This window comes from Nuphar pumila, chromosome 6 (assembly GCF_984573655.1).
Source record: "Nuphar pumila chromosome 6, dmNupPumi1.hap1.1, whole genome shotgun sequence".
In the NCBI taxonomy this organism is placed as follows: Eukaryota; Viridiplantae; Streptophyta; class Magnoliopsida; order Nymphaeales; family Nymphaeaceae; genus Nuphar; species Nuphar pumila.
Window position 1 is genome coordinate 16,227,472 of NC_143254.1, and position 119,317 is coordinate 16,346,788.

The following is a 119,317-nucleotide window of genomic DNA, read 5'->3' on the forward strand; positions in this document are numbered from 1 at the left end:
ATGGAATTTGAAAAGAATGTTTGAAAAACATGATATAGTTTTAAGATTAACATTCTAAGCTTATGAAAGGATCTTACAAAGTAAGATGAACAAACATCACTCACCAATCCCAACCATGGAGTCAGCCTCTATAAGCAATGAAAACTCATTGATTAAGAATGCTCAAATATTAAAGATTCCAAAATATATGGAATCCTAATCAGATGTATTACATAGGAATAGTTGACTATGAGTCTGGCATGACTATTAAAATCTTGGAGCAAACGATTCAGTTGTCTGAATCCTCTCATACTCTTAGACTTTTAAGTTTAGGAAATCTACAACACTGTCTTAAAATATGTTAGTGATGGAAGGTGTATGGATTTCAACCTTCCTTAGCAGCCATTATAGAAACTAGTTTGTGTCACGGACCAATTTACCTCAATGTCTCCTCTAACTTGAACTTATCACTTACTGATACAAATCTCTTAAATGCAGTTCAGTGCATACAAATGGGTATCTTTTACCCAGGAACTGAACCTCTAACTATCTGCTATAGAATCCATTATAAAGTTATAAAAACTTTAACCCCAAATGTGAAACACAACATTTTCAGGGAAGACTACGTTGGTAGAAACCAACCTATTGACATCCAATGTTGCCACAAATAGGATGATCAAATGGGAAGAAATCAACTTTCCAAAATCACAGGAACTACAAGTTGTAGCACCTCAACCTGTAGTCCGTTAAGATATTTGACCAAACAGTTCAGACTACAGAAGGAAATGTAGAAATCAGGTTTGATTCTATTAAAAGTATTAAAATGCCTATCATAACTAGGTCCAACTCTTCGAAAACGATTCAGTCTTTTAAGACTGCATTCCAGTCTATTCCTCCTAGAGCTTCCACATCTCAAATAGAGAAGGAAGAAATAGGAATAAGCAAAAACCAAGTTTCTTATGGAATCTACCATAAAGAACCAAAAAAGGAAAGTAGGAATTCCCCTACAACTTCAAAATTGAGTTTTCACGTATGAATCTCAAAGAACGTAGTGAAATCAGGAAAATTCTAAATCAAGAATTTTTCCTGGAAAAATATAAAAAATTTAGAGTGGTACTTTCAAAATTTTTCTGAAAGTAAACCTAAGTATTTCAAAGATCAATTTTATAAAGCTCTAAATGAAACACAAAGAATAAAATATTTTGTTCCTTGGTTTATGAGATTTTATCTAAACCAAAAAGAAAATGAAATTCTAGTTATTCAAAGGAATTGGATAACTATAAAAGATGATAAAATATTATCACCTTTTCCGTCACAACAGTCAATAAAATTATATTGAACTGAGGCATGTGCTTATTCAAATCTACATAAATTAGAAAAAGCACAAATATCTATCAAACAAATAAATTCTTTGATTAAAAAACAAAATTATGCTAATGCATTTCTAGTATGCATAGGAGATCAAGTGATATAACTTGAGAAAACATAACTCAAGTACACGAGTCAATTAAGAAAGAAATTCAACAATTAGTTGAATTGAAAAACAAAAGGGTCGTAGAAGAAGTAGAACCTGTAATGATTCAACCACCTATAGATCTTCAAGGATTTAAGTTAAAAACTACAAATCAACTTGCAGAAATATGCCCTGATCCGTTCTGCCAGATGATGAGCTAAATGAACTTGAAACGATGACTAACAAGTAAAATCATAATGCTTACAGATCTGGCATGCTTGAAGGACAAGCTCTGGTCACCTGGCCATACGGATGGTGTAAAAGCCGCACCATGAAAAAGGAGACGAGGGGCACTTCATGTCAGACGGCACGGATGGTTCCCTGCCATTAGATCAACGGTCAGCACTAGCTTGAGAGAGCTGCTCCATCATCATCGTCATCATCATATCACATCTCCAACATCCCTTCACTCTCTTGAAGCATGCACCCAATCACCAACACCACTACAACATGTTCTCAAGTATTGATCAGAAAGCACTCCCAAACTACCACCGCGGGTCGCCCAAGTGGTTTAGCGGGGTGGTTGTGAGGGTGCTGAGATGACGGCATAGGATCAAGCCCCACCGGCCCACAAGTGTGTCCAAAGCGTTCAGAGGTGGGCCACCTAAGGCAGGGTGGTCGTGGGTCTCCACCCGGAGTTTTCCTCGTTTCTGTGAGGGTTCTCATCATAAAATAAAATAAAAAGCACTCCCTAACTTTGTCTCTGTTAGCTTATAGGTTTCCTGACAGTAACAGGGATACTACTTGCAGGTACTCGCATGTGTTTTCAAGAGGAAAAACACCAATGCACACCAGTTACACTCGTTAGTTATAAGTGTTTTGTATCTTTTTGTTTTGGATGAAGAAGGAAAACCCTCACAAGAACCAGGTCACTTAATGAGCCCACCTCCCTGCAAGGTAAAAATCCGGGTTGAAGATAAAGGGATAATGTGGTGTATAATTAAGCATGCTTCTAGAAGATGAAGCGATAACAGTGGTCGTTATGAAGATGATGGAGCAACCCCACTCACACTAATATCGCCCACCGAACAACCTGATCGCGAACCATCAACGTGATGCCTGGCGAGAGAATGAGAAAGTAATGAAGAAAAATAAAGAGAAAGTGATAGTAGACACCTCTTCATCTCTTTGGCTCATGTTGCAGCTTTTACATGATCTTTCATGGCCCTCTCCCTTCTTCAACAACCTTTTCCTCTTTGTGTAGTCTTGCTGAAACTCTTGTATATAACGGTGCTGCCTGCTTTTATAAATCTAAAACTGATTGTATTGTACTAAAAAAATGACACTTTTCTTGAAATGCCTTATAATTATTCAAAATCCCTTCATGTTTAAATTTGTAAATATTCAACTTCTTTAAAACCATTTACATTTTGCATGAGTGAACTACTTGAAGTTCGCGCGATATATCCTTACGCTCATTGAGTATTACAAATTTTCACTAAAAGTAGATTCATATGCTTTTTTTTTTACCTCACAAAATCTGCATAACCAAATCGATGAACTTCTTGTAACTGAAACTTGTCAAAACTTTACAAATATTTCACTAAATTTGCATATATAGTACAAAGTTCGCATAATCAAATTTGTGAAATTTCTATAACTGAAACTGTTGAAACTTCACAAATATTTTATTAAATTCATATGTCGCATAACCAAATTTGTGAACTTCTTGTATCTCAAACCTGTTAAAACTTTGCAAATATTCTACTAATTTTATATATATAGTATGAAGTTCGCATAACCAAATCTGTAAACTTTTTATAATTGAAACATGTCGAAGCTTCACAAATATTCTACTAAATTTATATATATATATAGTACAAAGTTCACATATAATAGTGCAGAGCTCCTTTAAGCAACTGATCCCCAATGAGATCTGCAAATATGTGGCGATCTCCGTATATAACACATTGTAAAGTTTCATGAAGTTCATACTTTGAAAAGACTATCGTAAATAATATAGTAACTTCACAAATAAGGTAATTGCAAATATTCTCTTTTACATGCATATTTTCTGACATAATTGCGGATTTTCAAAAATATCACAAATATTAGATATGAATAAAATATGAATTTTCTTCTTTTTTGCAGAGTTTTGTACGATCATTAAATGCAACCCTTCAATTATTCAAAAAACGATTATATGCAACCCAAGGCTATTTTTGCAAAACTAGGGTTTTTTTTTCTCCAACTAGTGGTCACTAACATGCTTCCCCTCAACAATAATTTCTATCTACTATTACCTGTGACTAATTTTGACAACATTTTTTAGCGGGTCATCGATGGTAAGTTTTTTCGGTAATCACATGTTTAATGGTTGAAGCATTTTTTTTTTGAAACAATATTTTTTTGAAACATTGCATGGTTTTTAAGTTTTTCCATGTTTAGTAGCCTATTATGTAATGTATGTTTGTCTAACTAGTTTCTTAACGATTTGTATGCCTCTATTCTCCAGTTTAGTTGTTTATATATTGTGATATTGTATTATAAACATGATTATAGAGCACTATTTTTTTTTAACGATTTGAGTTTCTACATTGTCAATAGGCTATTATATTTGTTTCTTACAATGCTTTTTCAATAGCCTATGTCGTGTCTCTATTGCCCGCTTATTTACCTATATTTTTCTTTTTATTATTATAGAAAATTCTGAATTTGTTTGTTACAATATGACGAATGATAAGAGTGTCTTAGAGGGGTCCACACCTACATTATCGATTAGTGTTGAAAAACAATAGAAAATGCCAAAGAAGAAAAATTATGACATGAGTAATACATCCAACTATGAAGTATAGAGTAAGGTTGACACTTGGGTAGAGAAGGAGCCTGCATCGTGGCCAAAAGCCTAAGTGATCAATATTTTTCATAAAAAAATATAGTGTCACTAATAAAAAAACCCATAAATTTATCCTTAAACATGCAACAACTAACACATGCACAAAAGGTGAGAGTGTTTGTGGAAAGCATTTAAGGAGGGGGAGGGAGACTCAGTGGTAAAGAAGTTTGACCAATTGGCTCACTATGAAGTTGTTGTTAACCTAAATGCCTGGATAAAAGAAGTTGAAGACATGGCCACCTGCAGTGGCAGTGGCAAGATGACGATAGAGAGTATGGAGAATAGAGGTGAAGGATCTTGTACAAGGTTAGAGGAAGTGTGAACCCTAAGATTGAGGTTAATCTGAAGGGTCCTAAGGAAGTGAAGTTGAATCAAGGTCCTTTGGCTAGATCAGATGCTCAGCCAAAGGATGAGGCTTCGGTGGAGAGTGCATAAGAGAATGCTCAGGAGAATATGGAGGGATCAGAGCAGCATTCTCAAGAATCCAAAGTTGATATCTAGGTAGATGCGCCTTTGTACATGAGGAGTTCGAGGAAGAGGTTGAAGCAGGGAGCAATGTCAAGTGCTTATGAACAAGTACTTTACACACAAGTGTTGTTTTGTATATACATATTCGTAAGATGTTTGCAATAATTATCAATTTTGGCATTCAATCTTTGATTAAATTGTTATATATATATATATATGTGTGTGTGTGTGTGTGTGTGTGTGAAGCATGTTTTTAGGATAACTAGTTTGATTCATGCAGTTCAGTGTGTAAAATGTTATATGTGTGTGTAAAACATGTTTGTAAGATAACTATGTTATAATTCATTGATTAATTTGAGGTATGTGTTTGAAACATGTTTATAAGATAACTAGTTTGAATATATACATTCATTAATTTATCATATATATGTATGTAAAGCATGTTTATAATATATTTGCAGTATTACAATTCATTGATTAATTTGAAGTATATATTTGCAGTATATTTATAGGATAACTAGTTTGAATATATGCAGTTATTAATTTATCATATGTATGTGTGAAGCATATTTTTAAGATAACTAGTTTGAATATATACATTTGTTAATTTATTATATATATGTGTGTGTGTGAAACATATTTTTAAGATAACTTATTTGAATATATACATTCATTAATTTGTCATATGTATGTGTGTATAAAGCATGTTTTTAGGATAACTAGTTTGAATCGTTGTAATTAAGTAATTATATTTGTATGTGTGTAATTCAATGATTAATTTAATTGATTTTAGCAAAATGAATTATGATTGTAAAATCTACAACAAGAAGATTTAGAGGATCCAACAAGCTGCATGCACCAGTTCTATTGGTATGAAGCACATGAGTGATTCCTACAACAAATGAAAGAAGTAAAGGACATGCGGGATCAGTTGCAATTTTAAAATTTCTTGGAGATCACACTACGAAACATCAATCACAGTCCCTTAGAGGCCATTGTGCATTTTTTAAATCCAATAACTAACACATTTCAGTTTGAAGATATTAAGATAACCATCATGTTGGAGGACATGACATGAGCCACTGAATTTAAGTGTCATAAGGAGCTAGTGAGTTCACATTGATGAAGAGTTTTTAAACACATTTTAGGTGTTTATCTACAACCAAATGATGATTCATTTTAAAGAGAAAGACACAAGTTACCATGGTTGAGGATGCACTATGATCTCAACAGAGGAAGAATAATGAAGGGGGAAGCTATCATGTATTGGAGGGAAGGGCATTCCTAGGGTGGACAAAGAGGTAACAACATTATTATTGTACTTCTCTCGCACATGTTTATTCATCAACATTAATGAAAATTTAATCTATGAAACACACATTAAATTGTAGTAAGACCTTTATCGCGTCGATGAATATGCATGGAGATCAACCTCACTTGCATACCTATATGCAAGTTTGAGTGCGATGATGCGTGAAAAAAACATCTTCAGCTTATTAATTATGTTGGAGGTATTTATTCCTTCATTATGTCTAAACTTTTGAGTTTTTAACATTATTGATGTACTATATTGTGTATTAATCTGTATTAATCCTTATATTTATCTTTGCATGATTGGATTATGAGAGTATATATTTATTGCAAGGCCCCTAATACGTAATTGTCTTCTTGAATTTTCATGTGTTACAATATGGAGTTGGTTACGCAACAAAGAGGAGGGAAATAATTGAAGCGTGTTATGTTCTCACATGGGAAGGACCCATTGTGTTGCATCATTGCACGGACTGACCAAAGCACATGTAAGTATTCTTTAAACAATTTCCTATAATTTTATAAATAATGTGATTTTTAGGACTATCCATAAATAAAATTTCATTCTATAGGTGAAGTGGTGCCTTTACAAAGACACGAAGGATGAGGAGAATCAAGATGTGGTTGTGCAAGCAAAGGACATCACGAGAAAGAACATTTAGTTGCATAATATGAGTGAAGTTGAGCATCAAATGGTCAATCGAGTGATTTGACAGTTTGGGTTTCTTCAACAACCACCTTGTCGCCCTCGTGCAGTTAGTAGAACAGTTTCGATGACAATAAAGGATTATGTCATGATGTTCCTCTTTGAACTTGAACACTGGCACGACAACGACGAAGAAATTGGCTTGTCATCTATGGTACGTGCTTACAATGACAATGATATCGCTACAGACAACTTGTAGTTTTCAATCAGTCTCTTTGCAAAGAGGGGCATTGAGGAGGAGCATGAACTTGGGATGAGGAGTTCGAAGCACATGACTCTTAGTGAAGTATAAAGTGAATTGACTTTTGCACTGGTTGAAATCTATGTGTTGAAAGAGTTGCTTGAAGCAAATGAGTTCATTATACGAACTAAAGTTGACTTTATTGCTAACAATAATACGGTCATCGAGGAGCCCACCTTAGTGACTTTTGTTTTTTATTATTTTGTAAATTATTGTAATTAATCAAATAATATTTTATAAATATAGTTATAATTGAATTCCTATTTAACAATTTAACTAGTTTGAATATATACAAAGTTTAACAGTTTAACTAGTTTGAATTATGTATACCTAGTTTGAATATGACATATTAACTTTGAATCGTGAATGAATATATACAAATTTATGATTTGTATTACAAGTTTAAAATGTATATACCTATAAATTTGGTTGTTACTCGATATAAATTTAAATATTACATATTAATTTGAATGTCACAAGTGAATCACATATCTACAGAAAATTTAAAAATGCTAGGTGAACTTGAATGTTGCAGGTAAATTATATATTTGTGATAAATTTGAATATTAAATGTGAATTGTGTACCTGCTGTAAATTTTTAGTTATTACATATGAATTTGAATATTAGAGGTGAATTGTGTATCTATGAACTTCTTGTAATTAAAACCTGTTGAAACTTCACAAATAGTCTATCAAATTCGCATATATAATACAAAGTTCACATAATCAAATCTATGAACTTTATGTAAATGAAACATGTCAAAACTTCACAAATAATCCACTAAACTCACATATATAGTATGAAGTTCGCATAGCAAAATCTGTGAACTTTTTATAAGTAAAACCTATCGAAACTTACCACATATTTTACAAAATTTACATATATAGCATGTAGTTTGCATAACCAAATATGCAAACTTTCTGTAACTGAAACCTATCAAAACTTCATAAATATTCTCTTAAATTCGCATATATAGTACGAAGTTTGCGTAAAACCGTGTAGATTGCATTTAAATAATTGATCCTCAAAAAGATCCACAAATATGTGACGATCTGCACATATAACACATTGTAAAGTTCTGTGAAGCTCACACTATAAAACAACTAAAACATGATGTTGAGGGTTAAATGATAATTTCACATCACATTTAACAACAATCTTGATAGTTGTGAACTCTTGGGCCTTTTTAATTAACCACAATATTTTTAGGCATGTTTTTAAATTTTTCTAAAACTTAGGTGTCTTTCTAATTAATGCCCAAACTTTAGGTGCCTTTTTGAATTGTTTTCTAAAAAGAAAAAGGAAAAAAGAAAAAAGGAAAAAATAGAGAATTTATTGGTTTTCATGAAGTTGGAAATCACACTCAATTTTTCTTGGCAAGATAAACCTACTAGTTTTTCAAATGATTTTTTTTAGAATAGGGAGGAAATCTTGTTGTGCATAAATTGTGAGAATAATAAATGAAAAACATAGCAAATATTGAAAATCATGGAATCTTAAAATTGGAATAATATGAATTTTGAAAATAAAAATAAAATACTAAAAATCAATGAAAATTTCATGAAAAGGCTAAAACACATAAAATATTAAGAATGCAAAATAGTATTTAGTTGAGAAATTCTTGAAAAAATATTTTTACAAATATAAAAAATAAGAAGAACAATAAGAACTTTGCAAAAGTGGTTTTATCTCATTTATCTTCAAAACAGGCAATATTTAAAAAATATCACATTTTTTCTAGTATAATATCGACCTTCAAAATTTCCATGCAATAAACCATAATAATTTCAAAACATCAGTGGTATTTATAACTATGGGCAGGGGTGTAGCTATGATTCATGTGAGGGGGGGGGGGCAAACAAGGGTGTAGCAAAAAAAAAGTTGGTGTGATAGTCGGGGGTTCGGGTGCAGCGCCCCCAAATTTTTTTTTTGAGATAAAATAAAAAATGGCTACAATTATTAATAAAAATCTATTTCATATGGACAAATCAAACTATCTGGTGCAGTCTTTCTCAACCTCAACGGAAAGTTCTTAAACATTATCTAATGGCAATATATAACACTGGTGCGATAATTTGAAGTTCATAACAATGCATAAATTTTATTTATGACAAAATAAAACAAAATACAAAAGTGCCGCACCCATGTGACATAGATGAGGAGAGAAAACTCTTGGTTATTGATTTATGTTTCATAGTTGATGAATTTTATTTGTTATTAATGTTTCATAGTTGCTGGGAATTCTTGCTTTTCTCATTTCCTTTTTCTTTCCTCAGTTTTTCTATAGAGGATCATTTCTGTTTAATTAAACTTTTTTCAACCTAAGGACCATCTTGCAGAAGAATAAAAGCTGAAAAGATTGCCAGAGATTTCTGCAACATGATGGCTTCTGCAAAATTGTAAACTATTCTAGCATGATTGCAAAGCATAAAGAGATAAACCCTTACAAGATCATTGCACACACATACGCACACAAAAAATGTACTCTAAAATACACAAGCATAGTGGGTATTGTATCTAGATTTGCAGCAAACTATCTAGATTTCATAGGAAATACTTAATTAACATCTGAGAAATCACAACCATTGACACCTCATATGATTGTGCCATCACAAGTGTAGATCCGTTTGTAGTCAGAATTATCGTTGCTTGATTGTACCAAATTCTTATAATAGTTCAAAATTGTTGTTGTTTGATTGAAACAAATTCTGCACAGAATGATTATTAAACAAGTCTGACTTGCATCTCCAGTTTGATAATTTGTTTTTTCTTTGTAGATAATTTATGTTTCTATTAGCTTCAACATTTAACACAACTTGGTCCTTAAGATCTCTTTCATACTCGATCTCCTTGTTCTTCTCATCAATGTCTTTCTGCATTGACAGAACAACTGAATAACTAGGTATTTCTGCAACTGCAATGCCACCACAAGGGTATTTTTTTTTGTGATTCTAAGAGTTCCTGCAACTGGATAACTAGGTCATCCTCTGAATATATATGTCTATTTGTGGACAGTTTTGTTATAGATTTTATTGTTATTCATGTTTATATTCTTAATGTGTATATTCTTTAATGTTTTCACTATAAATTTTTATTATTTTCACTTTTCTTATTTTGCATAAGTCATAGCCCCAGTAATGTTGCTTTTACCGGTGACATTTTTTCTCTCCTCATCAGGGTTGGGCTAGGACTGGTTTTTTAAATTTTATTTTATTTTTAACTGGGCCGGGAGGCAGGACCGGGCTAAAGCCCAGCCCCAGCCCCCGCCCCCACCCTCCCTCGGCCTATGACTATGGGCCGTGGCAAGAAACAAAAAGGATTGGAGCTAGACCAGGATCTAAATTTATCACACTAAACAATCAAATCCTACACGAGGTAGAAACAAGAGTTATCATAATCAATGTAGCAAATATCCATACTATTTTGTAAATATCACAAAGAATCTGCTATTTTAGGCCATTATTTTAAACTCCAAAATATTGTGATATTTTCATTAAAACATAAATATCACACTATTACATTTCATCAGCTATTTTGCACTAAACAGGTGAAATTATGTTTTAAATAAATTTATCTATATATCTTCATAAAAAATGTTTTTTATTTTCAATTACATTCTTCTTGTGGGGGCATGTTGAAAAAAAAATCGAGAAATATGAAAATTTTTAGTTGCTTGTGAAATTTAGCTGCCATTATTTTGCCGTTTTAAACGGTTGTCACTCTGAATTCACAATGCCCTGTTTGGAATCGAGGTGATCCAACGCGTATGAGTTTAAAGATCCGACCCGTAAAGATAATGTGGAAAGCTGTGTCGTGTCTCCATGACAGGAGAGGGCACGATAAGACACGTGCATACAGACACTGTCTTTGTAATATTTGAATAAAAAACGTATTTGTAACATTAAAATTAAGGTTGTCAACGGGTTGGGTTTGGTTCGTACCGAGGTAGAATCAAACTTGGACCAGATTTTTGGGTATGGTATCGGGTCTGTACCCTGGTTTAATTGAGTCCACCATAAGAAAAAACATACCCTAAGTTCCTAACTTGATAAAAACTACATGAACCAAACCCGAACCATACCCGTTTAAACCATATTTTTTATCATTTTTACATTTAAAAAATGCGGGTCTTAATGGAAACTCAGGTCGGGTCCGGGTCTGATATAAAATTTCACAAACTATACACGAGTCCATGTACTAATCAGACATTCGGTTCTGAACCAGGGTCTTCTTATTTATCACCATACCCGGACCCTATAGGGTGTATTGAAGTCGGGTAAACCAGACCCGTTGATACCCTTAATTAAAATATCAAGAAATAGTTTTTTATTGATTAAAACACTTCGAGTCCTTGTGTCTATTTTCCAAAAAAAATCGAAAGTTGCGAGTCGAACCCGAGTCACGCGTCTTTGTGACATTGTGGAAGAGAGGGAAGAGCGAGAGGGAGAAACGACTCTCCTCCACCCGATCGACCACGACTCTCTCTCTCTCTCTCTCTCTCTCTCTCTCTCTCTCTCTCTCTCTCTCTCTCCAGACCACAGATCCACCACTCTTCGTGCTACCCTTCCCCCTCATTCAGGTATCCTCTTCCTCTTCCATTTCCTTTTCGCAATTCTTCGTTTGGAACTACCGTTTCTTCACCAACGGGGGCTCCGCTTGTCTGCCAGGAGCAGTTAGTGCACGTCAACTGGTGTTGGGACGTTGCAAGTTGGAACCCCAAATGGTATGGTTGTATAACTGGTAGGGGTCTGCCTAACCCCAGCTTTCTCCGTCGAAAAAAAAAAACTACCGTTTCTTCATGTATATTTTCCCCCATGCTTCAGAATGAGGGTTAGGGTTTCTCTGTTTTCATCCTCCGGTGTTCTTCTTTGTTAGGGTCTTGTAGAACCAGAAGGATCGGAGGATTGAGAGTGCTCGTTCTTCGCCGAAAAGTTGCTACGAGGTAAGAAAATTACATGGAATTTTCCCAATCGCTTGCCTCTACGCCTGTTTTCTACTGCATTGATTCAAATTACGGCGGCAATTTTTTTGTCTCAATTTAATATTCGAGTGATTTTGGATCTCGAATTGTCGTGCCCGATGTATGTGGTGAGATATTTGAAGTTATTACCCTAATAATCTCGGGGATACTTGATTCAGTTGATACATTACATGTATGTGTTCCTGGTCTCTCGGCCGGCTCGCATCGGCATACAATGGGATAGTTCGCGAAGAGGATATCAGGTTGCGGCGTTTGCGGAGTGGTGATCTAGATGTTTTGTAGAATTTTTACTTACTCTGAAGATTGAAATGAGGGAATCTGATTTTGGGAATAGATTCGAGTTTGGTAGGTAATGATGAGTATTCAACTCGGAGTAGTGCTGATCTTGAATGAATGCACATGGTGGGTAATCTCTTGTACCGGGGTTTTTTGGATCTGTGCAAGCCCTGTGAGCAGAAGATAATTGGCAGTCTTTCAGATTTCGAAGTATCATTTGTAGCATGAAACCATCCACTCTGTTTTAGGGTGATGCTCTATAGGAACCGGCACTGTGTGTGTGTGTTTAACAATAGCACGTTATTGGAGAAATGCTTCAATTGTGGTTATTATCCGCACCAACTTCATTAATAATGGGCCCACCATTAAAAATACACTAAGCAGTAATTTCTCGAGATAGATTGGACACTATGAATACATTGGACTGATATTTTGAGATGTTGCATTGCTTACCTGTTACGAATGTGTTCACGGTGCGTTCATCTTCATTTACATGGGTTTTTATGTAAAAAATATCTCACAAATTCCCTATTTTATATATGTACATTTTTATAATAAACTTGCTGCTTCTGCGCTTTTGCTGCATTATTGTGATGCCATTAGAAGCTAAGCAAAATGTCTGTCCTTATTGCTTACTTAGATGGCAGATTAATGTTTTTGTAACTTCAAGCAGCTAATACATGACTTATGAACACCTAGCTTCCTGCAGTACCCTGTTCCATGACTGAGTGCTGATATCATTCATTAGGTACTATGAACTCACTGTTTACCTTTTATTGACTCCTAGAAAGTGTTAAAGACTTCAACTGGGTGTATACAGTTGTTATTTTACCAGATAAGATGATTTATTTCAGTAGAAAACATAATTGAAAGCCTGTTGCAGCTAAACTAGGAGAAACCAACAGAAATTTATTTGGCAACTATGTCACATAGGTGCGGGTGTGGATATGGGTGCAGATGCGGCGATGCGGCACTTTAAAAAAACTTGGGTGCGGGGAGGGTATATATATATATATATAATTTTTAACAGTTTTAAGTTAACACTATGTGTATGTGTGCATTTATGTATTTATATTATATAATATAGATAAAAATGGACTTCATTAGGGTTAACTTAATCTACTTTTAGATAAAAATGGGCCTAAGCATGGTGAACTTCACCTAATACAAAGGAAGCTGTGTCCAAGTGTCGCACCCGCCTGGGTGCGACGCGGGTGCGGTGCCCTGTTAGAAGAGTCCGTGTGACATAGTTTGGCAAGGTTAACCCGTATGGGGCTTAAGTGTTCTTGGGAAAATCATTTCCTCAGAAAATTTTGTTCCAATTTCAGATATGAATTTGGCTTTCTACGTGTTACTTGAATGACTGGCCTGCGCTTTCTAAGAATGTAAACAAAGAAAGTGGTAAAGTTTTAGTTCCTTTCCCATGAAATAGTAACCGATAATTAATGCTTTTTAAAATGCTGTTCTCAACACTTCAACAGCTTATCAGAAGGATGATTAATAGAATGTTATATGTGCATACAAATATAAGCATAATGTTAATGTGTTAAAAGTGAAATATTTATCTGGCAATCTGAAAATGGAGAATATGTCCTGAAAGTCTTTTAGGTATAATATAACATGTGGTATATAATGTTTTCATGAAATTTTTTATTACCGGTGGTCAAAATGCTCCTCGTGGTGCAAATCAATGGATGCCAATTAGTTTGATTAAGGTTTAGAGAAAAAACAAAGTTTTACGATTTTTTTTCTCTAAATGTGTATCTAGGCAAGTAAACGTAATATACTTTCTTAGCTTTCCTTTAGAAAGGGTCTCATTTGTATAGCAAAGAAATGAAAAAAAAACAAGGAAAAGGATCCAATCCTTTCTTATTTCTCCCTTACAATGAAACTCTTTCTTTCCCTCTCTCTAGGTTATGTGTATTTTTTAGTTTTATATAAATCAAACAGGACTTACCCCTATGTACCCATGCATCAATTTCAATAAGTGTAATCTAACCTTCTTCTTTTTTTGGATAATCACGATTAAGATACCATAACAATAATAAATTGTGATAATTGTTCTATCCTGTGTGGTCATCATCACTGTCATCATCGAGGACATGCTACCTTTGCTTAGAGTTAGCTTCAATCCTGTTTCTGCATTCATCTGAAGAATTCTTAATCCACATTTCGTGTCACTAAGTTTCACCACCAACTTATCAGTCTTCCTCTCTTTCTATTCCCTTCGACCTGTGAGGAAATTCTTGTGTTTGAAAACAACAAAATTATAAAGTGCCTTGTTAACATGGGTGAAGTTCATGACTTTGTATTCGCTATCATTGCTTTGAAGTTTGTTGACCATGGATTGGATTCTTTCGTATATATATTCTTTTGATTTTTTCCCCTTTCTAGAGAGGTATAGCATCATCATTTCCTACTTGTAACTGAGATATAATGATTGTTTGTGACCGAAGAAAAAAGAGAAGTGATTAACTTATGGTCATCCATGTAGAAACCTCAAAAACTAATGTTTGTTTGAAATCCCTGAGTTCAAGTTGTCGCCATCAGCGTTGCCGATTCACCTACTGTAGTCATTTTTTTAGTCAGGCTACCTTTGTACTTATGGACTACTGTTGGACTTTTTTTTAAATTATTTTTACAAATCACTGAAATATTTTAATTCATTTTCCTTAAACAATCTGGTTCAGGATCATAGAAGGATAGTTGTAGGGAGAGTTAATGGCAAGAATCAAGCCTCAAGCACTTCTACTACAGAGTAAGAAAAAGAAGGCACCTGCTCGTGTGAGCATGGCCACAATTATTACATGCAACCTAATTATCATCCTGGTCTTGTTTTCTCTGGTGGCTACTTACAAGCATTGGTTTCACTGGTAAGATTCTGTTTATTCTGCTTTCAACTGTAGAATTGGTTAGGTATAAACGCCAATCCATGAAATTGAAACTTGCAAAAAAAATTTATTGTTCCTCTTTGCTGTTAATAATAGATGTACTTTGTTTAAGCTCTTACAATGATGTTTGTTAGGTCACGGTCCCGATCTCTGAATGACTCACAGAACTTTGAGGTAAATCTTGGTTTTCTTTGACTTCTCCCAAGTTTTTTTTCTCAATTTCTTGTTTGTAAATGCTTTTGAGCTGTTTCCGAGATGGTAGAAGTTGCATCTTTTTCTTTCTTTGTTTTTGTTATATTGCTGCATCCCTCTTATTGTATCTCTATATGTGCATTTTTGAGGAAAATTTCCTTTCCTTTCAAAAGTTTATAAATAAGATCATGTGTTCATTTGAAAAACCAGATCTTCCTACAAGTCTGCAATATTTTCCCTTGGTTCTCTTTATGTGTGCATTTTTTGAGCGAAATTTCCTTTCCCTTCAAAAGTTAAATAGGATGACGTGCATTAGGAAAAACAGATCTTCCTACAAGTCTGCAATATTTTCCTTTGGTTCAGGTAGTAAAAGTTACCTTGAAGGGAACTTAGATTTCCTGTTTTTTCTCTCTTTAGCTTTTGGAAGAAGCGTGTACATGGTGTTGGATGCTTTAGTGGAAGCATTTGTTCCTATAATTTGGTAAAACCATTCATTTAACCTATGTTGCATGGACATATGGGCAGACACAAATCATGGATGTGTGAAAATCATGAAAAGCAAGACACAGGGGCACAACATTTTTAAATATTAAATTTTTAATATGATTCATATAAAAATATATTTGTATTGTGTAAAATGTACAAGCTAAGGTAAACTCATATTCCGTAGTTCATACCCAATGCAAGGGTTGACAACCTCTTTTACAAACGCATGGCTACCGAAATAAGGCTAGGGATCGATATGGATGCACGACCTCCAAAGTCCATTATCCATTCCAAAGATGCAGAGATGGACCTGTTAAGATATATATATATATATATATATATATATATATATATATATATATACATAATGAAGGTACTGAACTATTGATCCGGGAATCATAGGTTCAAGCTGTATCAACTCAATCTGACCTAAGGATGTCAATGGGTTGGATTCAGAAAGATAAAACCGAATCCGAATCTGACTAGTCTAAAACCTGATATTTACACTTAATCAGGTTCGGATTTCAATGCAAAAATTAATACTGAATCTGAATCCGATTTCCAATCAGTTCCGGATTTGGCTACTGAATCCAGCTAATCGGATTCGGATTCGGGTTACATCCGACCCGTTGACATCCCTAATCTGACCACGTAGTAGTGTTTAGCATGTTATGTTTGGTAAAGAACAAACTTTGGATCTTGTTTTCTGGTGTAAGAATATGATCCTTTGAGTCGGTAAAATTTTGGTATATTGTGGGCCATTGATTTTTGCAGCGCTTAAAAAAACTGCTTACATGTCACAATCACATGATTCAAACTCATTTTTCTACTTAACAAACCTTGTAAATCACATCCCTAGGGTTCAATGTACCAAAAAAATCTCAAAAATATGGAAACAAGGTGATTTCAACGCAATGGTTTCATACTTCCATTAGCACCAAATCAACTGCATACTTATGTTGAGTCAACAAAGCACCCTGCATACACTTCTTGTCTGCCCGAAACATGGCTCACAAATCACCCTTCAGAAGCCCTATAGGCTGGCAGTAGTCACAGATCGGAGTAGGCAACACCATGTACACACTTGTCTGCCCAAAACACGGCTCACAAAAGTGAACGAGTGCTGTAATAAAAGTATGAAACTCAAGGAAGACAAGCATGTCCCTAGCTTTTTAACACCTTGGAAATTCTTTCTGCTACCTGTTGCAATCTTCATATAGGTTAGCATGCTGTCAACGTCCAGAAGGAAAGAAATCTGAAAAAGGATACCTTTCTAAGTGAAAAAAGAAAACAGCTCTACTAGAAAAACTCATCTTCAACTAATCTCATGTTGGAGAAGGTTGTCATTGGGCAGCATTTTTGAACAAAATATATTGTTTTGAAATTAACAGCATTTGGCAAATGCCATATGATTATAAGATTTAGCACGAAACATAATGAAATCTACAAAGGGTGAGTTGGTTTTTTGGTTTTAGGTGATGGTTTTCTGTACATATGTAAAATGCCTGGGTGAAAACAGACTATAACTATTAGTTCAATGTATATGTATGTTTTGTGGGTGCACTTGTCAACCCTTCCCATCATAACTGCATTTGGACCAATATGCCCTTTTGAACAATAATTCGTCTCTCCTCAGAAATGAAAAGCTACAAAGAGTAAGTGTGAATGAGTTTAATGTTTGTCAGTGTGGAAGCATGTATATGCCTTTGTAGACAGTGTGGTGGTGTTTTGGATAGCTTGCAACTTATTTTGGCTGGTCAGCAATTATATACACCCACTTGCATAATGTGTCACTTATCTGCTGAGTTACATATCAACCAAGTGGGTGGTGGCCTAAGGGTCCTTTTAAATTCTTCTATATATATTGACATTGTAAGTAATGGTCCAGGTAGCGGTTTTTGGAGAGAATTAATCTTTTGCCTTTTATCAGTTACAAATGCTACTATTATCTGTTACTCTATTACATGAAGTGTTTTTGACATTTTGGTCGATTTTCCATATGGGCTTGACTTTCCTTAAATTCTCTATTATTTTGTAATAGGAAACTGGAGCATTTGGGGAAATGAAGAGATTTGATCTTCCCAGTTATGCTGTAAGTAAAATTCTGTATGTTATTTCAATGTATGTTTTCTATCTGCAGGAGTCTCTCTCTCTCTCTCTCTCTCTCTCTCTCTCTCTCTCTCTCTCTCTCTCTCCTTCTCTCTCTCTCTCTCTCACACACACACACACACACTCTTACGTTTATATGCTGCCTAATTTAGATTTTTTTTCTTAACCACATTGCTTCTAGATTGGTAATATAGATGATCTCTTAGATAATGTTGGTCTAAATTTTCTATACCTTTAATCCTGTATATAATCAAAGAACCTTCAATCCTTCAAATATAGTGGATTTCTGTCTCCTTAAAATGATCTAATAATAAGGTCCTTGCATTATCCTATTGACTAAATTGTACTGTCTACAAGGGTTTCATTGTAGCCTGAATATAACTTTCAATATAAATCTGGTTGAAAGTTTAATTACTTAGCTATTGAAGGTTCATGGGTGAATATAACTTTCAATATAAAGCTGGTTGAAAGATTTAGATCAACATTATTGGAGTGGCGTGAACCTACTATTGGGGAGGGTCAGAGGGTCAACAGATATTGGAGTGGCATGGACCTATTATCATAGTTGGTCTTTTTTTTTCCTTTTTCTTTTTTAATGTTAACCCAAGCATGCTTTGGATAGAATTGATTTGACAAAAAAGCTTGAATATTTTATCATCAAGCTTTAGGGCCATTTGCGTTGGAGCTCTCTTCTGCAGGAAGCAAAAAGAGGAACAAGTGGGCTGCTTTCCGGAAAGAAAGTGGTGCCCCCATGTTTGTATTTCATGGTAGGGCCCATGGAAATGGCATGGGTTCCTATGAAATCGGTAGAAAGTTGCCAAACTCTGTCCGACAATATACACCCTTAGTGCAATATGAGCCTTTGATTTTTCACCTCTCTAAAAAACACATCTGAGCATGGAAAATACGTAATCAAATGCATGTTTTCTACTAAGTAAACTATGATAAACACATCTATAGGTTCAGATTAAGCAAAAAGCACACACAACTATGAATTGTACAGGGTCCTAATGAAAATGGGTCCTGATGAACACATTTCTCTCTCTCCACATACATATGCACACATATTGATGGGTGTTTGGTTTCTTGCATGTGGATATTCTGGTTAGATGATTCTTTTAGCTCATCCTACTTTTGGAATGCACATGAAAATGTCAAAAAGTCACAAACCTTTGGTAAAAGTGGAAGTATGAATATGACTAATAGCTTTGAAAACTTTACTAGTGTTCTTTTGTAATATGAAGATTCCCGTGACAGGTTGTCTGTTGTCTAATTAATAAAAGTTTACTTAGACTTTGAGATTCATTGAGAAAATTTAAAGACTGATGGACTATGCTTTTTAGGTGTAAATTTGGTTTTCCATACTGATGTTTTTACTTTTTAGTAGTATATCATCTATGACAAATGTATTTTGGCTTGGTTTCTTAAAAAGGCAAGGTATTGGGACTATATACAAAACAGTACACACGTATATGCGTGAAAGGTATTTCTCTAGGGCATGCGGAGAGATGGAAACCTTCGATCTAATTTTGAACTCATTTTCGTCATCAATTCCAGCATAAACTGCATGTTGGATAATTAGGGTTTGAAAAGACACCTGATGTGATCCACCATTCAACCATTTTAGGAGCCTTAAGTGACTTGCGTTGTAGTGAGAATTAATTTTTGTGTGTTCTCATCATTTTCTTAATTTTCTTGTTATCACAAAATAAACCACAAAGTTTGTGGTCTATGTTGAAATTTGATTCGAAGACATTTTCTCCAAATTAATGTGTTGAGTTTTACTTATTTACCTTTCGTTTGTAATCTTTAATTCTTTATATTGTTTTAAAATTTCTCCATATCTTATTTCATTACATCATTTCTCTCTAAATCATTGATTTTAACCTAAATTGACATTGTGTACTGTGTTTTAACTTGCCTTCTGAAATTTGGCTATCATAAGTTCTTTAATAAATGGCTTTGGACTTTGGTCTCTCCAACTAAATGTTAATAAATTTGGATATTCTTAGCATAGAAGTTGATTCTTGGATATGGACATGGAACAATGTTAATGAAATAAACTGGTGATTAATTGGCATGTCACAAATTCAGTAGACCTAGCTGTTATCTTTTAATATATGCTATTTAAACGATATTTATCTTTTGATTGGAACAGTTTACCTGATTCACATACTAAGGCCTGTAATGGTGGTGCGTGCACACACACACACACACACACACACACACACACACTTGATTTACATAGATCTAAGCTCCAAACAAAATCTACCCATTGGATCTTGTCTAGCATGTTCTATTTATTATGTTCATGTGTTAAAGTTGACTCAAATATGATGTTTCATACTATTTTTAAACCACCCTTATATATGGTGGCACGCACTTGATTTACATAGATCTAAGCTCCAAACGAAATCTACCCATTGGATCTTGTCTAGCATGTTCTATTTATTATGTTCATGTGTTAAAGTTGACTCAAATATGATGTTTCATACTATTTTTAAACCACCCTTATTTTCATTAACTATGAGCCATTGATTTTCACTGTTACAAAAATAGAATCCTATGGTGTATTAGACATGATAAAACATTCTAATATAGTGAATAAATCATGATAAAATAAATCCTATGGTTAAATTTACCCTTTGGAGGCTAGATCTATACAAACAAGAGTGTGTTGTAATGAAATGAGCGGAAGCACCAATAATGCACAAATGATGAGAATCAAGGAACCAACAATACACGCACACAATGTGCAAGAGAGAATACAAGCACAAGAAAAGCACAAGCACCCAATATGGGGTAAAAAGCCTATAAAAAGGCAAAAACACTTTATTGAAAGAGAGCAAGAGAGTGACTAAAAAGCCTTACAAGGATGAGGGAGGAGCCCTCAATTTGTAGAGGAGGGAGGACCCAAGGGACCACACAGTGGGGCTCCCTTCTAGCCGTTTGGGAGCCCCAAACGGTCATATTATGACCGTTTGGGGCCCCAACGACTAGAAGGTGGGGCCCCCTATGTGGTCCAAATACATTAAATGAAAAAATAAGAATAAAAAAGAAAAAGTAAAAATAAAGAAAAAGAAAATATATAGTAAAATTACCAAAATACCCCTATCGGGTATTTTGGTTATACAACATAAATATATTTGTATATATTTAAGTATATAATTTAACACCCCCCTCAAACTTTACGGGGAGAAGACGGAAAGTTTGTCAAGAATGAACATAAATCTTGGAGCTGATAGAGCTTTGGTGAAGAAGTCTGCTAATTGAAACTCTGAAGTAACATACGACAATGAAATTGTCCCTTTGAGGTATTCGTCTCGAACATAGTGACAGTCCATCTCAATATGCTTTGTACGCTCGTGAAAAGTGTGGTTGCTAGCAATATAGATGGCACTCTTGTTGTCGCAACACATCTTGGTAGGAGTAGAAATGAAGATGCCCATGTCATTGAGGAGACTTCTAATCCATACTATTTTCATAGTTGTCATTGTCATTGCCCGATATTCTGCTTCAGTGGAAGAGAGAAAAACTTTTTGTTGCTTCTTACATCGCCGAGAGATAAGCGATTCCCCTAAAAAAACACAAAAACCAGTGACTGAGATTCGATCATTGGGATTCCCTCCCCAATCAGCATCAGTATAAGCATTTAATTCAAGAGATGGTGTTCTTGATGTAGCGCACAATCCTCATCACGGCCGCCATATGTACAGAAGTAGGAGCATGCTGAAATTGTCTTGCAGCATGAACCTCATGAGCTATATCCGGACGAGTGATGGATAGGTAGGTGAGAGAGCCAATCAGTTGACGCTAAGGCGTAGGATCTTCAAGGAGAACACCATCTTCAAGTCTGAGTTTTGCATTTATAACTTCCGGGGTCTCGACTGTTTTTGCATCCGAAATTCTTGATTTCGTACAAATATCAACTGCCAATTTCATTTGAGACAAGATATATCCACGAGGAGAATACGCCACTTCAATACCTAAAAAATATCTCAAATAATCTAAGTCAGACATATCAAAAGTTTTCTTTAGAATAAATTTAACATCATCTACTCCCTTTTTATCATTTCCTGTGATGATCATGTCATCAATATACAGAAGAAGAATGATTATAATATCACCTGTTTTCTTAACAAAAAGAGCAGTGTCAGTATAACAAGATATAAAACCCAAATTAATCAAGACATTGTTAAATTTGTCATACCAAGCTTTAGGAGCTTGTTTAAGACCATATAATGCCTTTTTTAATTTTAAGACTTTTCCATTTAGATTCATACCAGGGGGAGGTTCCATATAAACCTCTTCGTTAAGGTCACCATTTAAGAATGCATTTTTCACATTAAGTTGAAAAATGTTCCATTTCTTAATAGAAGCAACTGCAATAAGAGCTCGAACACTAGTCATTCGAGCAACAGGGGCAAATGTTTCATCGTAATTTACCCCGTACTCTTGAGCAAATCCTTTTGCTACCAATCGGGCCTTATATCTTTCCAAAGACCCATCACTTTTGATTTTAACTTTAAAACCCCATCTATACCCGATGGGTTTCTTTCCTTTTTGGAAATCAACAACTTTCCATGTTTGCGCCCTTTTTAAGAGCATCTAGTTCAAGTTCCATAGCCTTAACCCAATGATTATATTGTTTAGCTTCATGGTAATGAATCGGTTCATGAAAGAAATGCAAAGCTACCAGACATGCCCTAAAATTTGGTGAAAAAGATTCATAGGATACAAATCTATTTGGTGCTCTAATTACACGACTTGACCTTCTTTGAGATGATTCTTCCATTGTGTTATTTTGAGAATATCTCTCAAGAGCACAAGGAGGATTTGCCTCTTCTCTTCTGGAATAAACTTAAATTTGCCTAGATACAGGTTCCTTTATATTTTATTGTCGTTCATTATCCAAATCATCTATATGTATTTCCTATTGTTCATTAATAGTTTCTTCAAAGCTATTATCACGAGGTAATAAATCAAACAAGAAAGAGTGATCTACCTTTTCATTTGATTTGTGTGAAAATCCATTTTCATCTTCCAAGAAAGTAACATCCTTTGAGATATACAATTTGTTATTTGTTATATCAAAGCACCTATAACCCTTTTGTTTTTCACCATACCCCAAAAATATACATTCAATCGCCCTTGGAGAAAGTTTATCATTTTTACGAGTTAAGACAAAACATTTACACCCAAAAATCCTTAGCCTTTGGTAATCAGGAGTCATGTTGTAAAGCTTTTCAAATGGAGAAAGATTCTTTAAAGAAGATGAGGGAGTTTGATTAATTAAATATACGGAAGTTAGAACCGCCTCAACCCAAAAAGATTTTGTGATGTTTTTCGAAATCAACAAGGTTCTAGTCGTTTCTATTATGTGCCTATGTTTTTTTCCGCAAGACCATTTTGTTGTGGGGTGTTTGGACAAGAACGTTGATGACAAATTTCATTTTCTTTTAAGTAATTTGAAATTCATTTGACGTAAATTTGCCTCCTGAGTCAGATCTAAGGATGGACAAGTTACTTAAGAATTGATTTTTTATCATTGCATGAAACTCTCTAAAAAATGAGAATACTTCTTATTTCTTACTTAGAAAATAGATCCATGTGAATCTAGTAAAATCATCAATAAATATAACATAATATAAAAAACCTCCTTTGGATACAACAATAGAAGGACCCCATACATCAGAATGTATTAATTCAAATGCCCTAGTGGAGACAAAATTTCTTTGAGGAAAAGGAATAGCTTTAGATTTTCCAAAGATACAATCTTTACAAGACATGTGACTGTTTTTACAAGAATTGCTCAAAAAAGGAAAGAGCGATATCTTTAGAAAATTAGGGTGACCAAGTCTCTTATGCCAAATATTAACACTTTTGGCATTTACAAAATGACTCGGTTGGGAGAGACAAAAAATCCATGTAGTAAAGATCACCCCTTATATGGCCGCGCCCAATCAACTTCTCTGACTGGAGATCCTGCACGGTGCAACCTTTGGGTGAGAAAGAGACTTGGCAACCGTGATCGGTAATTTGAGAAGCTGAAAGAAGATTTAAATTGATTTTTGGAACTCTTACTTTTGGTATAAAAAAACTTTGATTTAAATCAAATGTCCCAATACAATCAATTTTTAAAAATGTCCCATCAGCCGTTGATACATATGAAGGTATGGGGTCGGTAAACACATTTGATAAGATATTTTTATGAGATGTCATATGAAAGGATGCGCCAGAGTCAAGAATCCACATACCTGGGGGTGATGAAGAGCAGGCACCCGAGGTAGAGGTTGACAAATTTTTGAGAATGTGTTGGAGAACTTCTGAGATTTGATTGAGAGTTACTTTAATATCGCCTCCATCTTCTTTCCTTTTTGAAGCATTTTCTTCAACGGCGGTTCAACGGTGGCAACCTTAGCTTTAAGCTTGGGGCAAACAGGCTTAATGTGCCTCGGTTCATTGCAAAAATGTCATATGATCCCTCTTCGATTGTTTTTACCAAAATGAGGAGGTCTATATGGTTTAACATTATTTCCGGGCCTAGAAACAACCAACACATCATCATTCTTTATAGAAATGCCAAGATGAGTTTCGGCAAGAGCATCCTCAATAGGTAGAGCTTTGCTACGATGAAGAAGGGATGCCCGAACTTGTTCAAACTCCGGTCTAAGACCATGAAGAAATTGGAAAAAAATGCTCTTTTTCAATCTGTTATCTTCTTAGTTCAATATCTTCCGGAGCCACCCATTTTGGCTCAAGAAGAGTAAGCTCATCCCAAAGGGGAGTGAGAGCACTAAAGTAATCCCGGACACTCATGTCTCCTTGTTTGGTATATCTAATTTTTTCTTGGCAAAAAAATTGCCTAGCATGATCTTTTTGGGTATACATACCCTTAAGGAAGAACCATGCCTCATTGGCTCTTCTAAATTTCGCAATATTGACACAATTTTTAAGATCTACATTGTTCATGAACCATGCCAAAATTTTGGCATGGTTACTTTTCCAATCCTCTAATTTGGATTGGTGGTCTTTGATTGCCTTGATGCGTTCATCGCCATCTAAGGCTTTTTCAACTTCCCCTTCTATTTTAGTGAGTTTAAGAGAAGGTTCGGGAGTGGTCCCCATAACAAAACCCTAAAGCTTCTTACCTCTTAAGTGATTCTCCATAGCGGAATCCCACATAAGATAGTTGGATCCATTGAGCTTGAAGGAGAGCTCTACCTTTGATTCGGGCTCCATAGATGACAAGACAAGGTTCTTTCTTCAAATAAATTGAGAGGCACGCTTCCCAAATCTTTAATAAGAATGCAAGATCATCAACCTTGCTCTGATACCATGTAATGAAATGAGCGGAAGCACCAATAATGCGCAAATGATGAGAATCAAGGAACCAACAATACACGCACACAATGTGCAAGAGAGAATACAGGACAAGAAAAGCACAAGCACCCAATATGGGGTAAAAAGCTTATAAAAAGGCAAAAATACTTTATTGAAAGAGAGCAAGAGAGTGGCTAAAAAGCCTTACAAGGATGAGGGAGGAGCCCTCAATTTATAGAGGAGGGAGGACCCAAGGGACCACATAGAGGGGCTCCCTTCTAGCCATTGGGAGCCCCAAAGGGTCATATTTATGACCGTTTGGGGCCCCAACGACTAGAAGGTGGGACCCCCTATGTGGTCCAAATACATTAAATGAAAAAAAATAAGAATAAAAAAGAAAAAGTAAAAATAAAGAAAAAGAAAAAATATCTAAAAAGAAAATATACAGTGAAATTACCAAAATACCCCTTTCGGGTATTTTGGTTATACAGCATAAATATATACTTAAATATATACATTCGTATATATTTAAGTATATAATTTAACATGTGTACCACCATATGATATCATGGTTAAGAACCACCATATATTTTCCCATATATATATATATATATATATATATATATATATATATATATATATATATATATATATATATATATATATATAAAATAAGGAGTAGCTTTCTACCACAAATAATATATATAGTAGGGAGTATTTGCCTACCACAAAACAGCCTACCTGAAATGGACCACGCCCGACCATCGGATATTGCGCTGAAAGAGTCGTGAAAAGACTCTCGAGTGGCGGTTACTGACCACCACTATAACCTTCAGCAGAAAAAACAACGAGTGGGATGTGGGTCACATGGGCACGTGTCCACTCGTTCTCTCAAATGGGGGTAGGCAGCTACCCCTATATATATATATATATATATATATATATATATATATAGAGAGAGAGAGAGAGAGAGAGAGAGAGATAGTCACAAATATTGGTCTTGGCTATATATCGGCAACACAATTTCTCGTGATAATATAGGTTTAGTTGACAAATATCGGGAAAAACTTGGTGCTTAAAAAATTTAAAAATATAAAAATAGTAGAAATAAGTAAGAAAAATTACATGTTTAGATAATAAAATACACATATAATGAAAGAAATAAGTAAAAAAAATTAAAATCAAGAAGAAAAAGGTAACTCATAATATCGTGACATATATAAATTTCTGACATTTTCAAAATATCGTGATATTTTGCCTTTAATATCATTTTATGAATTTACAACTATATTATCGCTATATATAATTGAACCTTGCAATACAAGAAATTTTACTGCTACTTAATGATGCGTACATTGTATAAATGTGCTTTCCAGTAGAACTGTGCATAATGCAAAATATTTGTCTAACCATGTGAAGAATATTCTCTGTAGGTGATAACCATATGAGATAATTAAGTAAATGTCAGTGATGCCAAAGCTCATTTTGATTTTGACCAGCATGTTGACTTGTTTATGCATTGCTGCCCTTCGTGGATGTCCATTACATTTTTACAGACTTGCAGAAACATGATTTATCTTATGAGCATCATGTCAGCCTCAAGTGTCCTAGAAAAAACTTCTTAATAAATTTTTTATTTCCAATATTAATTTCCTTTTAGCTCCTTGCCTGGGGGTATGTTCAGTATATATGATTATTGATTGGAGGACTCCCTTAATAATATGTTAGTTCAGACATTTGTTACTTTTCCTGGTCAATCATGTATTCTTATTTCAGTGTGGATTCTCGTTAGTGTTGAAGGTTTAACTGTTTAGAGCTACAAAGCTGTTAGCTATTTCATCCGTATTTGTGTGGAGAAAAGATGTGTTATTCTGCTGCAGTTATGTGGAAAATTAGATAAAGTTTGATTTTTATTGTTGTGAAGGAGTACACTAATTGTTATATGCAGCATCTAGATTTGGTTGAATTTGTAAGAGTAAGATCTGTAACAAATGAATTGCTTCTGAGAGTATGTCCATTTCATGAGATCCATATTCTGCTTGTTTGAACCATATGGAGCTTTTACCTTTCACTCTTGGCTATATATCTTTTTCCCTTTTGATAGTCGAGCTGGGTTCTACCCTGAACGGAATTTGAAACCTAGACTCCTCAGTTAGGCTAGTGTAATTCTAACCAGTCTAGCTATCTTGTTGGACCCCTTCTCTTAAATAAGACCATATCCATAAGTTACAAATTGTGAACAATGGAGCCTTTGGTTTCTTACCAAAGTCATATTGTGATTTATGAGCAGATATCTTCTCATCTTGTGTATATGCTCTGAGGGCTGAGCTGTTCAAGGTTCTATAAGCAAGTTAAGAAATTTAGTAAGTCATGGTTATATTCTGTTTTCAGAAGCCAAAAAAATCTTGTTTACTATTATAAGTATAACAAGGCATGAGCTTAGAGAAAGTGTTTGAAATTTTTGTTCTTGCAAAATGATCAAAGGAATAACATGTGGTTATGTGATTCCATGAGTGCCAAGCACTTGATTTGCATCTATTGCATTAGGATATTTTTGAAATTCATTTGCATAGTTATTTAGTACTCGATCAATGTTTGAAAATGCATCTTCCATGAGGCCTTCTTTGTAATGAGATATGCAGAAACACAATACAAGGGCCTTAGGGGCTTCCAAGATCATAAACACAAAGTGCACATGCACAAGTCCACTATGGGATAATACAAAAGCCAACAATGGCTATAACAAGAGAACAAAATATAAAAAATAAAGGGCTTTATTGATGAAATGCTTAAACAAAAGCATTAAGAACAAAAGGGGGCAAACACTCCTATATATACACTTGAAGAGGCCATTGGGGAGCTCCCAATAGAGGCGTTGGGGGCCCCCAACGACTCTATGGTCTAGAGACCATGGAGCCCATGCTCTAATTCTAAAGTGTAAAAAATGTTCCTAATGAACAGTACCTATTACAAATGGGAAAATGACCAAAATGCCCCTGACTATAATAACAATTTACAGACATGTATATGTAGTACATATATATGTATGTATGCAACCTATTCTAACATTCTTGTATTACATATATATGTATGTATCTATGTCACAGGGACTCGGCAAACTGGGTGCCGCACCCGCATCGACGCGATGCGGGTGCGGCACCCGGTGCGGTCAACCTGACCCTGGGTGCATTGACCGCACCCAGGGTCATTTATGTCTAACTTTTGGACTATATATATATTATTTTTGCCGCACCCCTGCACCCAAGTTTTTTGAAAGTGCTGCACCCCCGCACCCGCACCCATGTGACATAGGTATGTATGTAACCTATTTTAACATTCTTGTTATGCCAGTTACTGTTTCTAAATTGGATCACTTTTGGTGGTTGTATTTTATCATGCTTAGAGTTTATTTTCTCTTTTGTTTCTTCTAATTAACTTGAAAATATTTGGAAGTAATTTATATTTGATGCACATGCTGCTGACCATGTAGCTCATACATCTTCATCTTCTGTTATGTTTTTATTCTAGGTTCTAAACACTTCCAAGGGTTTGGTAACTGTGGAGCTCTACAAGGAAGCATCTCCAGAAACTGTTGATAAATTCCTTGACTTGTGGTATATTTGATGAAGATAATTTGTCTTTTTAATTTCATATCAATTACTTTCTTATTTTTATGAATGTTGTGTCTTCTGAAGACATCTTCTTGTCCATTATATAATATATTCCATCCTCATACACTTGTACTGTGGAGAAACATTTTTACTTTAGAGTATCTTGCTAACATATATCAGCTGAAATATACAATGTTCTTCTCATTAGAACACATTGTGAAATCTCATCTGTTGTGCAATCTTATCTAATAGGAGTAAGGCAAACCTGTGACTTAGTTATTAGTCATGATACATCATTACATGTTTGTGCCTGCAAGGCTTCTCTGTCCTACTTGTGTTCTACCATCATGCCCTTGCTTCTTTTTCATCTCTGATGTGTACTGATCTGATCGTGTCAGATAATTTTAGAAAAGGTTCCTGTTCTCTGATTTGTCTTTTCAGATCCTGCTTCCTATTCTTTGATTGTGCTATTCACACGAATGGTGATTTATGCATAGCTATCCACAAGTTCACTGTAACCCATAGTAAACGATATTGGTCTTAGCAATAACTTGATGAGGGTTTTTTCTTGAGAGAATTGAAAAAGTGGTGTAACCTCGGGAATGTCCACGGGATATATTATTAGAAATTTAAACAATTAAAAACTGAATTTCTTCAAAAATATTATGATATTGTTAACTTATCCTTTTTAGTCTTATTATGACATTCTCCTTTTCTATGTTTGTCCAAAAACTTTTACTATGAGATTTTTTTACTAGGCTTTGATCTTGTTAATCAAGTTTTTTCTATTCTCTCTTTCTATAGTAGAAAGAAATGGATTTTCTTCACCAGTTATCAATATAATGAAGAGAGCGATCTGTGTTACATGGATACTTCATTTTCTCTGGGATCCATGTCACCCTGTTTTCCAGGTCTGGACTGCAAAACTTACCCTACAATATCCCACATCTTTACCCCTGTGGGATATTGTAGGGTAATTTTTCTTTAATCCATGTCAGGTTTTGAAGTTTTTTTTTCTTAGTGTCTTATCTAACAAATATTTTTTTTATTACACTTTTCTTCTGTTTGTGTAACCTGTTTCTCTTTTCTTTAATCCATTGATGTCTATGAAAATGTATTTCTTGGTGACAGACATGGCATATCCAATCCTGTTCTATGAAAGAGACAAATCACTCTGCTTATCAATAGTTAGGACATTGTGTCACAAGGACACTATTTTCAATACAGTATCCCATATCACCCCTTTTTGAGTATACCAACAAAAAGTGGCCTTAAATATCCTATGCCTCTATATTAGTGACATACAAAATATTTGGGTCAATTCAACCTGACTTTTACATTTTCTTTTCTTTTCTTAGAACTTTATCTAATAAAGAATCTCTTTGTTATTCCTTTCCAAAATCGTAACCTGTTTTCACTTTTTCTTTTCATTGATGTCTGTTACATATTGAACATGAAAACTTCAGTCTTATTCTATGGAGAGACAAAAATGACTGTGATTATCGGTCTCATGTACATGAGACGGTTGAAGATTAACCCCATGTACATGAGACAAGGGAAGCCACAACATAAAAGGAAAAGGACATTTATTTTTCTATTTTTAGGAAAGTGAACATGACAGTTTTCATCAGGTGGAGGGTGAAGGCAAGGAAGATCTTTGCTAGCCAGCTGGATGCATTCTTCTGCTAACATGTTTTACTTTTAACCTCGTAGGCTTCCTAGTCTTCTTGTCCATTATTACCAATCAATCAAGACTGTTCTTTTCCTTGGAGCACTTTTGGAAATGTATTGTTTCAGGCACAATGCAAAACACAGATGATCATTTCCTGGTTTTCCTCATTACTTCCACCCAGATTACAAAATCGCTAATTACATGGATATAGGTATAGGCACTGGTACAGATGGCAACATTTTTGAAGAAATAAATCCATGGCTCAAAAGGAGATATGCACAAATGAAAACTTGTGCATGTAAAGAAGCGTATAGCTAACTTAATCCAAGGGCAGCCTTTTTTGTTTGGTTGGTTGTCAAAAGTGAAATTTTAATAAGGCTATCATTTGGTAGGCTTATCCAGATGACTTGGCCAACATTGTTGGTTGCAGGTTTAGGTGTTGGTGTTAAGATTGTGTATTTGCAAGGTTTCATCGCTTAGACAACACCATCAAGATCTGGATCTCGACAGGGGATCCAATTGAGGCCCAAAATGGGTCTCACATAAGATAACTAGGGGTTTGGGTCCATTCAGACCCGACCCAACCAAAAACTCAACCTTATTGCATTAAGACTTGATGTGGATCCAAATTTGGGTCCAATCCAATCCTTATCCCTTGCAATTCACCTTAAAATAAGTTTTTTTGTGAGAATTTAGACCTCTAAGATCCAAATCCAAACCCGCACTCATATACTATATATATATATATATATATATATATATATATAAAGGATGATACATATACATATATGGTATATATGTATATGTATCTTCCTAATTATATATATAAAATATATATTTCTCTATTCTTAGTCGTAGGGGTAGTTTAGTCATTTCACTTATTTTTATGCATATTTCATTTGGAATATGATTGTAATTTTCCTTTTTTTATTTTTTGTGGTTTGCGCCACCTAGGGAAGCTCCCCAAAAGAGTCGTTGGGGAGCCCCCAACGGTCACAAATGTGACTGTTGGGGGATCCCAACGACTCCTTTGGGAGCCCCCTATGTGGCTCCTCTAAGGTGTTATAAATAGGGGTCTCCCCCTTGTATTTTGATCATTCTTGAGGGAGTTTTAGCTCCATTGTAAAAGGGTTTATATCCTATTATTCATAATAAAGAGATATTCTTTTAGCCTTTTGGCTTAACCCCTTTGTGGGTTTAGCACTTTATGTGTTTTTGGTTGCCCCTTAATGGGTTTGTGTATTTGCACCTTAAGTGTGCATTTATGAGTTCATTATCGAACCCTTTGTTTTCTAACAATATATATATATAGAGAGAGAGAGAGAGATAATAAGGTAGATTGAGTTGGGTTCAAATTAACCCAACCCAATCCACACCCCTCCCCCCTTTAGCCAAATGAAATGGGTCGGATCCAACCAAATTCATTCCAGATCCAAATAGGTCGACATCTCCTCTCTCCCCCTGTGGGGGAGTTCATCTTAAAAAGAATGCATCCTCCCGTCTCTTTGTCTCCCTCTCTCTACTAAACCCCCGCCCCGTCTCTCTGTCTCTCTCTCTTGGCTTACCCTATCTCCTTCTGCGTACTCTTCCCTCGTCGGGATCCTTCTCTCACCAGAAGCCGATTAGCGCAGGTAATCTCTTTGATCTCTCTCCTCTCCCTACAACTCTTCCCCCCCGCCACACACACCCTCTTTTCCTTTGCATCTGATCTCCCTCAAATCCTCTAGTCTCCCTTACAATTTAGTAGAGGGGTGGAGCATCGAGCTCCACCACCCTCCTCCCTGTTTCTCAATGGACCCAACCACTGGCCTAGTGCCACCGTGCCACCACTCCCTCTCCCTCCTTTCTTGTTCCTCATAGGAACCACTGAGCAGATCTCGGGTTGCTCTGCTCACGCCGGCCAGCTGTCGCCGACCCTGTTCACCACCATCGCAAGGTGGCCAGATGTCTGCCGACGCCACTGTCATTTTCCCCTTCAGTGTCGCCCTTGTCGTGCACTAGCGTCCTGCTCGACGTTGCTGCTATCAGACGACCCACCTTACTGTAGCACCGCCACCTTTGCTCCCTATTCCCTTGGCGGTTCCCTACAGACCGAGCCACCTGCACTTGGTCCCTCTTCTGTCAGGAAAATAGGGGTGTTGCCTGCGCCCCTTTCTCCTCTGTTGGCCGGAAGGCAGGCGCCTGCCACTTCCAGGCCGCACCTCCCTTGGTGCTCTTGGTTCCTCTGCATGCAAAGACCACCTCACCTACAACAACTCTCTATTGTCGCTTGCGGTTCTAGCTGGTAGGTGGGAGGACCACTGTGTGGGGTCGACCCCCCCCCCCCCAAGATCGGGCGGCTCGCGAACAAACGCTGCGAGGTGGACCCCATGGTTATTGCCATTAGTGCTATGTCACATAGGTGCGGGTACGGGTGCAGATGCAGCACTTTAAAAAACTTGGGTGCAGGGGTGTGTGGAGGATTATATATATATATATATATATATAAATTTTTTGTCAGTTTTAAGTTAACACTATGTGTATTTGTGTGCATTTATGTATTTATATATATAATATAGATAAAAATGAACTTGATTAGGGTGAAATGAATCTACTTTTGGATAAAAATGGACCTCAATGTGGTTGACTTCACCTAACACAAAGGAAGAGTTCGTGTGACATAGCATTAGCGTAGCGGAAGTGTGGTGGCTCTTGCTGCCATTGTCGCAATCGCCTTGTGGTTTGTGTACCACCTCAGGTGCGCCGAGTCCGACTCAGTTTCACCGAGCCAGCACGGCGGAATCTTGCTAGCCCTCCCTCGACCTGCCTTGACAGGCGCAGTCAGGCTGAGCTCGGCTAGCATCGAGCCCAACTCGGTCCGGTCAACTTGTTATAGGTTCGGGTTTGACCCCTGCGACACAATCATCGCTTATTCAGCTAATATAAGATTTTTTTACGCAGCATGATAAAATCCTTTTAGCGCACCACATTGGTACAACAGATGAGACACGCTTATCAAGGCATGAGCTTTTAAAAACCTATACTTGGAATCGTTAGCGATTTAGACCATATCCGAGGTAGGGAAAAATTGCACTTGATGTTGATAAAGAAACATTTCTAATATATATATATATATATATGCTTTTAACTCAAAGACACTATTTTGCGTATTCTTGTCCCATTTTAAATTATGTCATTTACTTTGTCGTTGCACTGTATTGTGAACAAGCTTCAACTTTATATAGTTTACTTAGTTCGATGTATAGTTTTATACACCGGGCCCTGCTTTACGCTATTTACTTTGTTGTCATGTTATAACGTTTACAGGCTCCTGTTTTATGCAATTTACTTAGCCCAATATATGGTTTTGTACACCGGGCCTCTCTTACTTTATTTACTTAGCCCGATGTATGGTTTCGTACATCGGGCCTTGCTTATACAATTTATTTAGCCCGATGTGTGGTTTCACACACTGGGCCTTGCTTTACGCTATTTACTTTGTCTTTGCTCTGTAATGTGAACATGCTTCTGCTTTAATATATATATATATATATATCCTATATACATATATAATTATATAAGGTACGCAGTTTTGTGTACTCCTGCTTACTTTAAATTATGTTAGTATGTATTTAAAGGCATAAATTTGTGCATGCTTGCTGTAACTCAATTTCAAAAAAATCTACATGTGAGGTTTGAAGCTCGCATGCCCCGATGTCTTAAAAAGCAAAACAAGTGTTTTGCGTTCGCATATTCGTAATGTCCAGCAATTTCATACATGGCTTATCCTAAGTATAAAGCATGGCTCTCATGCACACTTGTATCAATGTTGTCGCGTCCGTGCTTATCGGACAAATTCCCTTACGTTGAAGGGTTCTTCTAAACACCTTTCCAACCTGGTTCAAACTTTAAAATAAGTTGAGATTGACAGGACTCAAGAATTTGCAACTGAGTTTTACTCTTCGAACCAACATAACGAAAAGGCTTCGACTACGTAGCCTTTGGCGGTATGTACGTCAGGTCCTTCTTTTATGCATCCGGAATGACACTGATATTTCCTGGCCTATGGCGCAGGATATCGTGATTTTCAATGTTGCTTAAGTTCTTTCTGAGAAACCAATATCTCTCTCATCGTAGTAATACTATCAAACATGCACGACATGCTAGTACAATGATAAATAGACTGAAGGTTTATGATAACTTCATAGTGCGACAATGCACCATGTTAAAGGAAATCACATAAATGGAGATGAACACCTTAACAGGCAAGATGCTCGATTTGGTTTAATGCGTTATCAAATAAAATAAGACCTGACGTATACATTCATCCTTTGGTTCTATCAAGAGAAAGGATAAGAGGTACAAACTCTGATGGACAAGTTGTTAACAACTATGCTGCTCGAGTGGCAATGGCTCAGCGTCCTCAGTCATCATAGTTAGGAGACTCTTATACCAAATATTATCCTAGGTGGTAGATCTCATTGACTTCTGCAAACGTTCGGATGTATCCTTCGATTACAAGTGGCCTCCAGGGAATTATCTCTCGGTCATTAGACCGTCCTCTTTAGTGCAGATTTACCTAGTCGTTCAAGGTATCAAAATACATGAAATAATAAACCCTTGAACGATCTTAATTGTTTTTACGTATTGTTCTGTGAGTACCCGTAGGTCGAAACAAGATTATCATGTTGATTTTACTTCTGAAACTGCATGTAAAATGTATTAATGCATATGTTAGTCTGATATTGATGCACCTAGCAGGCTTTCATGAGTTTGACCCGTTTTATCGGATACAGGTGACAATTAGGATGATGTTGCAGGTGATGGCGCGATGACGCGATGATATCAAGAATCTACTCTCTTTGTTGTTTGGCTCCTGAGCACATTTTGTAATTTTGTATAAAAGTTCCTTTGTAATAACTCTTTCTATATAAAATCTTGTTGTTTTGATTTTACATGGTTTCGAACGAATGTATGGAGATACGAACCTAAAGTATTAAAAAGGAAGTTTGCCTGTAAGCCGCCTAAGGTCCGTCGACTTGTTCCTTTCAAATATTATTTTCCCCTGAACTATCATTTTTAACTTTGAAAAATGATTGATTGGAAGGTTTCAAAATTTTCTTAAAATTTTATAAGTTCAGGATTTTGGAGCGTTCAATTATGTCATAATTGGACTTAGGCAATAAGTCAAACAAAAAGGCATACTCAAATTCTTTCTTAGGTTTTTCAAGATCAAATCCCTTTTTTTGTCAAGAAATGTAATATTTCTAGATACATAAAGCTTATCATTTTTTGAATCATAACATGGATAGCTTTTTTTTATTATCGGTATATCCAATAAACATGCATTCAATAGTTTTAGGGGAGAGTTTGTTGTATTTTTCAAGAAGCACAAAACATTTACATCAAAAAATTCTTAATCTTTTCAAATCGGGAGTTGTCTTAATAAAGTATTTTAATTGGAGATTTGTTTTCTAAAATTTGAGAAAGCATTCTATTTATTAAATAGACCGCGTTGAGAGTGGCTTTGGCCCAAAACCTTATTAGAACTTCCTTTGAAATAAGTAAAGTCCTAGCAGTTTTAATAATGTGGTGATGTTTTCTTTCCGGCAATTTTCTTTTTTTGAGGAGTCATAGGACATGATTTTTTATGCAAAATACTATGGGTTTTTAGTTAAGATTGACATTCATTTGAAAGAAACTCTCCCCCAGAGTCAGAGCGGAAGATTTTAATATTTGTTTTAAATTAATTTTTAACAAAATTGTGAATCTTTAAAACATAAAAAAACTTCGGATTTGTGTCTAAGGAAGTAAATCCAAGTATGTCTACTAAAATCATCTATGAATGTTGCATAATATGAATAAACCACCTTTTGACATAACGAGAGCGGGACTCCATATATCCAAATGCACCAATTCAAAATTTTCATTAGTCAAAGAAGTTCTAGATCCAAAAGGTACCATTTTTATTTTTCCAAGTATACAATCTTTACACACATATTCTTTTTCATTATAAAATTTTTCCAAAAATGGAAAGAGAGAGTTTGGATATACTTGGATGTCCTAATCAATTTCATGTAAATAACTAAAAAGACTATAGGCATTATGTTTTTAAAAAATGGAAAATTGTATGCTTTCAGAAATGTGTCTTTTTTGGAAAATAAAAGATTTTTTTACTTTAAAAATCCTAAGGAAATAACTGAGTATTCCTTCTTGCTAAATCTAATTCCAAATTTTGATGATGATTGTGAGTATGATCTTAGTAAAGATCATGAGCCTAGAAATGTTTGGTAAATGAAGACTAATCTCATAATAATGAAAATAGAGAAGAGCAATCCCATAAGGATGAAGATTGTTTACAATACTCTAGGCGTAGGGACCTTAAACAACCATGTGCATTGGAAAAATATTCCAACATTGAAAGTCAGTCCAAAATATCAACAAGGAGGTCATCTAGAATCTCAAAATCACCTAGAAAATTTGTGTCCTATGACTCCTCGTCAAAGTATAAAGCATACATTGTTTTAATTCATTCATACGTAGAATCTTCTACCTATGCTCAAGCCAGAGAACATCCTCAATGGGTAGAAGTCATGATAGGAGAACTAGAAGCCTTAGAAGGAGCCAAGACTTAGACTATTCAAGACATCCTACGTGGAAAGAAGCCCATAGGTTATAGATGGATATTTAAGGTAAAGACCCAGAGTGGTGAAACTCTTGAACAATACAAAGCCAGATTAGTTTTAGATGCAACTTTTCTTGAAGGTATTTTTAAAAGAGATTTTTCGATAAAAACTATCAGTGCAAACCGTGCATCAAATCTTAAATTAACCGGTTCACACTAGTGGTAAAGTCTAAGTCGAACTCAGAAAACTTGTTTAGAACTTTGTACTCCACACAGAACAATTTTTATTGCCTTGAATAAAATGTAAAGAAAATTGATAACCCTATTACAGATGTAATAACCGCAATGTTTACATTTAAAGTTTTTAGTATTTTAGGCATAAAATGGGCGAATCTGGGCACAGATCCAAGTTTAAGATCCAGAACCCATATTATACGAGATAAACCTATTTAAATATTAAAATATGTAAATACGAAAATAAATAAAATAAATATATAGGAGGGGTTTCGAATCCAATTATGAACCCATATTTTTTCTTTAAATAAGACCCGGATCCAACATGTGGTTGGACCCCGAGTGCGGGTCGTGGGTCGGACTCGGACCCGGCCCACACACTGTAAAGAAGAAAAAAAAAATACAAAGGGGGGGGGGGGGGGTGCCCGATAAGAGGACCGCCCGATAAAAATGAAGAGGGAGGAAACCCTCTTCCCCGATAAGCCGCAGGTTAGGGTTCTTTTGAACCCTAACATTTTTGAAAATGGGGAAGGGGGAAGCCGCAGCCGCCGGGAGGCTATGCTTCCCTTCCTTTTCGGGGGGCCATCCACCTACAAAGGGAGGACCTCGAACCCTTCCTTCTCTCTCTCGCTGTCCCATTCTCTCTCTCACTCTCTTCTACCTCTCTAAACCTCGAATCACCCTCCGATCTCGGGCTGCAGCTCGAGGCCTTGCAGTGAAGAGCCGACCTCGCCGGTGGTGGTGCTGTCCAGGCCGACCGACCCCACTCGTGGATGCCGCAACACCCTCGCCGGATAATGGTAGGTTTTCTGTGATTATTTTCTTTTCAGGTTAATCATGGGTTGGTGGAGTGTGGGTTGTCTACAACCCAAATCGATAGGGTTTGTTTAGGATTGTTATCGTAAAGGGGGTTATTGGTTTCACATTTCTGTAAAAAGGGAATTTCAATTTCGGCTACGGTGAAAATCCAAATAAGTGATGGGGTATTCGTGTAATAAAACGAGGGGCTTTGAATGTTGATGGAATTTTGCTGAGTTCGGTTATGGGCTTCTCGAATCCCTAATAACCTATGAATTTTCTGGGTTGTTCAAAGGACAACCTTCGATTCCTGCCGACTGGGGCATTGTTGGGTACACTGTTGGTACCAGAACAATATGACAACCTGAGTGTGTGTCGGATATATGAAATTCTATTAATTAGTGGGTGTGATTCCATATTAAATTGATAGTGTTGAATCGTCGTTTTTGTTTTGTTTGTTGGTTTTGTTTAGTTGACTGTTACCCTATCTGGATATGGACGATTGGTATGCCTGTTAACAGTTTAGGATTTGATAGGTTGATACGGTTTGCCTATGTGACTAAAAGTATCATAGGTAGCCTGTTGCCAACGCTGCTTTCATATCACTTGACAATTACTAAAAAATCGGATTACCTGTGATTTCACTGTCTGTGAGCAAATCTGGTTATCTGTTGATGACTGTTATCAGACCTGGATACATGTTAATCTCATATATCAGACTCTGCTTATCTTTTAAGATAATTCTGGTTCTGCTTACACCTTATGCTAACATACTCTATCTTCCAATCCATAAAGATTAAGGTAGGGTTTCACAGGTTACTATTAAGGATTGTTTAACACCACCATTAAGGTTTCTAATTTGTGAATAACTTGTGGTATAAATACAATTATTATAACTGAATATAGTATACAGATTCTCACACACATAGATCCGTATTTAACTAGGTCACACACAACTTACACAATTAAATACGGGACTAACTCTAGTATGGGGATTAGGTGCTGCTTGGTTCTTCGTGCACTCTGTTATCAACTGAAGGGTTGTAGTTTCGACTTCATAAGGATCTGATATTTGAATGCAAAATACTTGAAATCTCACGAATCAGTTCTGTGCATATTTTTGAAGATCTCATGAATTGTTTTTTTTCTTTATTATATGAAATGTTGAGGTGAGGCATGCCTAGGACCTGTGCACATTAATTTGGTTAACTTATGTTAGGTGGATATTGCAATATGTTGTTGTTCAATAGGCTGTAGCATATGAAGAGTAGCCTTAACTGAGCAGCTTATTATTTTGAAGAAAACTACTTGTAATGGATACCTATACATTGTTTGCTTTACCCCAATTTTATGCTCATGGCAAATTTGGAAGCTGAATTGTGATAACCAACAGGCCCAATTACTGTAGCTGGACTGTTACCTAATCAATCCAAAACCCCTTGTACCTGTTGGAGGAAAATGTTAAGACTTAATTCTTGCACATGTTTGATTCAAAATTGATAGGCCTAGATAGGCTGGGTGAGTTGTTTCAGCAGTACTCCATTAGTTGTTGTGTATATGTACCATGCTCAATCATCTAAAAGGGACTATACTCATTATATTGGAACATAACACAAAATGGATTGGATGAACTATAACTAGTGTCATTCGGGAAACCCAGTCTAATGGGCAATATGGGTTGAATACCCGGTACGGGTACTAGACTATTAGCTTGTATGCTATGGCAATAAAACTGATGAAAAACTTAATATTAAAGGTTATGCGCCCGACTGGTTTAAAGGTACCGGGGCCTTGTTGCTTGACGGTTTAAGGTACCGAAACATTATGAATAATGATCAAAACACTGGTAAGAAACTTAAATCTAATTTCTGTGCTTGACTGGTTTAAAGGCACCGGAGCACTTTGAGTGGGCTTAAGCAATCAATATGGAAAAAGGGTTTGGATGGTTTATTCACCTTGGTAAATAAACTAAGGATGGGAATTCTACTGCCGTGGTAGTAGAAGGAAGTTGGGGAAATGCCCTGTACTTCGGGAAATAAATTTAAATAAAAAGAGTAACCCACTCAGTTTCAGGCTTACCTTGGAGAGGGTAGGTGGTACAAAACTCTGGGGACATGTGTTTAGTTTCGAGCGTAAAGCAACTCGTTGGTCCCAGTCCTAAGAGTCGGGGGACCCGGACTACCAAATGTGTCCTAGGTGGTAGTTCTATGTTCTTCTGCAGAAGTTAGGGATGCATCCTGTTTTGGTTTTGGCCTTTGGGAGTTTCTCTCGGTCACTGGCCGCTCCCTTGGGATTTCAGTCACAGTTAGAATGTTCGGGTTAATAAAACAACTTTGAATAATATACCCCGAACGTTCTCTTCTGTGATGGTTGCCTTGGCCCGTGTGTACCCGCGGGATAAGAAAAGATAAACATTAACTAGAATAGTTAGGTATCACTGTGTTGGAGTCATTAAAGAGACAACTGTTTACTTTTTCATCATGCTTTATATTCGGTGCTTATGATAAAACCACATCCTAAACTGTGCGTATATTAGTTAATTGATTTCATATTATGGACGTTATATAGATGTTATTCATGTTAGTGTAAGTTCTGCTTTAATTGCTTAATACCTTGTTTAATTGTTGTAGTTGAGTAAAATGCTTTTTGTGCTTAAGTATAAACTGTTACATAATCTACCTTTCTCTTCAGATATATGTCTATTATTGCTATTGCATTAAATTCCTTATGTGTTTATGTTTAGACTGTAATTCAAACACGACACCCACATCACACTTGACACATGATCTACTTGCAAGAATAATTACAGTTTTCCTACTTAGACGTGGTAGTCTAATTCCTATAATTTCTATTATTTTCAGAAGAAGAGTAGTTTTATGAGCGATGCGGGATGAGGCGCTGACCGAGACTTGATCTATTTGTTCCCTTGCAGTTCTGCTTTCTTTCAGATTGAGATTTTTGTTTTGAGACTCACAATGTGAAAACTCTGATGTTGGATTTTATTATTATTGAAGTGGAAATAAATGGTGTGGTTTGCTTTTACCTTCCTGTATCGTTCTGAAATGCTTAACCCGAGAATTATTAGTTGTTTCCGCTTTTAAAAAAAAAAAAAATTGGGTTAAATTTCGGGGCGTTACAACACTAGTGGTAAAGTCTAAGTCGAACTCAGAAAACTTGTTTAGAACTTTGTACTCCACACAGAACAATTTTTATTGCCTTGAATAAAATGTAAAGAAAATTGATAACCCTATTACAGAGGTTTGAATAAAAATAAAATTATTACAACCCAATAAATTAAATGGCCGGAGGCCCTAAAAAAATAAAATAACGAAAAGTAAAAATTTGCAGCGCTCTTTCCCTCGCAATCTAGCTTCTTTTGTCCGCACGTGCACGGCCCTCGTTATCGCGTTCTAGTCAACAAACTTGTACCCACATGCAAACCACAAAACAAACGACACAACTAGACTACCTACTCTAGTCAATGTTAGTTACCCGAAGTAACACTTAAATAAAAAATCTAGATATATCTAATTCTAAAGAAAAGGAAAATCTAGACTAACAAAAGAATTAAATTTAACTAGCTTATATCTATAACTAGATTGCTGAAAAGGAATCCTAACCAACTAGATTGCCGTGCCCCTTTAAAGACTAATACGCAATTCAATGATCATATTGGCACGGCAAGTCTGTTGACCAAACTGGTCTGGCAATTAAGCTGGTATGGTAGCATGCTAGAACAGGGCTGCTCCAACACGAGTTTGATCCCAGATTGGAACTGCAGACGCTGGCAAAAAAATTAGCAAATTTGCTAACAGATCTGATTAGATCGGACTGGCAGACCGAAAATGTATATAAAAGAAGATGCAGATTCAGCATTCTGTTCAAGTTAACTCGGCTGGCGGCGAGCTGGTTTTAAAAAAATATTTTGCAAACCAAATTTGCACTACTGCTGCTGGCCGAATAGGTCAGCACAAGAATATCACGCTGGTCTGGCCCAAAAATCAGCATATTGAATCTGCTGCGCTACTGTAGCTCAGCTACTAGATCCAGCCTAGTTTTTAAAAAGAGCGCAAACTTGATCTGCGTGATCGCTGGCCGAATAGGCTGATCTGCGCTGGGCTAACCAGATCGCAGATCAGCTTATTGTCTAATAGCCGGATCTGACCAGATTCGATCTGGTCAGATCAGGTGGGCCGAATAGGCAGTTCGGATGGCTCGGTAAATCAAATGATCTGCACTTCAGCGTTGGTTGGGCTGGGCCTGGTCTGGGCTGATCAAGGACTGATTAGGCCAGATCAGGATTTGATCAACACTGTCCGTTCAGACCTAACAGATGTGCTGCGTCAGATCTGTCGCAGATCTGATCAGCAAATCTGATTTGATCTGTGTATTCCTTTTCAACAATAATAATACTAAAAAAAACTAATTATGATGCTGAAAATAATAAAATCAAAAGGAACGAATCTATGCCACGAACTATGCTAAATAAAAAGTTAAAGAGAAGGGGGAGAAGAAGCGCACCTGGGATTCGCCTCCGATGGATTAGGGAGAACAGAGCGGCCTTTCCTCCGCTAGCACACGTCACACAACACCTCCAATGGAAAAAAAGAAAGCTCCCAGCCGGCGAGGAAAAGGAAGAGCAAGGAAGAACAAAAGGAGAGGAGAAAGAAGAAAAGGAGGAGAGAGAGAGAGGGGCGTGAACTCCATTGAGGGAAAGACAACCCTCTCCTTTCTAAACATGATATTTATAATGTTAAGTCAGGGTTAGAGGGTGTTTTACCAATTTTTCTAAAAAAGTTTCTTGATTTTCAATAATTTTACAAAACCTATTCTTCAAAAATTATTTTCTAAAAGCTTGTTAATGAAAACTAAACTTTTCTAAAAAACTCAAGTGGGTCCAAACTTGTTTATTATTTTTTTCTGTAATTTTGAACAAAAGCTACCTTGCAGGACAATGCACAAATATTAGTTAAACATGGGTTTTTAATGCTAATTTTGCATAAAATCATGCATACAAAATGTATAAAATTATGCATGATAAGTTGTCATGGGCTATTCTCAAGAATATGACATAGATTATGAAGAAACCTTTGCTCAAATTGCTTGGATGACCATTCTTAGGACTTTAGTAGCCTTAGCCTCTGTTAAAAAATGGCCTATATAACAGATGGATATCAAAAATATATTTTTTAATGAAAACCTAGTTAAAGAAGTGTATATGGAAGCTCCACCTGGTGTAACTATTCCTAAGAGAAAAGTTTTTCGTTTGGACAAAGCTCTCTATGGTCTTAAACAAGCACCGAAAGCCTGGTATGATAGGTTTAGTCGGGTCATGCTTGATATTGGATTTTGATCTTGTTTGTTTGACACTACATTATTGTTAAGTTGTCTGATGCATGTATTATCATTCTTCTTCTCTATGTGGATGGCATGATCATCACTGAAGAAGATAAATAGGGATTTGAAAATATTAAAAAGTTTCTCAAAAATTATTTTGAAATGACTGATTTAGGATTTTTAAAATACTTTCTAGGGATTGAAGTTGTTTATTCTCTTAAAGGTTATCTATTGTCTCGGTCTAAGTTTGCCTTTGATGTTGTTTAGAGGTTTGGTATCACATATGACAAGAAAGTTTATACTCTAGAGACTGTCAATGCAAAAATGAGAATTGAAGATGGGGATCTACTTGCAGATCCTACGCCCTACGGACAACTAATCGAAGCTCTTTCTTATTTCTCAATCACTAAACTTAATATAACACATGTTGTACACACAGTTAGTCAATTTCAACACGCTCCAACTTTTGTTCATATGGGAGTTGTTTCACATATTATTAGATATATTAAGTATTTTATTCATCAAGGTCTTGTCTTATCTGCTTTATCTATCTTGGATTTAACTGTCTATATTGATGCTAACTGGGGAGGTGATCTTAATAACAAATACTCAACCACAGGTTTTTGTGTTTTTTTACGTAAATCTCTAATTTTATGGCAATGCAAGAAGCAACACAAGATTTTTTTCCTCGACTGAAATTGAATACCAGGCCATGCTACAACAACGATGGAGGTAGTGTGACTTGAAGATTTTTGGTCAACATAGGAGTTCAAATATAAGGAGTTTTACGATTGTGCTTTGACAACAAAAAATTCATCTACATTGCCTGCAACTGGACCTTTCACGAGCGCACCAAACACATCAAGATGGATTGTCTCTATGTTCGAGAGGAGAATCTGAATGACATTATTGATCTACCATATGTTACATCTGAACACTAGTTGACAAACTTCTTCACCAAACCTCTCGCATCTCTTCGTTTTCACTTTCTCTTAGGCAAACTTTCAATTATCGTACCATAAGTTTGAGAGAAAGTGTTGAAATGTATATATATATATATATAACATATGTATATATCATATATATGTATACATATATATTATGTATATATGTTTATTTATTATAAATAATCCTTTTTTTATTTTTCTTCTTTTTGGTCTAGTGAACTCAAGTTGACTAGAGGGCTTAGAGTCGTTGGAGCTAGTCTAACGACTATAAGTATAGTTGTTGGACTAGCTCCAACGGCTCTATGAGCCTCCCATGATGTATATAAAAGGGGATGACTCCCCTATTTGTCTTCTATGCATTCTTGCATTCCCTTATCAATAAATTATTAATATTTTATCTCTTGTGTAACCCTTGTGTGGGTTTTGTGAGAATACCCCTTTGCGGGTTTTATCTGTGGACTCCTTTGTGAGTTTTCCTTTGTTGATTATCCACTTGTGTATTCATGTGGTGGACTTTGGTGGTGATGTTTGAATATCACCATTTCATTACAGATATGACCCATGGGCACATTTAATACCAGATGTGCTTATGAAAATGCCAAATGCCTTGTGCATAAATTATGAAGTGTTTAGGATGCATGAGGAAGCAAGTAGGAAGTAACAATTAAAAAAAAGGGTGTAGATAAGACGTATTCTTTATTTAAATGCATCACTAAGAGAACGTTTGTGTTGTGGCCTTCCCTAGGAAAGAGCGCCTCTTTCGTAAGAGGAGTGAAGCAAACATATGTTTGGGGAAGATGTGGTGAGGCTCGCATAATAAATGTGAAAAAACCATCTTGCCTGTTGAAATGGGTTCACACTTTCCCCCATGGGGAAGCACTTTCCCTCTTGGGCATCCCTTTCAAGGGAAAGTAGCTTGCCTTGAGTGGGAGTGTGACAATGGTCCTTAGGCCTTTTTCCAAAAAAAACATACATATGCAGGTTTGACAAAAACCAAATAATTTTTAGAAAGGAAAACAGTTTTTTTTACATGAAAAGCGCATTTCAACATTGACAAGTTCAATTTCGTCTTGGGGGAAGCCAGCTTTCTGAAAAGTTTCAGAAGTGTGAAAGAAGCATGTGGTTTCATGCATTCAAAGTGAGCTTTCAAGGTTTTTTTCAAAGCTTGTAGTCAACTATAGTCACTTATCATTATGCATAGCAGCATAGGAGCAAATCCTTCCAAGTCTAACGATGGATGGAAAGGACTCTGTTACTTTTGTCGCCACAAATTCTGTAGTGCATTCTGGTTTTTGTCTCCAACTTTGTCAGTGGTGCAAGTCTGCACTTTTCATTTCACCTCACTTTGGCGATTTATCATGATTCAGATATTATGTCCCTTATTGGTGGTAAACAGTTCATCATGTTGATTGCTACCGCACATCGATTTATTATATAACTGTTTTTACACAACAACTACGCCTTCATCCCAAAACAATTGGGATCGGCGATATGAACCAAAAAAGAAAATCATTCTGGGTCTTCCACATGAATCCTTCTCCTCCAATCATTTCTATCCAATGCCATGTCCTCGGTGAGGTTCAAAGCATTCATATCCTTTCCTATCATCTCCATCCAAGTCTTCTTAGGCCTACCCCGACCTCTTTTAACTAATATATTTTTTCATTTCTCCATCCTTCTAATTGGAGCATCATTAGGCCTTCGCCGAATATGTCCAAACCACCGTAAACGATTCTCTCTCATCTTATTTTCAATGGATGCAACGCTTACCTTCTTACGTATCTCCTCGTTTCGAATCTTATCTTTTATCGTATTTTCACACATCCATCTAAGCATAGGCATCTCAGCTACACTCATTTTTTGAATATGATGTCTCTTGGCAGCCCAACATTCCGTACCATATAGTAAAGCGGGCCTAATTGTCGTTCTATAAAACTTTCCCTTCAACCGCAATGGCATTCTACGATCGCACAACACTCCAGTTGCACTTTTTCATTTCATCCACCCAACCTTTATCCTATGATTTACATCTCCATCAATTTCTCCATACTTTTGAATGATAGATCCCAAATATTTGAAACAGTCATCCACCGGTATTTCTTGCTCACCAAGCTTCACTACTCCTATCACTACTTCGTTGCTTACTAAACCGACATTCCATATATTCTGTCTTATTCTTACTCAACTTAAAACCTCTTGCTTCCAATGTATGTCTCCATAATTCTAACTTAGCATTAACCCCAACTCTAGACTCATCAATCAAAATAATATGATCAGCAAACAACATACACCACGGCACATTTTCTTGAATTGTTTTTGTTATTATAATATTACAATTTGAATTGTTTTTACTATTTAAATAAACATATAGTTTGTTGCTTAGAAATGGTACTTTTTAATAAACTATGTGAGACTTTTTTCTCTTTTCTTTTCAATGTCAGTCAACATGTTTTGAAACATTTGGAATCACAAAGTGTTTCCTATACCATAACTGCTAAAATAAATACAAAAGTGATACTTTGTAATGTGCAACGCATTCGGTCTTGAGCAATACTCAATGTCGTGTTATTGATGATAAAGAAGCAGCAAGAAAGTGCATATTGCTGAGATGTATATTTTTCATTGACAATCTTGAGTATCAAAAGGTGGCATTCACATGAGGTCTTATATGATTCTGAAACTCACATAAATGAGAAGACAACTTGTTAAAATGTAATACATATAATATATATATTAATAAAATAATAATATAATATATATTTATATTTTTTATTTCTTTTATTTTATTTTCTAGTTCATTTTGAACTAGTTAGTCAAGATCTAGTTAGATCCTGACCAACATTATAGTTGTTGGACCTAGTCCAACGACTCTACGACTCTTAGGAAGAGTTCTTCCCACTTCACTCTTCTCTTGTATATATATGGGTGACCCCCTCCTTTGTATTTCAATGCTTCTTGAGCATTTCTTGTGAGAAATAAAATATTATTATCTTTAGTGTGTGCTTTCATTTATACCCTTTTATGGGTTATGCTTGTAGTGTCTCCAATAGACACCCTTTGTGAGTTTTTGTGCTTTTGTGGAAGACCATCATTTCATTACATGGTATCAAAACCTTGAAGACTTTTAGATCTTGAAGAATTTTCACCTTGTTTTCCATGCCTCCTTTGCAAAGGGTGATTCATCCTCTTGTTCGTGACTCAAGTGACTTTTTTTTAAGAAAGAAAGCATTTGGTGGAAGCTTGGCTACCGAAATTTGTAATTGTGCTCATTTTTCTCCTCTCTTATCTTTCTTTTTCTCTCTTTTTTCTTCTCTCATCTATTCTTTCTTTTTGTCACCCTTGTTAAAAATGGATGACAATGATAAGATCACCATCATACCCATGAAATTAAATGACACCAACTATGTTATGTGGGCTTCAATCATGAAGCACCATATTTGGGGAAAAGGGTTGTGGGGTATAGTGGATGGTTCCGATTCGGAACCGAAATTAATTCTCACAAAAGTTGAAAATGACAAAAAAGTACCTGTCACAGAAGGAGAGAAAAATAAGGCCTTGGCGACCTATGAGAAAAAATAGAAAGAGTGGAAGTTAGGGCATGCCAAAATTATGTCATGGCTAATTAATAGTGTTGACATTAAGAAATGTTCTAGTCTTGCCAAATTTGAGCATGTCAATAAAGCTTGGGAATACCTTAGAAATATGTATTCCCTTAAAAATATTACACATGTGTGCAATTTGCAAGGCAAAGTTCAGACGATGACTAAAAACGACAACTATTAGAGAATACTATAATGAGTTATCTGAACTTTGGGAAGAATTGACTCTTCTTGAGCCAAAATGACATTGCTCTGAAGATATCGAGATTCGCCAAAAGCAACTCGATATGAAACATTTTTATCAGTTTATAAATGATTTAAGGCCAAAATTTGAGTCAACCAAATCGGCTCTTTTACATCGTGGAAAGGTTCCTTCTATCATTGATACTATAGAGGAACCGACTATGGAGGAAAATAGACTTAGAAAAAATACTCCAAAATTTGAAGATGATTCCGTTCTAACTGTATCTAGACTGAGAAATTATATGCATACTTATAGGCTGCCCCATTTTGGTAGACAAAATGGTGAATTTGACAAAAGAAAAGTCATTTGCCACCATTGTTATGAGCTGGGACACTATAGGCGTCAATGTTCAAAGTTAAAAAGAAGAAAAGAAAAGAAAGTTGCATCTGTTGGATCAGAATCAAAAGATCAAAATGCACCTGTATCTATGGCTTAATTAATGGAGATTCTTCAACCTCTTCTCAAAAGAGTATGCTCCTCGACTGGAGCAGTTGTTGCATCCCTTTCCAATCCAGGTAACTTTTCTTGGCTCCTCGACTCTGGTGCTTCCTTTCATATGACTTCAAATATCAATAGCTTATCCAAATGTCTTAAAAATAACTCAAGTGTGTCAAAAGTTTTCACAGCTGATAGTACATCTTTTGAAATAAAAGGAGTAGAAAATTTTGGAAAACTTCATAAGTCCAAAAAATTCTTTATTCCAAAAGTTAGATATATTCCTAAACTAAATCTAAATATTTTATCTATTTCTCAAAAATCTGATTATGGGTGTAATATCTCCTTCTCTTCTCATAGTTGTTGGGTACATGATCACCGGTCAGGAAAGCTAATTGAGGAAGGCCATAGAGAAAGAGGACTCTATTATATGGATTTTTTGGAATTGACCAAGAATGTTTTTTGTTATATTGTTTAGAAAATATAATTAAATTTATGATACAAAAGACTTGGTTATCCTCATATGTCTAAAATCCAACATTTTTCAAGTTTAGGAAAATTTTGTAATTCTGAAAGTTTTATTTGTAAAGACTGTATCATTGGAAAAATGAAAAGATTATCATTTCATGATAGAACTTTTGTTTCTTCTAGACCACTTGAGTTAATACATTCGGATGTTTGGGGTCCTGCACCAGTCATTTCAAAATGTGGATATGCATATTATGTAATTTTTGTTGATGACTTTTCTAAGCATACTTGGATTTACTTTTTTAATAATAAATATGAGTTTTTTCACACTTTCAAACATTTCATAAAATGGTTAAAAATAAATTTCAAAATGATATTTTCATTTTTTGCATTGATTCAGGGGAATAATTTATGTCCAAAGAATTCAAAGACTATCTCAATTTACATGGCATCACTCATCAAAGATCGTGTCCACACACACCAGAACAAAATGGCCTGGCCGAACGTAAACATCGACACATTATGAAAATCACTAGGACTTTATAATAGGAAATCAAGTTCTAAAAGGTTTTGGGTAGAAGGTGCCCTAACTGCTACCTATCTCATTAATCGAATATCATCTTCCTCTTTGAAAAATATAATTCCAATTGAAAAACTTGTTAACTCATCTCTAGATTAAGGGTGTTTGGATGCAAATGTTTTGTTTTCACCAACAAGAATGATAAACTCTCTCCTTTTGTGATTCCTTGTGTCTTCTTAGGTTATGTAGATAATAAAAAAGGCTATAGGTGTTTTGATTTTCAAAATAAAAAATTATATGTATCAAGAAATGTATCCTTCTTATAAAAAGAAAGTTTTTTTGAATTTGAAAAGCCCAAGGAAGTCATTGAATATTCCTTTTTAATAGATTTGACTTCAAAATCTAATGAATGTGATCATGAATATGATTTAGACAATGATTAAAGTACTATGATTTTGAACATAATGTTGATAATGAAGAGCAAACTCATAGGGATGTTAGTCTACAATATTCAAGATGTAGAGAATCGAATCTTTCATGTGCATTAGAAAAATATTCTAGGTACAAACCAGAAGGTCATCCAGAATATCTAGACCTGAAAATTTTTTGTCATACAAATCTTTTTTCACCCACATACAAGGCAGTTATTACATTAATACAATCATATGTATAACCGCCATGCTATTCTCAAGCCAAAAACCATAAAGAGTGGGTAGAAGCCATAAAGGCAAAATTGAAAGCATTAGAAAAGGCTAACACTTAGACTATTCAAGATATTCCTCTAGGCAAGAAACCTATAGGTTGTCGATGGGTTTACAAAGTTAAAACCAAGAGTGATGGAACTGTTGAAAGGTATAAAGCAAGATTGGTGGCTAAGGGGTAAGCCAAAGAGTATAGCATCGATTATAAAGGGACTTTTGCTCAAGTTGCCCGAATGACCACTGTTAGGACATTAATAGCTTTAGCATCTATTATAAAATGGCTCATATTTCAAATAGATGTCAAAAATATTTTTCTCAATAGAAATCTAGTTGAAGAAGTCTATATAGAAGCCCCACCCGGTATTAGTATTCCTAAGGGTAAAGCTCTTCGTTTAGAAAATTTTTTAAGGTCTTAAACAGGCACCAAAAGCTTGGTATGACAGGTTTAGTCATGTTATGATTGATATTGGTTTTCGATCTTGTTTGACTAACATTTTTTGTTTATTAAAAATTCTGATGCAGGGATTATTGTTCTTCTTTATGTGGATGACATGATCATCACTGGAGGCGACAAATAGGGAGTTGAAAACATTAAAATGCTTCTTAAAACTCATTTTGAAATGACTAATTTAGGTTTATTGATATATTTCTTAGGAATTGAAGTTGATTATTCCCCTCGTGGGTATTTGATATCTCAATCTAAATTTGCTTTTGATAATGTTTCTAGGTCTGGAATTACAGATGATAAGAAAGTAGACACTCTATAAGTTGTCAACGTTAAAATGCAAATTGATGATGGAGAACCTCTTGATGATCTCACTCCTTACAGACAGTTTATCGGAGCACTTTCTTATCTTTCTACTACTAGACCAGACATAGCACACGCTGTACACAGCTAGTCAGTTTCAGCATGCTCCCACTTTTGTTCACATGGGAGCATTTTTGCATATTATTAGATACATAAAGTTTTCTCTTTCACGAGTTCTTTTTTTGTTTGCTTCATCTTCATTAGATTTAATTGCCTATATTGATGTTGATTAGGGAGGTGATCCCAATAATCGACACTCAACCACTGGTTTTTGTGTTTTCTTAGGTGAATCCTTAATTTCGTAAAGGTGCAAAAAACAACAGAAGGTTTCTCTCTCATCCACTGAAGCTGAATACCGAGTCATGGCAACCACGACAATGAAAGTAGTTTGGCTCAGACGTCTGCTTGCTTACATGGGAGTTGAAGCAACACAAGCTTCACGAATGTGCTGTGACAACAAGAGTGCGATCTATATTGCAAGGAACCGATCATTTCATGAACGCACCAAACATATTGAGATGGACTGTCATTATATCAGAGAGGAATATCTACATGGGATCATTAATCTGCCATATATAATATCAGAGTCTCAATTAGCGGACTTCTTCACCAAACCTCTCGCTTCTCCCAGATTTCACTTCCTCTTAAACAAACTTTCGCTCATTGTACCGTAAGTTTGAGGGGGAGTATTAAAATGTAACATGTAATACATATATAATATATATGTAAATTTGCCTTACACACAATCAAGTTTCGAATAACTTGATACTTTAAACACTCAAAATATATGACAACACAAAATAGCTTTCAAATGCTTTACACCACAAAAAGAAGAGAAGTGCTTCAAATGCACTATATTGATAAGCATAAGGGTACAAAAAACCCTTCAACTATTACACTTACAATGGGTTTAAAACACCCTTATTTATACAGTAAAGCAGCTAATGAAGAGACGTTGGGTTGTTCCCAACGACTCTTATTAGAGTTGTTGGGCTTCAGCTCAACGACTCTTTGTGTACAAAGTCAGACTGTGTACAACAGTCACTGACTGTCTACTGAAAAAGTACAAAAAGAAGAAAAAAAAAGAAAATTACAAAAAAAAGAAAATTATAGAAGATAAAAACAAAATTACAAGAATATACGTATATACTTTAAATTTGTATTTGTATACATATATATACTCTTGTATTACGAAGAGTATGTATATATATATATATATATATATATATATATATATTCAAGTATATACATATATGTATTATTTTCTAACAGTCTCTCTCAAACTTATGGTGAAATCACCGAAAGTTTGTTTAGTAAAAAATTGAATCTTGGTGAGCATAATGCCTTGGTGAAGAAATCCGCAAGTTGATATTCTGATGTCATGTAAGGAAGATCAATAGTCTTCTTTAAATATTCTTCACGTGCAAAATGACAATCCATCTCTATATGCTTAGGTCTTTCATGAAACGTATGATTTCGAGCAATGTATATGGAGCTCTTCTTGTCACAGCATAATCTTGTAGGATTCTGAAGATGAATTCTCATATCTGAAATGAGTTCTTTGAGCCACACGATCTCCATGGTAGTAGTCACCATTGCTCTATATTCAGCTTCTTTGGATGATAGTGACACATTTTGTTGTTTCTTGCACCTCCATGAAATCAAAGATTCACCTAGAAATACACAAAAAACAGTTGTTGAGTGCCTATTATTTGGATCCCCTCCCAAATCAACATCAGAGTATGCAATAAGATCTAAGGAGGAAGAAGAGGATAAAAAAACTCTTATTTATTGTGCCTCTAATGTATTTGATAATTCTCATGACTGCACTCATATGAGTTGATGTTGGAGTGTGTTGAAATTGACTGGCTATATGTGCAGCATGAGCTATGTCTGGTCTTGTAATACTTAAATACATAAGAGATCCCACGAGTTGTCTGAAGGGAGGTGGATTGTCTAAAGGAACTCCATCATCGACTCGTGTCTTCATTCCAACAGTCTTTGGGGTGTCAACAATTTTATCATCTGATAGTCCTGATCTGTCAATAATATCTGAAGCAAACTTGGTTTGTGGCAATATGTACCCTTTGTTAAAGTAGGATACTTCTGTACCAAGAAAGTATGTTAAGAACCCAAGGTCTGTCATTTCAAAAGAATTTTTCAAAAACTGTTTGACTTTCTTGATTTCTTCTTTGTCACTACATATAATCAACATATCATCAACATATAAAAGTAAGATTATAATACCGGCAGAAGAATTCTTGATAAATAACGTTGTATCAGTATAGCATGGTTTAAAACCATATCTTATAATAACATTGTTAAACGTATCAAGTCAAAGCTTTAGGTGCTTGTTTGAGGACATACAGTGCCTTTTTTAATTTAAGTACTTTACCTGAAGGAATTATCAATTCAGGTGGAACATCCATGTATACTTCTTCATTAAGATTCTCATTCAAAAAAGCATTTTTAACATCCATTTGAAATATATTTCAATTTTTAATAGCTGAAATAGCTACAAGCATTCGAACAGTGGTCATCCTGGCAACAGGAACAAAAGTTTTTTCGTAATCCACTCCATATTCTTGAGAATATCCTTTGGCAACTAGTATAGCTTTATGCCTTTTCAATGATCCATTACTTTTGGTTTTTACTTTAAAAATCCATCTACATCCTATGGTCTTCTTTTCAATGGGTAAATTTAAAATTTTCCAAGTGTTAGCTTCTTTAAGAGCATTTAATTCTATATGCATAGCTTTTATCCATTCGGGTAAATTTTTTGCTTTATTATAACATGAGGGTTCAAAATATGAATGAATAGCTATAAGACATGCTCTATGTTTAGGAGAAAATGAGTCATAAGACACAAATTTGTTTGGAATTCTTGATATTCATTCAGATCTACCAATAGTAGTTTGTTCTGAAGGAGTTTCTAATGCTTCATGGTTACTTTGATTTACACTTTCATTGGTTGCATTTTGATTTTTTCTAGTGTATATTGGTTCAAATGTTGTTCTATCTTTAATAAGAGATTCTACATAACTATTTTCATCATTAGACAACTGTTTAAATAAGAAAGAATAATCAAAATTTATGTCTTGTGACATGTTTCCTTCAAATCCACTTTCATTTTCAACAAAATTAACATTTCTTGAGACAAGAAGCTTATCATTTTTTATATCGTAGCATTTAAATCCTTTTTGTGTTTCAAAGTAACCAATGAACGCACAGGGGATAGCTTTAGAAGATAGTTTATCTCCTTTATCATTTAAAACATAACATTTATAACTAAAGATCCTCAGTCTTTGATAGTCAGGTTGATATTTGAATAATTTTTCAAAGAGAATTTTATTGGACAATGTTTTTTAGGGCATCCTATTTATAAGATATATTGAAGTTAATGCAGCTTCAGCCCAAAGATTTTTTGAACATTTTTAGCAATAAGAAGAGTCCTTGTAGTTTCCATAATGTGTGTGTTTTCTTTCTGAAATTTCGTTTTGTTGTGGAGTTCTAGAACACGATCTTTGATGTAAGATTCTCTCATTTTCTAAAAATTGTTTAAATTCATTTGACAAATATTCTCCTCCAGAGTCAGTTCTGAGGATTTTGAGTTTGCTTTCAAATTGATTTTTAATCATGTTATGAAATGTTTTGAAAATTGCGAATACATCAGATTTAAACTTCAGAAAGTAAATCCAACAATATCTAGTGAAATCATCGATAAACACAACGTAGTAAGAGAATCCTCCTTTAGAGGCAACAAGAGCAGGACCCCACACATCCGAATGAACTAATTCAAAAGGCATTGAAGAATAAAAGGTTCTTTGACCATAAGGCAAGGCTGTCATTTTACCAAGTAAACATTCTTTACATTCAAAATTATTTTTACAAAGATTCTTGGTAACAGGTACAAAATTTAATTTCCCTATATTTGGATGCTCAAGTCTATGATGTCAAGTCCGTATATCTTTTGTTTAGGCAGTGTTACAAAAAGATTCCTTTAGAATACAAAGGAAATCCATATAATAGCGATCTCCTTGTCTAGAACATTCCCCAATCAATTTTTCGGACTGACGATCCTGCACCCAACATTTACTTGATGAAAAAATGACATCATATCCATGATCCGAGATTTGAGAAACTGAAAGTAGGTTAAGATGAAGTTTTGGTATGAGTCTTATTTTTGGAATATAAAATTTGTTATGTTTTGTCAAATCATTTTTAAAAATTTCAACACCCTCTATTTCCAAGGCGGTGCCATCGGCAGTGGAAACAAAGGATGCATTTGAATTAGGTTGACATTCGGATAATATAGACTTATGTGGGGTCATATGAAAAGAAGCTCCTGAATCAAGAAGCCAAGAGCACATACCAGGAGTAGAAGAGGATGCAATGGCCGCTCCTGAGGTAGATCCTTTGAGTAATGGTTGCAATGCATCCGTTAGTTGAGATAATGATTTGGTGAGGTCTTTGAGATTCAGAGTATCCTCATCTTGTTTTGGTGGTGCAGCGGCAACACGTTTTTCTTGAGGCTTATATTTGTATATAGGACATTGAGGCCTAATATGACCCGGTTCATTACAGTTATGGCAAATGAATTTTTATTCTCCTCTATTCTTACTAAAATGAGGAGGTTTGTATGGCCTGATGTAATGCCCTGGTTTAGATGTGGCAAGTGCGCAATCCTCTTCTAGGTCATTGCTAGAAGTAGCAAGCACACTAACATTTTTACTCATATTTAACCTAGTTTCTTCTCCACTAAACTTAGTGAGAATCTCATCAATAGGAGGAGGTGACGAAGATGATAGTAAGGCGGCCTTTGTTTGTTCAAACTCAGTTCTCAAACCATAGAGAAAAGCAAAGAGTCTATCTTCTTCAACTTGAACTATTCGCATTTTTATACACTTACCTTCTCATTTGGGTTCAAATTGGGCAAGTTGGGTCCATATAGAAGATAACTCCATAAAGTAATCTCTTACATTTTTATCTCCTTGTTTGATATTTCTAACCTTTTCTCGGAGATAATACTTGTAAACCATATCTTTTTCGGTAAACATTCCTCTAAGATATTCCCATGCTTCATTAGCCTTTTTGTAGCACAATAGGTTTGAGGCAATTTTTATTTTCACTCCACTTAGCATCCATGAAAGAATTTTTGCGTTTTTCATTTCTCATTCATCTAATTTCTTATAGTATTCTTTCATGACTTTGTCTCTTTCGTCAAGACTAGTCTCAATTCCATTTTCACCTAATGTAATTTTGTGAGTAGGTTCAAGAATAGTACCTCTTAAGAATCCCCACAAACCTTGACCCTTAATAAATGTCTCCAAGTGTCCCGCCCAAATGTTGTAGTTGCTTCCTTCAAGTTTGAACGACGGAATAAAGTTGAAGTTGCTTGTATTGTGTGGAAAAATTCACCCATGGTGAATTAGAAGAGAATGATCACCACCACTACGGAGAATAAGAACACTTTTCGAGGCAGCCCACCAATGCACGTTTGATCATGCACCAAGCTCTGATACCATGTGAATTTGCCTTACACACAATCAAGTTTCAAATAACTTGATACTTAAACACTCAAAATATATGACATCACAAAATAGCATTCAAATGCTTTACACCACAGAAAGAAGAGAAGTGCTTCAAATGCACTATATTGATAAGTATAAGGGTACAAAAACCCCATCAACTATTACACTTACAATGGGTTTAAAACACCCTTATTTATACAGTAAAGCAGCTAACGAAGAGACGTTGGGTTGTTCCCAACGGTTCTTATTAGAGCTGTTGGGCTTCAGCCCAACGACTCTTTGTGTACAGAGTCAGACTGTGTACAACAGTCAGTAGTTGACTGTTGTACACTGTACACACTCAGCTACTTACTATGTACAGAAAAAGTACAAAAGGAAGAAAAAAAAGAAAAGCTTCAGCCCAACGACTCTGTGTACAGAGTCAGACTGTGTACAACAGTCAGTAGCTGACTGTTATACACTGTACACAGTCAGCTACTGACTGTGTACAGAAAAAGTACAAAAAGAAGAAAAAAGAAAATTACAAAAAAAAGAAAATTACAGAAATACAAGAATATACGTATATACTATAAATATGTATTTATATACATATATATACTCTTGTATTACAAAAAGTATGTATATGTGTATGTATATATATATTCAAGTATATATATATGTATTATTTTCTAACAATATATTAATAAAATAATAATAGAATATATATTTATATTTTTTATTTCTTTCTTTTTATTTTTATTTTTATTTTCTAGTTCATTTTGAACTAGTTAGTCAAGATCTAGTTAGATCTTGACCAACATTATAGTCGTTGGACCTAGTGCAACTGCTATAAATAGAGACATTGGACTAGGTTTAGGAAGAGCTCTTCCCACTTCACTCTTCTCTTGTATATATATGGGTGACCCCCTCCTTTGTATTTCAATGCTTCTTAAGCATTTCTTGTGAGAAATAAAATATTATTATATTTAATGTGTTCTTCCATTTATACCCTTTTATGGGTTATGCTTGTAGTTTTTCCAATAGACACCCTTTGTGAGTTTTCGTACTTTTGTGGAAGACCGCCATTTCATTACACAACTCACTTTCTGATGTTTGGTTGCTTGTGCAAATGAGACTCACTCTCATTTGTATGAGAATTTGAATCTCATAAGACATTACCAAACATGCCCTAAATGTAAAGGAATGGACACAAACAGGACTTCGTGGCGTAGTCCACATGGATGGGAAATATATTTTGATAATCATGATATTCTGATAATCTGTAGAGCCTCTAAGTTAGAATGCCAGGAAATAAGTGGAAGCTATAGAAGCTACTGTTATAGTTGTGGAGGCAGTACTTGTTAAAAGAGAATTTTCCCTAAAGCAGCTTGATTATCTGAAAGGAAAGAGTAATTTCCAATGTGCATACAATTCAAAGACCAAATTGTAGGTGCGCTATGAGTACCAAAACAACCTAAAGGCAGTGAGGCAACCATAGATACAAGAACCAGAGCTCATAATTTTTTTCCCATAGAAACTTAACAAACGAAGAGATCGAAACTGAGCCCGTTCAAATATACAAGAGGATTAGTACTGGAACTGAAAATAATCCCTGTTATTTCGGATCACTTTCAACATGTCATTGCATAGACTGCACAAAAATGAACTTACCTATCAAAAATTTAGTATAATTTGTTGGTTCAATTATGGTTTGTGATAATTAATGGCTTATTTGGTGGTAATGTCCAACCTAATTTTCTGGTTGTTTTAATGATCACTTTTTCAATAAAAGTTCTATTGTTAAAGTCAATGAGTGCTTAATTAAGCTACTTTATTTGTTGCATTTGAACTTTTTCATATTCATTGCAGTGATGGATATTTTTCCTTTCTCCTTTAGCTGAATTTATTTCTTCTTTTGGAAGAAGCTGATGATTAAGTTTTGCAGTCAGAAGGGCTACTTCAGAGGAATGCTTTTTCATCGTGTGGTAAAAAACTATGTGATTCAAGGAGGGAATGCAAACCAAGTTGGAGCTGCAGATGATTGGACTTTTGGAGGGAAACTTCAGGGTCAACTTGACACAAGGTCTGTGAAATTGGCATTATCTGTCTGCACTTACTACTTCAAAAATGAATTATCTGATTGCCCATCATTCTTTTAGAAACTACAGTTCTGGTTAGGTTTCAAATATTATGATTAGGTTGCATTTCTGTTATCTAATTGACAAGCTTATGATGTAATCCAGTCCGAAGCATGAGGCGTTTATGCTTGGTACTTCGAAGGCTACAAGAGATGATAAGGGCTTTGAACTTTATATCACAACAGCACCTATTCCTGATTTAAACGATAAACTCATTGTGTTTGGGAGGGTCATAAAGGGAGAGGACATTGTTCAGGTACCAAGATTTACTGGTGTTTCCAACAAGGCCATGTGTGCCTTTTCATTTGTACATTCTTTTGTTTATTTGGTTGGAATTCTTGGGCTCTTAACTAATAATATATTTCATCTTCATGTGTAATTTGGCATGATTTTAACTTTTTTTCTCCAATTTATAGTCAATATAGTTCTTCAAAATGACTAGTTATTATATGTACCTTTCCACATGCAGCAGTTTGCTAGCGCATGCCTTGGTTATTAGATTCTTTGTTTTTGCTCTTGGTTATTAGATACCTTGTAGTTCTGGGTTCCAAGTGATTAATCCTTATTGGTTCCAAGATTACCTTGAAACCATGGTTTCTCATTTAGTTTTAGGTTCAAACCTGCATAGATTGTTTAGCCTGATCTGACTTTACCTCGAGAGTCCAAGCTAATTATCATTTAAAGAAGATGAAACTTCCCAACAACAAACACTGAGCTGCTGCCAGGAAAAATTAGATTAATGGCGTTCACATCTTACAATTTGCATTGGAAAGTCCAATCAGCATGTGTGTGCTTGCCAGTTGGACAAATGGCATCAAAATACATGTGCACTTTCTTAGCAAGCATATTCTTGTCCATAATGTTGATTGACTTTGTCATCTACAAATCAAGGACAAGTTCTGGATTTGCAAAGAAAAGTAAAAGAAGAAACCATGGATTTTCAATTTTTGCCATAGTTGATTAAGCTTTCACATGGACATGAACATGGATGTTGGTTCAAATACTGGATGAGATGATACAAAATACAGGGATGAAAAAATCTTGAAATATAAAATATAGGATGCCTTTATATATTTAGTTATTTGCATATTAATAGTGTTACTTGTAATGTGTAAGACTCCCAAGCTTGTGCGAGCTACCAAGTCAAGACTCAAGATCATTAAGAAATACAAATCATAGTCATGTCAATGAAAATTTATAATAAAGAAAACATAATTGAAGACAAAATGGAGAATCACTTTCATAGACAAAAACATTGATGAAGACATTGTGATGATCATATTCAAGATAAGTTTGGGTTTGGTTCATAAAGTGTTATGGCAAATTCTGTGCCTGGGTTTGGCTTTTGTCCATCAAGTGTTATGGCATATTCTGTGCCTGTATTGGTGTCACAAGTGTTGACAGGACAGCATGCAGGTGAAGCATCATTGTGACACATGTTTTGATCTCTGGTGGAATGATATTAAGTAAATCCAGGTCATGGTACTCATGCTTCATGCTACTGGAGTCAAAAGACATGATGTGTTTTTTCTTTTGTTACATTTTTCATATCAGGTTTTGGTAAGAGTGGTATTGAGAAATTTTTTCTGGCACAAGAGTTTTTCTTATACTTTTTGTTGTTACAATATATTCCTTAGAAAGCTGGTGAAGTCAGGAAGTGGGGCTTTGCATCAATAAGAGCCTACTCTTGTTGGTTTTTGTCAGAAGAGCTCTTTATGGCTTCCTAACATATAGGTGTAATCCTTCTCTCTAAGAAATGTGACTCTAGGGAAGTTTTTATGATTTCATCGCTCACTGCATTGTAGTTTGTATAAAGGGAGTACCACCTGGCTGCATGGTTACGTCTAACAAGGGTCACAGAGGAGTTATATGTTAATGATAAATATGCTTCTAAAACATTTGAGATTTAGCTTTTAGAATTACTAATTATTCAAAAGTAACTGCGTTTCAGCATTCACAGTTGTTGCAAAGTGGCGGATCTAATATTTTGAATATTAGTGTTTGTCAAGTCTTGCCATCATCATCTCCTTGCTGCATCAATATTAGTGATGATCCACTGCTTGTTCTGGCCGCCTCAGAAATTCATCAATTGACAATCCACTGCTTGTTCTGCCCACCTCAGACATTGTAGGAATGCATTTATATATTTGTGTCTCCTATTTCTACTCTGCTGCAGTTCATTCGTTATATCTCTTAGTGGAGCAAAAATGTGTAGTAATTGATGTAGTTAAGCTTACCAATTTTTGTGCTCCAAAATTTCTCCACTAACTAGATAATAAAAAGGATTGCCTTCATTCCTGCAAAATTTTGAGAAATCTTCTGTGAAATTCGTATCGACTGTAATTATGCTCTATGATGCGACATGTGTTTCTCAATTATCAATAAATATTCTCTGGCTATATTGCCATCAAGTATTCCTGTTTTACTGCATATAGAAGAGTGCTTGTCAACAGAAGGTTCCAGTTGTTAGTGGTACCTTGTTTGTTTATTGATGCTCCATTTGTTAATTGTATATCTTTTTCATACCATTTCAGGAAATAGAAGAGGTTGACACTGACGAACACTACCGGCCCAAGTCTCCGATAGGGATCATCGACATCATCTTGAAATGAGAGTTCTGAAGCTTTGTCACATCAAGAAGCTTCTGCATGTTTGTATGTCATACAGGTCATCTGGAGATGTCATTTCCTTGCATGTGAATGCATGCTCCTGTTTAGTTTTGATCAAATGGGTGCATGTGCACACGTAGGACCCATGCAAGGGCATGAGAAACTTGTGCGTACGTGGGACCTGGTTGGCACAAATAGCTTCATTCATGCATGCTGTGTATTTTTGTGCTAAATTCATATTAGTTTTGAGTCTTTTGACAGTCACTTTCTGCTGTAACTTTTTATCATGAGATTGAAACCCTGAAGTCTGACCACAGATAAGAGGGAGAGAAAAACAGAAAAATGAGAAAAGAGAAGAGACCATGACAAGCAGTTATGGCAGATGTGTTCTTGAAGTAAAAGAAGTGTTTGCGAGTCCGTTGGGCATGAAATGTTTGATTGCAGATCAATTTAAGAGCAAATGTTTAAATTAGAAAAGTAATTGCTCCAATTTACTTTGTTTATATGTAAATGGTACGTCTTGATTCTGATTAGGCTAGAAATGCATGAATATTTAAGCATTATCTACCTGTAGTTTCTGAAATAAAATGGAAATTCTAGTATTCTATTTTCAAGAATGAGCTTAACATAGTTTATTTGATAAGAATCATGTTTTGGATCATGTTTTTTGGACACAAAAATAAGTTTTTTCAAGTCATGAAATTTTGGTACATTGTGAGCCTTTGATTTTTGAAGATCATAAAAAACCTGCATGTATGCCCGACGTCGGCCTTGCAGCAAAGGTATGCACACCCATGGGTTTTGAGGGGGCGTGTGAATGTGAGGGATTCTCTTTGCATGGGGCCTGCGCACCCATGCAAACACATGATGCATGGATGGACGGGACATTGCATCACTCATATCACTTTGGGATGTGTTTTGCTGTCCCAGGGTGTTCCACCCTCTATGGAACAGGAGAGGAAACAGGATACCTTTGAAAAAAGAAAAACAAACAAAATGTGTCATTGTCCTGGACTGTCTGCGGGCAGGACAGGATAGGGCATTATGTCCTTGTCCTCCCCTGTTGGCAAATCAAACGCCCCCTGACCTCATTAAGTCTTTAGCATTGTGATGTTCACAGGCCTTTGTCAGATGAGCCGAGCCCTTGTAGGTAGCACTGAATATAGTTTAGATTTGGATGGGTTATTCCTGCCTACCAACATGAATAACTGGCTGCTTAACATCCACGAAATCTCCATTTGTTTATCATGAAAGTGGACATGCCAAATGAACGGAGCCCTTGTATGTAGGCTATAATGCCTAAACGGTTCATATTTCATCATTACTTCACAACAAAAAGATAAAGCAATGATAAACATACCTACTACTACAAGGCCATAGAGGTGGACACCAACCTTTCAAACGGCTCTTTGCCAAACTATAAAAAAAAATTGAACGGGTTACCTTCTTTAAAGTGGCCGCACCTGAACATGAGATATGGTGTGGAAGTGTTACTAGCCCAAAGAATTCTCCAAATCCTAATGGGAGTATGGGACAAGTCATTGTGCATTAGTTGTTTTGTTAATGTCATGGTCTCGAATAATTAAAGTGTGTTTGATTACCTTGGATCTCAAATATGAAGCAAATTGAGATCTTAGGCTTTTGAGATCCATGTATCTTTAGCCGGAAGCCCACCCCACCCATGAGAGAGAGAGAGAGAGTGTATATTATTGTCCAACTGTTCAAAACGAAATGGAACCCTTGAAGTGAAATTAGCATGGTTTCGTTTATTTCCAAGCATCCAAACAAGCTTTAAATAGGGTCATTCAGATGTCACGATCATTTTCTTGCTTCTGTGTTTTAGATAATTGAATATTGGCATTTAGACATCATGCATGAGTATTTTTTAAATTTGATAAACGTTAGGTAGATCACAACTGTCCTGCCCAACTCTATTCAATGAATCGACCACCAATTGGGGCCCTCATAATTTTTATCCTTCAGATATCGATCCTCAATGATGACTTCTGTCAGTTGCATCTGTAGTTAGGTCATGAGAGTTCTTAATTTCTTGCTGTTATTAGCCTATTTTGTTTTTCATGGGTTGTGATATCTCATCACACCCGATTATCTGTTCTGTGCTTCACTGATAATCAATAGATTCCTTTTTTTACTCAAAATAAAATAAAATAAAATAAAAATACATTTTCTTTTCACTAAGGAAGCGACATGCAACCCCTTTTTTATTGTTGTCAAAATTAGAGGTTGCTCCGTGAACAAAAGAAGGATTTTGAAACGTGTATATAACTCCCGTGCTCACACAAATGTAGGACATGTCTTGAAGAACATGAGGGGTTGTTTGATCCCCCATCCCACGCCCGTTTTCAGATGGCGCAGCCACTGGAAACGGGAGATGTCCACCACACTCATTTTTCATTGATCCAATCGTTATGTTGAGAACAGGACGGACGTCTTAAAAAAAAAATCGATCAGAGGGGTTGGGGGTCTGACACTTACCCTCTCAAAGCCCCCCCCCCCCCCCCCTCCTCTCTCTCTCTCTCTCTCTCTCTCTCTCTCTCTCTCTCTCTCTCTCTCTCTCTCTCTCTCTCTCTCTTACACACCTGTGCATCGGCCGGGCAAGGCCACCGGCAGCCGACGGGGACACCCCCAGCCCGCCATACCACCCTGCTCTCTCTCTCTTTTCCCCTTCTCTCTCTCACCCCTGTGCAGTGGCCGAGCGACGAGGACACCGACGACGACACCCAGGTCTCTCTCTTCCTTCCCCTTCTTCTCTCGAATTAGGGCTCTGAATAAAAAAAATGCTTTGATTAGGGATTTGAATCATTTTTTTTTAATTAAACTTTTTTTATATTTAGTTTGATTAGGGCTTTGAATTAAATATTTATAATTAGGGTTTTTCTTTTATTTAACTCCGCCTGTGTAGTTATACACTGCCGGTCCCAAGCCCGGATAAAGGAGGAGGGTTGTGGTAGGCCTGTGACAGCCAGCATAAAAACTTTGTCATATCCTATGAAAATGAACCAATATGAGAATTTCGTTGGGGCGTTCCCTACTGAGCGACGCGCTGTACTCTCTAGGCCCGGAGGCAGTGATAAATGTGCAAGGGTTGCTAGGTCGTCGCCTAGAAGCGACGTGTCACACCGGCGCCCGAGTGTGGTGTCAAATAGGCAAGGGTTCCCTCACTTTGTTGGACGGGTGGGGGTAAAGAAGTTAGTCCAAGACCATAAAATTAGGTTAGCCACTTGGAACATAGGGTCTTTAACTGGTAAGTTGGTAGAGTTAGTAGATGTTATGTGTAGGAGAAAGATTGATATTTTATGTCTTCAAGAGACCAAATGGGTAGGTGAGAAAGCTAAAGTGATAGAACCTTGGGGATATAAGATTTGGTATACAGGAATAAATAGGAATAGGAATGGAGTAGGGATTGTTATAAGTCGTCAGTTTATAGATAATGTAGTTGAGGTCCGTAGGAAGGGTGATAGAATTTTACTTATTAAATTAGTATTAGGTACGGATATTATTAATATTATTAGTGTTTATGCACCTCAAGTAGGTTTAGATGATTCCATTAAGCATCAATTTTGGGAAGATTTAGATGGAGTAGTACAAGAGACATCTTATGGAGAAAAGCTTTTCATCGGCGGTGACCTTAATGGACATGTAGGCATTAGTAGGGATGGATTTGAGAATATCCATGGAGGCTATGGTATAGGAGAAAGAAATGAAAGTGGAGAAAGGATTTTAGATTTTTGTTTGTCCTATGATATGATCTTAGCAAACACTTGGTTTAGGAAGAGGGAGTCTCACCTAGTAACATTTAAAAGTGGGGTTAATACGAGTCAGATAGATTTTTTCCTACTTAGAAAGAGAGATAGGGGTTGTTGCATCGATTGTAAGGTTATACCAGGAGAAAGTGTAGCTACACAACATAGAGTCTTAATTTTAGATCTTAGAATTAGACAATGCCGCAAAAGGGATAGACATAGGATAGATCCTAGAATTAAGTGGTGGGCACTGAAAGGAGCTAAACAAGGAATGTTTGTAGAGCAGGTAGTTAAGGAAGTTGATTGGTGTCTCGAGGAGGATTCAGAATCAATGTGGAATAAGATAGCGGGTGGTATGAGAAAAGTAGCTAAGGAGGTATTGGGTGAGTCTAAAGGCGGTGCACCACTAGGTAAGGATACATCATGGTGGAACGAGGATGTCAAATTAGCTATTAAGGTTAAAAGAGAGTGTTATAGAAATCTAAGTAAGAGTCGTGATAATGAGAATTTGGAGAAGTATATGATAGCAAAGAAGGAAGCTAAAAAAGTTGTTCGAAACGCGAGGGCTAAGGTATATAAGGAGGTTTATGACAAGTTGGATACCAAAGAAGGCGAGAAGGATATTTATAGGCTTGCAAAGATGAGAGATAGGAAATCGAAGGATTTGGGTATGGTTAGATGTATCAAAGATGAAACGCAAAGGGTTTTAGTCAAAGATGAGGAGATTAAGGAGAGGGAAAGATTATTTTGATAAGCTATTTAATGATAGTCATGCTCAAGATCTTGGAGACTTCTCCATTCCTTTTCATGAGATAAATCATGACTTCATGCGCAAGATTCAAAAGAAAGAAATTGCAGAGGCTTTGAAGAAAATGAAATCAAGAAGGGCAGTTGGCCCAGATGGTATACCTATCGAGGCTTGGAAATGCTTGGGAGAGAAAGGTTTAGAATGGTTGACAAATCTTTTTAACTTGATTTGGCGAACAAATAAGATGCCTAATGAGTGGAGGAAGAGTAATTTGGTGCCTTTATATAAGAATAAGGGTGATATACAAGATTGCACAAACTATCGTGGTATAAAACTCATGAGTCATACTATGAAACTTTGGGAGAGGGTGATTGAGTCTAGGTTGAGGAAGGTTGTCATGATATCGGAGAATCAATTTGGTTTTATGCCTGGAAGATCAACTATGGAAGCTATACATCTTCTTAGACAACTTATTGAAAGATATAGAGAGAGGAACAAAGATTTGCATATGATTTTTATTGATTTAGAGAAGGCATACGATAGAGTACCTAGGGACGTTCTCTGGTGGACAATGATGAAGAAAGGTGTTTCTCTCAAGTACATTAGTATAATTAAAGATATGTATGAAGGAGTAGTAACCAATGTCCGCACTTGTGGAGGGGTGACAACCAATTTCCCGATAACGGTTGGGTTACATCAAGGATCTGCTTTAAGCCCTTTCCTATTTGCGATAGTGATGGATGAGCTTACGAGATCAATTCAAGAAAATGTACCGTGGTGTATGTTGTTTGCTGATGATATTGTTTTGATTGATGAGTCTAGAGCTGGGGTTAATGCTAAGTTAGAATTATGGAGACAGACATTGGAAGCTAGAGGTTTTAAGTTGAGTAAGAGTAAGACTGAATATATGGAATGTCGGTTTAGTAAGCAACGAAGTAGTGATGGGAGTGTAGTGAAGCTTGGTGAGCAAGATATACCGGTGAATGATTATTTCAAATATTTGGGATCCATCATTCAAAAGTATGGAGAAATTGATGGAGATGTAAATCATAGGATAAAGGTTGGGTGGATGAAATGGAAAAGTGCTACTGGAGTGCTGTGCGATCGTAGAATGCCATTGCGGTTGAAGGGAAAGTTTTATAGGACGACTATTAGACCCGCTTTACTATATGGTACGGAATGTTGGGCTGCCAAGAGACATCATATTCAAAAAATGAGTGTAGCTGAGATGCGGATGCTTAGATGGATGTGTGGAAATACAATAAAAGATAAGATTCGGAACGAAGAGATACGTAAGAAGGTAGGTGTTGCACCCATTGAAAATAAGATGCGAGAGAATCGTTTACGGTGGTTTGGACATATTCGGCGAAGGCCTAATGATGCTCCAGTTAGAAGGTTGGAGAAATGGGAAAATATATTAGTTAAAAGAGGTCGGGGTAGGCCTAGGAAGACTTGGATGGAGATGATAGGAAAGGATATGAATGCTTTGAACCTCACCGAGGACATGGCGTTGGATAGAAATGATTGGAGGAAAAGGATTCATGTGGAAGACCCAAAATGAATTTCTTTTTTGGTTCATATCGCTGACCCCAATTGTTTTGGGATGAAGGCGTAGTTGTTGTTGTTGTTGTTGTAGGGTTTTTCTTTTATTTGATTAGGTTTTTAGGTTTGAATCAAATTTCTAAAATTAAGAGTTTTTATAGTTAATTTGATTACTGTTTTTTCTTTGATTTTCTTTTATTAGAACTTTGAATCAAATTTCTTTAAATAGGGCTTTTTATACTTAATTTGATTAAGGTTTTTCTTGTATTTGATTAGTGTTGTTTTTCTTTGATTTTTTTATTAGGGTTTCAATCAAGGGTTTTTATATTTTTTATTATGGTTTATTTGTGGGTTTTTTTATTTTATGGCTTATTTATAGTTTATGTTCTTGTTGTTTATGGTTTTTTGGTTTATTTTATTGTATTTTAGGGTTTTATAATTTATTCATGGTGTTTGCATTTGTATATAAGAAATTGTGATTTTTTTTCTCAAATTTTTTATATTTGATTAGGTTTGAAATAAGGTTTTTCATATTTTTTATTATGGTTTATTTAGGTTTCTTTGATTTTATAGCTTATTTATTTATTTATTTTGTAGTTTAGGGTTTAGGTTTATTTTCTTGCAATTTAGGGTTTTATAATTTATTTTATAGTTTTTTATAAATTCTTATTTATTCTCAAATTACCCAAAATTTAAACATCTTTTTTGTAGTTGGATCTAGTTTCAAGCATTTATATATAAAAAATTATCAAAATCTTATTTTTTTTTCTCAAATTACCCAAATTTTAAACATTTGTTAATTTTTAAATCTAATCCAAGATCTATATCTGAAGTTAAAATCCATAATAAACAGGTTAAGAGACTCATTTGATTCAAAATAAAGTTATCTGACCAATTATCCATGTGTATGTGTATTTAAGTTGTATGCACATTGTAAATCAAACAACATGCATAAGTTACACAACTTTAGTGTACGGTTAAAACAAACTTTGGACGAAATATAGTTGTTACAAAACAGGCATAACATGCGTTCTTCATGTTTTGTTCATTTGTTCCGTTCAATCTATGACAAGCCATCAAACATACCCTCAATGTACAAACACTCGTAGACACCTTTGAAAAAAAAACTTAGCATATCACCACCCAAACAAGATATGACAAAGAAGACATGACTAAGGGTGGCAAACAAGACGAGGAACTCCTTGTTTAGCTTCACCTCAACTCAGCTCTCTCAAAATTTGAGTTCGGCAAGTGAGCTACGAGACAGCTTGTTTAGGTAAATGAGCCTAGCATGAATATGGTAAGGTCGGCTTGACTCAGCACGAATAGACTCATTTTACTTGTGTATTATATATTTTATACATATGTTATATTATATATACATATAATATACATATTATATGTTATATATATATATATATATATTATACTTAAAAAGTATTTTAAAATATCGTTTTAAAAAAATAAACTCCCTCGTGATGAGCTCACTAGGGAAGCTCGAGTTGGGGGTATACCCTAATGAGCGGAGCCAAAACAACCCAATTTGGGCTTGTTCTGCTCGTTTACCTGCCCTAGACATGACAGGTACTTGTTCAGGGTTCAGAATTAACCTCCTAAATAAAGTATATAGCAGACACATCTGTATGGTCTCATTTTTAAAGCATGTAATATAGTATTTAAAAAGCTAACAGGGGTTTCTATCTATACATTTATGCGTCTAGATGTGGCAGCAATTCATTGGTGGCTTGATTTTCCATGATAGTTGGATTTTAAGATCCAAAACTGTAACCCAAAATTCATAACGGAGTGGGGAACAACCAGGACTGTCTCAGGTTGACAGAAATAACCGGTTTTGGAAAGGGGCAGCTGGGATGAGAAATTATGCATTTAGCAAACTAACTCAAGTAGTGTGGGTTTTTAGAAACTGGTAGTTGGGATTAAAAGTGAGACCATCTCCTTTTTAGATTTGTATGAAATAATAGATTTGACAGTTAGATGCCTACCACTTTTTCCAGATGTATAGACTCCCTAGGACTACCACTACCAGTTTCCAAACTTAGCTTTTTTTTCTCTCTCTTGATTCCATCGTGTCACAAGCCACATGAATACTGAAACCGTTCATATCAAAGATCCAACGATGCAGATCCATCTGGTTCAGCTGTTGGAGGCCCCCACTCAGAGCGTCTTCCCTCGGGACCCACCTTCAGTCCGTGTACGCGGTGGGGTGGAAACATTACTTGACTTCTCCCGCAGGCATCAACTCTCTCTCTCTCTCTCTCTTCTCTCTCTCTCTCTCTCTCTCTCTGATTAGGGTTTCGAATTCTACGTACGAGGAGGTAAGATCGAGATCTTTCTCCCTTCCAAACTTCTCCCTCTGTTGCTTCATTTCGTGTTTAATTTCATGATTCCGAGGATTTTTTTGAAATTTGGTTGCTGATATGTCCGTTTCTGATGGTTCCACCATGGTGGAGTTAGGGTTTCTTTTCAGTTCTAATTTGCCCCTATTTTTAACAAATTATACTTTTTTTTAGGGTATCACCGATAACTTTTTTTTTATAATTGGAATTTTTTTAGGATAATTTGATCAGTTGGTTCTTCTTCTTGCCCTAATGGATCTTCTAAGTAAATTGCTCGGTTACTCTTGTTTTCATTCATTTCAAGATCGACCCTGAATTTTCTTTGGGATCTGTATTTCAAAGGAAAAGTTGGAAGGTTGAGCTTGATTTGGAGCGTAGAGATTAGAGGTAAGCAGAGAATGCTAAAGTTTTATTACATAGTGATGGTTCTGTTTTTGTAGCATTTTTTTTATAATATTTGGTGGGGTTCATAGTTGCTTGAAATCGATGGGCATACTGATTGGTTGTAGGATTTTATTGTGTTGGTTTAGTGAATCTTGGTGTAGTTGATTATGATCACTTAGTGGTTTATGGAGCTAAATTTAGGTTTTTGTGAGGTTTTAGGGTGATGAGATGATAATATGCTTTCGGGCGATTTTGGGATTACTGAGTGGCCGGTTTGAGTTTAATTGGAAGGTAAGGATTTTTAGAAAACAAACTCAGAGAAAATGGGAAGATTTGACTTGAATTCGATAGTTAGGTAAGCTTTGAAAGCTTGAATTCATGAATTGAATGAGAATATTGAAACCTGGGAAACGTAGTTCCTGCACAAGGTTACAACGCCTTTCCTAGTTCCTACGATCTTGACTGACCAGTCACCAGATTAGCTTGCTGCTAGGGATGGCAGTGGACGGGCGGGGGACAAGGTCTCCACCCCCGCCCCGTCTCAAAAATTTAACCTTCATCCCCGTGGCCGGGGAGACTTTGGACCTCTCAAAATATTAATCCCCGTCCCCACCACCGCCTCGTCCATGCCCAGCCCCCGCCTTGTCCCCCTCCTCGCCACCGCCACATCCTCGCCCCATCACTGCCCTGTCACCTCCGGCCTTCACCGGAGCCGTTCTTTGTAATCAGAGGGCGGCGGCTCAGTTTTTTTTTTCAGACTTTTGATTTCTGAGAAATCAGAAACCGAAACGACCCTCTGTCTTCCACCAGCAGATTGGTGATGGCAAACAGTGGTCGCTGTCACCATCGACCAATCTTTGCAGTCGGTTACCTAGGTTGGTGACCGACAGCCAACCTTTCATGGCGTTTGCCGGGGAGGTGAGGCGGCCGACGATCGCCAACGTCGTTGGCAGAGCAGGAGCATCGCCGTTTGTCGGTGGTGTTTTCAGCCGGCCTGTGGATCGGGTGGTCGATGATGGAACTCCTTCGTTAGAAGGGGGTTTCCGTTGTGGATCGTTGGCGGCCTCGCCGGCACCGTTGGCTGCAGAGAATGGTCGTCAGATTTTTTTCATCACCGAACCGCTCTGCTAGCCGAAACCCCAAACCCATTTGTCGGCTGGGTTTTCTCGCTAGGGTTTCTGCAGTTGGGTTGTCGCTGGGATAGGGGGTTGTCTTTCGTAAGGGGTTATCGATTCACCGGCAGCCTCACCGACAACATTCCGTGTAACCGGGAGGCCGATGGGGCTTCTGGCTGCAACTTCTCAGAGATGGTATAAGAGAAGAGAAAAAAATCCATTTACCTTCTCTCTCTTTCCTCTGGACGGTGATGGCTCCGACTGATAAAATATAGGATTAGGGTTAGTAAGAGGAGTATTTATGAATGTGGTTATTTTGTAATTTTATTTTTTATTTAGGGTATTTTAGTAATATTATTAATGAGGCTGGGCGGGGCGGGGGCAAGTGCCGATCCATCCCCGCACGGGGATGAATTTTAACCTTCATCCCCGCCTCCATCCCTGTTTCATGCCCTCCATCCCTGGTCCAAACGGGGCGGGGCGGGGCCCCGCTTTCCCCCGGTCCACTGCCATCCCTACTTGCTGCCATTGACATCCTACAACTGCCAACAACGGTTTCCAGCAACGATGCACAGGGTAACCCCCTCTATATGTGTGTGTGTGGCAGGCTCTGTTTTCCAGATAAAGGAGTGCTTGCAGAACTATGATCTGGTTCCTGCTATCTTTTCCAGCCAGCAAGCCCCATTTTCCAGCGAAAGAGTTCTGTCCCATGCCAGGACTATGATCCACCTCTTTCTTTCCCCTCCATCAGGAAAGCTCCATTTTCTGATGAAAATGATCCGAAAATGGTGCTACGTCACATTGCAGAACCAGAGACACCGTTTACACATTTTGATTGTGTTGGGTTTTAGGTGTTAGGGTTCATAGTCTAAGGTGCTTTGTCCCATTTTATAGGGTTTCAAAGTATAATAATTTCAAGATGCAAAATATTTAATTATTTGGTGCTAATGGAAGGGACTGCTCTCAAATGCATGGTCAAATCATTGCAAACCTTCATCAAAGTTGAGATCTATGTCACATAGGTGCGGGTAAGGATGCAAACTTGGGTGGGGGTGCGGGGAGGGTATATATATACCTAAAAATTTTAACAGTTTTTAAGTTAACACTATATATATATATATATATAACTGGATTTGGTTAGGGTTAACTTAATGTACTTTTAGATAAAAATGAACCTCAATATGGTTGACTTCTATGGTGCCTTGTTAGAAGAGTCAGTGTTACATAGATTGAGATTTAGTGGACGGAAAAAAGCTATGCTTATAGGGATCAAATTTGCAATAAAAAATGGTGATTGATAATTTTCATTTGGCTGCTAACTAATAAAAGATGGCTTGAACATTTTACATGAATGACATCAAATACAGGTACTGAATTCATCGTGCATTTGCATGCATTGTATTGTTATTTTCTTATGTGAAGATCATAGTCAAGTTTGGTGTTTTGAAAAAATCTATTTTCTTCTAAAGTTCATCCTGGAAGTGTAGGCTTTTTTCTGATGGAAAATTGTGGAAGGGAAAATAGGCAAATTAAGTGATCTAATAATCAGATCGAGTTGCTACATTAGATTACCCATGTTACATCCATCAACCATTTTTAGGCTGAAACTGTTCTAAGATTCTCGAACTCTTAGGCATACCTAGACCAAATAGTAGCTCCTGAACCTAAAATTGAGTTCTTCAAAAGATTGGTATTTGGTTCTAAAATGTGCATGATATGTCAACTGAAAGTGTTAAGAGCACAGAATCTCACGTTTTGAACCTGGTAGCCTTTGGAAATTAAAATCTTGGAAATAAGTAGGCGTTGACTAGTGACAGATCCAAGATTTTGCTTAAAGGGGGGCAAAAAAATTTCAAAACCTAGCCTTTTTTCTTTTTTATTTATTTTCAAAACTTTAAGAGGGGCTCTAGCCCCTCCTCGCCCTCCCGTATTTTGAAAATATCTCAACGATATATCAAGGTCTGCCGATATTTTTTCCTGAGATTTTTGGAAAACATCTTTTGTATATATTTTAATCATCTTTTTTGGTTTCTTTTATATTTTAAAACCTTTTTTAATTATTTCTTTATAATTTTGTAAGAAAAGTATTATAAAACGGGTTTTTCCTTCGAACTGTTCAGACGCCCGGTGTAATGCCACATCTTTTTTTTCTGAAAAAAAAAGAGACTTTTAGCGGTGGTTTCGAAAAAAATTAAGATGCAGCGTCGTTTAATCGCTCGCGAGGCGACCCTGCGTCCAAAGTATCTATTTGAAGATACGAGTTACTTTTATATATATAGTATTGAGTGTCACCCATGTCTCGTCTAGTACAAATTTGAGTTGCTTTGACCCAAGTCTGAATCATTCCTGGGTTTAAACACATCCAGCTCATTTATACACAGGTTGGATTTAGTTTAGTCTCAGACTTGGATCAAACCCAGGCCTGATTAAGACCTGAGTCTATTAGGCCTGATTTAGACCTGGATAGTCAGGTCTGAATCTGATCTGGATCAGATCCAACCTTAATTCAGACATGAGTAGACTCAGCAGGGTGTTTTAAAAGTTGGAAAGAAGAAAAGAAGAAAGATAGAGATCCTACCCAAGGAAAAGGCTAAAGAGAGGGTTAGGGTAAGTTTTAGCAACCCCACACCCGCTCAGAGTGTCTTCCTTCCTCCCTGCTCTCCTCCTCCTCTCACTCATTGGGCAGCAACACCACGGTGAGGCACACAACCTCTTCCAGCAAGGTACCTCTCTCTATCTCCTTCTTTCTCTTCCCTCTCCCTCTTCTCCACGTCGAGACCCTTTCTATCTTTTTTTCTCTGTTATTCCAACCTTGTGAAAAATGGATTTCAGAAAAGAGATTTCAAGCCTAGAGGCACGTTCTTAAGATCGCTATCTTTAGAACTTCAATCGCCCCACTCCGGGAATTCCGAAGATGCGAAAAAGGGTTTTGTTACGACTGAGTTCCCAGGATACAACTAGGCTTGAACCTCAAGAGAGTCACTGCTTCGCAAGAACAGATGACCTCTCCCACACACGAACTCTGCAAGCCAAACCGAGAAGAAAGAAAGGAGAAAACTGGAGAGTCAGAAATTTCGATTATCCAAAAGACGAAAAATGAAGAGATTTATAGACTTGTGAGAAAGGCCAAAACGTTTTGAGATAAATGAGATTAATGGTCATAATTCAAACGGTTTGAAAATAGGACGAAAAGGTCCTTGAACGGTCACCCACCTTTGACTGTCAATCAAAGGCCTTCAAAACCGTCCAACAGTCACAATGCAACATAAACTCAATATAAATGCTATTAAAACCTTTCAAACGGCCAAATATCTCAAAACCGAATATCCAAAACGGACATTTGCACCTCGCACCGCTGCGAGAAGTGCAAACTGCACCATCAAAACGCCACATTGCGCCTCAAGCGCCCTTGCGCACGCACACGCGCACGCGTGTGCGCGTCCATTGCTGCACGATGCGCAGCAACGTCCGCAATCCACCTAAAGACTCAAGGCTTACCAAAGTAAAGAATAGATAACAGACTCTCTATTTAAACCTCTTGAAAAGCTTTTCTCTCTTAGACATGGGACTAAACTTTTTCCAAAACACTTTTGGTAGTAAACAAAATCATTAATATTTTAAAACTTTCCTAACATTTTCCTCTTCCTCTTCCTCTTCCTCTTCCTCTTCCTCTTCCTCTTCCTCTTCCTTCTTCTTCTTCCTCCTCCTCTTCCTCTTTCTTCTTTTTCCTCCTTCCTTCCAGCCTTTCACGGACATCAAAAAAAAAATGGGTCAGGGTTGGACATGATGCGGGGCTCAACCCTCAACACGGATACGCCGACCATTTTACATAGTTGTATTCTCAATGCTAGTTACAAGTTGCACATGAATGGTGCAAAAGTTAAATCGGTCCTATCATAAGCGTGCCATCTGCATTTCTCCTTGTGGCTATTTGCATATAATCATGTTCATGCATGCTGGAAAAATTCTGACATTGATGGTCTCTTCATCAATTCTTGATGAGGTGATCTAATCTTGGGGTTGGCAATTGCCTGAAAATCTCATCATCTTAATCTGTGATCTGTTCACAGAGCTTGTCCATGGTGGGGTTGAGGTTCCTATCATATGCATTTATTTTAGGTTCCTGTTCTTGACTACATAAAATCCAGTTCTCTGATTTCCTGTTTTAACATGATAAGAAAACCTAACAGAAAATCATTATCCTAATGTATACTTCTAGTTTTCAATTTTTTGATAATTGCACGTCTTTGGAATATTTTCTACTCCTTTCTTGATCAAGCTCTGTGATGGACATTAACAATCTAATTGAATAGGTCCCTAGGTGTTCTGATGGCTGCGTTAACAACAGCTGAACTTTGTGATACAAACCCACAGCTGATTGCGAGCGGTGAGCTGCTTGCACTTCAGCCAATTTTCCAAATATATGGCAGGCGTCAAGTGTTTTCTGGCCCTGTGGTGACACTCAAAGTTTTCGAGGACAATGTCCTGGTCCGGGAGTTCCTCGAAGAGAAAGGCAATGGCCGGGTTTTGGTCGTCGATGGCGGTGGGAGTATGAGATGTGCAATCCTAGGGGGCAACCCAGTTGTGCAGGCCCAGAACAATGGCTGGGCTGGTATTGTTGTGAATGGCTGCATTAGGGATGTGGATGAAATCAATGGGTGTGACATTGGTGTGAGAGCTCTGGCTTCTCATCCAATGAAAGCCAACAAGAAAGGGATTGGTGAGAAGCATGCGCCTATAAATATTGCGGGGACCAGGATTTCTGATGGCGAGTGGCTGTATGCGGACACAGATGGGATTCTGGTTTCACGAATTGAGTTATCAATCTAATAAGTTCAGCCGTCATTGAAATGTTATATTCTACTGTGATTTGCTTCTGCAAAATTATATGTATGTAGAACAATGTTAATGAATGAATAACGAGGGGTGTTTAATGAGTGAGAATGCTGCTCATTATCATAATTCATTATTTTCGTGGAATAGTTGTTTTTTTATTGGTGGAAAGAAATGATCTTAATCATCTGATGATATCTGGTGGAAGTGCTGGTGTATAACAGATCAAAGTTTCATTATATATATAGGGTTTATTTAACATAGTCTTGGAAAAGTCAAACACCTCAGCATCTCAATCTACAAATAACAGAATTGATGATCGAGTCAAACTTTAAATGAGAGAGAGAGAGAGAACAACCATCTCAGCATCTCAATCTACAAAGAACCGAATTGATGATCTAATCGAATTTTTAATTTAAGCATCATTGGCTATAAAGGCTTCTCAAATACTCTCGTTCGCCCTGTTCACCTGCAAAATCCTTCAGATTAGCATTCCAAGTTTGAGAGCCAACAACATCATGGACACTTGAGTTACTAAGACTTGATAATCTCAAGAAATTGCCAATTTTTTTCTAATGCTCACAAATTTTTACACAATTGCATTCTTAAGGGGGAAAAATAGACAAATAGACCATCCGTTATGTACATCGTGCCAATCTGTAAACCATGTGATGAAGAACAGCAGAGTTGTTTGCAAGGTAGACCCACAAAGTATGCCAATCCAGAGTCCCCTGGCACCCAAATGAAATGAAAATGCTAAGACTGGAATACCAACCAGATAAAATGCCCCAAGGTTGACATAGGCCCCAAGGTGCTGCCACCCGCATCCTCTTGCAACACCTGAATATTTAAAAACAAGCAGCAGAAAGTGAATACGCATGATCTTCAGATGTAGGTCTGTTTGAGTTGAAATGCATCAATTTGAATCGCCAAAGACAAGCAGCAAGCTTGTGCAATGCACTGCTGCACAATGATGTCATATTTGCATGTATACTCCATAGGCATATCTACCCAGCAGTGTCAGCCCATGCATGAGCACATGAAGTATCCAAATGTTCAAGACTTGGAATTTTGTGATGTAGCTAGTTTAATATAAACTGATATCTTCAGCTTATTCAGATGAATATCATCAACCTCAGTTCAAATGGAAAATCTACCTCTACCATGTGTTCATTATGATTTTTTAAATATATAACACGCTTTTGAATAACTGAATTATGTACCGGATGAATCACAGAATGAACACATTTTATGAGTCCAATCTCCTTTGAAAGACAAGGTTGATACGGTGAATATACACCTAAATCTGTATATTGAAATATATCAAAGCTTTCTCTCTCACATGAAAGCACGCCCTGCAAGCCATCCATGCAAGACGACAGAGAGACCAGAGGTATCATTTTGACAACATACAGGATTACTTCTTTTTCACTGCTGTACGCACGAGCAACCAGGTAGCTTGTACAGAAGAGAGTTGTGCTTACAACTCCAGCATCCACAACAGCAAGGAAGATCACCACAAGCACTGCTAACTGAGCTGCCTTTGGACGCGCAGCTCCTAGTTCATTAGAGACGTGTGTTCTGCAACAAATGGTAACCTTCCAGTGGTGGAACAGATGTATTTAAGATGACATGAATAAGAATAGAGGAAAGAGAGTCCACCTCACGGAAGCACCAAGGCCATATGGTATACAGTAGAGCAAACATAGAGTGGTAAGGCCGTCCACGAAAATAAAAAAGAAGTTATCATTGGGAACAAAGTAGATCAGAGACATGGGACACAATTTTGGTCCTTAACAGCCAGATGAATCTCCATGTTTAATTGTGCATCTTTGATATTATTGGCTGTAGACAACATGTGGTGGTTTTTTCCTTTTTCTGCATTGAGTTTGGGAGTGAGTTACGAATATGCAACTTTTTGCTTCAAACTCTTTCATCCGAAAAGCTAATCTTACCATCCCTTTGGTTCCATCCAAGTTATACTGGGTGAAGGCATACTAATGATAAATCCATGACAAGCACCGAATGCAATATTCAACATTTTGGAAAGGAAGCAGAGGTTTGATGAATGGCTTTTCTGGTTAGTATCCCAACCGTCACAAGGACACGGGACACACCATTTTTTGTGTAAATTTCCATTAAAAATAGTATGCATGGGGACAGGACACGAGGGTATGTTGGAACATCCATGTGACAGGCCCCAACATGCCAGTCATACAGATTGAACCTTATGCAGTAAAAGATGGCATGGTCATAAAATTCTAAATGGACATTCCACAAAATCTCATAAACTATAATATCACAAAAATTTTTGAAAGGTGAAGTTATACCAGATTGAAAGCACTGATGTTTCGAGCTCTGGATTAGGCAGTAGTCTAGAAAGTAATATCAGCAGTTCAAATGACCAATACTCCAGACTGTGCCAATCAAAGGAAAGGAAAGCATAAAACCAAGAGCCAAGAAACACCAAAGAAAAAAGTGACGAAGGACAAATCACAACTCGATAACAAAGCATTAAAGAAAACAATGCAGCACAATTACCAGATCATCACTGCAGAAGGAAAAGCAAGTTTGAGGAAATCATATAATCCACAAAATGCCTCATTTGATAGTGGAATCGACGGATGCTTACAGGCATGTGAGAGTTTCATATAAAGTGCCAAGATGGCTACATTGAACCAATATGAAAGACTTACACAAAGGGCAGCTCCAACATGTCCCAACCCCCACTTTAAAGAGGCAGGAACATGAAAACAGAGACCAGCATGCACTATAGAGCATTGGAAGGATTAAGCTCTGTGACTGCAGAAATTCCAAAAGTGGCTGAAGAAGCACACTACCAAACAGTCCTGGGATCAAGTAAACAGCATACTTACCTGCCTCATTTGATATCAAGGGGTCTAGTCCAATGAAACAGAGAATCTTTGCAATGTAGACCAAGAGAAGAGACAATGGGATCCCCATGAGGGTTTTAAAACAGAGAACAATCGTTGGGTGGGAGGGTGAGGCTTATCCTCACCCGCTGTGAAGGAGTTTCTCTGCCCACGACATGAGAGAACCGAGAGATCGTGAGAGAACAGAGAGAGGGAGAGAGAGAGAGAGTTGCAGAGAGTGAGAAAGAGAAATACCTTGAAAGTGACAGAGAGGGAGAGCGACAGTCATCGAAACACGCCGTCATGAGGAGCCACCACTGACAGGTATGCCCTTCCCTCCTGTTTGCTTCTTTTTTTTTTGGAAGGCCGGCAACCATGGCTGCCGGCGTATTGAAGAAAAAACAAAAAAACCAAAGCCATATCCGTCTGCATTGTTGCACAGAGAGAGAGAGAGAGAGAGAGAGATGGGTGGGGGGGGGTCGACAACAAGAGGTTGCCAGTAACCTCTTAGGCGAGGAGAGGGTGGTCGGGAAGGTGTTGTGCACCTTCTGCCTTAACCCCAACCCCCAGGAATCGGCAAAATCGATTCGGTCTTGGGGTAAACCAAACCACCAAACCGAGTTAGGTCTGCCGGGGTCTTGGGTCAGTCCGGGTGCGACCCAGACCAAGCCACGAATTGAAAAAAAAAAAAGTCGTCCGAACAAGACCGACTCGATCTAGGTCAGTCCAGACTGAGTCTGGTCAATGAGTCTTGAACCCAACTCGGTCAACTAAACAGGTTCTGACCGAACCAGACCGAGTCAAGTCTGACAGGATCTTAGTTCTTTGTTTGGGTTTAGTTTAAACTAGACCAGAACGGATATGGGTCCAATTCGACCCAATTAACCTAGACTGATGCAAGTTAAACCAGAACCAGACAGAACTGGGTCTGGATTTAGTGTAGAGCTTGGATCAGTCCTAGATCCATATGAGCCTAGATCCATATGAGAACTCGATCTGAATCCAGTTTGAGACTATTTGGATCAATTCTAGATCCAACTTATAGTTGAATCTGGATCCAATCTATAGCTTAATGGATCAGTTTTGGATCCAGATCAGTGCTAAATCTGGATCCAATATGACAAATTTAGATCCAGATCAAAACTGGATCTTGATTAAGTTTGTAATATAGCATCGATTTAGTTGAAACTTAATTGGATCCAGTTTTATTTGTTCCTGACTCAGACAGAACTAAACTAGTGCAGTCTACCCTTAACTGAAACAAAACTAAACCCAATTGGAACAGTTCGAAACCAAATTGGATATGGATCCACACCTATTAGTAAATAGATTCATTATGAATTTTTGAGAATTCGATTAAGTTTGAAACCAAACCCAGTTGGATCGGGACTAGGTTTAGTAAACATAGTCTTTTAAACTCAGACCAAACTTTTTTTGACCTAGGATGAGTCATGTCAAATCATAAAAGTTGAAATAACAAAATTACCCTGGTGTGTACTCAATATTCATAATTGGGTATAACTTAACACTCGAATTTCATAATTGAGTGAGGTTTGGTGTGTTGAACTTATATCACAGAGAAAAATCTTCTTATTCTATGGTTCTGATCAAACTAGTGACACAAAAATCAAGGTTTGGCAAGTCACCTCAAAAGAGGTATTTTGATCATTTTATCAAAATATAAACAATATATGTATTAATATGAACATGCTTATGTGATGATCATATTATATTGTTAGAGCTACTTGAGACTCGATTGCAACCAGAGTGCAACATTCGCATTCAAAGTAAAAGATATTATAATTAATCTTAGTTGTGAATAAATCATATTGTGTTGCATGTTAGCATTGTTGTTATATATTAGTATATTTAGAAATGTAACTCTTAAATGTAAACATGAAATGCATAGAATGATCATATATGAGTTAATTGCAATGAGATGATTATATGCACATGTCAGTCGTGATATGTCATGCATTTTAGAAAGAAATATTATCTTATGACAACATATCTATGTTATAATCTTCAAATAACATGCATTATGATGAGATTGTGATTAGCCTTGAGTCTCCTAAATTTGGTTATATTGTTTGAATTTAAATTGAGATTAGTGTACTTAACCTTTTAAATCCTTAAAATGGCGACCTGTGAAAAGGCTATTGGTTCGCGGTCATAGTGCAGCCACTATAGATAATGAGACGCTAGTGATTTAACGATGTAGAGACTCTACCTTGTTGCATGCTTAGTATGATACAAAGTGTAAACTCTAGTACTTGAGAATAAGACTCATCGTGATTATTTTACGATGATACTCATAAGAGAATGAGTGAAACACGAGCTTGAAAGTAAAGCTTAAGGTAATAAACATAAGGTATAACTTAAGGTTTTATATTCACATAGTATCTGAAACTCTAGACAGTCATGGATGGTTGAAAGTCATTTATGGTTAGGATGTAGAATGAATTATGTCAAGTTTGAGTCTGGCCTCTTGGCTAGCTATCGGTAAGGTTTTATTTGTTGTTTCACTGCAGTGTCTGGTGATTTTGAGATCACTGAGAGCGTATAGTTCATAGTTTGGCCAACAATATAGAATTGAGGTGTTCTACATGAATTGTTATGCCCATAGACGGTTATGACTAGTGTAACCGACCTAGTATTATAGTATGTTGTGAGTGAGTGTTAGATTAAGAGAGTTAAGAAAAAAATTTAAAATGTACAAACTTTGTATAGTGTGTCGAAAACTAAACTCAAATTAAGAGCTTAAAGTCGACTAAAGTTGTAAGTTAAAGTCATTTATTGCTTATAAATATTTTTTACTGAGTTGTAAACTCACACCTAGGGGTGGCAATCGGGTCAGGTTGGCGTGTCGTGTCGGCGGGTCAGCATACCTCAACACAAACCCGACCCGTTTATTAAATGGGTCGGTTGTGGCAAACACGAACCTGACCCATTTATTAAATGGTTAACCTGTCACGACACGGTTAACCCGTTTAATAAACGGGTCGGGTCGAGTAAACGGGTTAGCGGGCGGGTTGACGGGTTGGTGGATTGGGTTTGGGTAAACGGGTTGGTGGGTCGGGTTTGGGTAAACGGGTTCTCCCGCCTAACTCGTTTATTAAACGGGTCAGCCGGGTTGACGGGTTGGCATACCCCTAACACGAACTTGACCCGTTTAATAAACGGGTTAGGCGGGTCGACCCGTTTACGACACGAACCCATTTAAGCCAAACCCAAACCCGGCTAAAAAGCGGGTTGGCGGGTCGTGTCAGGTTTTGCCACCCCTACCCACACCCTGTATAATTACAATTGTAGGTTTAAGGTACACTAGCGCAGTCAGAACTACGTAATCAGTTATTTCAACAAAGTATATTGTTAATTTTATTTTTGTCATTGAGCACTCAAATAATTATTATTTTCATATGATATGAATGATGAACTTTGTTAAAGAATTTAAGTTTATTAAAAAAAATAGTCATGTTTTCTCTGTACAAACTCCGCATGCTTTTCCTCTAAAAAATAATATCAACCAGACCTGAACTATAGAAGTCTCGGATCATGGTGTTCAAACTTACATGTTACAAAGGACTGCTTACTTATGTCTTAAGGACTTCCCGATCAAAAGAGAACCACCCTGCAGGCAGCAGGGGATCCTAACTGCCTATACACCTTTTTTTGTCACATCTTTTGTGAGAACTATTTTGTATACCATAGCCCTTTATGTTGGATGCTCCAAACAGGAGCCCACATGCTCCCAGTGGGGTATCTCAAAATGCACCCGGAATAAACATTGGTTTTCTCACACCTTCGTAGAGCTCTTAGTGAACGGTCTCAACTTTCAAGGTTCTATCGTTTTCCTGCTTGGAACTCATCTTTAGGTGTGGTTGTTTTAATAATTATGTATCAAAACTGTTGCCAAATCCAGGTATAACAAGACCTTGTTTTTTCCAGAACAGGGAAACCACCCTCAGAACAAAAACCTATCAGCTCTGTCTATGACTACCGTACGGTGATCTAAACCTTTGGTAAGCCCCCTCACCCTCAGGGAGTCTCCTTGCTTCGGCAGAACGATAGGGGCGACACCCAAGGGAATGGAACCTTGACTATCCACCTTTGGGCCAAGCCCCCCCCCCCCCCCTTCCGGGCCTTCCCACTGCACCAAACCCCTTGGGGCAGGTATTACAAGACCTTGGTCAAGCCTTTATAGACACTTTTGTCCTAACTAATTTTCAAATGTCCATTTAGAGGTGGGAAGAGAAGAGATCTACGTCTTACTGTTGATTAATAAAAGCTAAGGGTAACAATGGTGGCAGTGATGCTGGTGATAACGAATAAACACATACAAAAATAGGGTCAGGATGAGATCTAGACGAAGGCCTCCCAGTGAGATGAAACCATCCCAATAGGCAAGAACAGCATTTCTTCTTCCACTGAACCTCTCTCTCTCTCTCTCCCTTTTTATAGCAAAACTTGATAAAACATTCAAGCACGCTCTGAAGAGAGAGAAAACTCTCAGAAAAAGAACATTTTGCCTATGAGAATTTTTTATATGAAAAGTTTTCCAAAAGAAAGTTTTTCTCTTGATTGTGTAGCTTGAGAAAAACTGTGAAAAATGTAAAAAAAAATTTTGAGAGAGGAGGTTGGTGGTGAGATGTAACGAGATGGGTGGTGGGGAGTGTAAAAATAATAAATTCTCTTGGTAGAAAACATTCTTCCACAACCCCCAACACCAACACCCCCCACCCCCCCACCCCACACACACACACACATGGAGGAATGTTTGATATTAAAAGTCTCTCGTTAGAAAGGGTCAAAAATCCATAAGAATTTTCGATTTTGCATCACTGCCCTAAATCAAGCTTGCAACTCCATATTAAACCAAGAATTTTAGGACAACCTATAGCGATGTTATGGTTTTAATGCAGGCAAACACAGATGTTCTTCCATTAAATTTAAAGACTGAGTCAGTACTGATTCTTGATGACCAATATCAAAGATCTAGTAGTCACAGCAGAGACATAATTTTACAGATAAAAGGCCAAAAAGGTAGCAGCCCAAGAGCATAGATTTGCACTTTTATTTTCAAGGGGAAAAAAAGAGCGCCTATTCAAAGGCGCTTGCTCATTTGCTCTATCTACCACGATCCTATCCAAATAAATAAAAAATGTAAACCCATCCCAGCTGACTAAGAATGAAAATTTTCACAGGCATTGCCTGCTGAATTGATCAAATTATTAACAGGACAAGGAAAAAAGACAGATTAAGCAGCAGCTTCCTTAGCAATTTTCTCAGCCTTTGCAATGACCTCATCTATGCCACCAACCATGTAAAATGATTGTTCTGGAAGATCGTCATATTTACCGTCCAAAACACCCTACCAATCACAATAATCAACAGCACATTAGCCACAATAATGTGCAGCAAACCGAGAGAAGGGGAAAAACATAAATTTTCATAACTTAAAAGATCAAAATATGCTACTTTAGTCAAAGTGACCATGAAGAACTTTACAGATAAACTCAGCATCAATTTCCAGGTTGCTTAGTCATCAATACATTATGATCAAAGCTAGAATTGGAACCACTCATAAGATTTCAAAGAAATCTTCAGTTATATACTTACTGTATAATCATAATTGACTGTAATCACTAAAAAAACGTGAAGGCATAAGAAGACCCCCAAAGATTACATGTTCTTGGTGTCAGTGGGATCGAAATAAACCACAATTGAACCGAATGTCTAAGAAAGGAATTAGAAATCTTTCAGAATAGCAACTTTTCCAAGGAAAATCCCACATCTAAAAAGGCAATGTCAGCCAACACTTAAGCCATGTCCGCAAACTTAAGAGCCAATTTCTCACCTGGGAGAGTAAGCTACAAATCATTTCCTTGGGGGAAAGGGAGGGAAAATAATTCACAGGAAAAAATTTCTCAACAGACTAAAAGATTTTCTTCCAATGAAAAAACAATTTACACACTTGCAAACCCCATGAAATGCTTTCTGGCAAGAAACTCTCATAATTTTGTATTCCTTTTAACTCCCTAAGATTGCCCCAAGATAAACTTTTATCTCTCTCAACTCTCAAGCAAAACAGGAACCAAGCCATATACAATCCGAACATTGTAGGCAATGCAATATGTAGGAAAATTTGATAGAGGCAGCTCAGTCTTCTAGAAAAGTATCATCAATTAGCAAGAAAAGCAATGAAAAAGAAGCTGAAAAATGCAAGTGTTTCACATTGTGAAGACAATAAATACACAGTATGGGTATATCTTGCAGAACCTAGAAGAACCAGCTATGGCTGTGCCGGGCAGTCCAGCCCAGCTTGCCACAGTCTGGGCTTGGGCCTATAAATTAGGCCCAAGCTCGGCTCGAACTAGTATATATATATATAGGCACAGCCCACAGAGTGTGGCATGGCTACAACATGGATATGGGACATGAACCAAGGCAATTTTATGAGTAGTACAATTATATATTTATACTATGCAGAGTTACAGACATAGGCGATCTTTTGAAAATATCGCGATAAATCACTGCAAATTCATAAAATGGTATTAAAGGAAACATTTTGCGATAATATCATGATATTATCAATTATTTTTATTTGTTTATTTTTTTTCTATATCTTTACTATTTCTTCTTCTTTCATATTTTTTACTTATTTCTTTTAGCATGTGTATTTTATTAACTAAACATGCTATTTTTGCAGTTATTTCTGTCATTTTTTATATTTTTAAAATTCTTAAGTGCCGAGTTTTTTCCCAAGATTTATCTGAACATATATTATCGCAATAAATTTCCTTGATGACCGAGAACAATATTTCTGACTATGATACTATGCACAATCCGTGCACACACCAAGCCCAAAAGCCAAACATATATTACCAAAAGTAGGTGGTAGCTGCCTACCAGGATTTTGAAGGGTATTTTCATGTTTTCCTTAAATCTGATCATAGAGATGTGTTCTACATGCTTGATTTTATCGGATTCAACTCTTGGATCGTTTGATTCCAACACGCAGCTAGGTTTTTATAAGGTTTAAAAATCAGCGGTATAAGATTTACATAAATATTCAAGGCTTAAAAATCAGTTTTTTTATAGAAAAAACATTATCCAAGTGTCGTTTCCTAGCAAATCGACCATGTCGAACACATCTGTAGGGTGATATTTGTGGAAAACAAACTGAAAACACCCGTTCGCTCGCATTAGGCCAAAAAAGTGGTAGGCAGCTACCACTTTTCCTACCAAAGGGTACTAATGTAATTATGCCAATGACAAATTATAAAAAGAAAAAAAACACTAAATCAAAGCTAGTGATAGAACATGGACCAATTGATGGTGCAAATTTGATGATTGTTCAAAGTAAAATGCTCAGAATAGCTTGATAGTGCAAGATAGTTTGTAGTTGAATTCATCATGCCAGATTTGTTTAATGCTTAAGCTCTATCAAACAAGTGCATACACATCTGTTCATAGTGCAGCAAGAAACGTGCTTTGGAGCACGAAAACCTTCGCTCCCAAAGAGTTTGGGGACTCAATGGGAATTAAGATTCTTGAAAATGGGATTTGTGGTCCCCACATATGAAACTTTTCATTCACGGAAATGGGATCTAAATTATTGCCATGAGCAACAGTACATTATTTCCCATCTTGTTAGAATTAGTAATTCTTATTATACCATTTATAACATAAAATATGATTTTTATACTATGTTGGTTGTTCTGTGTAGATCTAACACTTGTTTTCAATTCGTAAACTGAAAGCATACATGAAGTGTTATTTAACTGCATTTAATATTTAATTTTAAAATTGTGATCTTTCTGGTTTTTTATAACGCCTGGAAACTTGATTCAATTTCTTAGTTTGGCAACTTTGGTCCAGCCAAGGTTATTATATGTACTTTTTTATTTTGATAGTTCAAATTAGGTTCTCTTTAGTTCCTCATGCTTTCTTTTTCCCACACATAAAGAATATAAATTAAATCAGTAACTTGCTGACACCAACTGATGCTGGTCAATACTGTAAGTGGCTGATGTTGATCGATAAACAGGAAAAAAATTTAGTTACTAGAAATGATCGGTGTGCATTACTATAAGTAGCAGATGTTGATTGAATATAGCGATAAAGTTTACTCTAACATGTTTCAACCAAGGAAATAGTTAAATTATCTTTAAACTAATCTAGAAATCCAGCAACCTATAACTAAAGTTTATATCTTGACAAAACACATTTATGGGTTCAACAAGCTGGGAATGAGGTATGGAGCACAAAACTTTCATGATGAATTTCCTGCACTATTAGATACTGAATAGCAATAACAAAGAGAATGTATAGCAGGAATATGGTACAGCAGAGAATACACATTTCAGAAGCATCCATCGATGTAAAACAAGTTGGCACAAAGGGTTTCAAACAAAAGTATGAAAAGATAAAATTTTAAAACCCATTTGGGACTTGAGTATATATCTAACCTGGAAGCTGTTTATGCTCTCCTTCAATTCCACATATTTTCCAGCAGCACCAGTGAAAACCTCAGCAACATGGAATGGCTGACTTAGGAACCGCTGAATTTTCCTTGCACGAGCTACAGTCAATTTGTCATCTTCACTGAGTTCATCCATTCCCAAGATGGCAATAATATCCTGAAGATTCTTGTAGTTTTGAAGAACCTTCTGTACGCCTCTAGCTGTGTTGTAGTGCTCCTCTCCCAAAATGTGAGGAGACAGCATACGTGATGTGGAATCAAGAGGGTCAACAGCAGGATAGATACCTAGTTCAGAGATCTGTTCAAAATTTAAGTTCGGAACTATTTCCAATCAAGTTCTGAGAAGGAAGAAAATTCCCGCAACCTTTGAGTCAAGCAGGACAAACCTGTCTTGACAAAACCGTGGTGGCATCAAGATGGGCAAAGGTGGTTGCAGGAGCCGGATCAGTCAAATCATCAGCAGGCACATAAATAGCTTGCACTGATGTGATAGAACCTTTCTTTGTTGTTGTAATACGCTCTTGCAAACCTCCCAAGTCAGTAGCCAAAGTTGGCTGATAACCGACAGCAGAAGGAATACGACCAAGCAAAGCAGACACTTCAGAGTTTGCCTGAAAAGCAGCGTGACTAAAAGACATATTAATGGCATAATACCAAACAGCCAGAAATAGATTTCCATATGGACTCCAGATTCACATTAAACACGCAAATAAGAAAAACATACTTGAGTAAAACGGAAAATATTGTCAATGAAAAGAAGCACATCTTGTCCTTCAGCATCACGGAAATGTTCAGCAACAGTCAGACCAGTAAGCCCAACACGGGCACGGGCACCAGGTGGCTCATTCATTTGCCCATATACAAGAGCACATTTGCTCTCACCCTGCGATTCGAAATCTTAAAGTTGCATCAGAAAGGATTTTTCATTTCCTTGGTCTTCAAAAAGAAAGACATATTCAACACTGTAACACCTCTTGACGCATTGACCAAATACAAGAGTCTGAAAGGGAAGAAAAGGAAAAACAAGAACCTGCTTATCTCCAAGCTTGATGACACCACTCTCAATCATTTCCCTGTAAAGATCATTTCCCTCACGAGTACGTTCACCAACACCAGCAAACACAGAGAAACCACCTGACCCAATGAAAACACAGAGTCAAAATTAAGAAACAATAGAGCAGCAATTTGCAATTTCCAAAGTTTCCGCTAATAGCCAACCATGAGCTTTGGCGACATTGTTAATAAGTTCCATAATCAGCACAGTTTTTCCCACACCAGCTCCACCAAAAAGACCAATCTTTCCACCACGCTGGTAAGGTGCAAGTAAGTCGACAACCTAGAAAAGGACAAACACCAATTTTATATGAACCATGACTGCATCAACGACTCAATATTTAGAAAATAATAACAATGAAGATTCGTTCAACAACTGAACGAAACTGGGATTAAAAAACAACTTGATGACTCGGTAATAAAAAAATTTGCAGAGAAAAGGCCAAGGCAATCATCGATTCCCAGAAAGAAATCCTCGTTGAACAACACCAATTATGATCACCGCAAAAAAAAAAAGAGATTGCAAACCTTGATGCCAGTAACAAGAATCTGTTGTTCAGTGGCCTGTTCAACAAAAGCAGGAGCTTCCCGATGGATCGGCAAGAAATGATCCGTATCTATCAACACAACAGAAAGAGAGGTCAACAAAGAGGGTTTTTATTCCACGGACGGGGGTGATCCACAACAATACAATTGAACCAAACAAACAAAACCAAAAAAAAAAAAACTTACTTAAGTCACCCTTCTCGTCAATGGGCTCTCCAATCACATTCATAATCCGACCAAGAGTCGCCCTACCCACAGGCACCTGAACATCAAAACCAGTATGGCAAACAACAAACACGACTATTATGATAAATGATAATAATGGTGGTGGTGGCAGCGGTTACAATGAAGATGGTAGTGATGTGAATTGTGATTAAGACCAACCACCTACATTCTCCACAATCCAATCACAGATCGATAAAAAAAAACACTCGTTCAAAATCTCCCCATACAGAAACTAAATTTCAACAGCCAAAAATCATTCGATGACAATCTCACCATACAGAAACTAAATTTCCACAGCAAAATCCACACAAAGACTATAAATCAGCACAAGCTCACCATAGATACACCGAAACAACGAAAGAAACGGGGAGAAGAAATCGAGAAAGCGGGCAGCTACCGTGATTGGGGAACCGGTGTTGAGAACGCGCTGCCCGCGGACGAGTCCCTCGGTACCATCCATAGCGATCGTCCTAACTATGTTGCCGCCGAGATGCTGCGCGACCTCGAGGACGAGGCGGATGGAGTTGTCGAGGACCTCCAGCGCCGTCAGGATCGGGGGCAACCCACCCTCATCGAATCGGACGTCGACGACGGCACCGATCACCTGGCAGACGAGGCCGACAGCGCCCGCACCGGTGAACTCGTCGGTGATCCTGCCGGACAGGCCGTCCTTGGCGGGAGACGGAGGGTCCGGAGGCACCGCGGCGGCTGCAACGGAGGTGGCGTAATTGACCGCACGGTTGAGGAGGAATCCGGCGGGGGATAGGCGGCGTAGCGGGGCGGGCTCGGCGCGGCCGCCGGAGGAGAGGAGGGAGGAGGGCTTGCGGCGGAGGCCGGAGCGGAGGAGAGAGGCGAGAACCCGACGCGACGCCATCGCCCCTCCTCACCGAAAGACAGAAGGGTTTATAGGTTTTTAGCGGTGTTATGTTACGGTGTAGGCGTCGACGGAAAGCCGTTCATCCCTCGTCGGACGGCGATCGCCTTCTCTCTCTCTCTCTAATATCTCTCTTTCTTTCTTTTTCTCAGTGGAGAGAGAGAGAGGGTATCTATAGGAGCGGACTCCAAACGAGTAGTCAAATCCCGTTTTGGTTGGAGTGGATTCCGATAAACTTGGAAGGTTTCTCGTGGTCAACTGACTTTTCTCTAAGGCCGGTCAGCGACTCAGCGAGCTGTGCCGCGCCTGGTTTGGCTTGTGTTCGGTTCGCAAAGAGCTCACTCTAACTACCAACCAGGTGGTATCCCATGTGGTAAGTGGAGTACTATGTCAAGCTGAAGGCTCAGGATCGAATCCCTCTGCCACATGAGGCGGCTGTTGTTCTGGTAGGGGTCCGCCTAACCCCAGCTTGCTTATCAAAAAAAAAAAAAAAGAGCTCGCTCAAACTCGTAAAATTAGACTCAGGAAGCCGAGCACGAATTATAAGTAAGTTGCTTTGGCTTGTATATCTCTTTAATTATTAATAAATATATTTTTTATATATTTTGTACCGTGTAAAGCTTAGATGGTTGAAGTTTTTGGCTTGCAAGCACTAAGCCTAAAGTTCAAACCCTGTGGCTTGCAATTTTTAAATAATTCCAAATGAGTCAGTTTGAGCTTTTATCAGTGGGTTTAGAGTCTAATTTTTATCGTTTTCAATCTTTAAAAAGTATGTTTTATTTGAAAATGAGCCAGCTCAAACTCGGCTCGTTTAACTCAGAGCTCACCATGAGCTCGAGATTGGCTCAACTCATCACATAAAATAAGCCAAGCATGAAGAACCTCTATTCAGTTTGTTCGGCTCATTTACTGGGTCTAGTTACTAGAGAGCTGACCTTGTGAAGAATGAGTCAACCCTAGGAATGGCCAGTTAAGTTTAGGTTTGGATCCTGATGGGTCGGGGCTTGGGGCTTGGGGAGACAAATTGGAAACCTAGTTGGATCTTTGCATTAAGAAGTGTATTTGACAAAACAAGTGATTAAGATTATGCAAGTAAAAATGGATTGTAGGGCTGTCAACGGGTTGGGTATTCGACCGCAGTGGATCCCGCCCAAATAACAAGCACTGGGATTAGGGTTGAGGTTCTGGTTATGTTAGGTCAATAAATGAAATCCTAAATTCAAACAGGGTCAGGTTACAACAACAACTACGCCTTCATCCCAAAACAATTGGGGTCGGCGATATGAACCAAAAAAGAAAATCATTTTGGGTCTTCCACATGAATCCTTCTCCTCCAATCATTTCTAATCAATGCCATGTCCTCGGTGAGGTTCAAAGCATTCATATCCTTTCCTATCACCTCCATTTATGTCTTTCTAGGCCTACCCCGACCTCTTTTAACTAATATATTTTTCCATTTCTCCATCCTTTTAACTGGAGCATCATTAGGCCTTCGCCGAATATGTCCAAACCACTGTAAATGATTCTCTCTCATCTTATTTTCAGTGGGTGCAACGTCTACCTTCTTACGTATCTCTTCGTTCCGAATCTTATCTTTTATTGTATTTTCACACATCCATCTCAGCATACGCACCTTAGCTACACTCATTTTTTTGAATATGATGTCTCTTGGCAGCCCAACATTTTGTACCATATAGTAGAGTTGGCCTAATAGTCGTCCTATAAAACTTTCCCTTCAACCACAATGGCATTCTACGATCGCACAACACTTCAGTTGCACTTTTCCATAGCTCAAGTTAATGGAAACTACATGTTACTTGTGTCAAATTCAGGTCGATCTGAATAACCAACATTCAGATTGGCATATTATATGTCCATACACAGATACCCAAGTTCAGATCAAGTTGGGGCACCTGAGATAAACCCAACTTTTTGACAGACCTGTTAAAGAGATGTAATGGATCAAATGAATTTTGATCTACGTTTAGATGTACTATTTGTTAGATTGATTTGGATCTGGGAACAAGGACTGGGCCCAAATCAAGTCTGAATAGTGTGCATGCTAAAAGTGGATCCGAAAGGGTTAAAAAGAATATAACCTTTCAGTGCATTACTATACTTGTTCCGGATCAAAATGGGGCATGTGCAGTAAGATGGTTGATCCTATTTGGTTTCAAATAGTTCATTTTTTTGGCAGATAATGTCATAATTCTCGCATTTTTCTTACTCATTTTCAGCAGTGGTCACGATATAAGTTTCAGGAAAAGCACATATCTCAGGTGTTGGATAATTTCCTATCAAATAATTTTAAGCATTAAATTAATAATAATTTTAAACATATTTTACATTTATTAAAAAATAACCTAATTCAGGTTTCTATCGTAAAGAGCATAGGGAGTTTATAAATTTGAAAAAGTGGAGGTGGACCTCTACTTGGTGTTGGTGGTAGTTATCAAAATCTAATTTTAGGCGCAAATATAAAGGAGAGACCATTTCTTCTCTTTTCTCATTTCCATAAATTGCCTTTTCAATGTCATTTTCCCAAACAGCTACCACTGTAGTAGTTTTACTAAATTGAATCCCAAATCATTAACTCTCATCCCAGCTACCATCTTCCAAACAAATAATCAGATATGTCGTTGACAAAGGTGAACAAAACTTTGCCCAGCAATTCAGTCGAACCTTTTTTTTTGTGTGTGTGTAAAGTAAGAAGAGGACCAAGCTTAGGCTCACCATGAGACAGAGCAGGTCTTATGGGACCTACCTCAGCTTGGACCAAGCTTAGGCTCGGCCCAATTTAAGGGGCATTGACTAGTCCACGGTTTCACAATTCTAGCAGGCACATTGCTTACCCCTACTTCGTAGGTTAAGCCATTCACCTAAGTTGAATACAAGTTCCTTATGAAGGTGAAGGATAACAAATCTTCAGAAATTTGATACTTAAATTAGAGATAAACATTATTTATCTTAACAATGATTAAATGTCATATCGACTCTATTATATATTGACCCCCACCTGCATGAGTTACAGAAATAGCCTATGTGTCTTTTGAAATTACAGAAAGATGGTTTAATCTTTTTGTTTAGCTAAAAAAAATGGCAGAAACAAAGTTGTGTTTCAAATTTTTTATTATTATTATGCAGAACCATTTTTTTGCTTTTTAAAAAATACATAAAGGGTCTCTAGCCTGCAAAATACTCCCTAAAGTCTTTAATTGATTGCGTTTATATCTTATTTGTTATTTGTTGAATTATATTGCAAAATTTATTGCATGCCTAAACTAAAATAAGAAACTTTAATGAATAATTATTTTATAGAAGTGGTAGTTGAAAAAATCTATTTAATATTAATCCTAGTACTTCTAAATTATTTAAGCATATGGCAAAATGCATCATCAAGCCAAAACTTTTTAAAATTGAAAAACTAAATTTAACTAATTTTAGAATGTGCAGGAGAAAAATAAAATACCTACTAAGCATGACAATACATTACATATGTTGAACAAACACAAACCTTCACGAACTGAAACAAGGCATGTAATAAGTTTGTAGAGGATGATCAACTTGCTCGAACCACTCTCCTCACATTCATGCAAGATGACATCATTTGGGTATTCAGAGATTTTGGCACCGCCAAGAAAATGATGAAGACAATTAAGAAAAAGTATGGCATGACTACATAAACTCACATACAACTTCTCCTGTAACAGTATAGTTCATTTAGAATGAAAAAGTTAGACAATGTAATCGACCATGTGAATCGTATGTTGGTGATGGCCAAGGATTTAGTTATAACTGAAAATAAAATTTTAAAACGGATGTAGATCTCCACCATATTAAACAACCTCCCTCCATCATGAAAAATGGTGCTGATAACCATGAGACAAACAGAAAAGTCTCACCCTAACTAAGTTTCTCTTGCAATTGGTTTTTGAACAATAGCACACGAACAAGGATAAGAAGGGTGAAGTTACAAACTCACAACAATCCTTCCCTTAACCTTTGTGTGGACTTAAGCCCAAGGGCCCAACATTTAAAAAACTTACAAACTTTAAGGGCTGACTTGTGCAAAACAAAAAATTGTGAGCATTTGCTAAAAGTTCTTGCTACTCTTGTGAAAAAATGTGATACTTCAAAAGGGATTACCCAAACAAATACAAGAAAGAAAATAAGTAACGGATAAGCATGAAGTAGTTTGCATTGTATCTAAGTCACTAATCATAGATGGCGACCTCCCAAGATAGTGGATTGACTCAGAGGCAACATGACATATTGCCAATACTAAATAAAGACTTGTGGAACTGAAAGAGTTAAAGCCAAGAGACTATGAGGTATATATGAAAAATAATACATACAGAGATGCAATCGGAATAAGATCAAATAGGCTTCAATTAGAAGAAACCATATTACTTTTGACCAATGTATTGTACATACCTTTTATTAGAATTAACTTCTTATCTGTAGCAGATTTTGTCAAGAAGAGCTTTGAAGTTTATTTTCGTAGCGATAGGGTCACATTTTGGAAAAATGTGGGAAAGTAAAACTTATGAGTCACTATGATGTAAACTATGGTATTTTTTGCCTTAATGTAAGTCCTTCAAAGATTATTTTTTGTTATATTGATTATACAATGATTGTAAATACATATTTATGGTATTTAAGGTTATTGCATGTGAACATAAATAAAATGAAAGAGATGTTAAGCATGGAGTTATTACCTTCACTTATGAATGTATATTTTAAAAAATGTCAACCATGCATATCAGAGAAAATGATTAGGAAATAAGTTCATGACGGCAACAAGATATATGAATTACTAGCTACAATGCATACTGATATATGTGGTCCCTTAACACCAAATATCTAGAAAGTCAGAAGCTTTATAAAGGTTTAATGTATATAAATATGAGGTCGAAGAGTTATTATGAAGAAAGATCAAAGTAATAATATCTGATAGGGGTGGTGAATACAACTCTCATGAGTTTAAGTCCTACTGCTATGATAATAACACAACACAACATACAATTATGCTTTATACACCGCAACAAAATTGTGTAGCATAAATAAGGAATAAAACTCTAATGGATATGGCAGTATTCATGTTGGCACATGCTAGCCTTCCCAAGAATTTTTGAGGATAAGCCATAAGTACTACAATGTATACTTTGAATAGCGTTCTTTCTAAAACTGTAAAATTTACACCTAGATTTAAGTCATCTATTAAAGCGGAGGTCCTTTACACATGTGCTAATTTTTAGTCAATTGAGGGATAAATTGGACAGTAAGACTATCAAGTGCACTTTTATTAGGTACCCAAAGTGATCAAAGGGTTATAGACTTTATAATTTTGAAAATGAATTTATAGAAAGTAGGGAAGTAAAATTTATTGAAAATAAGGAATGCAGCTTTGAACCTAAGAATAATGAAATCCCTCTTGATATCATAAATTATTCAGGGGTACCTAATCAAGAGTTTAAGCATATGGATTTATTTGTGAATAACCAACAATCTTCTCAACCTGTGATCAGTCAAAAAAGGTTAATAGTTCCTCGCTCTTATCTTTGTAATTATTACCTTTTTCTTGAGTGAAATACTATGTTACTCCATGGATATGGATGGAACTCTTGCTAATCCAAGTTTTAAATAAACAATTGTTTCTAATGAATATGAACTTTGGGTAGAGACAATGAGAGATAAGTTATAATTCATACAAATGAATGAAGTTTGAGAATTGATTATATTGTATGAGGATTTTAAGGCAATTGGTAGTAAGTGGATTCTAAAAAACACTCATGGCTGATGGAACTATTGATAAGTTCAAGGCAAAATTAGTTGGCAAAGACTATTTTCAACATGAGGCTATATATTATAAAGAAACTTATTTTCCTGTGGCAAAATTGGGTTATATTCGTATTATTTTGACGATGGTGGTTTATTTTGATCAATCTATATAAAATGAATGCGAAAATAACTTTATTTAATGATGAATTAAAGGAAACCATATTTATGCAACAATCTAAAGGCTTTAAAATTAAAGGTCAATTAGATAAATTATACAAGTTTAATAGATCCTTGTATAGGCTTAAGCAGACACCTAAGCAGTGGTACTTGACATTTCATAAGGTCATAACCAAGTTAAGTTATGAGGCAAATAGTTTGGACCACTGCGTATAAGCCAAGAAAACTGAAAGCAAGTTTACTACTTTGTCCATCTATGTTGATGATTTATTAATCATAGAAAATGACAAACCATGATAAATGAGATTAAGTCTTGATTAAGTTCTCGATTCAAAATAAAGAATACGAGAGAATGCTCGTATATTCTTAGAATTAAAATCAAGAGCGATAAAAAATCAAGGTTGCTATGTTTAAGTCAAGAAAAATATCTTGATTATATTCTAAAGAGATTTAGAATAAAAAGTATTAAGGCAAAGGGTACTCTCATAATTAAAGGCTTAGGACTGCATTTTTAACTCTTTAAAATTTTAGGATCCACATAAGGTAGAGGGCATGTGGAATTGGTGGAGGTTGAGTTTGTGAATACCCTGTTACAATTTGATAAAGTCATAATTGCGAGGGTCCTTAAGGGTTGTAATTATTTATCTAGATCTTTATCCTACCTAGCTATTGTTAATTGGGCTAGGGGTCGGTTTGGCTAGAGTAATTTATGCATAGTAATATTGCTTAGAAAATAGAGTTCAAATCTTTTGAAACAAGGGAAGGTGACCCATATTTATAGTTTTTCAAGTGTATATGAGTATATTTTCTGCATATCCAGAGTCAAAGAAGGATTTATAGATGAAATCAAAAGAATGCAAACCAAGGGCTAGGATCCGATCTTAGAGAGGTAATTTAGGGATATAATCTATATCTAATGAGGGTCATTAAGGGAGGGGGTGTCCTTGGCTGGCCAAAACTCTTGAAAATGGTTGGGATACGCCTTTTTTTGAACCTACCAACACGAAAAAAGTTATTAAAAGTTTTGACAATAAATGCTCAAAAATTTAACGATAAATGGATGTGTCATTATATCTACTAACGACACATGATGTCATGGCCAAAAACTGGTTGTTTTAAAATGATATAAAATGATACAAGTTTAACGACAATTCAAATGTATTAACGATAAATTGATTTGTCATTAGGATTCTTGTTTTAGCCATAACTTTTGTTCCCAATGTTGGTTTAACCTAATTTTTGGCTTATTGAAAATCTTAGAACCTCCTCTTCAACTTTTATGTTGGTTAAAAACCTTAAAGAGATATTTTTTAATATTAAAAACCAGATTAAAGTAAACTTAAGTGGTAAAATAAAGATTTCTGGTATGACAAATATCTTAGTCTGAATTTGGGTGTCTACACCTTCTAATCGAGCATTGACTAACCTGATTGTATCTCTTCTTGAGGCCTCGGTCACAATTTTGTGAGACTTATCAACATGCATCAAAATCGCTGGCCACCAACACCATTATTCTCATTGGTGAGAACTGCTTTTAGCTTTGAAGAATTTTGCAACAAGGATCCATTAGAATCACCCAATTTACCATTGATGTGTGAAAGCACTCGATATGTTAATTTTAATCATTGCATTTAAATTTTTTTAGCTTAATTTGATTTAAGGTTAGGTTAAAATATTCAAATATAATTTGGTTTCTAACATTCCACAAACACCAGCCAACATCTACTTTTGGATCATTTTTATTAATTCTTCCTCCACTTCCCTATTAGGTATTCTCCATATTCCAAAGAAAGGAACAAAATTTGTTCATACTTGTTGACTCACTTTGCAGGTGAAAAAAATATGATTGTGACTTTCATTAGCTCTCCCGTAGAAAATGCACACTGCATGCCCGATATCCCAAGTCTATATTGAGTTAGGAGCCTTCCTTGAATTGCAAACTTAAAAGTAAGAGCCGCTCATGGATGGTGGTTTGGGAACTAGATGAGCTTATTGCACTGCATAGGTTCACCCTTAGATCTAACTGCCTTCCAAACTAATTTTAATTTTGAAAGAACTTTCAAACTAATTCAAGGGCCTGTTTTTTTATCTAAGCGGATGCGTGTTTATGCATTTAGTGTTTCCGAGGCAAAATCTTGGTCAAACGCCCATGGTGGTCCCATTTGGAATCTCGCTACGATGGGAGTTTATGCATTTAGGATGGGAAGTGAGGCCCTTTCTCCTTTGTATTTATACTAAAGGATTGATTTGTCCGCTACTACCTCCTCGAGGTGGTAGCTACAAAGCAGTTGCCACTTCCTCAAATGCATAAACTCCATAAACTCCCATCCCAACTACTGATCCCAAACAAGGCAAAATAGAGGGTAAAGTCCCGCCCAAGGATCAAACCAAAACTCACTTTTTTCTACCATTCCCTACCTTTTTTTTTATAGGCAAAATAAAACCATATTGCTTCTTCTTCCATTGCTTGACCACCCCCAACTAGGGGTGGCAATTTCTGACACGACCTGCCAACCCGACCCGCCAACCCGCCTCTTAGGCGGGTTCGGGTTGGGCTTAAGCCAACCCGTTTAATAAACGGGTCGATCCGCGTAACCCATTTATTAAACAGGTAGGGTTCGGGTTGGGGGTATGCCAACCCGCCAACCCGACCCGCCAACCTGCCTACCCGATCCGTCAACCTGCCAACCCGACCCGCGAACCTGAAAACCCGCGAACCCGACCCAACCCATTTATTAAATGGGTTGGCGGGTCGTGTCGGGTTACCCGTTTATTAAACGGGTCGGGTTCGTGTTTGCCACAGCCGACCCGTTTAATAAACAGGTTGAGGTATGCTGACACGCCAACCCGACCCGATTGCCACCCCTACCCCCAACTAATGCCTTTCCAAACCCATGACCCATTATATTTACTTTGTGGGCACCATATCCAGTTCCTTTTTTTAGGAGAAAGGTAAAACCGTTTTATTTACTTTGTGGGCACCATACCGATTCATTAACCCGATTCGAAACCATCCGGATCAGACCGGCCTAAATGCGTGAGGGCAACCGATCCGAGACGTTTCAAAAGGAAGATAAAAGAGAAAAGTTCCCGCCAACCCATCGAGGTGGGCTTCCACCGGCTACAGCCGGTGACACAAAAGCGAGCGAGCCCCAACTCACTGGTTGGTCCGTAACCGTATAAAGGGGGGCCACAACTGATTCCACGCTCCCGGAATCCTCCCCATTCCCGCGCTCGTCTCTCTTCCCCCTCTTCCTCCTCTCTAGGGTTTTCGCTCTGCGTGGGTGCCACCCTAGGAATCCTTCTCCTCCTTTATTCTTCTTTCTTTTTGTTCTTCTTCTTCGTCCTCGCCTTCCTCCTCCCTCGGCGCGATTGTTGCCTTCGATGGCTGTGCTCTTCTCTTGACAACCCACGGCGGATATCGACCATGAGCGCCGTGAATATCACCAACGTTACCGTTCTCGACAACCCCGCTGCGTTCCTCAACCCCTTCCAGTTCGAGATCTCTTACGAGTGCTTGGTTCCTCTGAAGGACGGTGCGGGATTCTCACTTTTTTTATCTATGGTTTTCGTCGGTTGTTTCCTCTTGATGGTTTCTCCAATTAGGGTTAATTTGTAAAAATTGGGGTTTCTATTTTGGCACGCGATTTCTGTTCTTTAGATGGTCGATTGCCTTTGTGATACCACGGAATTTAGTACTCACTCTTTTTCGTTTTCTTCAATTGGTTTCGTGGGCTAGGGTTATTTTGGCATATTGGGGTTTCCCTTGTGTCACGTGCTTTCTGTGCTTTAGTTGACAATAGCATCCATGATGCTGCAGAATTTAGTAAGCTTTCTCTTGTTCTCTTGCGAAGGTTAGTTGTTTCATGGTTCGTTATAGGTCATGTTCGTGAAAAATTTGTAACGTTTTGACTTCCGCAGCTACTTCTGTCACGGAGAGGCTAAAATTGACTGTTCTTTATAGTCGGAAGGAGATGGGTTGAAATGTGAAGATGGTGTATAATGCCTTTTTGGTGATATTCTGGTTGCTACTTTTGGATTCAAAGAGATGATATTCTTGAGACAAGGCTTCTCATTTTTATTCCTTTGCATGATTGTATCCTTTTGCTTCAGAAAGGAACCCGAAGAGGAGGAAGGTAGAACCATCTTAGCTATTTCAGATGTGGGGGTTCTTCAATTGTGCAGGTGGGATGCCTTTTATGGTATTTCTCTGGCGTTTGGCTTCAGAGATAGGATCTTGGATTTGACCTACATGGTGTGAGTTAGAGTAGTCCAAAATTTTGGACCATGACATTGTGCTATATGATTGTGTGATTCAGATGGACAATTTTATTATTTGCCAAGGACTAGGAAAGATTCTGTCTTGTTTGCTTACGATGGTGGGTTTGATAACGGAATTTTGATGTGCCACGATTCATACTCGAGTTGTACAAGATAAAGGATATGGGCATATTAATTACAGTAGTATTCTGTGATATCAGGGCGTCATCAGTAGTTACTCATGTAAGGTTTCTATATTCAGAGTTGTGACCTTTACCTGGATTATGCATGAGTTTCAGTCTAAATGTCTGCTGTATGCATGTAGTCTTGCACGTGAACTCAAGTTTGTTAATAACGTTTGTGAAGGCTAACCTGCTAGCCTCCTATACAAAGGATTGCTTTCTAGAAAGAATGTGTTTTTTCTTCCTTTTATTTTTCTGAATGCTTGATTGTTTGTATGTTAAAAGAATTATTATATTCTATAATATTCAAGTTAATGAACATTTCTGAGTGCATGTCGGCAGCATGTTTGCATTTATCATTCTAATGGATGCCTAATAAATCCATTCATTTTTGCACGATCCTATGTGTACATGTCGTCCGGCCTTGTAGATTTGATGTGGTTTGCTTAGGATTGTTAAGTAGATGTCTTCACTGGGATCGGCTAGGTCTGTCTTGACTGATTGCATTTTAGTTGGGGAGGCAAACACTGGTGTACTTAATCTAAGAGGTGAGGATTTGGAATAGTTAGATTTTGCATATATGAGACTGATTTGTGTTGGACCATGAACATGCTTATCTAGAACGGACTTCAAGTTGGATATGAGTTTGATCTTGTGGGTTAGATTTGTGTCAGTTTGGTCAAAATGAGGTGTGTCTTAGTTGGTACTAGGTTTGTAGAATATGGATAAGCTAGGACTTGTTTTTACCCGTGTCATATGGACATGCTGTACAACATGGGAGGTGTCTATTTCTGTAAAGTTGTCAGTTGTAAAAGTTTATGTGGGTATTTGGGGCCGGAGAAAATGGAGCATCTTTGTGACCCATGCATCTCCATGCCACAAAGTCTCTGTCTTGGAGATGGACTTGCTTGGGGTAGTCCCTCTGCCACTTCAGCAACTGAGGTATGTATGTCATGCAGTAATTCAATTGTTTTTGAGGATGATTCCAAGTTTTTATTCTAGGTCTCATTATATTCTTTTTCATTATTTTTTTTCTTATAAATGTCTGTGGTTGGTTGCTATCATTTTCATATTCAGTCATATTGATTTGTGTGATTCCCAGTTTCTGTTGATATAATGGCAACTTGATTATGTAAGTATATTATTTCTACTTTTATTATAGTAACAATTCTATCTATAAATCTCCATGCTTTCAGGATCTTATGTTTGGCTTCACTATTAATTTCTATTTTACTGATTATGACTTAAGACAACTATCAATGTAAACACAGTTGTGGAACAAAATAATAGCAAATTAGTTATTGGATTTAGTAATTTATGACCCACAAATTCCATATTATGATTGCATAAACATAAATTTCTAACAATTGCAATCAAGAGTAACTTGAATCAAGGTTGTAAGTAGCATATCAGTCAGGCCAATAGTAACACCGTATCATATTGTATCGGAAATGTATCTTAAATTTTAATAAAAAATTTTAAAAACAAAAAAAATAAAGAAAAATATATGGATACGGTATGATAAACCCTTGTATAGTGCTGTATCGATATATTTTCAGTGCATACACATCTTTCTGCGTGTTGTTGGTGTCTGTCGAGGGCCCTTTGCTTAGGGTTATCTTATTGCATACTGATGCAGAAGGAACAAAGCTCTTATTTTGTTAGAATCATGACATGGGTTGGAAAGGGATATTTGGTATTGATCGATATATATCATATATAGTAGAGGAGCTGCAACCTGGTGTGTCCTGCATTTTATGAACATAAGGCGAGGAAAGTTATCTAGTTTTCTTGCCCTGCGATTAGTTTGTCATGAACCAATGTGATTCTTTAGTGAGTCACTCATACGCTAAAGCACACCTGAGAAATGACCACTTATGGGTCCAACATAAAGAAAATATAAAAAGAAGCCACTTAAGGGTTGAGAAAACACTTGAAATAATGCACTTTATTAGGGAACAACCTTTAGAGAATTAGATACAAGAGAGAGGGGGCTAACCTCTTTATATAAAAAGCCTCTTAGAGAGCGTTTGGAACATACCCAACGACTCCTACATTATTCCCATAATGCCCTTTGTGGCTGTGAATAAATACAAAGATTGATAGAAATCATGGGTTCCTTTCTTCATCCACAAGCAACACAGAATGTGGAGAGAGAACGTGGCTGCAGCAAAAATCCCTAATCAGAGTATTCGGTTTTGCTTTTCTGATTAAATACACACAGATACAATAGCTAGGGTGCGAAAATACCCATTACATGATATGTTAAAATTACAACATGCCATTAATGAACATGTGTTTAAATAAAAGGAATTGGGTCTAGATCCTTAGATCTAGACCCAGTGGTGAGTGAGAGTGTCTTTTCACCCTCCCTCAAGTTGTACATGGTTTTGGACCATGAACAACTTGCCTTTTAACATCCAAAATTTGTCCTTGATAAGTCCTTTTGTAAACAAGTCATCAACTTGATCAGCAGTCCGCACGTATTCTGGTTCAATTTCCTTCTCTTCGACCTTCTGTCTTACAAAATGTTGATCAATTTCAATATGTTTGGCACAACTTTGGTAGATAGGATTGAATGACATGTTGATAACACTTTGATTGTCACACAAGTGAATGCTTTTAGAAATCAATTCTCCTACTTCTGTCAACAGGTGTCTGATTCATGTTACTTTGGTTGTAGCAGTTGCCATTGATCTATATTCAACTTCTGTGCTCGACCTGGCTATGGACTTTTGTTTTCTACTGCTCCTGGAGACAAGATTTAGCCCAATGAAAACACAATATCCTGAGACAGACCTACAATCATCTGGATCTCCTGCCCAATCTGCATCTGTGTAAGTAAGGAGTTCATGCATGTGATGGCCAGGCATACTCTTTCTGTACAGAAGACCATCTTCAATAGTACCCTTCAAATATCGAAGAATGCGTTTAACGGCTTCCATATGCCCAATATGCGGTTCATGCATGAACTGAGATACTTGATTGACAAAATAAACAATGTAAGATACTGAAGCATTCCTACTATCCTGCGATATCCTGTAGGATCCTCATACAAATCTCCATCTTGGCAACTGAGTTTCTGATGAAGTACACTGGGTATGCTTAGGGGCTTGTAATCTGTCATACCTGCCTTGCTAAGAACATCAATGGTATACTTATGTTGAGTAAGCGTCATGCTTTCAGGAGTCTCAATTTCTACTCCAAGAAAGTATCACAATTTACCAAGATCCTTCATCTTGAATCTATGGTTCAAAAGTTCTTTAACCTGTTCAATATGTTCATTAGAGTTACCTGTAATGATAATGTCATCAACATATATCAATAACATGATAACTATATCTTTGCATTTGAATATGAAAAGAGAATGGTCAAGAAGAGATCGACTAAAGACATATTTTTCTACTTCAAGAGAGAAACTGTCAAACCAAGATCGAGATGCCTGCTTCAGACCATATATAGCTCTCTTTAACCTACACACGTATTCTTTAGAGTTCCCTTCTGAATACCCAGTGGGTTGCTCCATGTATACATCTTCCTTCAGAGTTCCATATAGAAACACATTTTTCACATCCAGTTGGCTGAGAGTTCACTGGTGCTCAACAACCAATGATAGTACGATGCAGATAATTCCCACTTTCACGATTGGACTGAAGGTCTCATCATAGTCTTGTCCAGGTCGGGTAGTGCTTCTGTGAGCAGGCGATTGAATGGAAACAGAAGGAGAATTTTGCTCCTGATTAAAGCTGCGAGGTATCTCATTCTCACGTCGAGAGTAAACAATGCCTTTATACCTTTCGAGGGCCAATAGTGATTCAGAAATCACACTTTTATGAGTCCTTTGTGCAACAGTAGATACGTTTCCCTCGTCTCTTTGATTACATTCAAAAGAACATACATTATCAATACTAGAAAAGAGATCTAAGTTCAACCAAGGGTGATAAATTTCAATTTCAGGAGGAGTGCTAGCATGATGACCAAAATTTGATTCGTCAAACACAACATTTCTGGATATTTTGATGCGCTTGCTCAATGGATCATATCATCTGTAGCCTTTGTAATCATCAACATACCCCATAAATCTGCACTTTAAGGCCTTATCCTGAAACTTGTGCCGCATTGAACTGTCAACATGAACATAACATACACACCCGAATACACGCAAATCATGATAATTTGGATGCACACAATGCAAAAAGAAATAGGGTGATTTGTTTTCTAAGATGTTCATGGGCAATCGATTTATGACATAGACTGCTGTGTGAAAAGCCTTTGCCCATACGGTAACTGAAAGATTACTATCATGCATCATGCTCATTGCACTCTCGACAATATGGCGATGCTTCCGTTCAGCAATCTCATTCTGTTGAGGTGTATGAGGGCAAAACAACTGTCTACTTATTCCATTTGTCTGAAGGAAATTGATAGTCATTTGAAGAGAATTCACCCCTCCATCACATTGGAAACAAATAATATTCTCAGAGAATTGATTTTTAACAAAAGAATGAAAATTCTGAAATAACTTGAAGGTTTCAGATTTACTTTCATAAAGAAGATCCATGTATATCGAGAATAACTATCAACAAATATGAGATAATATCTAGTGCCAGACATGGAAGGAACTAGAGCCGGACCCCAAACATCAGAACATATAATTTCAAATGGTCCTGAAGCTCTTTTATTAATGGAATGAAAAGGAAGAACATGACTCTTACACTGAAGACAACTAGAACATTTTTTATTATCGACACTTGAGTTTAGACTTGACTTGGGAATAAGACTACTTGAAACAAGCTTATCAATAAAGCGACTACTACAATGACCCAGACGACCATGCCAAAGATTCGGCTCAATACATTCAGAAAGATTAAAAACACTCTTAGGAGAAATTGAAGATGATGATGTGAGCTTCAAGATGGAATCAACAGGTTGAACACGAGAGGAAGGATTCTCTTGAAACATGTACATATTCCCTTGACGTTTTTCTTCAACGAACGTATCCCTCGTGTGAAGGTCCTTAACACAAATAGAAAAAAAGAGTAAACTCAATTGAAACATTAATGTCATCTACACGTTTAGAGACAAAAACAATATTTTTCTTCATATTAGGAGCATGAATTACATTTGAAAGAGCAAGAGAAGAGTTGAACATAGGAATTACAGAATTTTCAATGTGCGAAATATGGTGGTAAGACCCATCTCCAATGACTATACTATTTCTACTAACATAAGGAACAAGATTTAGGAGCTTACCAACATCGCCAGTGACATGAGTGGCTGCACCTGAATCAACATACCAAGTGCCTTGATTATTCTGTTTGATATTCAATTCAGCCAATACAGATAATAACAACTCTTTGACTTCTCCACTATTCTTTAATGTATTTGTTCCCTTTCTTGTCTCCAATTGCTTTTCTCTATTTTTGCGGGTTAAACCAGCAATTTGCCTTTATTTGCCCCCCTTTGTTGTAGAGAAAGCAAGTAGGTATTGTCCTTTGCATTTGCCCATTGGGAGGAATATTGGGTATAGGTAATATTCCACGACTTCCTTGCCCATTTCTTTCTTGACTCCCTTTTTCTCCAAAATCATACCTACGACGTCCTCACCCATAGGCAACTCCTGTGGCAAAAACATCGTGTGCTCCAACATGAGCATGAGTATCTTTAGAAAATCCTTTCAAGGTCATCTCATATTGTAAAAGCTTGGCACAAAGATCTTCAAATATAGGTAAATCTGGCAAACACAATAAGGAAGTAACCACCATATGATAGTCTGATCCCAACCCACTCAAAGTTTGCTGCACCATATCTTTATCACTAACTGGATATCCCACAATGGCCAATTGATCTGTAATAGTCTTCATTTTGTTCAAATACTCCATAATAGTCATGGAGGCCTTCCTCAGCATTTAAAAATCTTTCTTTAAAAATAATACTCTGGCCTGAGAAACTTGAGAATATGTCTGAACCAGTCGATGCCATAATCGCATTGCTGAGCAGTCATCCGGAATTGCTACAAGCACTTCCTGTGACAATGTAAAAGTGATATAGGCAACCAACGCCTGATCTCGCTTCATCCAGGATACATACTCAGGATTTCTAACATAGGTAATAAAAAGATCTCCCTCACCATTCTTTTCTTGTGGTATGAATTTTGGAGGAACATGAACAGAACCATTTAGATGTCCAGAAAGGTCCTGACTTCTTATGAATGATATGATTTGTCGCTTTTAAGTTAGGAAATTGGAATTGTTCAGTTTCTCGTACACGAGTTGTCTGAGAAAGTTTGAGGAAGGGCCAGATTGAGAACGAGGAAATGAGTCCATATTCTATTGAAGCCGAAAACAAGAAGGAATAAGAAATAAGAAAATGACCTTACGACAAAGACCCAACCACTATTGAATTCTAGTATAATTCAGAACAAAAATTTTAATATCAGAGAAGTCTAAAGTCTGCTGCATTCTTTTTTTTTTAACTGATGAACCCGAGGCAGAAAATCAGAACTATGCAGTAAAGAATCTGTTCTGAATAAAATTCAATCAGTAATAGGTACGTCGTGTTTTCCTTTTAGAATAATGAGAAAAGAGGCAAAATATAGATGAAAATGAGTTCAAAGATGAAATTATTTTAATCAAGATAGACGCGAGGGATAAGGTATATAAGGAGGTTTATGACAAGTTGGATACCAAAGAGGGTGAGAAAGATATTTATAGGCTTGCAAAGATGAGAGATAGGAAATCGAGGGATCTGAGTATGGTTAGATGTATCAAAGATGAAACGCAAAGGGTTTTAGTCAAAGATGAGGAGATTAAGGAGAGATGGAAAGATTATTTTGATAAGCTATTTAATGAAAGTCATGCTCATGATCTTGGAGACTTTTCAATTCCTTTTCTTGAGATGAATCGTGACTTCATGCGCAAGATTCAAAAGAAAGAAATTGCAGAGGTTTTGAAGAAAATGAAATCAAGAAGGGCAGTTGGCCCAGATGGTATACCTATCGAGGCTTGGAAATGCTTGGGAGAGAAAGGTTTAAAATGCTTGACAAATCTTTTTAACAAGATTTGGCGGACAAATAAGATGCCTAATGAGTGGAGGAAGAGTACTTTGGTACCTCTATATAAGAATAAGGGTGATATACAAGATTGCACAAACTATCGTGGTATAAAACTCATGAGTCATACTATGAAACTTTGGGAGAGGGTGATTGAATCTAGGTTGAGGAAGGTTGTCATGATATCGGAGACTCAATTTGGTTTTATGCCTGAAAGATCTACTATGGAAGCTATACATCTTCTTAGACAACTTATTGAGAGAAATAGAGAGAGGAACAAAGATTTGCATATGGTTTTTATTGATTTGGAGAAGGCTTACGATAGAGTACCTAGGGACGTTCTCTGGTGGACAATGATGAAGAAAGGTGTTTCTCTCAAGTACATTAGTATAATTAAAGATATGTATGAAGGAGTAGTAACCAATGTCTGCACTTGTGGAGGGGTGACAACCAATTTTCCTATAACGGTTGGGTTACATCAAGGATCTGCTTTAATCCCTTTTCTATTTGCTATAGTGATGGATGAGCTTACGAGATCAATTCAAGAAAATGTGCCGTGGTGTATGTTGTTTGCTGATGATATTGTTTTGATTGATGAGTCTAGAGCTGGGGTTAATGCTAAGTTAGAATTATGGAGACAGACATTGGAAGCAAGAGTTTTTAAGTTGAGTAAGAGTAAGACAGAATACATGTAATGTCGATTTAGTAAGCAACGAAGTAGTGATGGGAGTGTAGTGAAGCTTGGTGAGCACGAAATACCGGTGGATGATTCTTTCAAATATTTGAGATCTATCATTCAAAAGTATTGAGAAATTGATGGAGATGTAAATCATAGGATAAAGGTTAGGTGGATGAAATGGAAGAGTGCAACTGGAGTGTTGTGCGATCGTAGAATGCCATTGCGGTTGAAGGGAAAGTTTTATAGGACGACTATTAGGCCCGCTTTACTATATAGTACGGAATCTTGGGCTGCCAAGAGACATCATATTCAAAAAATGAGTGTAGCTGAGATGCGTATGCTGAGATGGATGTGTGGAAATACAATAAAAGATAAGATTCGGAACGAGGAGATACGTAAGAAGGTAGGTGTTGCACCCATTGAAAATAAGATGAGAGAGAATCGTTTACGGTGGTTTGGACATATTCGATGAAGGCCTAATGATGCTCCAATTAGAAGGATGGAGAAATGAGAAAATATATTAGTTAAAAGAGGTCGGGGTAGGCCTAGGAAGACATGGATTGAGGTGATAAGAAAGGATATGAATGCTTTGAACCTCACCGAGGACATGGCATTGGATAGAAATGAATGGAGGAGAAGGATTCATATGGAAGACCCATAATGATTTTCTTTGTTGGTTCATATCGCCGACCCCAATTGTTTTGGGATGAAGGCGTAGTTGTTGTTGTTGTTGTAAGATAAATCTGGGCGTGCAGATCAGAATCTGATCTAGCGTCAATATGCAAATGAGTTTTGCGTGATCCTTTTCAACTCTTGAAATCATGCATATGTCAAAAATTGATCTTGCGTGATTATTTTAGTTATGGATGGGTAAGATCACGTGCAACAATGTGAAAGAAGTAGTAGGTAGACATAAGGACAATAGGCAATGAAAGAAGAAGGAAATATGACAACGTGACCAAATCCAAGTTTTGGATTTTGGAAATAAGAGAAACACGTTGGCTTCAATAAATAGGGAAATAAAAAAGTACTTGAAGGTGACAATAAGCAGATTAATGAGGTATTTCAAAATGAACAAAAAGAAAGGGGACAATAGGAAGAAGAGATCTCAGATGGACTGCAGATTAATGAGGTATTTCAAAATGAACAAAAAGAAAGGGGACATTAGGAAGAAGAAGACCTAGGGGTGAGTGACAATGTCTTTTCAAAGATAATATGAAAAAACTAAAAAGAACAAATATTAAAAATACACTTATTTTTATATACACGTGAAATGACAAAAATGCTCCTAAAATATAAATGTATAGAAACATACAAAAATACATATGTAAACTTATAAATATATATAAATATACATATATGTTTGCATTAACACTCCTCAAACTTACGATGGGATCACCGAAAGTTTGTCCAAGAAGAAATGAAACCTTGGGGAAGGTAAAGCTTTTGTAAAGAAGTCTGTAAGTTGATATTCTTAAGTTACATATGACATTGAAATGGTCTTCAAAAATTTATCTCTAATTGTCTTCTTCAATAATTTATCTCTAACAATGCCGGTCCATCTCAATATGTCTAGTGCGCTCATGAAAAATATGATTTTCAGCAATGTAGATGATATTTTTATTGTCACAGGATAGTCGTGATGGCTCTGTCATGATCACTCCCATATCCTTGAGAAGACGCCTCAACCCATGCAATTTCAGTCGTAATAGTTGCTATGACTCGATACTCGGCTTTTGTAGAGGATATAGATACTTTTTGTTGTTTTTTTATACTTCCATGATACCAAAGAATCTCCTAAAAAACATAGAAACGAGTAGTTGAGCGCATGTCATTAGGGTTTCCCCTCAATCAGAATTAGAGTATACAATTAAATCAAGAGGAGAAGCGGAAGACAAAAATAATCCTTTGGAGGTAGAATTTCTTTAAAATCTTACAGTACACATCACAACATTCATGTGTACAGTTGTGGGAGAATGCTGAAATTGATTGGATGTGTGAATTGCATGTGATATGTTTGGTTTGCTGATAGTCAACTATGTCAGTGCCCTAATCATCTGCCGATATGGAGTGGGATCGTCCAGTGGTATTCCATAATTTATTTTCATCTTTGAGCTTATCACTTCGGGTGTATCCACTCTTTTGTCATCAGTGATTCAAGACCTGTCAATAATTTCATATGCAAATTTGGATTGAGATAAAAAATACCCTCTAGGAGAATACACAACTCAATCCCTAAGAAAAACCCAAGGAAACTTTGTTTAAGAATAAATTTAACTTGATCTGCTCCTTATTTATCTCCTCCACTCATGATCATAAAGTAGTAGGATATCAATACTTATAGCGAAATTCTTAATAAACAAAACAGTGTTAGTGTAATAGGAAGTATATCCAAGTTTAAGCATAATAGAACTAAAACAATCATACAAAGCCCTTGGAGCTTGCTTAAGACCATTCAAAGCTTTTCTGAGACCAAGAACTTTTCCCTTAAGGACATTATATCCAAGGGTGGATCTATATATACTTCTTTTTTTAAATCATCATTTAAAAATTCATTTTTAACGTCCATATGGTAAATTGGCCACTTCCTCACAACGACTACAAATATGAGAATTCAAACAGTGGTCATCCTTTTGCTACATGAGCAAAAATTTCATTATAATCAATTCCATATTCGTGATCGTATCCTTTGGAAACCAACCTAGTTTTATGCCTTTCTAGAGATTCGTCACTTTTAGTCTTGACTTTAAAAACTCACTTGCAACCTATTGTTTTCTTATTGATTGGTGTGTCGGATAATTCCCAAGTTTGAGATTTTTCTTAGGCTCTAATTTACTCATTCATAGTATATTTTATTAACATAGTTCTTTGCTTGATTATATGTAGCTGGTTCAAAATATGAAAAGCTTTTGCTAAGCAAGCTCTATAATGATGTTAAAAACGCCTTCCTAAATGGTGATCTGAACGAGGAGGTATATATGAATGCTCCACCAGGAATGAAGACTCCCAAAGGAAAAGTGATTCACCTTCAAAAAACACTTTATGGTTTAAAACAAGCCCCCAAGGCTTGGTATGATAGATTTAACTCCGTAATGTTAGAAAATGGTTTTTCTTCCCGTTTCACTGACACTGCCTTATTTGTTAGAAAAACCAATGCAGAGATTGCTATTTTGCCCTTATATGTGGATGATATGCTTATAACCAGAAGTGATTCTAAAGGGGTTAAAAGCATAAAATCAATTTTGAAGATAGGTTTGAAATGTCTGATTTGAGATTTCTAACTTATTTTTTGGGTATTGAAGTAGTATACTCACATAGAGGGTATTTTTTATCTAAAACTAAGCTTGCCTTTGAGATTATTGACATGTCAGGTATTACGGATGATAAGGTTTGTGAAACTCCTGCTATAGTAGGAGCCAAAATGAAGATTGATGATGGTATTCCTCTCTCCGATCCCACCCCCTACAAACATCTTGTGGGATCTTTGATGTATCTTGAGTATTACTAGACCAAATATCTTTCATGCAGTTCATACTGCAAGTCAATTCCAACATGCACCAACATCAGTTCACATGAGTGCCATCTTGCGGATTGTGAGATACATAAAGGGCACACTAAACATGAGAGTATTCTTATTCTCTTCTTTTGAATTAAAATTAATTGCTTATACTGACTCTGATTGGAGAGGCGACCCAAATAACCGTCACTCCACCACTGGTTTTTGTGTGTTTTTAGGAGACTCACTGATTTCATGGAGATATAAGAAGCAACAAAAAGTGTTTCTATCCTCAACAAAAGCTGAATATGGTGCCATGACGACTACTACCATGGAAATTGTATGAATTCATCAGCTATTAGAAGACATGTGAATCTCAATAGAAGGGCCCACCAAGCTATGCTGTGATAACAAGAGTGCAATATACATTGCCAAAAATCATACTTTTCATGAGCAGACTAAACACATTGAGATGGACTGTCACTATGTTCGGGAAGCGTATCTGAAAGGAGTTATAGATCTTCCATATGTAACTTTAGAATATCAGTTGGCATATTTCTTCACCAAAGCTTTGTGTGCTCCACGATTCAATTTCCTCCTTGGCAAACTTTCAGTCATCTTGCCCTAAGTTTGAGGGGGGGGGGTGTTAAATTGTAATTCATAAGACAATGTATTTTCTATATATATTTTATATATATAAAAGAAGGTACATATATATATATATATATTTCATATATATGTACATGTATCCAACTACTTGTATATATAAAATATATATTTCTTTCTTATACTAGCTGTAGAGGTATTTTAGTCATTTCTACATTTTACGCGTATTCATGTTTTTTAATATGATTGTAATTCCTCTTTATTTTTTCTTATTTTTGTATTTTTTTCATTTCTTTTTTGTTCTTTTTATATAATGTTTCTGTAGTACAGTGTACAACAATCAGCCACTAGCCACTGACTGTTGTACACTGTTTAAAAAGATAGACGTTTCCCAACGTCTCTAATAAGAGCCGTTGGGAATAGCCCAATGTCTCTTTTAAGTATGCTTATAAATAAGGGCCATGTGAGCCCATTGAGGTAGTGTATTACGGTAATGAGTTGTCTCCTTTAAGCTTATAAATACTGTGCATTTATTGCACTTCTTTTGTGGTGTAAAGCTTATAAACACTGTACATTTATTTTCTTGAGTATTTGAAGTATCAAGTTATTTGAAAACTTGATTTTTTGCAAGGATTCTTCACAGTATATCTGAGTGCCTAATGGTTAAGGTTTCCTGTTCTTCTAAGGTTGAATATTTCTCTAAGTCACTTAGTGATTCATTATCCTTTCTTTTTTGATATTGAATAACTATTGGGTGGTCCTAAGTTTCATCACAATGAATGTCATAGTGAGATTCATTACAAGTTATTTTGTCAATGTCTTCATTTTGTGTGTCATTATTTTCAGGACATACTTTTAAAAAATTGTATTCATTATCATGTTTTGATGTGTTAATTTTGAATTTTTGAGGAAGGCAATCTATTTATAAGATATACAACATTAAGAGTTGCCTCAACCCAAAAATATTTGGGAATACCCTTGGATATGAGTAAGGTTCTAGTGGTCTCTATTATGTGTCGTTTTTGTTCAGTTAAGCCATCTTGTTGCGTTATATTAGTACTTGATCTTTGATGAAGTATTTCATTTTCTCTTAGACAATTTCGAAAATCATTAGACATATATTCATCCTCTGGGTTAAAACGAAATATGGATATATTGGTCTTCAACAGATTTGTCACTAACTTAAGATATTTTTTAAAATTCTCAAATACTTCGTATCTATGTTTGAGAAAATCTATCCATGTAAAGTAAGAGAAGTCATCTACAAATATAACATAATAAGTATATCCTCCCTTGGAGGCAACAATGGTAGGACTCCAAATACCAGAGTGAGCAAATTCAAGTGGTTTAGAAGCAGAAAAAGATCTCTCTTGATATGGAATTGATTTCATTTTAGCAAGAATATAATCAATACATGAAATTTATTCATTAAAAAATATCCTTAGACGAGGAACATTTGATAATTTATACATACCAGGATGCCTTAGTCTTTGGTGCCACAAAACTTTATCCAATTTTGAATATTAAGAACACACATATATGGCAATCATGCCTATTCTATAGGCGAATAGTAACTAATTCTATCCGACAGCCAAACAAAACAATTGAATAAGACAAGCACTCATAATAATGCTCGCGAAAATATACAATTACCATCAAATGGATCAGTCCATCAACAAGTAATTAAATTAATCGTAAGACATAAACCATTGCATCACAAGCCATTCATAAGCAATCATATGACATCAGTTATATCACAATATGTAAGCAACTTATAAGACAAGCGACCACATCAATCTTAGTTGCCACCAGTTCGTAGATTACGAGTTGTATTCAATCACATCAATCATAAGAGATGCAAGCCAACAAGTGTTACATTACAATAAGCACTAAGCAGTTCGACCAAGGGGTAAAGCAAATAATTAATTGGTGTAAACAGACTTTATGTTTCAATATTACTGGACTGCAGGTATGCACAGGAAAAACGTAGAAACAACTGAGACTGGTTCGGGCGTCTGTTATTCTATGTATTTTCAATAACCCGAATACCTAGTTGAGTCCGCTCCAAAAGGGACGACTTTAGCCGAGAGAAGATTCCCTAAAGGCAGGTAAGCAGTGCCACGGATGCATCCAACTTCTGCAGAAGTGTTGAGCTAGCTATTGTAGCCCCTTTCCCCTAACTCCAATGATTGGGGAGGCCAGATCATTGCCTGTGGGGTGGTTGTTAACAACCTGTCCATTGGAGTTTTGTATCGCTCTGTCCTCTCTCTTGACAGACAACAAGAAGCAAATGAGTGCGTTAGGGGTTGCTTAACTAACGACCCATTCTATGCTGTGGTCTTTAAACCATTCGAGCATCTTGCCTGTGAAGGCGAATGTGAGGTTATTTTATGTAATTACAACATTGTGCATTTAACACTATTCGAGGTCGCACGACCGTCTCATCCGATCATCGCAGTACTAGCGTGTAGTGCACGACTACAAGTATTCTAGGATGAAGGGGGTATAGTTCCTCAATAGAAGTGTTTCACAAAGATGTAATGCTTCTCAAACTATACTTTGATATTCTTTGTTTTTTGAAACAGCAACAACTTGTGCCAACATTTGACATGTGATTATCTCGAATCTCATCCGCTATCGGAGTATCTACATGCCTCACATGACTTAATACCGGCCTCGATAGACGGGATACGGGTTTCTCAACAGACCCCCCGCTAAGAAGTTTGCTCGAACCCCAATTTGTCTGCAGGTCTGCGTACTCGATGAACTCGGATCCCTGCTAGGGATCCCTCTCCTTCGACGATGATGAATCACTAAGCAGGAGTGCAACGCAAAACCTTTGCGCAATGCGTGACGACAAAGTAAAGACTGTAAGCAGGAGTGCAACGCAAAACCTCAGCGCAATGCGGGACGACAAAGTAAATACTGTAATTAGGAGTGCAACACAAATCCTTGACGCAATGCGCGATGGCAAAGTAAAGAATGTAATCAGGAGTGCAACACAAAACCTCGGCGCAATGCACGACGACAAAGTAAAGACTGTAAGCAGGAGTGTAATGCAAAACCTCGGCGCAATGCACGATGACAAGGTAAAGATTGTAAGCAAGTAAATGACGAGGATCGCGAAACCGTGTCCTTGAAATGCATACTCGTATAAATATATATATTTCTATATATATTTATTTAAATGTTCATTTTAGTTAATTGAACTTAATTCAATTGTCTAACTCTTCCGTGCAATTTTCCCCTACCTTTGGGAGTTGCAAGCTTGCTGGCGTCTGCGAGTGTAAGCGATGGACGACTCGGGTCGCGGAGCAGCAGGATCCGTCGCACGAGCTTCCAAAGTAACGATCTTAGCAAGCTATTACCAAAGATAGAAGGTCAGGGGCACTGTCGCCGTCCTGACGTAAGGGAAGCAGAGGCAGGGGCATCGTGCCCTTGCACACCTGCTATAAGCGCAAACAGGGGGCAGGGGTTGTGAGCCCCTATCGACCTGCTGTCAGCAAACAACGAGGAGGCAGGGACCTCACTCTTGCCGACAAAGAGCCACAGAGGCAGTGAGCTCATGCTCCCTGCCTGCCAAGGACAGAAAAGACAGGGGAGGGAGCAGAGGCTCCTGCTGAACCTGCCTCAACAGGAAGCAGGACAGGGGGTGCGCCTCCTGCTGGAAACGCGACAGGCAGCAAGATCAAGGCAGAAGGGCGAAACCCCCTACCGGAAAACAAACAAGGTGTAGGGGGCAACGATCCCCGCCAACCTTGAAGAAATGTGAGGCAGGGTCCAATGACCCTTACTGTCGAAGAACAGGTGCAGGGGCCATCGGCCCCTACTGGAAAAGATAAAGGGCAGGGGCCGATGCCCCCTGCTGGAACAACAAATAGGACAGGGGGTTCAGCTCCTGCTGATCTGCCGAGAAACGAGAGGCAGGGGCCAAGGCCCCTGCAGACCTATGATATGCAGGCGACAGGGGGCGTCGTTCTTGTCGACAAAGGACAGGCAAGGCTCCAACCCCTGTCGACCTACCAGAAACGACAGGCAGGGGCCCTGCCAATCCAAAAGTTTCAGGGGACAGGGGCGATGCCCCTGTCGGCCTGCCAAAAGACGACAGGTAGGGGCCACAACCCCTACCGGCCAAGGGAAACATAGAGAGAGAGAGTGAGGGACAGGGGCTGGAAACCCCTGCCAGTCGATCAACAACAAGCGACAGGGGGCCATCACCCCTTGCCAACCAGTCAGACACAGGCGACAGGGGGCATCGCCCCTGCCAGCCTGCCGACTGAAAAGGAGGAGAGAAGAAGACGAGGGTGCAGGGAGGGGCTCGACCCCTCCCCTGCTAAAAGTGGGCATAGTGAGGGGGTTCGACCCCTCCCGTGACCCCACGGGGAGTAAGGAGCAGGGACGGGGGTTCGACCCCTCCCCTCCCAATAGTGGCTAAGGGAGGGGGTTTTGACCCCTCCCTTAGCCACTGGGAGTGTAGAGAAAGAGGGAGAGAGAGAGATGAACGAAGGAGAAGAGGGACGAGGGGAGCATACCTGGAGGTCGTCAGAGCGGAAGGCGGTGGTGGTGGGTCGCCGGCGCCTTCGCAGTAGAGAGAAGGAAGGAGTTGGCCGGCAGCGAGTCTGAGGGGTCGTCGGGTAGAGAGGCGTTGCCGACGAGGTCGCAAAGGGGAGGCTGTCGCCGGCGAGGGTGGGCTTCAGCGGTGCTGTCGCTGGTGGCTGTGCTTGCTGACGACGGCAGGCCGACGTGTGGGGAAAGAGGATGAGTATCAGGGAGAGAGCGAGAGAGTGAGAGGCGGTGAGGGGGGTTTCGTAACCCTCCTGCCTGCCTCGCTGTCTTTTAATGACAGTGAGAGGCGGTGGCCTTGGGTTCGGGTTGGGTGCGGATCCGGCCTAAATCAATTCAATTTTTTTCCTGTTATTATAATTCCCATAATGCCCTTTGTGACTGAGAACAAATACAAACATATGGAAAAAATAAAAAGGGACAAATATAAAAATTACTTATTTTTTATGTGCATGCAAAAATACAAAAATGCCCCTGAAATACAAATGTACAGAAATGTAGAGAAATACATATGTAAACATATATATAAATATACATATATGTTTACATTAACATAGTTATATTGCAGATGTTTAGGTACTAATCTAATAGCTTTTCATGTTTCCGCTTGAAGGACTTGATCTAGAATAAAATGGAATATCATCCAAAACTTGGATTTTGAATGGAAATACTAACCATAAATGAAAACTACAGCAATTGTAATTCTGATCTGTTTCTTGCAAGAAATATCTGGACTTGGGGAGTTGCATTTGTCTTAACTAAGGCAACTCGTGTTTGATTATTACCATGATCTGCTATTATAAAAGAGATGCAATTATGCAATCTATATCACATGGATACATGTTTGTCCAGAGTTTCAAGTTCACAAGTTATTAATTGGAAGTTTATAAATCATATCGGCATCAAGATGCTATTTTTGAAATGTTTGTACATAGTTATTTAGTTGATGACCAATAGGTCACTCATTTCAACAATGAAGCAAGAATTGTGCTACTGTGTATGAGTGCTACACTGATAGGTGACTCGTTTTCCTTGTAGTAATCATATTTCCTGAATCTAAAGATCAAATATCCTCTATCATTGCTTGAAGATTGCCTAGTCGTAGATAGTGTATGAAGGATGCTTGTTATTGGCTTGATGTGGACATTGTAGTACACCTATTGCAGACCTGGAATGGAAGCTGATTTACGTTGGATCAGCAGAAGATGAAACTTACGACCAGCTTTTGGAGAGTGTGCTTGTTGGCCCTGTCAATGTTGGCAACTACCGCTTTGTCTTCCAGGCAAGTTATATTCATCCAAATTATGTCTGAGCTGGGAATTGGATCACATGTTATTCATTTTCCAATACTAATATCAAATTTTGATTCTTATCAGGCTGATCCACCAGATCCACTAAAGATTCGTGAGGAAGACATCATCGGGGTGACAGTATTGTTGCTGACATGTTCCTATTTGGGCCAGGAATTCGTTCGCGTAGGCTACTATGTGAACAATGATTATGATGATGAGCAGCTCCGAGAAGAACCACCCCCAAGGGTTCTAATTGATAGGGTGCAGAGGAACATATTAGCTGACAAACCCAGAGTCACCAAGTTCCCTATAAATTTTCATCCTGATGCAAATCAGAGTGCTGAACCAGGTCCACCCCCAGATCCTCCTGCAGAAGAACACGAACCCACACCTACTGAATTTTAGTTCATCAGTGTCAAACGACAGAATTTTAAGAAGAGATGGTAAAGATGTTCATCTTCAGGAGATGAAGGTCGAGATCTCAAGCCTTAAGGTTTTTGAAGCATTTTCTGGTGTCAGCCTTAATAGAAGGGATCTCTTCTGGTTTGCAAGCAACAGTGATGCTGACAAATAGCGGCTGCAAAACACTCTGCATCTTGTAAGGATTGATGCTGATGTTGTATCATGTTCCTTTATCTTGTTTGTTTTAATTTGCAGAGTGCTATAGACACCAATTGGCATCCCTATTTTGCTTAAGGTGGAAAATACAAACTGATGCCTTTTATTTGCTTGGTCCCAATATGTTTCGTGTTCCAACTTTTTCCTTTGGCAATCGATCTTCTGTTTTAAAATCTAGCCATCTGGTATTCTTTGTGTGCTGATCATCTTTTTCTACCATAGTTTTATGATTTTCTATAATTGTTGATGTATCTGTGAGATCTGG

General features: G+C 37.0%; 4 protein-coding genes and 1 pseudogene across 9 annotated transcripts; 3 read left to right on the forward strand and 2 right to left on the reverse strand.

Annotated features, from left to right (window-relative positions):
- The first annotated feature begins 11,436 nt into the window (after positions 1-11,436).
- Positions 11,437-61,943, forward strand: LOC149834103 (peptidyl-prolyl cis-trans isomerase CYP21-4-like). Of its 3 annotated transcripts, XM_090009967.1 has the most exons (10): positions 11,554-11,634; positions 11,723-11,778; positions 11,931-11,997; positions 15,003-15,185; positions 15,338-15,377; positions 17,923-17,973; positions 28,842-28,927; positions 58,747-58,884; positions 59,045-59,195; positions 61,474-61,943. In XM_090009967.1, the coding sequence occupies exons 4-10, from the start codon at positions 15,034-15,036 to the stop codon at positions 61,549-61,551; spliced, it is 696 nt and encodes a 231-aa protein (XP_089866093.1). In that variant the 5' UTR covers positions 11,554-11,634; positions 11,723-11,778; positions 11,931-11,997; positions 15,003-15,033; the 3' UTR covers positions 61,552-61,943. The 3 variants fall into 3 exon arrangements, with proteins under 3 accessions (XP_089866092.1, XP_089866093.1, XP_089866094.1); XM_090009966.1 differs by lacking the exon at positions 11,723-11,778 and having other exon boundaries at positions 11,437-11,634; XM_090009968.1 differs by lacking the exon at positions 11,554-11,634 and having other exon boundaries at positions 11,641-11,778.
- Positions 61,944-69,669: 7,726 nt separating this feature from the next.
- LOC149834104 (putative 4-hydroxy-4-methyl-2-oxoglutarate aldolase 2) lies at positions 69,670-76,438 on the forward strand. 4 transcript variants are annotated; one of them, XM_090011216.1, is made up of 2 exons: positions 69,670-69,938; positions 75,772-76,438. In XM_090011216.1, the coding sequence occupies exon 2, from the start codon at positions 75,788-75,790 to the stop codon at positions 76,286-76,288; it is 501 nt and encodes a 166-aa protein (XP_089867342.1). In that variant the 5' UTR covers positions 69,670-69,938; positions 75,772-75,787; the 3' UTR covers positions 76,289-76,438. The 4 variants fall into 4 exon arrangements, with proteins under 4 accessions (XP_089867342.1, XP_089867341.1, XP_089867343.1 ...); XM_090011215.1 differs by having other exon boundaries at positions 69,670-69,855; XM_090011217.1 differs by lacking the exon at positions 69,670-69,938 and adding an exon at positions 70,044-70,346.
- Positions 76,439-76,880: 442 nt separating this feature from the next.
- Positions 76,881-79,255, reverse strand: LOC149834105 (protein DETOXIFICATION 10-like; annotated as a pseudogene).
- A 4,848-nt stretch (positions 79,256-84,103) lies between these two features.
- Positions 84,104-90,498, reverse strand: LOC149834106 (ATP synthase subunit beta, mitochondrial-like). The gene is made up of 9 exons (XM_090009969.1): positions 89,871-90,498; positions 89,435-89,510; positions 89,231-89,319; positions 88,868-88,985; positions 88,680-88,783; positions 88,374-88,532; positions 88,036-88,260; positions 87,636-87,947; positions 84,104-84,535 (listed from the first exon to the last, which is right to left on the reverse strand). Exons 1-9 carry the CDS (start codon positions 90,345-90,347, stop codon positions 84,422-84,424), a joined length of 1,674 nt encoding a protein of 557 aa, XP_089866095.1. The 5' UTR covers positions 90,348-90,498; the 3' UTR covers positions 84,104-84,421.
- A 9,028-nt stretch (positions 90,499-99,526) lies between these two features.
- LOC149834107 (histone chaperone ASF1B-like) lies at positions 99,527-119,229 on the forward strand. The gene is made up of 3 exons (XM_090009972.1): positions 99,527-99,841; positions 118,309-118,424; positions 118,519-119,229. The coding sequence occupies exons 1-3, from the start codon at positions 99,733-99,735 to the stop codon at positions 118,837-118,839; spliced, it is 546 nt and encodes a 181-aa protein (XP_089866098.1). The 5' UTR covers positions 99,527-99,732; the 3' UTR covers positions 118,840-119,229.
- Positions 119,230-119,317: the final 88 nt, after the last annotated feature.

Coding starts and splice junctions, on each gene's coding strand:
- LOC149834103 (XM_090009966.1), top strand. CDS start 15,034: ATGGCAAGAATCAAGCCTCAAGCACTTCTACTACAGAGTAAGAAAAAG. Junction 15,378..17,922: donor ATGACTCACAGAACTTTGAG/GTAAATCTTGGT, acceptor ATTTTGTAATAG/GAAACTGGAGCATTTGGGGA. Junction 17,974..28,841: donor TTGATCTTCCCAGTTATGCT/GTAAGTAAAATT, acceptor TTTTTATTCTAG/GTTCTAAACACTTCCAAGGG.
- LOC149834104 (XM_090011215.1), top strand. CDS start 69,704: ATGAATACTGAAACCGTTCATATCAAAGATCCAACGATGCAGATCCAT. Junction 69,856..75,771: donor TTACTTGACTTCTCCCGCAG/GCATCAACTCTC, acceptor CTAATTGAATAG/GTCCCTAGGTGTTCTGATGG.
- LOC149834106 (XM_090009969.1), bottom strand. CDS start 90,347: ATGGCGTCGCGTCGGGTTCTCGCCTCTCTCCTCCGCTCCGGCCTCCGC. Junction 88,986..89,230: donor TTCTTGTTACTGGCATCAAG/GTTTGCAATCTC, acceptor GTCCTTTTCTAG/GTTGTCGACTTACTTGCACC. Junction 88,533..88,679: donor TCAAGCTTGGAGATAAGCAG/GTTCTTGTTTTT, acceptor TTCGAATCGCAG/GGTGAGAGCAAATGTGCTCT.
- LOC149834107 (XM_090009972.1), top strand. CDS start 99,733: ATGAGCGCCGTGAATATCACCAACGTTACCGTTCTCGACAACCCCGCT. Junction 99,842..118,308: donor CTTGGTTCCTCTGAAGGACG/GTGCGGGATTCT, acceptor CACCTATTGCAG/ACCTGGAATGGAAGCTGATT. Junction 118,425..118,518: donor ACTACCGCTTTGTCTTCCAG/GCAAGTTATATT, acceptor GATTCTTATCAG/GCTGATCCACCAGATCCACT.